This window comes from Zingiber officinale, chromosome 4A, assembly GCF_018446385.1.
Source record: "Zingiber officinale cultivar Zhangliang chromosome 4A, Zo_v1.1, whole genome shotgun sequence".
Taxonomy (NCBI): Eukaryota; Viridiplantae; Streptophyta; class Magnoliopsida; order Zingiberales; family Zingiberaceae; genus Zingiber; species Zingiber officinale.
In genome coordinates, this window is record NC_055992.1 from 93,630,954 (window position 1) to 93,744,236 (window position 113,283).

General features: G+C 39.8%; 3 protein-coding genes across 7 annotated transcripts; all 3 read right to left on the bottom strand.

Annotated features, from left to right (window-relative positions):
- Positions 1 to 3,174: 3,174 nt before the first annotated feature.
- Positions 3,175 to 5,930, bottom strand: LOC121970186 (F-box protein FBX14-like). Its single transcript, XM_042520718.1, has 3 exons — positions 5,043 to 5,930; positions 4,405 to 4,912; positions 3,175 to 4,320 (listed from the first exon to the last, which is right to left on the bottom strand). Exons 1-3 carry the CDS (start codon positions 5,666 to 5,668, stop codon positions 3,562 to 3,564), a joined length of 1,893 nt encoding a protein of 630 aa, XP_042376652.1. The 5' UTR covers positions 5,669 to 5,930; the 3' UTR covers positions 3,175 to 3,561.
- A 47,445-nt stretch (positions 5,931 to 53,375) lies between these two features.
- On the bottom strand, positions 53,376 to 69,139 carry LOC121970187 (F-box protein FBX14-like). The gene is made up of 6 exons (XM_042520720.1): positions 68,561 to 69,139; positions 67,926 to 68,430; positions 66,769 to 67,840; positions 62,229 to 62,337; positions 53,796 to 54,255; positions 53,376 to 53,702 (listed from the first exon to the last, which is right to left on the bottom strand). The coding sequence occupies exons 1-3, from the start codon at positions 69,010 to 69,012 to the stop codon at positions 67,058 to 67,060; spliced, it is 1,740 nt and encodes a 579-aa protein (XP_042376654.1). The 5' UTR covers positions 69,013 to 69,139; the 3' UTR covers positions 53,376 to 53,702; positions 53,796 to 54,255; positions 62,229 to 62,337; positions 66,769 to 67,057.
- An 11,090-nt stretch (positions 69,140 to 80,229) lies between these two features.
- Positions 80,230 to 111,072, bottom strand: LOC121970188 (small RNA degrading nuclease 1-like). 5 transcript variants are annotated; one of them, XM_042520723.1, is made up of 14 exons: positions 110,693 to 111,072; positions 93,696 to 93,875; positions 93,537 to 93,626; positions 92,762 to 92,830; positions 88,166 to 88,306; positions 87,189 to 87,305; positions 87,052 to 87,121; positions 86,820 to 86,917; positions 84,464 to 84,598; positions 84,184 to 84,291; positions 83,995 to 84,099; positions 81,237 to 81,738; positions 81,056 to 81,143; positions 80,230 to 80,483 (listed from the first exon to the last, which is right to left on the bottom strand). In XM_042520723.1, the coding sequence occupies exons 1-12, from the start codon at positions 110,723 to 110,725 to the stop codon at positions 81,433 to 81,435; spliced, it is 1,452 nt and encodes a 483-aa protein (XP_042376657.1). In that variant the 5' UTR covers positions 110,726 to 111,072; the 3' UTR covers positions 80,230 to 80,483; positions 81,056 to 81,143; positions 81,237 to 81,432. The 5 variants fall into 5 exon arrangements, with proteins under 5 accessions (XP_042376657.1, XP_042376656.1, XP_042376659.1 ...); XM_042520722.1 differs by having other exon boundaries at positions 80,230 to 80,666; XM_042520725.1 differs by lacking the exon at positions 80,230 to 80,483 and adding an exon at positions 95,608 to 96,394 and having other exon boundaries at positions 80,772 to 81,143.
- Positions 111,073 to 113,283: the final 2,211 nt, after the last annotated feature.

The window sequence follows — 113,283 nt, forward strand, 5'->3', positions numbered from 1 at the left end:
GGAATTCTAGCAGGTCAAGGGAGTGACCAGATGCTAGGAATGAAGTACCAACATGTCGAGGTTGACCGGATGTTGGTTTGGAAGGCTTGGGACTTGGTTTGGGCAAAAACCAAGTCACTAGTTATCTGATCGGCAGTGACCGATCGAACCATCGATGTGCTCTTGATCGGTATCGTCGATCTGCAGACCGATCGGGTGATCGATGGCCGCGAGAAGACGCTGATCGGTGCGTGGACCGATCGAGGTTCCTGATCGGTCCATGGACCGATCGAGACGAAACAAGCAAAGGCTAGGAATGGATCGGTCGTGGACCGATCCATGAGCCTGATCGATCGCGTGGACCGATCCAGAACTAGTTGCGGCATAGCGGCCAATTCTTCCGTGTTTCTTTGTTTCTTCTTCTTGGCAGTATAAAGAGCGAGGCATCTTACGTGCTAGAGCTTCTTCCTTCTTTTACGCTCTTGTTGCTGCTCGGTGCTTGAGCTTTGTTGAGCTCTTCTTCGCAAGCTTCGCGTGAGCTACCCTAGACTTGCTTGTGGTTGGCGTCGAGAAGTGTTGCTTCAACGATCGACAAGAAGGCAAGGGTTGTTTACATTTGCTGTGTATTTACTTCTTGCTTCTCTTGTATTTGTACTCCTTATCTTGCTGTTGCAAGAAGTAGTTGTGGCGAGGTTTCTCCACCCATAAGGAGCTCATATTTAGCCGGTTCTCCGGGGACTCATCCACCGACGGATTGGTAGGCTTCGTCCACCTTACGGACACGCCGAGGAGTAGGAGTTCATCTCCGAACCTCGTTACATCGGTTTGTTTTTCTTCTCCTCAGTTTCTTCCTTGTATTTCCGCTGCGACTAACCCTAACTGTAGGAAGAACGCGAGAATTTGGGGCGGCTATTCACACCCCCCTCTCTAGCCAAGTACGAACGATCCTAACACATACTGCTACTGTATCAACCTTTCCGTGACGTGATGGTGGAGCCTTTAATAGTGCCATCTTGTGTACAGTCTAATCATCATGCATTTGCTGACATATCATATCCCGAGCCGAGCGAATAGGCCGCTCGGCTAACCACTGTTCCCTCGCCACGATTCCGGCCGAGCGGACACCTCCGCTCGGCCATTCTGTCCTCGGCCGAGCGGACACCTCCGCTCGGCCACTTGGCTCCGGTTCTTCTGCTTTGGCGTCGGAAACCCAAACCTTTGGCTGGGTAATCTCTGGTTCCGCTCGGACGGGACCCCATCTGTGGGTCCCCCATTCTTACCGCCGGATCATATCTAATTCTAACTGAGAGCATCCATGATAACACTAAACATTTCTTCCAAATATTTATAGTCTTCACGTTCACATCATTACTCAAATATCTCACTCCTCAAATATCTCAAATCTCACAATCAAATATCCCCTCAATCAAATATTTATGGGTCTCACCTATTAAATATCTTACTCTCAAATATCTCAAATTATATAATAAAATATTAAAAAAAAGATAATCATTTCCCCTTGTGGGACCCACTTACATGCCACCTAGAATGAAATTATCGGGTATAAAATTATACCCGATGATTTCTATTCACCTCTCAAATATCCCCCACAATAGGAGATATTTGAAAGGGGAGATATTTGAAGAAATATCTCCTCCAAATATCCCCCATTGAAAATGTCCTAAGCTAATTGCACTAATTGTACGAGTTAAAGCAATTGGATCAACCAATTGGTTGGGCCATTGGGCTGGCTATAGATGATCTAGCTAGTCAGATCGATAGAGTCAGTCAACATTATAAAAAAATTAGTTTGACCAATCCAATAAATTTTAAAATGTTAGACAACAATTGCGCGTTATGAAATTTTTAAAATACACACTTAACTTTACATATCTTAAAGTGTATTTATTTTTTATTTTATCTATCCCACTAATTATCATGATGATAAATATTGTCCATAATTATGGTTCGAATGATAGAATATTTATCATTTAAATACTCATAGTTTGATTTCTAATTATGATAAATTTATAAAAAAAATTTTCTCTAAATAGAGATCACAATCAGGATGTTGAGCTTCTTAACCGTTCATTGTTAGTACTTTTCAATTTATTCTGATGATTGATAAAAAAATTTTATAAGATCAAACCGATTATCTTAGGACTAATTGAATTTATTATTATTATAATAAATATCACAATGGTGTTAAATTTTAAAAAATAATATTATTGTGAGAGCTGCATTTAAAAAAATCAACACTAGTACTTATTTGAATTTAGAATTTAGGCATCACTCAAAGTGGTCCTATCTTTGCATGCAAAAAATGGAAAACAAATTGGTCAATAAATCTAAAAATTAAATTTATTTTTAAATTTTCATAATTTTAAATACAATTGATCACTTCGTAGCTAAGTCGAGCTCAACTTTAAGGGTTCAAATTTATTTAATAAGCTAACAGAGCCAAAGCTAACTCTAAAATAAATTAAATCATTATAATAATTGTTCAAATTTAACTTAGATTATTTTTAATAAGATAAAACTTAATTTATTTAAATACTATCATACTCTCAAATTAAATTTTTTTATTTATTTAAAATTTTTGCTTGTTTTATTATTTTTTAAATTGATAATTTAAACTTATTTATTTATTTGTTTTTATTTAGTATGTTATTTTAATGAACATAATGTTATTTTCGAATATTAACAAACAAACGGAACATGTAGATATTCAAATTTATTTATTTAATTTAATATATTATTTAAATTTATTTATTTAATTAATGTATTAATTAATCAAACGTAACCCAACTCTTACCACACCAAATATCAAATCGACTCATTTATAATTCTATTTATTTACACGATCTATTCATTGCATAGTGCACCGAGTTGGAAACATCAAATAGAAATAATCATCTAGCGCACAGGGAAGTTCTCCGCCATTGAAACGTCAAACAATAAAAAAATCTTCCCAGACTAATTAAAGAGGCAAAGATATGGTGCATGTTGTCACTGTCCGGGGAACTGTTCCCGGAGTAAGCAGCTAAGATGAATACCAAAAGCGAACTGGGTGCGTTGAATGAGACTGAAAGTGTGATTTGACCTCGGGCAAAACAATTTCAAGAATTAAACAGTGCCACAAGTCAACTAAATAGCAAAGCAAAGAACATTTGGGGAGGTCAAGAACCAAAGATATGGAGATGAAACTGGAGACTTTTCATTTAAGTCTGGAAATTCTTCAAAAAAAGAAAAGAAACGATCATGGAAGTAATTGAAATCGAGCGAGACATAGCAAAGTTTCAATATCCAGAATACAAAGGAACATGAACAAACCCGGAGACTTACGGTGCATTTTCTATCCATCCGAAAGCTCAGTGAAGAAATCATCTTCTCGAATTTGTCGCAGAGATGAGGCCATGGACAAGATATCAATAGAGAATCAAGAATTGCATCGTCTTCTTCATGCATGGTGAATGAGTGTGCGATCAAGTGAGTTGTGGGAATTGCTCACCAAATTCACTCTGCTGGATCACATATCCGGTCCTCTGACTACCATGGGCTCCTTGGTTGCTTCTTTTCCCCCTACAAGATGCTGACAAACGGAGGCGCATCGTCCCTCGGCCCTTCGAGGGACCGGTACAGATACAACTTCTCCACGGCATCGCTGTCAAGGTCCTTGGGCGAATCTCCGATCACTTCCACCACCAAGTTAGGCATCCTCTGAGCCACCTCCTTGCAACCACTTAAAGACAGCTTGCATGAGGACATCCACAAGAACCTCATGTTGTAGTAATGGCGGATGCCAGAGAGCAGGCCTGCATCGCCAAAAGGGCTGTCCCTGATCTCCAGCTTCTGCAGTCCGTGACAGCCTTCGAGCATGTACTTCAGGCTCAAATCAGTGTTTCCGGCGAACGCCACCGAGAGGGTTCTAACCAGCTTGCCATAGGTTGCGATGTATTCGAACACTTTGTCGGTGAGCAGGCCGGAGACGGCGAGCCTAGTGAGCTTCTTGCAGTTCATGACAATGGCTCCGAAGCCTTCGTCCATAGATTCGCCTGTGACGTGGTCGGGGCGATGGCGGCCCATGATGCAGAGACGGAACACTACCAGGTCCGGGCAGTTCTTGGACATGGTTACGACGGCAGCATTCGTCATTCGCTGGCAGAAGAACAGGATCGATTGGAGCTTCCGGCATCCGTTTGAGATGGCCACAAGACCAGCATCGGAGACGGAGCCCTCTGAGTCCTCGGTGGCCTCGAAGGGAAACACTCTGAGCTCGTGGAGGTTCTTGCATCCCTTGGCCACCGTGAGTAGTCCGTCATCGCCGACGGTATCAAGAACCTGAAGAATAAGCAGAGTTCCAACTTCAGAGAGCTAGATTTGGATTGAGCAATAGACATATTGGGCGGAAGAATGGGGGATCACCCAGAAGGTGCGGAGGTTGTGGCATTCGAGCATCATAGGCTTGAGCTGTTCAGCGGTGATCACGGCGTAGCTTAAGTTGAGCGAGACAAGGTTGGTGCAGACGGGAAGTACGGCCTGGCCGAGGTACTCCGTCGCCACCTCGCGGAACCCCGAAAGACAAATGAGCGACTTGGAAGCGAGAAAGGCTTGCTCGAGGTCAGCGGCGTTGAGATCTTCAGCGATGCCGGGCCGGAAGGAACCGGTGCCCAGGTGGGTCAGATGCGGCGCCCGGATCATGAGGCGGCGGAGCTGGCCAAGAGAGACATTCTGGTTCACCCGCAACCGCCGGAGGGAGGGCGAACGAGCGACCAGGGCCTCCAGGGCAGAGAAGTTCACTGGGCAATTCACGCACTCGAACGAGAGCGACTCCAAAGAGGTGGTTGCCTCCGGGAACCTCGAGATCCAGTCGACGAGCTCCTCGTCCTCGTCCTCCACATCGTTCTCGATCAGATCCAAGACCCTCAGATTCCTGCAAGCAGATCGGGACAATCAATCGAAGGAATTCTGATCCAAATCGAGAAATTTTAGGGGTGGATGAGCGAAGTTAGATCTTGAAGTTTCGGATCAGCTCAAGGAGGGAATGTGTCAGAGAGGATAACCTGCAGAGCTCAGCGATGACGGCGAGACCAGGGGTGCCGAACCCATCGCAGCATATGAGCGTGAGATCGCGGAAGGAGGGGAAGGAGCGGGCGAGGAGGGCGAGGTCGGCGTCGGAGACAGTCATCCTCTTGAGGCAGACGCGCTCAAGCCAGGGGCTGGCGGAGGCCATAGCGGAGAGCCACGGGGAGAAGCGGGCGCCCCAGCCAAGCGGAACTAGGTTGAAATCGGCGAAACGGGGGCGCCCCTTGAGCACGAACGCCCGGGCGCCGCGGAACCGCCATAGCGCACGCGCCGGCGACACAGCGTAGCAGTTCCCGACGAAGAGCTCGCGCCGGGTCTGCGCCTCGGCGCGGTACCAGGACCGGCAAACCAGCGACGCCGCGTTCCGGTCCCTCCGGCAGACCAGGAACTGAAGCACGTTCTCCAGCACCTGGTCCGAGTAGGGCGGCGGCGGCAGCGTATCAGGTCGCCCTCCATCACCATCACCACCTCCGCCTCCTCCTCCTCGACTCCCTCCGCTGGGCCCTTCCCCGCCCCTGCCTCCCTCGACAGCTTCAGGGGACCACCAGCTGCTCTCCTCCTCCTTGTTTTCCTCCCTATCCCCGGCCTCCTCCACCCTCACCATAGATCCGTCCGATTCCAGACCCAGAACACTCAATTTCGCAGTCGCAGCCGCGAAGCAAATGGATCGGCGGAAATCAGAGACGCGGAGTGCGATCGAGGGAGCAGCAAGCGAAGGCGAAGGAGGGGCTGCGTGATTTGGTGCGTCGGGCCGGTCTCTTTCTCCGCGCTGCCTGGCTGTGGTCTGTGGCTCGCAGCATCGGGATTCTCCATGCCTCCTCACCCTCACAACAGCTCCTACTATTTTATCTGCGCCTTCAGGCTGTTTCACGTGAGCTCTGTGCTATTTTATTTACTGCGTTTTTTTTTTCTTTTTTTTCTTTGACTTGCCTTTCAATTTTTTTTCTTGCCCTTCCTTTATATATATATATATATATATATTTAAAATTTTCCATTCATATTCATATTCATATTCATATTCATAAACTGTTAATTTCAGTGTCGAGTATTAGAAGCGGGCAGATTTATTACAATAAAGGTGATTGATTTTTTAATGGATGTATTTTTAATTATTATAAATTAATCTTATAATTTATTTCTCTTCATTGATTATAAATTAATTTTATAATCTATTTCCCTTCGCATAAATTTAAGATTGACATAATCATCTGATGAATTGCTATTTTTAACTATTATTTTGTAAAAAAATAGTTTTTATCTGTCTTTTATTTTTTAATAAAAACAGACACTCTACTCCGTAAAATTACATAATCATCCTCAAATATATTATTCTATTTTTTCACAAGTTATTTTTATATTTAAAACATGACACTATCAGACATATTTGACTGCTCAATTATGATTTTATAATGACTATCATACAAATTATAGCGTCTACGAAATTGTAATTGCTATATTGTAGCAACTACGAAATTATAATTATTACCATATAAATTTGAACTGTTCATCTAATATTTATGTTACATAGCTATGGTTTCATAGATATTACATGTACTAATCTTGTTCAACCAAATTCATATTATAATAAATATGAAATGATAGCTATTATAACTAGGATATCAACTACAAAATCATAACATATTACAAATATTATAACAGTTACGATTTTATAATTCTCAGAATATAAACTTGTCTGTACATATAATTAGCCAACCAAGATTTAGTATGTGCGGAAATAATAATATCGAACAATATACTTAAATAGCTATATAAGAGGACACATAAGTGATTGACCCCAAAGAAAAAAAATATGATCAGCCTAATGAGAAACAAACAATAAATAGGTCAAGATAGGACACATATATGCTTAAGGGTTGATCGAATCGAACCTCATCGACGGTCCCTTCGCCTCGTGTCAAGCCCACATGTGGTCCGACCGAACCCTCCAAGTACATTAATAGAGATTCATAGTGAGAGAAATTGCATCAATTATATGTGTAACCCTCTCAATCCAATCCCTCTTGGCATTATGCACCTTAGTCATTTTCTGCCTCAGCAGTGAGTGATCCACGCCAGACTCATGTGCCCTTTGAATCTTCTTCCTCCTGTCGCTATTAGTAGTGAGGCCTCCTTTGGCCTTTCTCAGCACTGTCCCAGATTGAATTTGTGTCCCTCGAATAGTCCTTATCTACTCATCCATGCAAGACCTGTTTGTCCTTGGCCTCTTTATCTTAAGATTTTCCTGTCCTTTCTCTATTCCTGGCTCTCTATCTTAGAGTTTGGGTGCTGTGAGTCTCCTTTTCAGAAACTTTGGTGGGAAAACTCTTTTGCTGATGTTTGAACAACTTTCACTGGAAGTTTGTCTTCCAGATAAACACACTTTGATCAGAAGCACTCCATCTTAAATAGGAAGATCAATGGAGGAGTGTCAGAGGTGGTGGAGCTTCTTGTTTCATTCTTGGTGATGAGGGTTTTGTTTTTCTTTTCAGCAAGAAATGATTGATTCGATCAAAAAGTTAGCTAGCTATCTGTTTCCAGAATTGAAATCATTGTGCTCTCTTCTGCCCTTTTTCCTAGCACACAAAACTTTCAACTCCTGATATGTAGATCTGGGGGCCATACATCCACAGTTCGAGCGTGAGGCATCACTTGTCCTCTCGGTTATCGTGATTTATCTCCCTCGTGATGATCCTGGGTTGGGTGCGGCAGGGGTGCTGAGCGCGAGCGATTTCACCTTTTTGCAGTAGAGCTTGAGGCATCACTTATTCGACAAGCACCGGTTCGATCTACTGCCCTGATGCTTGTCGTGATACTCACTAATGCTCGTCGATGCCTTGCATAATCCTCACTAATACTTTAGCTCACGTGCAATTTGAGCATACATGTTTTGTGGACTTAACCAACAATAAAAATGTATGATCACGTTTGAAAACGATAAAGATGGCTTATTGGACAGGTGGCTCTGTTGTTGACTGTGAGAAGACCTCAAACTGAAAAAAAGGGCTTCTTCTTCCCTACACACACACCAAACATAGGGCAAAAGAAACATTAGAGCAAGGACCAGAGAGGGGGTCCTTGACGCAGACCCTCCTACACTAAAGTCAATACGGTAACCAAACGAAAAGTGGAGAATAGAATGAACAGTGGGTACGTCTGTCAAAATGTGAGCGTGAGAATATTTTTTGTGTATCTCGCCAACGGAGAGAACCCCCTTTCTTATATCACCTCTATAACCTCAGCAATAACGAAGCGACAAGGAATATTCGGTGTCAGAAGATGTCGGATAATGGAAGGTGTACAGTCTTCATCCGAAAAATCTTCCATTACATGTGTATGAACAACCTTTTGTAATCTCCGAAAAAATAATAGGAACTGAGTAGTCATTCTCATAAGAAGGTTCCGTTACATGTATGTGTCAGATATCGAAATATTCCCTAATGAATAGTTATTATTCTCTGATGAGTTTGTTGATCCCTTGCGGTTGGTAAGAGGGGGTAAATTGCCCTGTATATAAAAAAACAAATACATTTCAAATCTCCTTCAGGCAAAGAAGTCTCTTACAGCAGTTAAAGCACTCGATTACACAACTAAACAGAAAGAGAATCATTTACAAGTATTGTGTTTAACTACTGAGATCAAGACTGTATTTATAACACTGATCTGGGCGCCTGGAAGGATTCTAGGTACCTGGGTATGGATAAAATTTTATCCACGACACAACAGATCGTAAAAGGTAGTGTTTCAGTAAGATTTCTGGTCTGGGCAACTGGACCAGGTCCGGACGCCCGGACCGAGCTGAGCTAGCTTTCGACCAGGGCATAGCCCGGGGTGCGCTGGCTGGCCCCGGTGGTCCTGGTGCTCGAAGTCCGAGAGCCCAAACCAGAGTCAACTGTGTGTTGACTTTTGGTCTAGGTCATTCGCTCCGGCTCTACTCGCTTGGGTGATTTCGACCATCCGAATAGGGCTCACTCGAATTCATTTTTCGATCTTCTCGAGCAACCTTTCGCTTTGGCTTCTCGTCTCTCGGAATGATCGCGCACTTCCTTCTCGTTCGCTAGCGTACTCTTCTGCAGCACCTCATCCCTTGGATGCACTGAGCCCATCGACTCTCTCTTGTGACGTCCTTCTCGCTAGCTACTTTTTTCGCTCGACTTAACTTTCTGTGCTTCTAAGTTCCTGCACACTCAAACACAAGACATCAAAACATAACAAGACCTAACCTGACTTGGTTGATCACATCAAAATTACCACGGGATACTTACAATTTTTCCCTTTTTGATGTAAGCAACACAAGTTAAGTTAGGGTAAACTAAAAACAAATAACAGGAAAATAGCAAGTATAAATTTTGTAAAAAAAATATGTAAAAATCAAGATGTTACCCTCCCATTAGACTTAAACTCTACTTCTCCCCCTTTAATTACACTAAAAATACGGGTATGCCATGAAAGTAACTTGAAATAATTTAAAACAAAGTCTAAGGAATAAAAATACATTGACTAGTATCCAAAAAAATCAACAAGTTTAAATTTTGAAAATATGAATTTTTACTATTTTAAAATAATTTTTAGAAAAACTAATTTTAGAATTATGTTTAATTGTTCAAAATTTTTTAAAAAATTTTGCAACAGGAAAGAAGGTATATCCAAATTGTGATAAAATTTTCATAAAATAATAGATTTGATCTTTGAAAAAAGGTTGAATTTTTGAAAAAATATTTAAAAATAGTTTCCAGGCTAAAAGAATGGTGACAAATTTTATGAAAATGTAATGGAGTAAGTATTTTTACATAAAAATTATTTTAAAAAAAACAAACAAAATTTAAATTTTTAATATTTAAAATACAATTTTTTAGAAAAAATAATAGAAAAATAATACAACGATAAAGAAATTTGAAATTTTTTTCTTTGATCGAAAACATGATAAGAGTTAAAAAAAATAAAGTTTACAAAATTACTTTGAGAATTATTTTTAAATTAAAAAATATATTTTTATTAAAAATCCATAAAAAAATAATTTATTGTCAGAATAATTTAAAACTTTTCTTATAAATAAGTGATGAAGTCCTCTTTATAAGAAAAATTTAAAAAAATTAATTTCCAACACAAATTATACAAAACAATTTATTTAGATAATTTTAAGCAAATAATAAAAATTAAATCAATTAAAAGTAGATATGGATAAAAATTTAATTTAAGTATTATTTTAGAACCCAATATAGGTTTCTTTCAACCGAATTAATCAAAAACTTTCTAGGAATAAATTGCCTTTCTACTTTTGTAATTTGACCCTTATGGTATCTAAAATATCAGTTAAGCCTTCGATAATATTTGTTTCTTTCTGGAGCATGTGAAAGATTTCAGCATGAATTATCTTTTTCTAGCATTTCAATTTTATCTTTCAATTTTCTATTTTCATCTATTAATGATTTTACATACTTAGATCTAATTTTACACAAAGTTATACTTATCATTTTTAATGCACTTAGATAGTTAATTTGGAGAAAGTTTACATACCTAACTTACCATATCATTTATGTAGGTAGATGGTCCCCCTTCATCACTACTTTCTCTCGAAGAATCTCCCCCTTCATCGATGCTCATCTCAGGCGAGTTTTCTTTGTCTTCAGGTAGGTATTTGACTATAAGAGCTATTCTAACAATTTCCTCGGCCTCGAATTCTTCTGATGATGACTCGATGTCCATCGAGGAGTTGGATTCAACTTCTTTTGGTTCTTCATAGAGGTTCAAGAACTTTTCCCAAAGTTCTTTTGCACTCTTGTAATTGTCGATTCTGTCGAGATCCTGAGCAGGCAGAACACTTAGAAGGTGGAACTTAGGCTTACCATTTGCCATAAAATTGTTGCGCTACTTCTCAGTCCATCGATGCTCCTCAAGTTCTTTTCTTTTTTCATTTTTGGGCATATCAAAATCATAATTAATCCTTAGTAAAATATTAAAATCAATTTTAAAGTATACCTCCATTTGACATCTCCAAAACGCGAACTCCCCCTTGAACATTGGTGGGTAGACGGTAGTTCCGACCATTTCTTGTGCTTCAGTCGGCGGTCAGTCTTTCTAAAGCGGTTGGGCTTTGATATCACTTATTGGTCCCTTACGACCAACAAAAGGGGGTGAATTGCCCTGTATATATAAAAAAAAAATACCTTTCTCGATCTAATAGCTTGATTAATAGAAATACTTGTACAAAAAAATAACTAATTAAAAAGAGAAAGAAGAGGCAGATCTTTTACTTAGTTTTCAATCAGGAGATTGTTAGTCCAAGACATTGAAAGCTTACTATCAAATCTCCTTCAGCTAGAGAAGCCTCTTACATCAGTTAAAGCACTCGATTACACAACTAAATAGAAAGAGAATTGTTTACAAGTATTGTGTTTAACTATTGAGATCATGGTTGTATTTATAGCACTGATCTGGGCGTCTGGAAGGGTTCTGAGTGCCTGGGTGCGAATAAAATTTTATCTATGATGTAACGGATCGTAACAGGTGGCGCTTCGATAAAATTTCTGGTCCGAGCACCTAGACCAAGTACGAGCGCCCAGACTGGGCTGAGCAAGCTTTCTACCAGGGTGCAGCCCGAGGCACCCTGGCTGGCCCTGGTAGGGATGACAATGGGTCGGGTTCAGATCGGATTCTATATCCTCCGTCCTCATACCCATTGGGTATAGGATCTCCGATGGGTATACCCATACTTATTAAATGATTGGATATCTTCTATAGTTATAATTTTTCTTCTTTCTATCCAACTATTATCATTCAACAAAAATATATTAAAATTAACAACCTATTAAAAATATATATATATAATTAAAAAAATAGATTAAACATCTATATAGTCTCCTCCTAATATCAACAAAAATAGTAAGTTAATTTTGGAAAAAGAAAATTTTCTTTAATATATGTATATATATTATTTAATCGGGTATTCGGGTCAGGTATTGATAGTCCCTCCATACCCTCCTCCATTCGGGCCAGATATCGGATACTCCATCGAGTTCGGGTGAAATTGCCATCCCTAGGCCCTGGTGGTTTGGGTGCCCGGACCAGAGTCAACTTTGTGTTGACTTTTGGTCTGAGTCTTCTATTCCAGCTCCGCTCGCTTGGGTGATTTCGACCATCAGAATAGGGCTCACCCGAACCCATTTTCCAACCTTCTCGAGCAACTTCTGCTCCCACTTCTCATCCCTCAGAACCGCCGCGTGCTTCATTCTCGTCCGCTAGCATACTCTTCCGCAGCGCCTCATCCCTCATACGCACTGAGCCCGTTGACTCTCTCCCATACCTTCCTTCTCACTAGTCGCGTCTTTCGTTTAACCTCCTATTCTCCTAAGTTCCTGCACACTCAAACACAGGCATCAAAACATAACAGGACCTAACTTGAGTTGGTTATCACATCAAAACTACCACAGAGTACTTACAGACTTGTTATGATTTTCCAACAATGTTGTCCTCTAGAGATATTCTAACCGAGCCCGTATCCGATCAACTATATGTAATAGGAGACCAGTAATAAAAATAGGGAACTAAGTTCCTCCAGTTTGACTGACTATTAGGCGGACTGGACAATATACTGAGCTATATTGTAGTAGTGAGAAATGAGTTGTCCTCTAAGTCTAAAAGGCACTGAGTTCGACTGGCTATATACTGAGAGTACTTTTGGTGGGAGGTGGGGAGCTCAACCCTAGGTCCATCCGACACTTTAGACCGAACAACCATATGTAATAAGACTTGCCCCTGAACTGTTATGCTGGGACATGGAAGTCTGACTGGATCTCATCCTGGCTAGCTGTATGCTATCTTGGTCGGCTATATGCTAGGAGATTGCCTTTGCTGTGTACTGAGAGAATACTTTTGAAGGATGGGGATCTAAGCCCCGTATGCCTGATCGACATTAGGGTCATTCAGGTTTATCTTGCATATCATAACATCAAGTGGAATAATAAGTCCTCCTAGTCCAACTGGTTCTTAGGGTTGACCGATCGTATATAAAGAGACTTGTACCCAAAGAATAGGAAACTAAGTCCCTTAAGTCCGACTAGCTACTGGGTCGACCGACTTTATTTTGAGAGCCATAACGTTGAGTGAGTCTGGGTAAGAATAACCCATTCAGATACACATATTCTAACTCTAATTGCCACCTCACATTGACTTTGACTGATACATCATCTCTTCACTTACAACATATCGTATCACTAACCTCTCCTTCAAGTCTAGTCGAAGGAGGCTAATGTCTGACTGACTGGACCCAAGCCTAATTTCTGGCAAATCACTTAATTTACTGGGTCGACAGGATGGCCATGCTCCAGCTTGCCCATTAATACTACAGTCAACTTTATTTTTCTAAAAACAATGTGTATCAGACGCTTGACATGTTAGGCAATGCATCAATGATACGTTGGAAAATGTTTTTAGCTAAATGATTTGGATTGTCTCGTTTATCATAAATACTTATTTATGGGTAAGCGTCACGTGTCCCACTATCTCATTCTTTGAAGCAACAGCTGACACACGCCTTTTCGTACAGACCAACTGTGCTCCCTCCTTTATAATCCCACGGCTAACAATGATCAAACTATTTCCATCCAATGGTCGAGATTAGAAAATCACTTATGGCTTATGTTTCAAAACCATCACAAAAACATGCTACCTGCACTTTATCTTCTTCGATCTTCTCTTCCAGTGATTTCCATCAATGACCTTCCCCCTTTTACGACTTATAGTAGTAAGTTCTTTTTGTAAGTACTTCGTGATGGTTTTGATATGATCAACCAAGTCAAGTTAGGTCATGTTATTATTTTGATGTCTTGTGTCTAAGTGTGCAGACACTTAGGAGCATAGGAAGTCGAGTGAAAGACACAGCTAGTGAGAAGGATGGCACGGGAAAGAGCCGACTGGCTTGGTACATCCAAGGGACGAGGCGTTGTGGAAGAGAATGCTAGCAGACGAGAAGGTGACGCGCGATGTTTCTGAGGGACGAGAAGCTGGAGCGGAACATTACTCGAAGGCCGGAAAATAGGTTTAGGTGAGCCCTATTCCATATGGCCTAAATCACCCAAGTAAGCAGAGCCAGAGTGGAAGATCCGGACCTAATCGAGCAGAACCGAAGCGGAAGACCCATACCAAAAAGTCAACATAGTGTTGACTTTTGGGTCCGGGAGCTCGAACTAGAAGTTTATCGGAACGCGATGTGGCATGTTCCGTTGCGACGAGGATAAAATTTTATTTCCCTCCAGGAACCTGGATCCCTTCCAGGCGCCCCGACCAGGGCTATAAATACAACCCTAATCTTAATAGCTTAGAACAACACTTGTAATACTTCTCTTTTTGTTTTACTACTTGTTTGTGAGCCATCAACACTGTAAGAGGCTTCTCTGCCTGAAGGAGACTTTGATAATAAGCTTCAATTACCTTGGATTAGCAATCATCTGATTGTAAACCAAGTAACTTCTTTTGTACATTGTTTCTTTCTTTAATTAATCGATTTCTTTTTATGTAAGTGTTAGTTTAATAAAGCTATAAAGTTAGAGAAAGGTTCATTTATTATTGTGCAGGCTATTCATCCCCCTCTAGCCAGCCTCCAATGGACCAACAAGTGGTATCAGAGCAAGAACGCTTCAGGAGGACTAACCGCCGATCGAAATAAAAAAGATGGTCGGACCAAGCATCTACCCGCCAACGTTTGGGGGGGGGGGGAGATTTCTCATTTTGGAAATGAAAAATGAAGGTATTTTTTAAAACTAATTTTGGTAATGCTTTCTATGAAATTTGATTTTGATGTCCCCAAAAGTAAAGATGGAAAAGAACTTGATGAGCATCTTTAGACTCAGAAGCAGCGCGACAAATTCATAGCAAATGGTAAGGTCGAGTTCCACCTACTGAGTGTTCTTCCTGCTCAAGAACTCAATAAAATCAGCAACTACCAATGCGGAAAAGAACTTTGGGAAAAGTTTTTGGAGCTCCATGAACAATCAACGAAAGAAGAATCTGATTATGCTATGGATACCGACTCGTCTTCAAAAGCATCCGAATTTGAGGAGATTACCCGAACAACGCTAATTGCCGAGTACCTGCTTGAAGATAACAAAAGTACCTCGAAAATGAGCATCAAGAGCGTCGATGAAGTGGGAGACACTACAGAAGAAAGTAGCAATGAAAGGGGAGCATCTACCGACGAATAGATAGTAAGTCATATAAGTAAGCTTCCTCCAGAGCAATTATTTAAAATTATATAATTGCTAAGTAAATCATTATATAAAAAGAGAACAAAGTATATAAATTCAAAAAAAGAACATGCATGCCTAAAAGAAGAATTTGAAAAACTAATAAATGAAAATACAAAATTAAAAAATAAAATTGAAATGCTAGAAAAAGATGCTTCATGCTCAAATTGTCTACATGCTAATGATAGAAATTTTAACTATGATTGAGGACTTAATTGACATTTTAGATTTCATAAGGGCCAAGTTAAAATAATATCACAAAAACATATTTCAAAGAAATATTGATTAATCCAGTTGGAAGGAACCCATATTGGGTTCCAAAATCATGCTTAAATTGAAAAATCATTATGCATATGTTGCTTTTATTTTAATTCCATATTCTTGCTTAGAATTATCAAATAAATAGTTCTGCATAATTTTTGTTAAAAAATTAAATTTTTCTAAGAAAGAGAAGTTCAATATTCATCTATAAAAAAATTTTCAATTGGGTGCGTCTGAAGGACGAGGTGCTGCAGAAAAGAGCCGACGAGCTCGTTGCATCTGAGGGATGAGGCGTTGCGGAAGAGTACGCTGGCGGACGAGAAGGAGGTGCATGACATTTTCAAGAGACGAGAAGCCAAATGGAAGACTGCTCAAAGGTCAGAAAATAGATTTGAGTGAACCCTATTCCAGATGGCGAAAATCACTCAAGCAAGCAGAGCCGGAGCGGAAGATCAAGGCACAAGCGAGCGGAACCAGAGCGAAAGACCCAGACTAAAAAATCAACAAGGTGTTGACTTTTGGGTCCGGGTTCCTGGACCAGAAGTTTATCGGAACGCTACGTGGCGCATTCCATTGTGATGGGGATAAAATTTTATCTCCTTCCAGGCGCCCCAACCAGGGCTATAAATACAGTCTTAATCCCAACAACTTAGAACAACACTTGTAAACGCTTCTCTTTTATTCTACTATTTATTTATGACCAGTCAATGCTGTAAGATGTTTCTCCACCTGGAGACTTTGATAATGAACTTCAACTGCCTTGAATTATCAATCATCTTATTGCGAACCAAGTAACTTCTTTTGTGCCTTGTTTCTTTCTTTAATTAATTAATTTTTTTATGTAAGTGTTAGTTTAATAAAGTTGTAAAGTTAGAGAAAAGTTAGTTTATTATTGTGCATGTTATTCACCCCCTCTAGCCGACCTCCAAGGGACCTACACATTCTCTAATCTTCCTTTGTTTCTCTTTATCCATACATAGCTCAAGAAACATTTGCACCCTAGTATACATTTACTCACTCGAACTTTGATAATTGTGACTTAGAAATGCTCCGTCTATCTCTAGAAATCCCCAAAAGCTAACGTATCCGTATTTCGACCTCCCAAGACCACCTTCATCGTCCCTCTCTTAGTTATATTATTTTTTTTAAAGACCAGCTTCTTGGGGGTTTACATTTTTTGATTCCTCACTTTTTGTCTAAGATTAGCTGCTATTCCAGATTCCTCTCCAATAACTTGCACCTAACGCATTCCGCACCATGTGTGGAATGTACATTCTGTTCTATTTGTATGATATTACTATAACTTTTTGTAACTTTCACTATTTTTCTTACCCTAAAAATTCAGAATCGGGGTCTTCTTGTTTTAGTTGAGCCCCAAGGCAATGTTCCTTAAGGATCTATCTTCCTTAAATAAGGGATGGAAATTTCATTTATTTTTTATTCAAATGCCTGAGTCTGTTTCCTCGTTGACTGAATAGCGGTCTGAACTCCCTCTCATTCCTAACTTGGGAAACTACAAACATGATCTAGCATTTGTTTCTGCTTCGGGGAAGCTAGCTGACCTAACGTTCAAAGCTTTGAAGTTGCTACATAAAGGCTTGCTTTACTTGTTCAACTTGAGCCTAGTTCAAGCAGTGCTTTCTTGCTCTTTTGGTAAGTTCTGATAACTTAACTTTTGTATTATCACTAACTAAGGTTATCTTTATTTTATACAGTGGATACCTTTTTTATGCCTTTGGCTTCCGAGTCTCTTCAGATGGAGGAGGTCGCAATGGATAGGCTAGAATAAATACCTTTAGTCGAGCGGGGAGATCAACCAGTCGGCCCTTCTAGGGAGGTCTCTAGTAGCCAAGCGGATGATTCCAGTTTGATACCTACTACAAAAGAGGAGTTGTCTCTCAATCCTCTCCCGGTTCCAAAAGACTCTCCTTCTTCTGACCCTGAAGTTTCCTTGTAGAGGAGACACAAGAGGCATTGCCTCATCCCTGTAGCTCAACTTCTCGTGGGACGAGAGTCTCCAATTATTGCACCTCTCCCCATCTCACACCTGTCCGGGAGGACACCTTGACCCAATCTTCCGAGCGAACACCATTTGCTCTCCCTTCTGGCAATCCTACCCAAAAGGAGACTGTATCCCGTTCGAACGATTCTCTAGCTATGCATGCTTCATACTCACCCCTCCCTTCAAATTGCTCCACCCGCTAAAGCTCTGCCTATCAAAGCTTCCTCTAGCAAGCCGAAAGACCGCTATCAATTTTCGGCTATCTACGACCTATTGTCCGCCCAAGCAATATCTTCTCCATTGGCTCCACTATCGACCTGCGGTCAAATCTTACTAATGAGTCAATTAATCGAGTCTTGGGAGTTGCCCATGAGTTGGGTAGATAAACATACTCTGTCAGAGATGGCAGATGGGTATTTTTATGACAATCACTGTAGGCTTTAGCTTCCTTACATTCTTTTCCTTATCTTCTTTTATCTAGAACACCTCAAAGGATGTTTTTTCTATAGCTTTGGGGAGTCAGGATGAACTTATTCCGATCTGCGACGAAATTGGCTCAGAAAAATGAGACCTTAAAGGTGCGGCTATTAGAGGCAAGCTCTATCTATGCTCCCACTCGATCCTGACAGGAAAGCTAGACTCAACTCGACCGACCAAGCGAATTAGAACATCAACACCAAGAAGCTCTAGCTCCAAATAGACAGTTGCTAGGATTGAGCTTGAGTCTGTATTCCCTTAATATTTGGCAGGTTTCTTCTATGTCAACACACATATCGGTTGCTCAAAGAGATTTGATAAGAATATCATCCGCATAAATCTCTATATTTCGCATGATCTACTTCCAAACTACTTTATTCATGAGTCGTTGGTAAGTTACGCCTATATAATCTTGAGTCCGAACAGCATAACATTATAACAGTAAGTTTCCTCAGTAATTATGAAGCTAAACTTTTCTTGGTATTCCTTAGCCAGCGGGACCTGATGGTAACCTTGGTGCACATTCAATATGCATATCAGTTCATAGTTGGATGTTGAGTCCACCACTTGGTCGATACGAAGCAAGGGATAATAATATTTGGGGCATGCCTTATTTAGATCCCTGAAATCAATGCAAACTCGTCATTTGTTCCCTGACTTAGATACTAGGATCATGTTGGGCATCCAACTTAAGAGTTGTACTTCACGAATGTATCCGACCTCCAACAGCTTGTCTGCCTCAACTTGGATGATCTTACTCTGCTTGGGTCTAAAATTTCATTTCCTTTGCTTGATCGACCTCGTGTGTGGAAGGTGGAGTACATACTCCATGACCATAGGTGATACACCAATGATCTCTTTGGGTGTCTAGGCGAATATATCATTATTATGCATTAAGCACGCGACAAGCTCAGCTTTAAGCTCAAGAGCTAGGTCAGTGACTATCTAGGTAGTAGCCTCTGGCTGACCTAGCTGAATTTGCACCTCCTCCTTTTTCTCATAAACCAATGTGGGGAGGGGTGTTTCCTGGATGGTGTTAACTTCCATTCTCTGGATCTTTCGAGCAGCGCTGGCCATAGTCTTGATAATATCAATGTAGCATTTACGCACTACCAGTTAATTTCCTCTAACTTTCCTGACCCGATTCTCCATGGGGAATTTAATCTTTTGGCAAAAAGTTGAGACTCTTGGTTGCTACTCGGAATATCGTACCGGTTCCCCTGTACAAAAATTTTGTACAAGTCCTGAACCTTTCTTACCAACCTATTGTGTTCTTTAGAAATTAAATTTTCATCCGTAAACAGAACTTAACATTATTGATTCCAAATTCAACTTATCTGTTCTTAGAGGTTTAGACTTGGATCACAAACGATGCTTAACATTATTAATCCAAATCCACCTATGTTACAAATTTGATTAAATATTTATTTCAAAGATCGGCTTCCAGGTTAAACATGACAAAACACTAGGTCTTCTTGGGTATGGGATCATCCACCATTTCCTAGACAAAGCCTTTCAACGAAATTCAATATTTAATCTCCTTATAGTAACCCTAGGTTTAACCAATAAGAACAATCGAATCACAGATTCAAAAAATAAAAGAAACACAAAATCGAAACATAAAATCGATTGCCTAGAATCGTTAGCGTCTTGTGTTTGGTATTTCAAAATCCATATAAAGAAAAACTAGTATGATGCAGAACAAGACAACTAGTTATATCTTTCTTTGTAAACAAAAACCTCTTGATCTTCTATTATTCCTCTCCTTCTCTTGGACGTCGTGTGGGTGACGATCTACCAAGAAGAAATCCACCTAAGCCTTCTTCTCTTTCTCCAAGATTCGGCCACCAAAGGGATCTAGACAAGAGAGCCTCCTTTCTCTTCTTCTTCTCCTCCTAGTAACCGGCCACCAAGACTCCTAGAAGAATAGATGTCGCCGGCCACAAAGTGGAAATCAAAGGAGAAGAGAGAAAGGGAGAGGGCCGGCCACCAAAAGAAAAGAGAGAGGAACAATAGAACTAGGGTTGTGTCTCATGAAGGCACCCTCCCCCTCTCTTTTATAATCCTTGGTGAATCCAAAAAAGGAAAGTTTTATAACAAAAATAAAACTTCCTTAATTACTCTATATTGACCGGCCACCTCTTGTAAAACCAAACAAAGAAAGATTTTAAACAAAAATTAAAATCTCTCTTATAAAATATCCCTTTTGTGGTTAGATATAAAAGGAATGTTTTATAAATTAAAATCTCTCTCTTTTAAATCCTTTTATGGATATCTATTGATCCTGTCCGAATGCTGAACCAACGGACGCTGGGCACGTGGCGCTCCCCGGCTGCTGGTGTGGATCCTCGACTGGTTGCACGAAGCTCCGGTGAACCTGCACAGAAGTCGGGTCAGGAAGGGGTTCCCGGCGGCGACCCTCCGACGCTCAAGTTAGGCAAGCAAGCAGTGGCAAGTGGCTCTCGAGTTATCAGAATGCGTACCTCCGGCGAAGGATGAGGGCCTTTATATAGGGCAGCGGAGAAGCGAGTGCACACATACCGAGGTGTACACGTGTTCGTAACCCATACCCCAGTAAGGGCTTGTCAGTGAGCTTACCTGACCCATACTGCTACAGTCCAAGCATGTCCTCGATGGGACAGCGGAACCCCCTGTCGCGTGATTTGGAGTATGACCATATCACGAAGCATGCCAGCTGTCAGAAGATGTCCCTTGTCTTTTTCCCCGAACTCCTGCCGGGCATCCGACCGGCCCACGTCCGCCTTCCGTCTGACCGGTCATATATGATGGTCCACTTGGGAAATTTTCGGTAATGTGTTTTGTGGCGACTGTTAGCAGTATGCTTCATGCCTTCGGCTGAACGTGCCGTCCGCTCGGCCCTACGATCTTGTTCAATGAGCGCCGGATTAGGGGTGCCTTTTGCCATCGGCTAAACACCGGGCGGCCGCCCGGTCGGTTAGACCCCTTTCTCCGGTCGGCCTAGTTGGTCCTACCTTCTTCGATGAACCGCCCGGCTCTTTGACTTCCACGTGGCGTTGACCTGGTCCCCTCTCCCCTTCAAGTCTAGTCGAAGGAGGCGATTAGTCTGACTGACTGGACTACGAGTCTGGCCGGGCGGCTCCGTCGTGCTAATATCCTCCGATCGGCTTGCCGCAGAGACGGCCTTGATTCAATGGCATTCGCTGGATCCCCTCGTGTTCTGCGCCAATCTTCGACATTAAGGCTGAGCATGCGTTCATTAAATGCTTTGAATATTCGAATGCCACGTGGCGCAATGCCATCATCGTACGGTGGCGGTGGCATGGTGCTTTGATGTGATCGAAGCGATTCAAAATGGACGGCCCGGTGCACGCTTTGATTCCCGTGACCTGGATCCGACGGTGGAGGCCGCCCGGCCTCCACCCTATAAATTCTTCGTTTATTCTCTTTCTCTTATCTGCCTTTGCGATTTCAACCCTTGCCCCTAACGTTTTAGAGCTCCGACGATTGCGTTCTCCTACTTCCGGCGATCTCCGGTGTCTCCCTTCGATCTTCCTTCTTTTTCGTAAGGTTCTCCTCCTGCCTTTCTTGTTTCCGGTGCTTTCTTTACATTTCTTTCTCCCGTTTTGCTCCCGGATACTGTTCCGGCGATCTCTTCTTGTTTCTGTCTGTCCTCTTTCCTGGCCTCCTTCGCTCGACCAATGGCTAGTTCTTCGCTCCCTGAAGACCAGTCCCTCGGCCCATGGTACACCACCATGCAGTCCCGATTCGACCAGCGTGATTTTGATATCCTGACAGACAATTTCGAAATCCCCGAAGATTTTGAACTTCTTTTGGTCGGTCCTTCCGCTCGGCCGCACAGGCTGCCGCGCGGAGCCTTCTGTGTCTTCCGTGACCAATTTACCGCCGGTCTGCGGTTCCCTGTACATCCTTTCATCCTAGATGTTTGTAATTATTTCGGTGTGCCGCTCGGCAGTCTAGTACCCAACACCTTTCGTCTCCTTTGCGGTGTTGTTGTTTTGTTCAAGATTCACAACATCCCCCTCCGACCGGAGGTATTCTTTTACTTCAAGCTCGACCCGGCTTAGTCTTCTTCAACAAGTTACCTACTTCCAATAAACATTGGAAAGATTATTTTTTCTACATCCGTATGCCCGATCGGGCCAACTTCCCGACCCAGTGGCAGGTCAGCCTACCCCCCACTCCCGAGTTGAAGAAGTTCAAGACCCGACCGGACTATCTCCACGCTGCAAATATACTAGTCGGTCTGTGACTTGACATCAACAAGTTTCTTCACGAAGGAGTGATGTACATCTTCGGCCTGAGTCCCATACGGACTCCTCTTCCGACCGGCTTCGGTAAGAACTTTGCTTGGGCATTTGCTTTAATTGCTAACTGATTTCTTTTCTTTCCCTTGCAGCGGATATCGTCATGGATTCGGTGATGGCCGGCGTTTTGAAGAGAAAGGCGGCAGCGCTAGAAGCCGCGGCGGCCAGAGAAATGGAAGCGTTGGGTATCCAGCCGGTCGGATCCCACGAAGGAGAGAGCGGGACTCAAGCTGAGTCGACCGCTCAAGCTTCTCAGCAAAACGTGGCCAGAGGAGCCACCCCCCTGGAGAACCAACTGCTCCCGAGGAAGGTTCCACTCGGGAGGAGGAGCAACCTCTGCAAAAGAGGCGCCGAGTGGAGACTCCACTGCGCTCGACTACCTCCGCGGTCCAACCCTCCGACTGGGCCACCGCAGTCGCTCGAGGCAAGGCGCCAGAGGTCGAAGCCATTTCGTCCGACCGGACTCCTTCTGACTGGGACGAGCCAGCCGCTCCAGTTGAGGCTACTCCGATCAGCACCCTTCCGCCCGCTCGTCACTCAGTCCAGCGCTCGACCATTCATTCCCAGTTTTCTGCGCCGGCTTCTGATCCCCTTCCGACTGCCAGTCGGTGCCAGAGGCCGACCGACCCACCGCGCCCGAGCACACCATTACCTTGAAAGGGCCCCTAGCTGAGATGTGGGCCGATGCTCGGGCACGCACAGCGCTGATCCCCCTCCGAAACTTGGCCAATAGCCACATGCGGGAGGCCACGGGGGTAAGTTCGCTCTCTCCGAAGTTTTGTATGCATTCTTTCCGATCGGCCGATAACAACTCTAAATTTCTTTTGCCAGAGATGGGTGGAGGAGATTGCAGTCTCCAACCGCCTAGCCATGGTGGATGAGGAGTTAAGGCAGCTGAAGGCGGCGTGCGGTCCGTCCGGCTCTCAAGGCCCTTCATATTCCGAGCTGCAGAAGAAGCTTAAGAAGGCTCAAGATTTGCTGGCGGCCGAGCAGAAAAAGACGGCCGATCAGGCCCACGCCCTGGCCGAGTCATAGCGACAAGTCAAGTCGCTCGACACAAAAATAACCTTGGAAAAATACAGCTATCTCCGATCTGGAGAAAAAGAACGTGGAGGCTCGGGGCCTGGAGCTGAAGATAAAGGAGTTGACAGAGCAGCTCGACAGGGAGAAGGCGGGCCGCTCGGCCGATGCGGAAAAGCTTCAGAATCTGAACGAGGCCCTCACTGGCTCCCAGGCGGCTTTCAAAGAATATCAAGATGCCGAGCCGAGTCAAGTCGCTGCCTTGAGACAGGGCTACATCCGCTCGCCCGAATTCTCGGAGAAAATTTGTGAGCGGATGTACACAACGTTCGACTTGGCTATGACCGCTACCATGACATATCTGAAGTCCAAGGGCCTTCTTCCAGAGTCCACTAATATTCTGGCCGGCGATCAGGTGGCGCTTCTGGATAACATCCCCAAGACCCTCTACGATTATATCGAGTAACTTTTGTAATTCGGCCACTCGGCTAGATATGATCCCTTTTGTACTTAGGCCGCCCGGCCTAAAGTTTTAATTTTAATGCAATGCTTTCCTTGTATTTGCTGTCTTTTTCCCTAACAAAAATGTGTGCTTATCCGCTCGCCCATTATTACTTCTCGTGCTCCCCAAAAGGGATTTTAACAAAGTAATCGTCGTGATCTCCCCGCTCGGCGAAATATACCGTGTTCTTTGATGATAGAGCTCGTTTACCAAATGCCAAGTACTTTTGGATACTGTGCCAATCGGAGCGTAGAGACGATCGAACGGTATCGAAATCGCGTGCCTCGGGACATTGGTCGTACTTTTTATTGCTTTAATCCGCTCGGATGACTTATAGACGCCGGCTCGTCTCTCGATATTTAACGTTGGAGCTCGACGGTCTTCCGCTCGGACGTTTATAGACGCCGACTCGTCTCTCGATATTTAACGTCGAAGCTCGACGGTCTTCCGCTCGGATGATTTATAGACGTCGGCTCGTCTCTCGATATTTAACGTCGGAGCTCGACGGTCTTCTGCTCGGATGATTTATAGACGCCGGCTCGTCTCTCGATATTTAACGTCAGAGCTCGACGGTTCTCCCGCTCGGACGTTTATAGACGCCGGCTCGTCTCTCGATATTTAACGTCGGAGCTCGATGGTTCTCCCACTCGGACGTTTATAGACGCCCGCTCATCTCTCGATATTTAACGTCGGAGCTCGACGATCTTCCGCTCGGAAGGTTTATAGACGCCGGCTCGTCTCTCGATATTTAACGTCGGAGCTCGACGGTCTTCCGCTCGGATGATTTATAGACGCCGGCTCGTCTCTTGATATTTAACGTCGGAGCTCGATGGTCTTGACGGTTAACCTTTAACACAGCCGCTCGGCGGGCATACTAGCCATCCTTTAATTTATTTTTGATTCCTGCATTACAAGGACATGGGCGACTAGAATATACATAAAAATGGATTACATCTGTGCACCTTTCACCCAGCTCGATAAGGCTGGAGATGATTTGCGCTTCAAGGTCGGATGCGATGAATGTCGTGGCCTCCGATCGGGTCAGGTGTATCTGCACTTCCTCTTTTTCTTCATAAACTAAAGAGGGAGGTTTTTCAGTTATAGCATTCACCTCGATCCGTGGCGACTTCCGAGTGGAATTTGCTTCGGCTCGGACCATTTCGACGTAGCATCGCCGAGCTGCCAGTTGATCTCCCCGTACTTCTCCCACTTTGTCTTCGACGGGGAACTTGATCTTCTGGTGGAAGGTAGAGACGGCCGCTCGGAACTCACTGAGCGCCGGTCGTTCCAGAATGATGTTGTATGATGAGGGAGAGTCGACCACCACGAAGTTTGCTGTACGCGTCCTTCTGAGTGGCTCTTCTCCCAATGAAATAACCATCCGGATTTGTCTGACCGAAAGGACTTCGTTGCCCGTAAACCCGTAGAAGGGGGTTGTCATGGGCAGCAGCTCGGCACGGTCAATTTATAGTTGATCGAACACCTTTTTGAATATTATGTTGACCGAGCTTCCTGTGTCAACAAAAATGCGGTGAATAGTGTAGTTGGCTATTACCGCTTTGATGAGCAGAGCGTCGTCGTGGGGCACTTCAACTCCTTCCAAGTCCCCAGGCCCAAAACTGATTTCGGGTCCACTCGCCCGCTCTTGGCTACAGCCGACTGCATGGATCTGGAGCTGCCGGATGCTCGCCTTTCTTGCTCGGTTGGAGTCTCCTCCGGTCGGCCCACCAGCGATACTGTTGATCTCGCCTCGGGAAGTATTACTTCTATTTTCTTCCTCCCGAGCGGATGGTCGAGACCGTTCTCTTGACATTCGGCGATTCTCCTACCTTGGAGAGCGATGCCGATCGGGAGTCTGTTGCTGTCGTCTATCAGTTCGCGTCCGATCGGCTTCATGAGTTCTTTGTCGCCTGTCGACTGAGGGAGACCGTCGGCCGCCACTCCGAGGAACGGGATGAGCCACGAAGGGAAGACTTCGACAATCCCTTGTGTTGTGCGTATCGGTCCGGTGGAAGGAGCAGAACATCGGGGTCCATTTCTTCTTTGGCTTGGGCCGGGCGGCAGCTACTTCTTGCACGTGAGACCTGGCATGGGGGGAGCGGATTGCTTCGACCCTCGGTCCTCTGGGCGGCTGATGAGCGGCGTGCTGTTTCCGCTCGGCAGGGGGAGCCCGCTCGGTTGGAGTTTCTTTTTTCCTGGCCGCTTGCGCTTCCTCCACGTTGATGTATTCGTTGGCCCGGTGTAGCATGTGATCATAGTCTCAGGGCGGCTTCCGAATGAGCGATCGGAAGAAATCCTCATCCACGAGGCCTTGTGTAAAGGCATTCATCATGGTCTCCGAGGTGGCCGTTGGAATATCCATGGCCACTTTGTTGAACCGCTGGATGTAAGCTCGGAGCGATTCACGGGCTTCTTGTTTGATGGCGAACAGACTAACGCTGGTTTTTTGATAGCACCGACTGCTTGCAAAATGATGGAGGAAGGCCGTCCGGAAGTCTTTGAAGCTGGTGACGGATCCGTCCGGCAGCCTCCGAAACCATCGTTGAGCCGATCCAGATAGGGTGGTGAGGAAAACCCGACACTTCACCCCATCGGTGTATTGATGCAGGGTTGCCGTGTTATCAAACGTGCCCAAATGATCGTCTGGATCGGTGGTTCCATTGTATTCGCCGATCGTTGGAGGCACGTAGTGCTTGGGCAGAGGGTCTCGTAGAATAGCCTCTGAAAATTGGCCATTAATCCGCTCGGGCGATGAGTCCGCTCGAGGGGCTTTTCCTTTTCTATCATCTCGTCTCGGCATTTCATCCGAAGAAGATCCCCGATCTCTATGAGTGGGTGCGGCTTCGGGGGTGCGGAATAGGGCCCGATGGAATGCAACGGTGGCTTGAGGTGCTTCCGATCGGCCACCAGATGCTGAGGTTGCTTGCTGCTCTGGCCGCTCGGCTGTTGCCTTCTGTTTTTGCTCCACAAGCTTGGCGGCCCTCAACTCGATCAGAGCATCGAGTTCCTCCGTGGAGAGCGTTACCGTGTGTTGTCGTCCAGTCTCGTCCATTGTTTCCGTTCGGATGCAGGAGCGTTCCCACAGACGGCGCCAATTTGATCCTTTTCGAATGCTGAACCAACGGACGCTGGGCATGTGGCGCTCCCCGGCTGCTGGTGTGGATCCTCGACTGGTTGCACGAAGCTCCGGCGAACCTGCACAGAAGTCGGGCCGGGAAGGGGTTCCCGGCGGCGACCCTCAGACGCTCAAGTCAGGCAAGCAAGCAGTGGCAAGTGACTCTCGAGTTATTAGAATGCGTACCTCCGGCGAAGGATGAGGGCCTTTATATAGGGCAGCGGAGAAGCGAGTGCACACATACCGAGGTGTACACGTGTCCGTAACCCATACCCCAGTAAGGACTTGTCAGTGAGCTTACCTGACCCATACTGCTATAGTCCAAGCATGTCCTCGATGGGACAGCAGAACTCCCTGTCGCGTGATTTGGAGTATGACCATATCACGAAGCATGCCAGCTGTCAGAAGATGTCCCTTGTCTTTTTCCCCGAACTCCTGCCGGGCATCCGACCGGCCCACGTCCGCCTTCCGTCCGACCGGTCATATATGATGGTCCACTTGGGAAATTTTCGGTAATGTGTTTTATGGCGACTGTTAGCAGTATGCTTCATGCCTTCGGCTGAACGTGCCGTCCGCTCGGCCCTACGATCTTGTTCAATGAGCGCCGGAACCCCGACTTCCATAGGGGTACCTTTTGCCATCGGCTAAACACCGGGCGGCCTCCCGGTCGATTAGACCCCTTTCTCCGGTCGGCCTAGTTGGTCCGACCTTCTTCGATGAATCGCCCGGCTCTTTGACTTCCACGTGGCGTTGACCTGGTCCCTTGTTCTTACCGCCGGATCATCTATAAAAGATAAGATTTAAAAATAAAACTCCTTTTATATCATGGTTACAAAAAAAAGAAAGTTTTGTTAAAAAATTAAAATCTTTCTTTCACATTTAGATAACTACAAATAAGGAAAGATATCTAATCTCTCTTTTAATCCTTTGTAGAAAATCTATAAAAGGAAAGATTTTAAATTTTAAAAGTCTCTTTTAAAACCATGTGGATGAAAACATAAAATGAAAGATTTTATCAAAATTTTATTTTTAATAAAATTTCCTTCTCCTTTCATATTTGGCCGACCCCTTGCTTGGGTACCAAGCAAGGCTTGGCCGACCCTAGCTCAAGCTCCAAGCTTGGCTTGGTCGGCCCCTTGCTTGGGCTCCAAGCAAGGATAGGGGTCGGCCCCTAGTATGGGCTAAGAGGCTAGACTTTGGGTGGATATAAGGCTTTATATAAGAGGCTACAATAGGGACCGAGAGGAGGAATTGGTTATGGTCTCCTGATGAACTTGAGCTTCCCGTGTTCGCCCCGAACACCCAACTCAAGTTTATCAATAGTAACTCATACCACTAAAGAGCTATCATTGAACTACTGCACCAATCCCAAATTATATTTTGGGCTCCTTATCATGAGTGTGTTAATCTCCCTGTGTTTAAGATATAGAATGTTCACTAATTAAATGAGTTACTGACAACTCACTTAATTAATATCTAGCTCCAAGAGTAGTACCACTCAACTTCATTGTCATGTCGAACTAAGTCCACCTACAGGGTTTACATGACAATCCTTATGAGCTCCTCTTGGGGGCATCATCAACCTAGATTGTAGGACACAATTTCTTTCTATCATCAACAACACCCACTATAAATAATATTATTTTCCAACTTATCGGGTCTATTGATTTATCGAACTAAATCTCACCTACTGATAAATTAAAGAAATAAATACTAAATATATGCGCTTGTTATTATATCAGGATTAAGAGCACACACTTCCATAATAACAAAGGTCTTGTTCTTTTATGCAGTCAGTATAAAAAGAAACTATCTTAAATGGTCCTGCTCAATACACTCAGAGTGTACTAGTGTAATTTTATAGTCAAGATAAACTAATACCAAATTACACTACGACTATTCCAATGGTTTGTTCCTATCCATCTTAGTCGTGAGCTACTATTTATAATTTATAAGGAACTGATACCATGATCTTTTGTGTGTGACACCACACATCATGTTATCTACAATATAAATTAATTGAACAACTACACTTAGCATATAAATGTAGACATTTGACCAATATGATTCTTTATTTCAAAAATAAATGTTTACAAAAAGCTAGGCTTTTAGTATATACTCTGACAGAGACAATCGCTTAGAACTCATTTAAGGTCAGCCGACCCAGTATCATGTTATATACTTAGGGTGCATCCACCACTATGAGAATTGACCAGTGCGTCCTCATTAGGGGATCTTCCCCTAAGGATATAACAAGCTTAATCTTACCGAGCAACTGAACTTGTTGCTTTTGAATCCATACAAGGGTGTCATCGTGAGTTGGGACTCGCTATTATCAATTTGTAGCTGCTCAAACACCTTTTTGAGGATAATGTTGACCGAACTACAACAAAAGTGTGGTGTATGTTATAATTGGCTACAACAGCCTTAATAATCAAAGCATCATCATGAGGTATTTCCACCTCTTCTAAATCCTTAGGCCCGAAACTAATCTCGGACCCTTGTGTCTACTTCTGCCTACAACTGACCGCATAAATCTTCAATCGACGAGCATGCAATTTGCGAGCCCGGTTGGAGTCCCCATTCGTCAGACCTCCTGTAATCATCCTTATATCCCCCTGAGAAGTATTATTGTGGTTTTCTTCTTATCACATGGGGGAACACTCTTGTTCAGCCTTAGCAGGGGCTTAGACCTGGTTATGTTATTGGATATTTGTTGTCACTGCCCGAAATCTCACTGTTCCCTTATGTTGGTGTAGGAAGCATTAGATGATCAAATCTAAATTTTGATAATAGCAAAGGGTTCAAAATTAATGTTTGTTATTATCTAACAAATCTCACTAAGTGTGTAGGAAAGGCTTAAGTGATCTTAGGTAAGGTAAAAGTCTTAGTTGAGGCTAGGAAAAAAAGTTCTAGTGGATACTAGGTAGGTGGAAAGTCCTAGTTGCGGCTAGGCAAGGAAACCTAGTCCGTGGGATTGAACAAAGTCTTGGCAGGATGAGGGCGTCGGGCAAAAATCCCAGGGTCGAGGATACTAGGTGAAAGTCTTGTGGGTCGTCGATACTAAGCGGAAGACTGGACGGGTCAGGGTTCAGATGTCTAGCGGAAAGTCCTGAAGTCTGAGTAAAAGTCCAAACGATCTAGAAGACCGATTTGGCATCAAGTACACTCTCCTAAGAGGAGTAGGTGAGGATGTGTTCCCTGTAGAGGGAACAATAGGCGTCAGTTCAACCTAGGATTTCTAGGAAATCCAAAAGTCAGAACTAGAAAGTCTTGGGACTGTCCAAATTATATTATGTCTTTTCTTTTCTAACTCCGTGATGCAAAATAATAAAGCTGGAAGCTGACTGAAAAAGGCAGTCCAGACGCTAGGATTAGGTTTAGGCACCTGTGAAGGAACAGAGCGGGCGACTAGCAAGCACTGAGATGAAGCACGCAGATTGCCCATCCTACATCACAGTCGAGATGCTCGGTGGGTCTAGGTGCCTGGAGTTAGATAAAGTTTCATAGATAAACTTTCGATGAGGTACAATCACGTTAGCTTGATGGGGACGATCGGGGACTAATCTACGCGCCCGAACAGGGACATAAAAGGAGAGTTTGACTAGCACCTCAAAGACACTCATTCCAACTATCTTCTCTCTTGAGCACTACTCAAAAGATGACTCTAAGATGTTGTAACACTACTCCGACGACCAAAAGCTCATAACTTTAATTTTTTAGTTGTCGGTATAATTTCATTTACTACACTTAAATTATTATCTCTTTGTATTTATAATATTCAGATTTATTAGTAGATTATCCAACGAAAGCACTCCACGTGCGGGCTTTAGAGTATGAGTTGCTACTATTGGTTGCTACTCGGAATACCGTCCTAGTTCCCCTGTACAAAAATTTATACAAGCATAGAACTATCCTAGCTACCCATGTGCTCCACTAAAGTTAAATTTGGATTACAAACGATGCTTAACATTATTAATCCAAATTTTCCTTTAGAAGTTAAACTTGGATTAGGAACGAAACTTAACATTTTTACTCCAAGTACAACCGATGTGATCTTCCTAAGTTAAACCATATTACAGAAGTTATCAAATATCTATTTCAAAGATCGGCTTCCAGGTTAAACATGGTGAGACACTAGGCCTTCTTGGGTATGAGATCATCCACCACTTCCTAAACAAAGCCTCACAAAGAAATCTGATATTTAACTTCTTACAGTAAACTAGGTTTAACTATATATACCTCAATAGAAACACATTATCGAAACATGAAATCGAAAAATAAAATCGATAACAAAAATGATAACTTAAAACTGATAGCCTCTTGTGTTTGGTTTTTCAAGATCTATATAAAGAACATGAACTAGTTATGATACGAAAACAAATAACTAGGTATACCTTTTTTTGTGGATAATGACCTCTTGATCTTCTGTTGTATTCCTCTCCTCCTCTTGGACGTTGTGTGGGCAACGGTCTACCAAGATGGAATCCACTCGAACCGCTTCTTCTCCTCCAAGACTCTCGAGCCACCAAGGGATGCCAAAATAGGAAATTTCCTTCTTCTTCTCCTCCAAGCAACCAACCACCAAGTGCTTCTCCTCTTCTTCTTCTTTCTCTCCAAGTAACCGACCACGTGGATTTTCAAATCCTTGATGCCGCCGACCCTAAGGAAGCAAAAGAGAAGACTAGATGAAGAGGTGTCGCCGGCCTAAGAGAAAGGGAGAAGGGGAGGGGCCGACCACACCAAGGATAGAGAGAGAGGAATAGAATAGGGTTTTTTTTTCTCCTCATGAGGCACCCTCTCCTTCTCTTTTATAATCCATGGTCAAGGCAAAAAAGGAAAGTTTTAAACATAATTAAAACTTCCTTATTTGTGGCCTCCCTTTTAAAAAAGAAAATTTTAATAACAATTAAAATCTCTCTCTTTTAAATTTCCTATTGTACATGACAATAAAGAAAAGTTTTAGAATTAATCTTTCTCTTTTAAAACATGTAGACAACTACAAAAAAGAAAAGATTAATTAAAATTTCTCCTTTTAAATCATGGTTACAAGAAAGGAAAGTTTTATCAAAAAATTAAAATATCTCTTTTAAACATTATAGATAACTATAAATAAAGAAAGATTTTAACAAAATTAAAATATCTCTTTAATCTTTTGTAGATAGCTATAAAAGAAAAAATTTTAAAATTTTAAAACTCTCTTTTAAAACCATGAGGATGACTATAAAAGAAAATTGTAATCTTTCTTTTATCCATTGTAGATAACTACAAAAAGAGAAAGATTTTAACAAAATAAAATCTCTCTTTTAACCATTGTAGATAACTACAAATAAGGAAAGATTTTAACAAAATTTTGTTTTAAAACAAAACTTCCTTTTCCTTTTATTCTTCATGTGGTCGACCCTTAGCTTGGGCACCAAGGTTTGGCCGGCCACCTCTTGGCTTCCAAGCTTATGCTCGGTTGACCCCCTTACACCAAGTAAGGATGTGAGCGACCCATTACTTGGGTAAGAAGTGGACTTTATGGATACAAGGATTTATAGAGGCTACAATAGGGACCGAGAGGAGAAATTGATTTTGGTCTCCCGATGAGCTTGAGCTTCCAGTGTTCGCCCCGAATACCCAACTCAAGTTCATCAATAACAACTCATACCACTAAAGAGTTATTATTGAACTACCGCACTAATCCCAAATTACATTATGAGCTCCTTATTATGAATGCATTAATCTCCCTAGCTATATTTAAGATATTGAATGGCCACTAATTAAATGAGTTACTGACAACTCACTTAATTAATATCTAGCTCCAAGAGTAGTACCACTCAACTTTATTGTCATGCCGGACTAGGTCCACCTACAGGGTTTACATGACAATCCTTATGAGCTCCTCAAGGGGACATCATCAACCTATATTACTATGACACAACTTCATTCTATAATCAACAACACACCATATAAATAATATCATTTCCCTACTTATTGGGCCTATTGATTTAACGAACTAAATCACATCCTTTGATAAATTAAAGAAATAAATATTAAATATACGTGCTTGTTATTATATCATGATTAAGAGTATGCACTTCCATAATAACAGAGGTTTTGTTCTTTTATATAGTCAGTATAAAAAGAAACTACCTTAAATGGTCCTGCTCAATACACTTATAGTGTACTAGTGTAATTTTATAGTCAAGATAAACTAATATCAAATTACACTACAACCACTCAAATGGTTTGTCTCATTCCATCTTGGTTGTGAGCTACTATTTATAATTTATAAGGAACTGATAACATGATATTCTGTATGTCTCCTCACACCATGTTATCTACAATATAAATTAAATGGACAACTACATTTAGCATAAATGTAGACATTTGATCAATGTGATTCTTATTTCTAAATAAATATTTATACAAAAAGCTAGGCTTTTAGTATACATTCCAACAGCTACAAGCTCCGAGCCAAGTAAAAAATCTTGATGCCATTATTCTTCTTTCTTACTTTTCGCTATCTCTATATTCGATAGTTTTTAATGAAAAATGTGAAAAAAATCACGAGCGTTATTCACCCCCCCCCCCCCCTCCTCTAACGCTTTCGATCATACACCTTTAAGGTGGTCCATTCGACCACTGATAATGCTTCCAGTTGGGAGACAGTGAGCAGTGGTGAAACCTTTGGCTAGTCATCTAACCTTGTCCTAATTATAGTGGTAACAATCTTAAGTGTTGTGCGTCTTTGACCGATGATACAAACAGAACTTTAGAGCTAATCTGGGAAGCTCAAGAAATTACGTCTGCCCAGCCCCCATGTGCTATACAGCGTGATGTCATGACTCATGGGCAGGTAGTGGAAAACCCACCCAGGGCCCTTTGTGTGGCAGAGGAGGAGGAGCTTGACGCTCAGGAGTGACTATTGCCATAGGGGTGGTGGCCTCCTTCTTCCATGCGGATTGGGCTTCTTCTGTTGGATCATAAAGTTCAGAGAGGGGGGGGGGGGTGAATAGCGATCGTCGAAAATCTGTTATCGAGTAAGCAGTGAAAATAGAAAATTAAACACAACGCTAACAAAACCAATTTTACTTGGTTCAAAGCTTTCGTCGACTCCTACTCCAAGGCCCGCACGTGAGAGTTCTTCGTTGGGAAATCATTAATAATTCGCAAAAGTATTACATGATTTGGTACAAGAATTATGAAAAGAATATTGACAAAAAGAAAAAAGAAATTGAGTCACAAATTGTCGGAGGAGCTTAGTAGCGTCGCAGGAATAGTGCGCAATAGAGCAATCGTAGAAGGAAGTTGTGTGTATTTGCTCCAGGTGGAGGGCTCCTTATATAGGTAGCTCCGAGCACCTGGATCCCTTCCGGGCGCCCGGACCGTGATGTCGGCCTAGCCAATCAGCGCACTCCACGTTGTGAAAAGATAAACTTTTGCATTCCGGGAGCCCATACCCCTTTTTCCAGCAAAAGCTTTTTTCTGTAAGAAAAAGATTTGTACGAGATAATAAACTTTATACTACCCTATAAAACAAAAGTTAGCACAAATATAAAAATAGATTAGTAAATAGATTCTATCTCCTCAAGATCAGAATTTAGTTACGATCTCAACTTAGATTTTCAAAATGGATCTAAGTTGGATCGATACCTACAGTTCCCTCAAATAGGGAACGCGTTCTCACCAAGTCACTCCCCTCTAGTGAGTTACCTTACTTACCATCTTGTCAGACATCCAGTTAGCCCGTCGACCTGTCTGGACTTCGTGTCAACTATCCGGTCAGCCCGTTGACCTAGTTGGACTTCGTGCCAGATATCTAGCGTGTCCTTCGACCTATCTAGACTTTGTACCAGCTATCCGGTCAGCCCATCGACCTAGCTGGATTTCTTGCCAGATATCCGATCGGCCCGTCGACCTATCTAGACTTCTCTTGCACACTTAGTTAGATCGTTAGATCACAACAAACCTAACTTAACTTACTTTGTCATTCATCAAAACCTGAGTTAGACTGTTAGTGCTAACCGCACCAACAATCTCACCCTTTTTGATGTAATGACAATCTGGGTTAAATTAGTAAAAAAATATACAAAAATAACTAGACAGATGATATGGTTTTAGACTATTTTTGGTGTTTTGTCTAGATTAGCAAACTTAATCCACCTGACCCTCCCCCTTTGACATTCATCAAAAAATAAGCATAGACAAGTTAGAGAAAACTGACTAAGTAAAGGAAAGAAAATTTGACAAAAAAGATTCCAGGTTTACTTGGGGAAGTTTAACTTAGTAAAAAGTTGGGAAAAAACTTTTCAAAAATTGAATGTTGGAAAACTTTAAGTCAAGATTTTCAAAAATAAAGTTGAAAATTTTTTATCAATTCTTCACAAATACAAAATTTTAAAATACTAGGGTTTTCAATAATAACGTTTAAAGTTAAAAAAGCAAGGAATATTTTGAAAAAAATAAATTTTCAAACACATTTGAAAACTTGTTCGAAATAGGGAATTTTGAAAAAGATATAAGGGATATTTTAAAAATAACATGGTAAAACTTTAAGTAAGATTTTGAAACTTTTCAAAAGGCTGAGTTTTTAAGATACCTTTTCAAAAATGTCTTTGTCAAAAACTTAAACTTGTTAAATTGCTATTTACAGCTATCTTTAAAAAAAATTTAAAAAAAAATAGAGGTTAAAAAAACTTTAAAGTTTTGAAGATGCTAGTAGTTTTAAAAATGGAAGCAATTTTCAAACATAATATTATAAATTTATTTATTTTTTTTTTATTAATACTCCCCCTGAACCTAAAATTATTTTAAAATAGACAATTGAAAAACGTTGTTAACTGTCTAACTATTAGTTACTTATTAACTATCAGAAGATAGCAGTTTTCACTTAGTTAGTCAGGTTAAGTTAGGTTTTCCAATTAGTGTTTGACTAAGCTGCAAAACATAACCTGATTACTGTTAGTTTTGTTTTTAATGCCCGTACTTGTATTGATCCACTGATATAAGCATCTTAAGTCCAGACAATCTGTCTATGCATCTCACCCCTTTATAAGTTAGCAATATACAAACAAGATAGTCCTAGTGTGTTGGTGAGATGCTCAAGTTCTAGACCTATAGGAGAATGCTTTCTAAGGGTTTGATCTAGACTAAGGCTAAAAGTAATTTTGAAAATTCTAAAAATAAGGGAAGTTTTGAGAAAAATAAATAAAAAAAATTTAGCCTAAAATTTTAAATAATTTTTTTAAAATCAATTTTGAAAGTAAGAGTCCTAGTCTATTGAGCACATTCCTAATTGTCAACGTAAGTTACTAAATTCACTTTCCAGGAGTGGTTTAGTGAATATGTTAGCTAAGTTAGACTTGGACTCAATGTATTTGAGTTCAATATCACCTTTAGTGACATGATCCCTGATAAAGTGATGTCTAGCTTCGATGTGTTTAGTTTAGGAATGATGCACAAGATTTTTTTATTAAATTAATTGAACTAACATTATCAATTAGTACTTTTCTATTTGTAAAGTTTAAATTAAAGTCTTTTAAAGTATGCATCATCCATAATAATTGTGCAATGCATTCTCCTATAGTTATATATTCTGACTCAGTAGTAGATAAGGTAACACAGTGTTGCTTTCTACTAAACCAGCCGACAAGTGATGGGCCAAGTAGCTGACATCCACCACTTGTACTTTTACGGTCTAGTTTACAGCCAGCATAGTCTGAGTCAGAGTAGCCTATGAGTTCAAAGTTGGGTGTTCTAGGATATCAAATTCCTACATTTGATGTTCCTTCGAGATATCTAAAGATTCTTTTGACATTAGCCAAATGTGACTCTTTAGCACAGGTTTGATATCTGGTACACATACTAATTGCAAATAAAATATCAGGTCGACTTGCAATTAAGTATAGTAGGCTACCTATGACACTCCTATAGTGTTTTAAGTCAACTGATTTTCCATTTAGGTCATCATCTAAAGTTGTGTTAGTTGCCATAGGTGTCTTTATTTCTTTAGTGTTTTCCATTCCAATTTTTTTAAGTAATTCCTTAATGTATTCTTGTTGATAAATGTAATTACCTTCATTTGTTTGTTTAATTTGTAACCCTAAAAAGTACGTTAGTTTACCTACTAAACTCTTTTCAAATTCTTGTTCCATTAGAGTTATAAATTCTTGTAAAAATTCTGAATTGGTTGATCCAAAGATTATATCATCTATATATATTTGAGCTATAAAAATATCATGGTTGATTGATTTGACAAATAGGGTTGGGTTAATTTATCCTTGGTTGAACCCTTTGAAAATTAGATAAGAGGTTAACCTTTCATACCATACCCTAGGTGCTTATTTAAGGTCATATAAGGCTTTCTTAAGTTTGAATACATGGTCAGGATGATCTAAACTCTCAAACCTAGAAGGCTGACTTACATAAACTTCATCTTTTATTAGCCCATTTAAAAAGGTGGATTTTACATCCATTTGGTAAATTTTAAATCCTTTATGGGTTACATAGCTAAGTAGTATTCTAATGGATTCTAGTCTGGCTACTGGGGCATATGTTTCATTATAGTCAAGTTCCTCTACTTGACTAAACCCTTTAGCAACTAGTCTAGCCTTGTTTCTAATAATCTCTCCATTTTTACTTGATTTATTTCTGAATACCCATTTTGTTTCTATTATCTTTTTATTTTTAGGTGGCGATACTAAGTCCCAGACTTCGTTTCTCTAATTGGGCTAATTCTTCTTGCATGACTATGATCCAGTCTGGGTCAAGTAAGGATTCGGCTATTATTTTGGGTTCAATTTTTTAGATTAGGGATATTTGACTTAAGTTTCTGAATGATGACCTAGTTTGAACTCTTAGGTTTGGGTCATCAATTATTTGGTCAATTGGATGATTTGGGTTGAATCTTATGGTTCTAGTAGGTTCATTCATTTGAGATTGATCTTCTTCTTCTTGACTTATATTTTCACTGGCTCCCCCTTGACTAGTGTTACTTTGAACAAAATCAATTAGTTGAATCTAGGTTTGTTCTAAGTTTTGGTTGGATTCTTCAAATTTTACATTTGAGATTTTTTCAATTCCTAGTGTAACTTTATTATATATTCTATAACCTCTATTGTTTGATGAATATCCTACAAATATCCCATTTTCTATTTTTGATGTAAATTTTCTTAAGTGTTCTCTTGTATTTAGTATGCAAGGTGGGCATCTAAATACTTTAAAATATTCAATGTTAGGTTGTTTGTTATAATATATTTCAAATAAAGTTTTATTATTGCGACTCAGTTTTGTACATAGCAGGCTATACTAACAACTTCTACCCAAAAGTATTTTGGTATGTTATACTCATTTAGCATTGTCCTAGAGGCTTCAAGTAGGGTTCTGTTCTTTCTTTCTACTATTCCATTTTGTTGAGGTGTTTTAGGGCATGAATATTTGTGATGGTAACATTTTTGAGGCAAAATTTGTTAAAGTTAGGATTTTTAAATTCTCCTCCATTGTCACTACTAATTCTTTTAATTTTTAGGTTTTTTCATTTTCAACTTGTTTGCAAAAATTAGTAAAGATTTCAAATGTTTCATCTTTATTTTTTTAAGAATTTTACCCAGGTGAACCTAGAGTAGTCATCTATTATTACTAGGCAATATAGGCTTCCATTTATTGATTTGACCCCATGGGAATCAAATAGGTCTAAGTGCAATAGTTCTAGTACTGAGCTTGTTTGAAGTTGATTAATTGGTCTGTGAGTAGATTTTATTTGTTTTCCTTGTTAACAAGCATTACATATTGTTGAGTCTAAGTTGGATAATTTTGGTAAGCCTTTGACTAATCCATTTAATTTACTTAGATTTCTGAAGTTTGTGTGTGACATTCTTCTATGTCATAACCAGGTTTCTTCTTTTTGTGTTAAATAACACTTAAGTGAAGAAGAGGTTAGGTTAATTGTATAGATATTGTCTTTTCTAAACTCTTTTAGACTTACAGTAGGGTTATCTAAGTGTTTAATTAAACATTCAGTAGAAAGAAACCTAACTTTATATCCAGAATCACACAATTGACTTATACTAAGAAGATTGTACTTGAGTTTTTCAACAATTAATACCTTCTTAATAATGAAATCGGTTTTGAGTTCAATATTATCTATCCCAATTACCTTGAGTTTGCCGTTATTTCCAAAGACAACTATTCCTAAACTTTTGTAAGTTAATTGAGTGAATTTGGTATGATCTCCAGTCATATGTTTGGAGCAACCACTATCCAATATCCACTTACTTTCCTACCACAGATAGGAGTTAAGATTAGTTATATTTTAAGTTTTTAATTTAATTTTTAAGTTTAATATTTTTTAAAAATTTTTAATTTTAAGTATCTTAGTTTTAAAATGATATATATATATAATTTTTTTCAAAAATAGTTTCTAAAATAATTTTTAAAATAGTTTTTTAAAAAATAGTTTTAAAATAATTTTTAAAATAGTTTTTTTAAAAAAAAAATTTAAAACAATTTTTAAAATAATAGTTTTAAAAATAAATTTTAAAATAGTTTTAAAATAAAAAATAATAGTTTTTAAAGTAATTTTTAAAATAGTTTTTTTTTAAAATAAAAAATAATAGTTTTTAAAGTAATTTTTAAAATAAAAAATAATAGTTTTTAAAATAATTTTTAAAATAGTTTAATTTGAATTTAATTTTATTTTATTTTTAATTTGATTTAATTTAAATTTTAATTTAATTTAATTTAAATTTAAATTTAAATTAAATTAAATTTAAATTTAAATTTATTTTAATTTTAATTTATTTTTTATTTAATTTAATTTAATTTAAGTCCTTAGTCATCTCACCTGATCTATGTTTTTAATTAAAAAATCCTATAATTTTTGTGAGATGAGTTAAGTTAAATTTCAAGGTTTGGTTTAACTTTTTGTTAGATTCAGATTTAGCTTTGGACTCAACAAATAAACATTCTTTGGATAAACTTTTGGGCTATCGTGAGTCACCTGGACATCATTAAAGTAACCATGCCTTCGAGGTTTTCCAAATAATCCTATCCATTGAACTTAGTACAAAACCTTGGTCTAACTGGTTAAGATCCGTAAGAGGTAGCTTCAGTTAGTTTCATTAAGTCAAATGCACCAAGTCAAAGTCATATATTCCTAGATATGCATAGACAGAGCTTCCCTAACCTACTATCATTCAAAACTTCACCAGTACCGTAGGGCAAGTTAAACTTTATCCCTTTTTAATCTAATCCTAATTACCCTACCGGATAGGTTATTTTCGGGAGTGTCGACTAGTTTAGAGCCTCCCCCTGAATGATTGGTCTGGATTTCTTAAGTTTTGGTTTTGGGTTTATGTCGGTTATTTTTGTAATTGTAGTAGACTTGATGATAATTTGGGTTTGAGTTGGTCTTATAATTATTTCTATGGTTTGACTTTGGTTTAGTTGATTTAATTTTATGTTTTGAATTTTGATTTGGGTTATTTGATTTTACATAATATATTTTATCTTTGGGTATATAGTATAGGTTAATTCCTACTTGTGTGGTTAGGCACGCTTTTGGAAGTCAAGCTTTAGTTTGTGTTTTGTTTTGAATTACAACTGAAATAAATGATTTATTTGTTGAGTTGTACTTGTATCGAAGCCCAGATTTGTTGTATATATCTTTTTGATTTTTTAGAATTAAATCCAAGTTTTTAGATCTAGTTGTAAAATTTTCTAACAACCCTTTAAGTTTATTAATAGAGCTGTCAGACGGGCCAACCCGTGGCGGGGCGGGTCGGCCCGTGGCGGGCTAACCATTTGGCGGGGCGGGGCGGGCCAACCCGCCAACTTGGCGGGTTGGGAAATTTCCAACCCAACCCATTCTAAGGCGGGTTGAGGGTTTGGCGGGCCAACCCGCGGGCCCATCAAAAATTTTTAAAAAAATTAAAAAATATTTCATATCTTCAACATTTTACTTCGAAAATTTTTTCTACAATTAAATGTATACATAAACATGTATTTTAAATATAAATGAACACAAATGAGTACTTATGTTGGATGAAAAGTACTATTTTTATTTCAAAATTATAACAAAGAAATATAATAAATTGGCCTAAAACTTAGCTTACATATGTTTTTCAACCCGCGGGCCAACCCAAGCCCGAGTGGGCCGACCCGCGCGGGTCGCGGGCCTAGGCGGGTCGGCCCACGGCGGACTTGGGTTGATAAAATTCCAATCCAACCTGCTTAAATTGTTTGGCGGGGCGGGCCAACCCGACGGGCCCAACCCAAATTGACGGCTCTATTTATTAATTTCAATTTTTAATATTGAGTTTTCCTTCTCAAGCTTTACAATTTTATTTGGATTAGAGTTTTTAATTTGTTCCTTGAGGCATTGATTTTTCTCAAGGAGCATCTTATTTTGATTTTCTTGTTCAGTTAATTTTCTATTTAAGCATAAAATGACTTTAAAATTTTTTTTACTTAAATTAAAGCATACCATATCGGAACCTTCAGAAACGAGTACGAACTCGTGGCTTGATTCAGGTTCGGACCCATCTTCCAATTCGTCCTCCAATTCTGATTCGCGGACCATCAACGCGAGGTAGCTTTGGTGCTTTTGATCTTCGACATGCAATTCATCTGAAGACGACTCGTCCCACGTTGCTTTGAGTGCCTTCTTTTTGGTTGCCTTGGTTTTGTCATTCTTTAACTTTGAACACTCGTCAGAAGCAGGTCACATTCTTTGGTTCGGTAATGGAGTTGATCTTCTGGAAGTCATTTCTGCTGAAGTTCTTCTTTCTCTTGGTGAACATTTTTCTTACCAAGTTCACTAGGTGTTCTTCATCTTCTGAGTCTTCGTCAAACTCATCTTCAGATTCAGGCTTAGTTCTTGACTTTTCCTTGGAGGAACCTGCAAAAAGAGCAATACCTTTCTCGGTTTTGGCGTTAGTTTGTTCGTGTAGCTCAAGTTCACAAAATAGTTCATTTAACTTTATTTTTGAAAGATTCTTTGAAATTTTGTAGTCATCCACGATGGATGCCCACACTGCATTCCAAGGAAATACGTTTAAAGCATACCTTATTAGGCCGCAGTTCTCCATTTGGTGGTCGATGGTGTGAAACCCATTGAGGATACCCTATATCCTCGCGTGGAGTTGACTCATCGATTCTTCTTCCTGCATTTTTATATTAAATAACTTATTTAAATAAATATCTCATTTGGTTACCTTTGCGTCGCTAGTTCCCTCGTGCAGTTCGATGAGCTTGTCCCACAGTTCCTTTGTATTTTCGTGTGGGCCGACGTGGTTCAGTTCCTCCTTCGTTAGCCCGCACTCGAGGGTGTTAAGAGCTTTGAAGTCTATTTGGACTTTTTTCTTCATCTCTGGGTTCCAATGTTCCGGGTCCATTGGATTTCCAGAGTTGTCGACTGGAGCCTTATAGCCTCTGGTGATGCTGAACCACTAGTCGAAGTCGATCTTTAGATACACCTCCATTTGCTTCTTCCAGTACGGAAAGTCGTCACCATTGAACAGGGGAGGACGAACAGTGTTGAATCCCTCGATTTGGGCCATAACTCTTGCACACAAAGAAACAAGGAAGAGGATCCCAAGACTTGGTCTTGGATTTAGCAGTGTGGGGGAAAAAAATAAGAATTTATGACTGAATTGGTGTTGCACCAGTTCAGTTTAATTTGCTATAAAAAAGAATTTTCCAAAGAGATAACTATACAAATTTGGATTATGTCAAAAAAATTTAAATTGAAAAGAAAAAAATCACCCCCTTTGCCTGATTGGTGGTTACACCAAATCAGAGCGGTAAAGTTCGCTAGAGGGGGTGAATAGCGATCGTCGAAAATTCATTATCGAGTAAGCAGCGGAAATAGAAAATTAAACACAACGCTAACAAAACCAATTTTACTTGATTCGAAGGCTTTGTCGACTCCTACTCCAAGGCTCACATGTGAGAGTGCTTTCGTTAGGCAATCATTAATAATTCGCAAAAGTATTACATGATTTAGTACAAAAATTATGAAAAGAATACCGACAATAAGGAAAAAGAAATTGAGTCGCAGATTGTCGGAGGAGCTTCGCAGCGTCACAGAAACAGTACGCAACAAAGCAATCATAGAAGGAAGTTGTGTGTATTTGCTCCAGGTAGAGGGCTCCTTATATTGGTAGCTCCGGGCGCCTGGACCGTGACGTCGGCCTAGCCAATCAGCGCGCTCCACGTTGCGACGAGATAAACTTTTGCATTCCAAGCACCCAGATCCCTTCCGGGCGCCCAGACCCCTTTTTCCAGCAAAAGTTTTTTTTCTGCAAGAAAAAGATTAGTCCGAGGCAATAAATATTATACTACCCTGCAAAATAAAAGTTAGCACAAATATAAAAACAGAGTAGTAATTAGATTCCGTCTCCTTGAGACCAGAATCTAGTCACAATCTCAACTTAGATTTCTAAAATTGATCTAAATTGTATCGACGCCTACAGTTCCCTCAAACAGGGAACACGTCCTTACCAAGTCTCTCCCCTCGAGTGACTTACCTTAACTTACCATCCTGCTAGACATACGATCAACCCGTCTACCTGTCTAGACTTGTACTAGCTATCTTGTCAGCCCGTTGACCTAGCTAGACTTCGTGCCAAATATCCGGTCTACTCATCGACCTATCTGGACTTTGTATCAGCTATCCGGTCAGCCCGTCGACCTAATTGGATTTCTTGCCAGATATCTGGTCGGCCCGTCGACTTATCTGGACTTCTCTTGCACACTCAGTTAGATCATTAGATCACAACAAACCTAACTTAACTTACTTTGTCATTCATCAAACCCTGAGTTAGACCGTTAGTGCTAACCGCACCAACATCTTCTATATTGATATACTTGGTTACCTGCCCAAGTAAATGGTTGAAGTCCCTTGGGGGCTTCTTTATGAGTGAGCGGAAGAACTCACCATCTGTGAGCCCTTAGAAAAGATGCTCACCAGAATCTCTGGGGTGGCCAAGGGAGCATCCATGGTCACCTGGTTAAATTTTTTAATATAGACCCTCAATGACTCCTTAGGCCCCTATTTGAGTGAGAATAAGCTGAACATAGTTTTATGATACCAACGACTGCTGGCGAAATGATGAAGGAAAGTTTTACGAAAATTTTTGAATCAACAAATTGACTCAGCAGACAACCGGTTGAACCACCTTTGTACCAAGCCAGAGAGTGTGATGAGAAACACTCTGCACTTTACGTCATCCATATACTGGTGGAGGATTACGACATTTTTAAACTTGAGGAGGTGGTCTTACAGGTCAGTTGCCCCTCCATATTCCCCTATTGTTAGGGATCGGAAGTGGTTCGACAACTTATCCTCCAAAATTTAGTGAGAGAACGACATGCTTATTCATTCGGGAGACCCGTTGACTATTGGGTTTTTTTCCTTTGCGTAGATCTCACGTGCGCGTCTCCAGAAGATGATACTTGGGGCCTTTCGTCTCGGCCCATCTCCTCTAGAGGCATGTAGAACAATGCCCGTTGATAGGCAATCGGTAATGGTGGTATGGGCGGTAGGTTAACTGGCCGCGTAGGCACTTACATGAAACCAATTAGGGGAGGAGGATCTGAATGAAACCAGTTGGCCCCTCCACCCGTGTCCTTTGCTCAACATGTGACCTTGTCACCGATAGGGCCAGATCGTTGGGCAAGGGATGCTCCACTTCTGCTTATTGTTGTTGTGCTAATTTCTAGACTCGTGCAATTATGAGTAACTCCAGATCTTTTTGTGATAGAGTGACAGTTGTAAATTATCCAGCTTCTTCCATCTCTTCATTTCAGATTCAAGCGAAAGTTTCCACAAACAACGTCAAATTTGATCATATCTGAAAGTGGTGGAAATAGTGCACTAGGCAAGTGACTCTACTGTTGACTGGAAGAAGACCTCAAGATGGAGAAAAAAATGACTCCTTCTCTATACACACTAAAGAGAGGGCAAAGGGAACATTAGAGAAAGAACCATGGATGGGGTCCCTGGTGCAGGCCCTCCAACGCTCAAGTTAGTACGGTGACCGAGCAAAAAGTGGAGAAGAGAATGAACACTAGGTGCATATGTTAAAATGTGAGCGTGAGGATATTTTTGCGTACAATGGAGAGTACCCCCTTTCTTATATCACCTCTATAACCTTTGCAATAATGAGGCGCCAAGGAATATTCGGTATCAGAAGATGCCGAATAATGAAAGGTGTACAGTGTAGGACCGTTAGATTCGATAGAGGGGGGGGGTGAATATCGATTCAAAAATTACAGAGTATAGGCGCAGCGGAAAAGTAAAATAGACACAGTTGTTTTACTTCGTTCGGAGCCTGTGACGACTCCTACTCGAAGGCCCGTGGTCCTTGACCACTTTCGTTGGGCAATCACTAGCAATTCGAAATAATGATTACAAAAGAACCGTACAGTGAATGCTAATGAAAACTAAAAACAAAATACCGACAAGAAGGGAAAAGAATGGAGCGTAGTGTCGGAGCTTTGTTGGCGTCGACCGAACGCTTGAGAAGACCAAAGCAGTAAGAATTCTCGCCTGATTGATTCTCAAGCTCCATGCAGGGCTTCTTTATATGTTGCTCGGCTCCTGGATCCTTCCGCGCCGAGGTGACGAATCGCCAAATCAAGATGCTCCACGAGCGACGAGGTGTCCGGATAAAATTCGCCTGGCGCCGATCTTTCCGGCGCCGGACCCCGGACCGCCTTGTTCCGAAAGACTCTTTTCCCAAAACAAGGTTAGTTCGAGGCAAATATATATCCTGTAAAACAAATGGTTAGCACAGTTAAAGTTCAACAGATAGATAAAGAGAGTATGACTTAGATTCCGTCTTTCCGAGACCGGAATCTAGTCACGATCTCGACTTAGACATCCGAAATGGATCTAAGCCGGATCGACGCCTAATGTCCCCTTCCCGGGAACGCGTCCTCACAGTCACTCCCCTCCAGTGACTTACCTCACTTACCTGCCAGACGTCCGGTCAGCCCGTCGACCCGTCTGGACTTCTCGCCAAGCGTCCGGTCAGCCCGTCGACCCGCTTGGACTTCTCGCCAGCTATCCGGTCAGCCCGTCGACCTAGCTGGACTTCATGCCAGACATCCGGTCAGCCCGTCGACCTGTCTGGACTTTTCCTGCACACTTGATCAAAGTGTCAGACAACAACAAAACTAACTTAACCTATTTGTCATTCATCAAAACCTGGGTTAGACCGTTAGTGCTACCCGCACCAACATACAGTCTTTCTCTGAGGAATCTTCTATTACATGTGTATGAACATTCTTTTGTAACCTCCTCAATAATTATAGAAATTGAGTTGACATTCTCATAAGAAGGTTCGGTTGCATGTATGTGTCAGATATCAAAATATTTCCTGATGAATAGATGTTATTCTCTATCGGGTTGTTGCGATTCTCTGATAATGTTATCCCCTAGAGATAATTTGATCGAACTCATATTTGATTGGCTATATGTAATAGGAGACTGGTAATAAAATAGGGAACTAAGTCCCTCAAGTCTGATCAGCTATTAGGCTGACTAAGCTATATGCTAAGCTATATAGTAGTAGAAATGAGTTGTCCTCTAAGTCCGAACGGCATCGAGTCCGACCAGCTGTATACTGAAAGTGCTTTTACTGGAAGTGGGGAGTTCAGCCCTAGGTTCGTCCAACACTTTTGATCAAGCGGTCATATGTAATAGGACTTGCCCCTAAACTATTATGTTGGGATCTGGAAGTCTTACCGGATCTCATCCTGGCCAATTGTATGCTATCCTAGCCGGCTATATGCTAGGAGATTACCTTTACTGTGTGTTGAGAGGATACTTCTGGAGGATGGGTATCTAAGATTCGTATGCCCGACCAACATTAGGGTCGTTCTGATTTATCTTGTATATCTTAGCATCAAGTAATAAGTCCTCCTAGTCTAGCCGGTTCTTGGGGTCGGCCGATTGTATACAGAGAGACTTGTACCTAAAGAATGGGGAACTAAGTCCCTTAAGTCTGACCAGCTACTGGGCCAGCTAACTTTATTCTGAACACCATAGTGCTGAGTGAGGAGTTGAGTCTTGGTAAAAATAACTTGTTCAGATGTTGATCAGGCGGTAAGGATCGGGGACCCACATAGGTAGGGGTCAACGACATGGGAGAGTCAAAGGCAAGATCAAATTGGGGACCCGGCCGATCGAGGGGGTCACCTGGCCCGCCGACCGGAGTGAATCCCGGGTCGGCACGGAGATAGCTCGACCTTGGGTTGAGCTTCCGATGCTCACGAGTTCCCCTTATAGAGGAATCGTTGCGTCGAGCGGCCGATCCACTCGACCAAACTGCAGATCAACCAGCTCGTACTCCACTCCGTGTATATGACCGAGCGGCCTTCCCGCTTGGTCCAAAGCGCGTACATACCCAAGCGCCTTGGAGGCCGAGCGATCAATCCCGTCCGGCCCAGTAAGAGACAAAAGACTTAGAAGAGGACAAAAAGGGCAGCTAGTGATATCATTCTTGAGATACCTGCCGCCGACAAACAGCATGGTCGACGGTCGGGCCGTACTAAGGATCGTACGGTGGAAGTTTCCACTGTCGTGTCAAAGATATGCTCGGACGGTTGCGGTATGGTGTCAGACATGCTTTTCTGACATAACTATTCTGAGGTATGCTTTGAGGAGCGTGCACGCCCCGAGAAGCATGCACGCGCCTCTCCGAAGTCCTATATAAGGACCTTCAGACTTTGGCGGAGGTATGCATTCTCATCTACTGTAGCTATTGGCCTCGTTGTGCTGTTTCGATTTCCCCTTGCTTGACTTGAGCGTCAGAGGGTCGTCGTCGGGATCCCCTTCTCGGCTCGATTTTGTTGCAGGTTCATCGGAGACCACGTCATCTCGGAGTCTGCGCGGAATCAGCAGGGAGCGCCACGTCCCTAGCATCCATCGACTCAACGCCCGGACAGGATCAAATTAGAGCCATCTGTGGGAACGCACCTGAATCCAAGCCGAGAAGATGGAAGAAACTGGACGCCAACTCATGGTAACGCTCTGCCCCGAGGAGCTCGACGCACTCATCCAAGCGCGAACTGCGAAGATGGTCGAGCAACAACAGAAGGCCCAAGCCGAGCGGATAGCGCAGCAGGCAACCTTGGTTTCTGGTGGCCGAGCGGCGATGGAGGACCGACCGAAGCAATACTCTACTTGGGCACAGAACAAGGGGCAAACCGGCGCCCCAGGAGACGCTCGCCCGCCCCTATTCCATTTCATCGGGCACTGTTCCAGACTCCGTCGGAGCTAGCCCTAGCCAACCAGGGATCGTCCGATGAAGCGCCCGTGCCGAATGCCAGAAAGGAGAAGGCGCTGCGGGCTGAGTCATCCCTCGAGCGGGTCAATCGCCAGTTCTCCGAGGCAATCTTACAAGACCCTCTCCTAAAGCATTACACCCTCATATCGATCAGAGAGTACAACGAGACAACTGACCCGGATGACCATCTCGGTAAGTCCGATAATGTTGCTACTCTCCATCAATACACCGACGGAGTCAAATGCAGAGTCTTCCTCTCTACATTGTCCGGTTCGGCACAACCCTGGTTCCGGAGGTTGCCAGACGGATCAATTAAGAGCTTCAAAGACTTCTGAACGACTTTCCTTCATCACTTTGCCAGCAGCCGACGCTACCAGAAAACCAGCGTCAGCCTTTTTTCCATGAAGCAAGGGCCGAGAGAAACTCTCCAAGCATACATCCAACGCTTCAACCAAGTAGCTATGGACATCCCCACGGTCTCATCCGAGACAATGATGCATGCTTTCACGCAAGGCTTAGTCGACGGGGACTTCTTTCGCTCGCTCATCAGGAAGCCGCCTCGCGACTACGACTACATGCTGAAAAAAACAAGTGAGTATATTAACATGGAGGAAGCGCAGGCGGCCCGAAAGAAGGAAACAACAGGCGAGCCTTCGGCACCGACCGAACGGAGACCACACACCAGCCAGCAACCGCTGAGAGGACAACGTGCCGAGGGGATGAGGCCACATCGAGATTCCAGGTCGTCCGCCGTTCAACACATTGCGACCGAGCGGCCTAGACAAAAAGGCAAGGTATTGACGCCCATGTTTTGCAGAATCCATCAATCAACCACTCATAACACTCGAGACTGCCGGAGTCTCCCCCCGGTCAGTCAACCTGAGCCAAGGAACTATCGTCGTCGATCACCTTCACTGGACAGGCGAGCTCATCATCAGAACGTCGAGCGGCGAATAGCTAGGCGTTCACCCGAGTAGCATCACCATCAGCAGCAACATCACCAGCCTAGGGCCAACCCTCGAGTCTCCCATGAGCGAGCCAGACCGTCTGCTCGGGAGGAAGAAAATAGAAGTAACACCGCTCGGGGGGAAATCAACATCATCGCTGGTGGACCAACAAGTGGTGACTCCAACCGAGCCCGCAAGTCGTACGCCCGACGACTGGAAATACATGCTGTGGGATGCAGCTAAGAGAAGGTGAACGGGCCGACGATCAGCTTTAGTCCGGGTGACCTCGAGGGAGTCGAAGTGCCACACGACGACGCCCTCATCATCCAAGCGGTAATAGCAAACTACATTATTCATCGCATCTTTATTGACACAGGGAGTTCGGTCAACATCATCTTCAAGAAGGCGTTCGACCAGCTCCAGATCGACAGGGCGGAGCTACTACCAATGACCACGCCCTTGTTCGGATTCACTGGTAACGAGGTTCAACCAGTCGGTTAGATGAAGTTGGCCATTTCGCTCGGGAAAGAACCGCTCAGAAGGGCGCGGACTACTAACTTCATCATTGTGGACGCTCCCTCGGCATACAACGTCATTTTGGGCCGACCAACCCTCAACGAATTCCGAGCGATCGTCTCAACTTTCCATCAGAAGATCAAGTTCCCCGTGGAAAACCAAGTGGGAGAAGTTCTAGGTGATCAGTTGGCGGCACAACGTTGTTATGTGGAGATGGTGCGAGCCGAGTCGAGGTCCGCTCGGAAGGCCCCCCGTATCGTGGTACACGCTATAACTGAAAAGCCTCCCACCTTAGTTTATGAAGAAAAGGAGGAAGTACATATTCGGAAGGGCCGACCGGATGCCACCACCTTCATTACGTCCGATCTGGATGAAGAACGGAAGGAAGAATTGGTCAGATGCCTCCAGCAGAATCACGACGTCTTCGCGTGGTCAACGTACGAATTGCAAGGGATCTCGCCGAACGTCGCGCAGCACGAGCTTCACGTCCAGCCAGACGCTCGGCCCGTCAAGCAGAGAAAGCGGGACTTCAGTGCCGAGCAGAACGTCATAATACGGGCGGAGGTCGAGAAGCTCCTAGAGGTCGGCCACATACGTGAGGTACAGTTCTCGAGCTAGTTAGCGAACGTAGTATTGGTCTCCAAGCTTGGCAACAAATGGCAGGTCTGCATCGATTTCCGTGATCTAAACAAAGCGTGCCCAAAGGACTTCTATCCTCTGCCCCGAATTGACCAGATGGTGGACTCGACCGCTGAATGTGAGCTGATATGCATGCTGGATGCTTATCAGGGCTACCACCAAGTGCCGCTCGCTCGGGAAGACCAGGAGAAGGTGAGCTTCATTACGACGGACGACACCTACTGCTACAACGTAATGTCGTTCGGACTGAAGAACGCAGGGGCTACGTACCAGCGACTCATGAACAAGGTGTTTCGGAAGCAGATCGGGTGAAACCTAGAGATATATGTTGATGATATACTCATTAAATCACTCCGAGCGGCCGACCTCTGTGCAGATATAGAAGAAACCTTCCGAACATTACAGGCGTACGGGGTCAAGTTGAACCCGAAAAAATGTCTGTTCGGAGCAAAAAGTAGTCGTTTCCTAGGCTACATAGTCACCGAGCGAGGCATTGAGGCCAACCCTAGCAAGGTCAAAGCGCTACAGGATATGCCGCCGCCCAGAAACTTGAAGGAAGTCTAACGCCTTACAGGCCGCATAACAGCGTTATCCCGGTTCATCTCCAGGACGGTCGATCGGAGCATGCCCTTCTTCAGGATCCAAATTCCAAAGGGATCTCGATGACGGTAGCTTCTGACCACAAAGGGACCCGGACGCATAGCTAAAGTATTTAGGCAAGTACAAACACCCGCCCCGCCGACCGGCTAGAGGAGATTCGGTCGAATGGATCGCCAAAGCCCACCTCAATCCTTTTACTATCGTTGCCGGACAGCTCGAAGAACACTAAACCAGTCCAGTCAGTCGGACTTACAGCCTCCTTCGACTAGACTTGAAGGGAAGGCACGTGATCCGACGGTAAGGATCGGGGGCCCACATAGGAAGGGGTGACACGGGAGAGTCAAAGTCAAGATCAAATTGGGGACCCGATCGATCGGGGGGGGGGGTCACCTGGCCGGCCGACCGGAGTGAATCCCGGGTCGGCACGGAGATAGCTCGACCTTGGGTTGAGCTTCCGACGCTCACAAGTTTCCCTTATAGAGGAACTGTTGCGCCGAGCGATCGATCCGCTCGGCCAAACTGCAGATCAACCAGTTCGTACTCCCGTCCGAGTATATGACCGAGCGGCCTTCCCGCTCGGTCCAAAGCGCGTACATACCCGAGCCCCCTGGAGGCCGAGCGATCAATCTCGTCCGGCCCAGTAAGAGACAAAAGACTTAGAAGAGGACATAAAGGGCAACTAGTGATATCATTCTCGAGACACCTGCCATCGACAAATAGCATGGTCGGCGGTCGGGCCGTACTAAGGATCGTACGGTGGAAATTTCCACTGTCGCGGACGGTTACGGTATGACGTCAGACATACTTTTCTGACATAACTATTCTGAGGTATGCTTTGAGGAGTTTGTACGCCCTGAGAAGCGTGCACGCGCCTCTCCGGGGTCCTATATAAGGACCTCCAGACTTCGGCGGAGGTATGCATTCTCATCTACTATAGTTATTGGCCTCGTTGTGCTATTTCGATTTCCCCTTGCCTGACTTGAGCGTCGGAGGGCCGTCGTCGGGATCCCCTTCCCGGCTCGATTTTGTTGTAGGTTCATCGGAGACCACGTCATCTCGGCGTCTGCGCGGAGTCAGCAGGGAGCGCCACGTCCCCAGCATCCATCGACCCAACGCACGGACAGGATCAGATGCATATATTATAATTTTGACTGTCACCTCATTCTAATTTTGACCATCATCTCATCTTGATTTTGACTAATATGTCATCTCTAAGTCGACTTACAGCATGTCGTATCAACCTACAAGGATCAAAAAGTATATATCAAATATGAAACTTAAATATGATGATGGAAAGACATTAAGGGAATGGTCTGGCTTTACCTATCCGGTTACGTTTGTAGGACAACCAAATAATGCTTTTTAAAATTGAAGGTGACTAGTCCGGTCTAATAAGTATCCGGTCTAATAAGTATCATCGCGGGCGTATGATACTCCCTCAGTTTGGTGCTTTTGGATCCCCTTATCGAGGGCCATTGCCTCTTTTGGAGTTGGTCTACAAAGCCTATGCAAATTGCAAAATGTTCAGACAACAAGAAATGCGAATTGAAAAGGTGCTGCAAGTTTTGAAAAAGGTGAGCTACCTAGGGCACACGACCTCTTTTCGAGCACGAAATTTGAAAGAGGCCTATGGGCACATAGGCACAAAGATGCGAATCTATGACACCCAGACCGTGGGATCCCACGGGGCAGAAACAAACAGACGGAAAAGAAGAACGTTCGAATGCAAAGATACATTAGGATCAAGTGAACACACATGTAGGATCATATGACTAAAGGTGCAGAAGAGCACGCCCCCACGAGATGTGTGGACAACATCGTTTCAAATAGTCACACTGTTGGACAACAGAATGCTACTGAACGAGATGTGCAACATCTCTTTGTTGTGACACTTTAACACTAAAACCCTCCTATCCGAGCATCGAGTGCCCGAACCACTACTAAGCAATTGAGCCTTGGAGGAGCTCACTACACTACTCATGAAAACCAACATATTTGCGTAAAGTATACATTTGTTTGCAACATTTATATACTTAACATATTTGTCAATGTGAAATTGCACAACACCCTTTCACATCTCATCACACTGTGGATGAGGGACCTGAAAAAGAATTTTTTTTTTTTTGGCCTTGATTATCTTTTTAAGTCTCCTAAATTTAGATGTCATGCAAAATGTTTGATAGTGGTACTACAGTGGGGATCAAAATAAAACACACTTGGCTGGGCACAATGTCATTGTGCCTTGATGGCCCCTAAATTATTGGGTGGCATTTGCATTGAGCTGGTGGCTTAGTGGCAGGCAAGGGGCACACTGCATCCATGTGGCAGAACAGTTGAAAACTATGTTTTTGTGTCATTATCATTATTTTTTTAAACTAGTGGTAACAGGAGCAGCAGCAAATGAAGTTGAAAAGAAAAAAAAAACTCGAAGTGATTAATCTACATTACTATGTTCTGCGTCTACTCGGTAATGAACAAAAATGAGAATAGCATCTTCAGCATGAGCCCTGAGCAAATCCATCAAGTAATGGCAAACGTAAGGAACTCATCTACTCAGTTCAGCATCACTCAGCAAAACAATACAATGAAGAGTAACAAAATTCCTAGAAGAGAGAAAAGAACACAGAAAAGACTTGTCAGCTGACATTGTCCCCACTGCAGCAAGAGTCAGCAGTAGCCTTTAAATTATCTTTCTCATCCAAACACACAACCTCCTCTTAGCTACAGTAGTCCCTGCCAAACCATAAAGCAAAGTATACAAACTTCATGATTTGATAGAGCATTAGGGTAATCTAGTAGTTAAATAGGCTAGAAGCAGTTACTTACCCAGGGATTCATCTACACCATTCCCAGATGAAATCTCAGGTAATTTTAATTGGCTTCTTCTCAGGGCCTTCATGAGATCTTGTCTTTAGTGGAACATTTGATAATAACATTAATATTAATTTTACAAGTTCCTTTTTGTGATGACTGATTCCTATCACAAATGTTGCTCTCGGGTAGCTTCTGAGAGAGCCTTTTGCAAATTAAATATTTCCTTTTTCCTTTAGCACAAATCTGCTCTCAATTTCTCGATATCCTTAATATAGTCACACGAATATGAACAAGTTTTTAGCCTTTTTGTGCCAGAGTCATCTCCTGATTGTTGCTGCATGGGCTCAGCATTCTCATTGCGTCTCTTCTTTGATGCGCCTAGGCTGTTAGCCATCTTGCGAACACACAACTGGATATTTTTCCCGCTACTAAGTTTAAAGAAGACTAATTTCTGGGGGAGACCACAAGAATCCTAATAATAAAAAGAGAAGGTAAACACTCACATGGCCTAAAATTTATGTTTACAAATAAGGGAAAAGAACAACACCATTCAGTATTTTCCATCATAGTGCAACACAAGGCAACATAAAAGGAAAGAAAGGTAATTCAAGATGACCAACTATTGAAACAGCTGTAATCAATGAACATACGATAGCAAAAGTAAACAACACCATCACATGCATCAGCGATTTAAACATTTATCTTGAGACTTGACGTAATTTCTACCTATGCATATATTTGGAGACTTGAAATGTTAGTAATTTTGGAGTAAAGTTCAAGCAGATATTGAGCAACAGAGTTTTTGCCAACCAAGGAGTGACATCGGAAATACAACTTGTTAACTTCAAAGCAGCACATCTAATTAGTTATGCAATGGAAGTGAACATAAGAGAGACCCACTATCATTCTTCTACTTGGATGGGTTATGCACACCCAAATCAATCTTTTAGTTAAGACAAGTATAGTGTGACGAAGCACAATTTGATTGTTACTATCCAACAAACAAGGATATTCATGCCAAGTAAACTATTATAAGAAAAGTAGCTTCAAACAAAACAATATGTTCCCAAACTATCTAACCCCTAACGTGCCGAGGTGTCTTTCAGCATTCCTTGCTAGCTTCTATGAGACAAGAATTGCTACCTGCCTACCCAGGCTGCTCCAGGCTTTCTTTGGTTCACAACATAGAGGATAGTGGTATCTGAGCCCAATTAATGTCAGGTGGTTTTTAAGTTCTCTCTCAGTGACTGTAAGGCATTGAGGGAGTCTTAGTTCCCAAACGTAAAACTTGTTCCCCTAGAATAGCATTGGGGAAAAGCTGCTCAAGAAATGGCTATAGCGATAAAGCTTGAACTAAGTTCGCCTAACCAGTGATGCAAGGGTTCATTCGATGTCTAGTTATTCTTGACTTTTATTTCACTATGCAACATTGGGCACCTTGGTATTTTTTTTGGATACTGCAACTGAGCCATCACACTGATGACAACAGCAGAATAGTGAGGCCACCTAACTTGTTGATGAAGTGAGGCTGTTCCTTGAATTAAGAAGCCATCCTGCTTGGGGAAGTTAGGCACCACAAATAGCCCACAGCTAAGAGACCTGAATCAGTGTCAACGCCCTCCCACAAATCTATTAGAGGAGAAAAGTCCGTAGCCAGCGAGGGCTGTTCTTGTCCTAGAACAATAAGGTCCCCCCACAGAGAGAAGGGACTGGCTGAGCAGGCTTTTCAGATATTTAAACAAGCTTCTAGTTATGCCGCAAAGGAGGCAAGATATTGAGTCTAGTAATGGCTTCAAAGGTGCCTTTCCGCTGAGACAGTGATAGAACAGTACTTGTGTCACTCAGCTGATTTCCAAGAGGGGTTCCAGCCTCCCATTGAACTGTGACACAAAAGTCAAGCAAATGCTTCTTACAATTTCACTGTCTGTATACACCTTTACGCACTGAACTAGTCTAGCAAGTCTTATTGCAATTATATTTATTTTCATTTATCTACTACTCTCCTCTCATAGCATGCAATGTCCATCATTTCCATTTTTATATTAGTAGATTCTAATTACAAGGTTCTTGCTTCACACCATGAAACATCCGCATGCACACATCTAGTTCAGTAATGTTGATCTCACAGCTATCACTTACCAGTAAAGATGTCTACGATTGAAACAATAAATCAATACATTTTGTTAATATACATTATACTGCTTATCATGGTTTGAAATCTCATACCATGTCAGGCAAGACGGTTGAAACGTATCATTCGTAAATCACAAATCACTGAGACTCAATACCATTTTGCATCAAGGTTCAAAATCTTAAGTTGTGTCATAGTTTCGGTGTTTTACTGAAAACATATGTTCTAGTATTGTGTCAACGCTATGATATATGGTGCCGGTGATAGATTAGAAGTTAAAGGATGAAAAAGATGAAGTAAAGGAAAGAGACATTGTTCGTGCTAAGTGGTATCGAGTCTCAATAATATACAAGAAAGATATGTTTCAACCATTTCAATCGGCATGGTACAAAATTTAAAATCATGTTCGGCATAAACTCCTTCCTATGCTTCATCTCCTTCTTCAACTTCAATGCATTGAAGCCTCAGCACAATACTAAAACAAGATCGTTCCTGTGAAAGATCGAAAGTTCAGCATAACTCAAGATTTGAAACCTTGCCACCTCCTACTCTTTGACCAATTTTAAATGAACTATATTTTTTTGTACATGAAGAAAAGGAATGATGTGTTGGGGGAAGTGAATAATTAGCTGATACCTTTCAGCAATGACATGACAATATGGTACTTTTTGACACCCCAAGCCATGAACTCGAAATTGAGACATAGGATAGCATATGAGCAATAAGTGTACCTTGATTAGAATCAAATTATCAGGTCATTAGTGACAAATCCTACAAGCATAGGTATGCTACAACCTTTAATCTCACATATGTTAAGATAGGAGTATATCTATGAGTGGAGAGGCGATTCCACTAATCGATAAAAACTAATGAGGAAAGGATGTATAAATAGAGTGGCAATCCAACCCAATGGGTTAATCATTTTGGATTGATGACCCTAGTATAAGAACAGTTCGTTGCTCATCGCTAATGAGCCCAATTGATCGGTTCTCCTCCTGTTCCTGTGTGTTGGTCGTGTATACCGAATGGATGGGGATACTATAGTGTCTTCTTCCCTAACTTACTGTGCCTGCACCCACACCTCAACTCCCATCACAATCCGCACATTCAACTAGATCATAAATTTTCTTTATACAAATTAAAACGTCGCCAAACAAAAACAAAGCCAGCTATTAGAAATTGAGAACAGGAAATGAATATATTAAATTCCAAAAAAACAATCAACAAACAACAAGGCCTTCATGGGACAAAAGAACGTAACGTAGTTTAGGTGGAAGTTCAAAACAGAGGCGAAGAAATGAAGGAAATCATGGTATCTAAATGATCTAGAATATAACAATGTGAAGGATCATTTCTTAAAAACAATCATTTGGAACAAACAATAAACTGTTGGGACCTTTGTGCCCGCTAGAGGGGGGGGGTGAATGTCGCGCGCTTGCGTCGTTTGCTTCATCTTGATGATTTGCAGCGGAATACAACTCGAAGACAAACTATACAATGCTAACAAGTAGGATTTACTTGGTATTCACCTCAAGAAGAGGTGACTAATCCAAGGATCCACACACCAACTCACTCCTCCACTATGAAATACTCCTTTTCGATCGTAGCCGGAGGCGGAGAAGCCTCGTACAAACCCAAACACACAAATACAACTCACACAAGAAGAGAAATATAAAAATACAAGTGGAAACACACTCTTCTTGCTTACTTGCTGTGTGTTGTTGTTGCCTCTTGAATCTTGGAGATGCACTCCAAGAACCCTCAAGAACTGGCAAGAAACTCGGAGGAAATCGCTGGTGAAGATCGCAGAAAACCGCAGGAAGAAATTGCAAAGATTTGCGGAGAAAATGTTCCGCTAAGACTTTAAACAGTGCTCCCAATCGACCCAATCCATCCCCGATCGATTGCCACGTCAGCACCGCTCCATCGCAGCCGTCCATCACCCGCATCCTGCCCAACGGTCGAACCCCAATCGATCGACCGATTGATTGAGAACATCTGAATCGATCGATGGATCGATTTAGAAGCATTCTGTGTTCTCGCAATCGCGCGAGAACTCCCCTGCCCAATCGATCGACCGATCAATTGGGAACATCTGAATCGATTGGTGGATCGATTCAGAAGCTTTTTGTGTTCTCGCGATCCCGTGAGAACTCCCCTGCCCAATCGATCGACCGATCGATTGGCAGCTTCCAATCGATCTCCCGATCGATTGGGAAAGCTTCTATGCTCGCGATTTCACATCCCAATCGATCGACCGATCGATTGGGCTTTCCCACAATCGCAGCACACTCTAATCGATCCATCGATCGATTGGACTCTGGTTCAATCGATCGCCCGATCGATTGACCAGCCTGGACTTAACTCAAACTCAAGTCCAAATTCCCAAACCCAACTCCCGATCAACCGTGACCTGTTGGGTCTCCATGCCTAGCATTTGGCCACACTCGACCAACCTCGAACTAGCCTTCTAGCCTCCTCCATTAGCCTTACGTCCCTCGGATATCTCCACTGGCGGAGGTAGGGGGGCGCGAGGGGGTGCGGAAGAAATTATTGGACTTTTTCACAAAAGTACCATTAAAACAACCTTTTTCCCCTTTTCTTGTTTCGATCTTTTTCTGCCACAGCAAAACTTCTTTTTCTTTTTCAGCCGCCGAACCCTTTTTTTCCAAGCCAATCCTTTATAGTTTCTTCTTTAAACCAAAAACCTTAATCGTATTAGGAGATCTCATTATTTCCCCCTCTCCAGTCTCCTTAAACCGTTGCCCTCATCTTTGTCACATCTTCACTTCGTCGACGCCTTACGCCAGTGACGTCACTACTGTTCACGATTAGCCTATTCCGTCGACGTCGCTGCCAGCCTGCCACTATCGACGCAACTGCCATTGTGCTCCGCTGGTGATTCTCCACAACAAGCAAAATCTCTTCAATTTTAGGTGAATTTTGTTCCTTATTTCATCTAATTTCTAATTTCATGATTTATACTTGGTAGTACATTAATTGTTATGTTGATTGCATAAATTAATAATTTTGAGAAATTGACATAGGTTATGGGGAAATTTTTAAAACGAAGTATTGAGTCTTCTAAGAATTCTATGGAAGAAAATAGTAAGAAAAAATATTCTCGTGTTGAATTCAACCTGGATGATGTTGTTAGTGACCCAGGGCTACGCAAACCAATTAATGAATTTGATATTTCTATTAGAGATCAGATTCGAAGAGAATATTTGATTAGAGGACCTTGTTAACCATTTGGTCATAATTATCCCCAAAGACAATTTGGTAAAGAGTATAGAAGTTTTCAAATTGCTTGGTTTAAAAAGTTTTCATGGTTAGAGTACAGCATATCAAAAGATGTAGTTTTTTATTTTTGGTGTTATCTCTTTAAAAATTCTCATAGAAGATGTCGAGTTGGAGATGAGACATTTACTAATTCAGGGATGACTAATTAGAGAAATGCAATGGAAGTATTTAGTACTGTTATCTTTTAATATATTTATTTCATAGTAAGAAATTTTTTTTAGTCTTTCTTTGAGCACCCTTCTAAATTTTTCTCTGGATCCGCCACTGGATATCTCCCATCCTTCACACCTTCTTTCGGCCTCATCCTAGTTGTCGGATTATACCACCACACTCGACCAACCTCGAACTAGCCTTCTAGCCTCCTCCATCAGCCTTGTGTCCCTCGAATATCTCCCCATCCTTCATGTCTTGCCTTCAGGAACTTCCTTTAGCCTCATCCTAGTTGTCGAGTTCTCCTTACCAAGTCACACTAGGACTTACCTTGTCAAGACCACATGCTTGGACTTACAACCTTTGCCAAGATCACACTTGGACTTTCCACTTGCCTACCTCCTCACCAGGACTTTCTCCTTTGCCAAGATCACACTTGGACTTTCCCGTTGCCTGACTCCTCACCAGAACTTTCTCCTTTGCCAAGATCACACTTGGACTTTCCCAATTGTCTGGCTCCTCACCAGGACTTTCTCCTTTGCCAAGATCACACTTGGACTTTCCAATTGCCTGGTTCCTTACCAGAACTTTCTCCTGCCTAGCTTCACTAGGACTTTCCAATTTGCCTAACCTCCAGTTAGGACTTCCAGAGTCAAGTCTCATGTCAATCCTGACCTACTTGACTTGTATTCTCATCAATCTGGTCAACCCTTTGACCATCTCCACAACCGGATGATTGCCCTAGCAATCTCTATATATTGTCAAACATCAAAACTCAAATCCCGACTCAAGCTTGACTCAACTCAAGCTTAGTCAAACTGATCAAACTTGACCAAGGGAAATTGCCCCAACATAAACAACACTAGAATTAGCGTGCTAAATATTCGAGAGAAAGGTATAAGTACAATTACACGAAACTATTCTATTTACACACCTTGCACAATGTGTTCAAGGAAGGTGTATAGGTAGGTAAACCCACAAACTTGAAGATGCATAAGGTATCAACAACTCTAAGGTGATCAACAGGGTTGTAAAACATAAACCACGCAGGAGGTAATACATCTCATGTACTGTATTTTGGTAAATTTTGTTTAGGTTTAAGGCTATCTGGCTATGAGCATACAACAATTAGAAGATAGGCTGCAAGCTAGTAAGAAAACAAGGCATACCTTGTAAATCATAATACAAGCTATGGCCCACTAGGATAGTTCCATGTGATAAAAGTTTCTTCAAAGATTTTTGTATGAAGGATCATTACAACAATAACAACAAAAACAACCAAGCCTTGTCCCACTAGATGAGATTGGCTATATGGATCCTTTTACGCCATTGAACTCTATCTCCTACTATATCATCATCTATACTTAAATAAATTTTATCTTGTTCTATTATTGCTAACCAAGTCTTTTTTGGTTTCCTCTTTCTTGTTTAATATGCGTGTTTGTCATAGTTTCACATCGCCTAACTGGAGCATTTATTAATCGTCTAAGTGCATGCTCGTACCATCTTAAACGTGTCTCTCGGAGTTTTTCCTCAATAGATGCAACTCCGACTTTCTATCTAATGCTCTTATTTCTTATTCTGTCCATTCTCGTATGTCCACACATCCACCTTAACATCCTCACTACAGCTCTCATCTTTTGCTCATGTGCTAAAGTCATAGCACAACATTCAGCTCCATATAACATAGCAGGTCCAACTGTAATTTTTAGAATTTTTTTTTAAATTTTAGAGATACTTTACGATCACATAAAACACCTGACGCTCTCCTCCATTTCAACCATCCTGCTTGTATTTTATGTAAGACATCTCTCTCAATCCCTCCATCATTTTACAAAAATGGTCCTAAATATCTGAAGTTCTCAGTTTCAGACAACTCGTCATCTCTTATCTTAATAATTGTCTCATTACATTTAACGTTACTAAACTTAAATTTCATATATTCTGTCTTTATTCTACTAAGCCTAAAACATTTCCCTTCAGTGTTTCCCGTCAAGATTTTAGTTTAGCATTTACTCTTTCACGTATTTCATCTACCAAAACAATATCATCTGTAAACAACATGGACAATACTATGTTTTGAATGTGTGCAGTGAGTTCATCCATAATTAGTATAAAAAAAAATAGGGACTTAGAATTGATCCTTGATGTAATCCTATCTTTATTGGAAATACTTCAGTGACTCCGCCTGAAGTTTTTATTCTAGTCGTTATATCCTCGTGCATATCCTTAATTAGTTCAATCTACGTTACGCTAACATCTTTTTTTCTAGAATTCTCTAAAGACTCTATTATAATCTTTTTCTGAGTCAATAAATACCATATGTAGATCTTGTTTTTGCTCCTGATAAATAAAATATTTATCCTTTATTGATCAGACATTTTTTATTTTTAATATCATGTTAATAATTTTGTAAGTCATTTAATATCTTGTTTCCTAGGCACTTCCATATTTCTATCGGAATATCATTTGGTCCAACGTCTTTTCCATTGTGCATCCCATTTAAAGCTTGCTCTACTTCTGAAATTTGAATTCTATTATAAAAATTTAAATTTCAATGATCATTTGACCTACTTAAATTACCTAAGTTAAGTTGGTCACCTAAACCTTCATTAAAATGTTGATAAAAATACCTCTCCCACCACTCTTTTATTTCTCCATCGTTTACTAGTACCCTATTACATTCATCTTTAATACATTTTATTTGGATAAAATTTCTTGTCTTCTTTTCTCACTTTAACTATTCTATGAATATCTCTTTCCCCTTCTTTTATATCCAATTTTTGATATAATCATTCAAAAAGATCATTAACTACATAAAAATAATGCAATACTGCATATGTAAGAGGAGAATGAATTACCTGTATATCGGCTAAGGACAAAGTTCCTCCTTCCAAGTCCTATGAAGATAATGTTGGTTCTGTAATCAGCAACAGCCTTCATGGGATTTACAAGCTGATCAAGTTTAACCTGAAGGTAAACAATTAAATGTAAGCATCAGTTAATGGTATAAAAACACAATCTAATAATCCAGGCATCTACTGGCATTTGTTTCTCTGTGTGCAGGCATATATGTTCATTATAATCAGCTAATGTGCGTGTATTAGAGAATGATTTCATATCAAATAATTTGACATCCAAGTCGAGAAAAAGAAAAAAGAGGTACAACATGAGGATCAAAATTGTCTTACAAATTCGGTAAGCTAGAAAACTGAAAATTCTCAATTTTGAGCATTCCCTATCTCAACTGCAGTAAGTTTAATACAATTTCTAAAGTCAAACACAGAAAACCATATTATGTATTCCATATCAATGTTAGGACATAGCAATACTGCATTCTTAGTACTAGAATTTTTTTCAGTCACAAATCTCAAAATGTCTGTTTACAGTAATTAAAAGTTATCAGCATTTATATTCCTAAAGATTATGTGAAGAAAAAACATTAAAAAAACTATAACCAAGTTACAGTCAAATCAGTACATATATAGAAGACATAAACTCATGGATGATTCCAGCTCAACACTTGACAAAGTTGCAAGATTTTCATTAGAACAATCAAACAGATTGGTTACAAATTCATTCCACTATGCAAACTAAGAAATCCGAGAGAAGGCGTCATCTTCAAAAGGTTTTCAAAGCTAATCTCTCACCTTTAGCAACGTTAGAATTGAGGGAACATGATAAAGTGTGAAAGTCATCTACTCCTCTTAGTCCCAATGATTAAGTGAGACTCTCTTGCACATGATTAAGTGACAAAGAGGTATCCCCCTAAGCACCAAGACATTTTGGTTTGAATTGGGCTCGCTTGGTCTCACACATGAGATTGAGGAAGTATAAAAGTTGCCTACTTCCTTAGTGCCACATGTTTGAGACCTCATAGGCATTATTAGTGCTAAAGGGGAACCCACCTTGGGGCCTTACATTTTGAGTTTGATTAGGCTTGTTTGAATTTGTCATGATTTCAGAGTCAGACTCATACCTCAAAGTCATGATAGCATAAGGGAGCATGGTGAAATAAGAATGCTCAATGGCCATCGTACCACATGGACAATTATAGTGAACCATGATATCTATATATTAAGAAGGTGCCCCTTCCAAATGAATAGCCATTTTGAGATGGAATATCCTTCCAACTTTTCAAAACAAACAAATTAACAAATATAATAGACTTTGAGAAGATAAGCCAATGGGTTTGTGAGCACTTCTGAAATTAAACTACCAATCATAATCACATAACTACAAGCAAACATCTACTTCAGTCTTTCAGATATGAATATGAGAGACTAAAAAGGCGGAGAGGCTAGAAACTTTGTGATACAATTATAAGATTCAGCTATAAGATTAATTACATATCATTGAATTATAAATCTTAATAATTAGTGTAGAGATGCTTTGAGAATTTAAAAGAACCCTTGAAATTGTGGCAGGAACCAGGAATTTGCTGGAAGGAAGATAGTGAAAGAGCCAAAATATGACCTCAACCAGATAGCCTAATGATTGCAAAGGATCAATGTTGACACGTCCACCAAGAGAAAATTACATGGTTTGTTCTTGATATTTCTGGATTTAAAAGGAAACAAGCTAAACAAGGAAATGTTAATAGATGAATTTTTGAGGAATATGCTTTCAAAGAAAAGTGGAGCAGAACAATGATTCTACAGAGTTTGGCAAGCATATAAGCATCAGATCATCCCAAAAGACACCAGTAAAACATCATTTATATTTGTTCCCTAGCACGAGTATGATCATCTAATGAAGCCTCTATAAAATGAATGTCTTTCACAATAAAACATCTATGACACCATCCTTAGACTGGAATAATATATCCACTGAGAAAAGATACATTGTACAATAAAAAAATATCTCTATGAAGTTGCCTAGAAAAATTACTTTCAGCTAATTACTCAATCAATGGAATAATTGTTTAGTTTGCAATAGCACTTGCAAGATTTAAGAAGCCGATACCACTTGGAAGAAACTAAATTTGAATCTTTAGAATTAAAGGTACTGCTAATTATATAGATGCACAGTAAAATATTACATTGTTATCCAACATTAATGAACTCAACCAACACTTCATATATGGCAAGCCTTCTATCACTACACAGAAGTTCTCCAATCCAACTCATTTTCCGATAAACACATTAGTACATTACACAATTTGACCGTGATAACCAGATTCAGACAAGTGGATTAGGAGAGTAAATTACCAAGGACATAAGAGAGTGGACAAAAGGAAACTGTTATGTATAATATAGAGTTCTCAATATTTACCATAGCATTGTTGGTAGGAGATGAGCCAATTAGAAATAATAAAAATCCAACCTAAAAACTCAACTTCCATTTAGGTCTGATGACTGAAGTATAACAGAACTTAACACATGGAACTAAACTATTTTGTGCAAAAGATGGTTGAATGGTGTATTTGGGTTAGTTTCTATAACTTGTATTTGAAAAAAGAGAAGGCAAGAAAAAGGAAAAGAAATTAGGATAGAGGGATGCAGTTGGTTTAATTTTTCAGAAAATTCAGAAAAAAATAACTTACAAGAATTGGATTTTCAGTGAAATTTCAGAAAGGAAAAGGTATGGTTTTATGAACTCCTTTTAGGAGAACAGGGTGGTGGACTTCTTTTAAATTCCGCTGGAAGGACTTGTGTAGAATCTCCATAGAATGTTTACCATACGACTGCATTTATATTATTGTGCTACTATGGCCAGCTTGTTAGTTGCCACTACCTCAATCACTATCTTGTCAATAGTCATCATTATGATCATACACATTTTGATCAACTCTAGTAGCAGCCCCAGTCATCACTTCTAGCCATTGTCTATGCAACCAACATACGCAATATGTATTATCACTCGCAACAAAAGGAAAAGATCCGTTGATGTGTTTACATTGGTAAGCATGCATCTCAATACATGTTAAAGCGATTGCATATACACACAAAGACCGACCGGGGCCAGCACCGATGCACTGGATCGATCACAGCAGAACCCACTGATGCTGCTTGATCAAAGGAGGCAAGGCTGAAGCATGATCCCAGGAACACTCGGAGGAATTAGGGATCTGGAACTCTAAAATAGAAAGATTGGATCCTCGAATGGGGAAGCATTAAATTAACACTCTGTTTATCTCGGAGGAAAAGAAGAAACGGCAATTTGAACACAGGCTCAAAACAGCCATTTTTAGGCTACGACCTCCTTATGGAGCATGGGGCTTGCCACTGTATGACCACTTTGGTTCCTCTTACGGAGGTAGCTCAAGATCTCAAAGTTGAACAGATCACAATTCTCGTTAGTGTCGAAGACCTGCCACTAGATTTCTAGAGTTGTTTGTTCTTCGATTGGACTTGGTGCATTGTGCTAGATTCAGCAAGATGCCAATTGCATCGAAGGCCTTGTTTGTTCTTCTTCAATTAAACTACATTTGACAACATTTTAGCCTCGATTGCCAAGCCTGGATGTTATATATGCTGAAGTAAATCCTATTTGGGATACTAATGGTTCATTTGTCTTGAACAATTAATATTTTCTATAAATAATTAGAGAAGGGAATTGAATTGGTCAAGTTGTGCAAATAGAATGGACCGGCTCATACATGCCTTTTGAGTAGGTCATGTTGTACAAGCACAACCTCAGCCAGGCCACTTTAAAGGGGTCAAATGGTTCAAATTGGGTGGCAAGCTAGCTAAGCTGATTGGACTAATTGTACGAGTTGAGGCAATTGGGTCAACCAATCAGTTGGACCATTGAGCTGACTATAGACTGTGCAACTATTGATCTAGCTAGTCAGATCCATCGAGTCAGTCAGCATTATAAAAAATCAGTTGGACCAATCTAATAAAGAAGAGTATTTTTAAATGTTAGACCTCTTTATTTACACGGTCTGACTTTTGAGCAGTTGGTACCAAAGATATGCTAATTACGTAGCGCACAAATTCTCCACTATGGAACGTCAAACAGTAAAATGTCCCTGACTAATTAAAGAGGTCATTTCTTGAAAGATATTTCGCATGTTGTCCAGGTAACTGTTTCCGTAGTAGGCACAGTTAAGGATCTAGAGTTCCACTATAAGAAGAACAAACATGATTAAATCAATACCAAAATCGATCTGACCTTGGACAAAACACTTTTTCAAGAATTCAACAGCACAAGAAGTCGACTAAATAGCAAAGCGAAAGAGCATTTTGGGGGGTCAAATACCAATCAAACCCCAAAGCAATGGAGATAAAACTGGCATTCTACTAGAAAAATGTCAACTCTTCATTTAAGTCTGGAAATTCTTCAAAAAAAAAAAAAAAAGAGAAGCTAGATAAGGAAAAGATCATGGAAGTAATTGAAATCCAGCAATGACATAGCAAAGGTTCAATATCCAGAATACAAAGGAACATGAACAACCTGAAGACTTACGATTGCATTTTCTATCCATCAGAAAGCTCAGTGAAGAAATCATCTTCTTGAACTTGTGATGGCTGCTGTGTGGTTGCAGAGATCAGGCCATGGACCAAGAAACACTATAGAATCAAGAATTGCATCGTCTTCATGCATGGTGAATGTGTGCATGATCCAGTGACTTGTGGGAATTGCTGACCAAATACACTCTGCTGCATCACATTTCCAGTCCTCTGACTACCATGAGCTCCTTGGTTACTTCTTCTCCCTTGTGTTTCTACTGAAAGTGGGAAAGCTACAAGATGCTGACGGAGGGGGGTGCATCATTCCTCGGCCCTTCAAGAGACCGGTACAGATACAACTCATCCACGTCATCGCTATCAAGGTCCTCAGAACAGCTGTCAAAGTGCTCGGACCAGCTGTTAAGGTCTAGCCAATCTCCGATCACTTCCACCACCAAGTTAGGCATACTCTGAGCCACCTCCTTGCAACCACTTAAAGATAGCTCGCATGAGGCCATCCACAAGAACCTCATGTTGTAGTACTGGTGGATGCCTGAGAGCAGGCCTGCATCACCGAAAGGGCAATTCCTAATCTCCAGCTTCTGCAGTCTGCGACAGCCTTCGAGCACGTACTTCAGGCTCAGATCAGTGTTTCCAGCAAACTCCACTGAGAGAGTTCTAACCAGTTTGCCATAGGTTGCGATGTATTCGAACACTTTGTCGGTCAGCAGGCCGGAGACAGTGAGATTAGTGAGCTTCTTGCAGTTCATGACAATGGCTCCAAAGCCTTCGTCCATAGACTCCCCAGTGACGTGATCGGGGCAGTGGACGTTGCTGATGCAGAGGCGGAATACGACCAGGTCTGGGCAGTTCTTGGACATGGTTACCAAGGCAGCATTCGTCATTCGCTGGCAGAAGAACAGGATCGATTGGAGCTTCCAGCATCCGTTTGAGATTGCCACAAGGCCAGCATCAGAGACGGAGTAGTCCGTGTAGTGAAACACTCTGAGCTCGTGGAGGTTCTTGCATGCCTTGGCCACCGTACGTAGTCCCTCGTCACCGATGGTATCAAGAACCTGAAGAATATGCAGAGTTCAATTTCAGAGAGCTAGATTTGGATTGAGCAATAAAGCGCATTGGGCGGAAGAATGGGGGGAACACCCAGAAGGTGCGGAGGTTGTGGCATTCGAGCATCACAGGCTTGAGCAGTTCAGCGGTGATCACGGCGTAGCTTAAGTTGAGCGAGACAAGGTTGGCGCAGACGGGGAGGACGGCCAGGAGGTACTCCGGCGCCACCTCGCGGAACCCCGAAAGACAAATGAGCGACTTGGAAGCGAGAAAGGCTTGCTCGAGGTCAGCGGCGTTGAGATCTTCAGCGATGCCGGGACAGAAGGAACCGGTGCCGAGGTGGGTCAGGTGCGGCGCCCGGATCATGAGGCGGCGGAGCTGGCCAAGAGAGACATTCTGGTTCACCCGCAGCCGCTGGAGGGAGGGCGAACGAGCGACCAGGGCCTCCAGGGCGGAGAAGTTCACTGGGCGAGTAACGCACTCGAACGAGAGCGACTCCAAAGAGGTAGTTGTCTTCGGGAACCTCGAGATCCAGTCGACGGGCGCCTCGTCCTCGTCCTCCACATCGTTCTCAATCAGATCCAAGACCCTCAGATTCCTGCAAGCAGATCGGGACAATCAATCGAAGGAATTCTGATCCAAATCGAGGAATTTTAGGGGTGGATGAGCGAAGTTAGATCTTGAAGTTTCGGATCAGCTCAAGGAGGGAATGGGTCAGAGAGGATAACTTGCAGAGCTCAGCGATGACGGCGAGACCAGGGGTGCCGAACCCATAGCAGCCGATGAGCGTGAGATCGACGAAGGAGGGGAAGGAGAAGGCGAGGAGGGCGAGGTCGGCGTCGGACACGGTCATCCGCTTGAGGCAGACGCGCTCAAGCCAGGGGGATGCGGTGGTCAAAGCAGTGAGCCAGGGGGAGAAGCAGGCGCCCCAGTTGCGCGGAAACGGGTGCAAGTCGGTGAAGCGAGGGCGCCCCTTGAGCACGAGGGCCCGGACGCCGCAGAACCTCCGTAGCGCACGCGCCGGAGACACAGCGTAGCAGTTGCCGACGAAGAGCTCGCGCCGGGTATGCGCCTCGGCGCGGTACCAGGACCGGCACACCAGCGACGCCGCGTTCCGGTCCCTCCGGCAGACCAGGAACTGAAGCACGTTCTCCAGAACGTCCTCCGGCAGCTGGTCCATGTAGGGCGGCGGCGACTGCGGCGGCGTGTCGGGTCGCCCTCCGTCACCATCACCATCCCCACCTCCACTCCCTCCGCTGGGCCCTTCCCCGCCCCTGCCTCCCTCGACAGCTTCAGGGGGCCAGCAGTTGGTCTCCTCCTCCTTATTTTCCTCCCTATCCCCAGCCTCCTCCACCCTCGCCATAGATCCGTCCGATTCCAGCCCCAAAACACTCAATTTCGCAGCAGCAACCGCCTCGAAGATTGTCTTTGGTGGGAAACTCTTTTGCTGTTGTGTTCAAGATAGAACATCCATCTTAAATAGGAAGATCAATGGAGGTGGCATTGAATCATTTTGTGGGTGTCAGAGGTGGAGGAGCTTCTTGTTTCATTCTTGAATCTTGATTCTTGACCGTGAGGGTTTTGTTTTTGTTTTTTTTTTTTTTTTTTTTTTTTTTTGTCAGCGAGAAAAGATTGATTCGATCCAACAGTTAGTTAGCTACCCGATAACCACAGGATCGATCGATTGCCCTGATGCTCACCAATGCTCATCGATGCCTTGCATAATCCTCACCGATACTTTTGGCGCGCGATTTGAACATACATGTTTTGTGAACTTAACCGACAATAAAAAAAACACCTACAAGGATCAGAAGTAATATGCTGAGCCAAAACTTAAATGTGACGATGGAAATAAGGGTGCAAATAAGTCGAATCATTCATGAGCCACTCGTGAGTCGTTCGGTCAAAGCTCGACTTGAGTTCGAATTTAACCGAGCTCGAGTCGGCTCGTTTAACATTCGAGCCGAGCTCGAGCTTATTTAACACGGGCTCGAGGGCTCGTCAAGCCAAGTTAATTTAATATTTTAATAATTAAAATTATTTATTACTTTTAAAATAAAAATAAGTTAAGGAGGAGCTTATGGCTAGAGCATGTCATTTAGTGTATTGAAGGTTTATGGTTTGAATCCCCACTTGAATAGATTTTTAATTTATTTTTCCAAATCAGGTTTGAGTTCGACTCGAGCTTGAGCTCGACTCGAGCTTGAGCTCGAGCTCAAACTCACAAGCTCGATCGAGCTCAAGCTAGCAGCTCAAGTTTGGCTCGATTACAATCCTAGAGAGAAAGACATTCAGTGAATGGACTGGCCTTCGCTATCGAATCAGACTTGTAGGTCAACCAAATAATGCTTGATTTGAGGAATGATGGCTTTTTGTGTACAATTGACAATTGCACTCACTCAGTTTGGTGCTTCTTGATCACCCTTTTACGTAGTTTAAATCTTCTGTCATCAAATCTCTCTGTCCCCCTGTCCCACACAGGTAAAGACAAAATTGAACAGTGTTTCTCGTGAGAAACACATGACGTTGCGGTGGCAAAAGAAACCTCTCACCAAACCCTTCTGCTCCCGAAATTTCACTCCGAAGGCCCTCCAGTGCCCTAGACCTTTCTCCTTCCTACTATTGACGGGAGCAGGCAACACCATCCAAGCGACTCCCTTCTCCTTCCCACCTTTGACGCTTCTCCTTCCCACCTTCGACGAGAGCAGGCAATACCCCACCTTCGACGGGAGAAGGCAGCACCATCGAAGCGACTCCCTTCTCCTTCCCACCTTCGATGGGAGCAGGCAGCACAATCGACGTCTCCTCCCGAAGGCATCTAGGAGCTCCAGCTTCGTCTCCACCTTTCCTCGACGAAGATCCTACAAATCGCGTCCCTGCCCTATGCAATCTCCAAGCAAATTCTTCACATCGAATTCTTCACATCGCTTCTGGTGGAATCTTTGGATCTTTGGTCTTTCATGTATGATGGTTCTAGCAAATTCGAACTTTTTTCAAGTTGTTTACCCAATTTTTGGCACGTTAATGGTTGAGATCATTTTATTTTTTATTTTGTTTTTATTTTTATTTTTGTTTCTTGAATCATATTGTACTAGAATAATTTGTGTTGTTGAATTTGTGTGGTTGATGAAACTAAGATTGATTACTGCTAAATATTATTTTGTTTGTGTGATTTTTATTTCTTGAATCATCTTGTCTCGTGTATTGTAGAAACTAAGATTGATCAATGCTAAATACACTACTAAGATAAAAAAATATATACATTTTATTTTGTGATGTATTTTTTCATCACATTATCTATAACAATAATTTCTTGATAAAAAATATGATCTATGTAACCATTAGCTATAACCATTTTTTTCATCACATTATATGATCGCATTGTGATCTGTATAAAAAATATATACATTTCTTTGTTGTTTTTTTTTTGTTCAGGATCAAGGTAATTATTATGGAGTTGTCGTTGGTGAATCTACGAGTTGTCATAGGTTGAATTTTGATGCAAACGAAGACTGTCGAGATAATGAGTTTGATGTTATTGATGAGGGTATGAACTCTACCATGTTATTGATGAGTTCTGACACATCTATCATAGAATAATGGATGTCAAAAATCAGTATGGAATTTAAGACAGGAGAATATGTCTATAAATTTTATTTGAAATATGCTAAACAAGTTGAATTTGGCATAAGGAGTAAAAGCTACAATGATAAATCGGGTAAATTAGTGGACAGGATTTTTGTTGTTGTGCACAAGGAAAAAGGGGAAAGGACAAACGAGATGTTATGTGAAATCTCATCGTTCTGAAACAAGGTTTGGTTGTGAGGCTAAATGAAGATTAGTTGTCGAAAAAATAGCAACTTGAGTGTGGAGCAATTTGTTAAAGAGCATAATCATTATCTTTCAAGTCCAAACTAAACTCACCTCTACAGATATCATAAGAATATATCTTCTTCTGCGATAATACAGATTGAGATGGCAAGCGATGTGGGAATCCCCCCAAAAGCATCTCATAATCTTATGGTGAAACAGGTAGGTGGGAGGGAGAATTTAGGTTTTATTCCTCAAGATTACAACAACTACCTGTGATCCAAAAGAACAAGAAATATCAGAGTTGGTGATACAAGAGATATATTGGAATATTTGTAGAAAATGCAGTTTGATTATCCTAATTTTTTTATGTTATTCAAGTTGATGAAGATGATTTAATAACTAATATTTTTTTGGTGTGCTGCTAAGAAGAGAGCTAATTATGGTAATTTTGGAGATGTTGTTTGCTTTAACACAACCTACAGGAAAAACAATGAAGGTGGTCCAATTGCGTTGTTTGTAAGTGTTAATCACCATAAGCAATCCATAATTTTAGTGCAACTTTATTATATGATGAAACATCTTTGACGTTTGAGTGATTGTTTTATACATTTACCAAAACTATGTGTGAGAAAAAATTAATAACTATTCTTACAGATCAAGATGTAGCAATGGCAAAGGCTTTGACTTCCAGATAACCTGAAACATATCATCGTTTATGTATTTAACACATTTATCAAAATGTGGCAATACATTTGAGTGGAGTTTTTTCTGAGTTCAAAGAGTTTACTAAAGATTTTGCCTCGTGTATATATGATTTTGATGAAGAGGAAGATTTTATTTCATCTTGGAACTGTTAGAGTCGATTTGTAGCTAGGGGGTGAATAGCTCGTCGCGCTTAGTTTGCTTGCTTCGTGATGATGATGTGCAGCAGAAAGAACACGAAACAATAATACAACGCTAACAAGTAGATTTACTTGGTATTCACCTCATGATGAGGTGACTAATCCAATGATCCACACACATGACGCTCTCCACTAAGAAAAATAATCCTTCTCGGTAATTACCAGAAGTGGAGAAATCTCGTACAACACTCACACAACAAGATACAACACACGCAAGAAAAAAAATATAAGAATACAAATAAAAACCTTCTTCTTGCTCACTTGTTGCATGTTGATGCCTCTTGAACCTTAGAAGTGTACCAGCACTTGTCTCTAAGAGCTTCCAAGAACTGGCGATGAGTGTCGAGGAAGAACGTCTGTGAATCGGGAGAAGAGTTATGAAGATGAAGGCTCGCCATAGCTTTATACCTTGCGCTTCTAGGGCTCCTAATTGATTGGGCTTACTCTCAATCGATTGTCACGTCAGATCAGCATGATCCCAACCATCCAAAACCTACATCCTGTGCAACGGTCATATCCCAATCGATCAGCTGATCGATTAGGGAGGCTTGAATCGATCAGCTGATCGATTCAGAGCGTCTCTGTGCTCACGCTGGAAAAGACCTGAATCGATTGACCAATCAATTCAAACTTCCTCGCGTCTTCGCGAGAATCCAACCCCAATCGATCGGTTGATCGATTGGGCATCTCTCTGTGCTTGCGACAATTTGCTCTCAATCGATCAACCGTTCGATTGAGTCGCTGCTTGTCGCAGCACTCTCCCAATCGATTGGGCTTAGGTCAATCGATCAGATGATCGATTGTCCCAACCTTGACTTGCCTAAACTCAAGTCCAAGATTCCCAAACCCAACATCCTATCAACCGTGACCTGTTGGAACTCCTCATGCCTAGCATCCGGTCAACCTTAATCTGCCAGGACTTCTTCACCAAGTGTTCGGTCAATCCTTTGATCCACTTGGACTTTTCTCCTCGTGCCAAGTGTCCAGTCAACCTTGACCCACTTGGGCTTACCGTCTCATGCCAAGTGTCTGGTTCTCCATGACCCACTTGGACTTTCACCAGATGTTTGGTCACCCATTATCCATCTGGATTTCCTTGTGTCAAGTATCATGTCACTCCTTTGACCTACTTGGACTTCTACTACATGTCTGGTCACCCTTGACCCATCTGGATTTCCTCATGTCTGGCTTCACTCACCAGGTCTTTCCATTTGTCTAGCTTCACTCACTAGGACTTTTCATCTGCCTAGTTTCACTCACTAGGTCTTTCCTTCTGCCTCGCTTCACTCACTAGGGTTTTCCATCTGCCTGGCTTCACTCACCAGGATTTTCCATCTGTCTGGCTTCACTCACTAAGATTTTCACCTAGCTTCACTTACTAGGATTTTCACCTAGCTTCACTCACTAGGATTTTCATCTGCCTAGCTTCACTCACTAGGTCTTTCACCTGGCTTCACTCACCAGGATTTTCCAACTGCCTAGCTTCACTCACTAGGTCTTTCACCTGGTTTCACTCACCAAGATCTCCCAACTGTTTAGTTTCACTCATCAGGACTTTCACCTGTCTAACCTCTAGTTGAAACTTTCCCAATCAAGTATCTGGTCAACCCTTTAACCTACTTGACTCTTCTTCACATCTAACTGGTCAGTCCTTAACCAGAGGAGAATTGTATCATCAATCTCCCCAATCGGATGATTACATCTGTAATTTCCATGTATTGTCAAACATCAAAACTCAAACATCCAAACTCAAACATCAAGACTCAAGCTTGAGTCAACTGAAGCTCAGTCAACCTGGTCAACCTTGACCTAGGGATATTGCACCAACAGGAACATGATGTTGACCAAGTATGCACTTGAAGACAATGATGGGTTGAGACGTATGTTTTGCATAAAAGAAAAATGGGGCTTTAGTGTATGGACGACATATATTTTGTGCGGATATGACTACAACCCAAAGAAGTGAGAGCATGAATAGTATTCTGAAAAGGTACTCACTTATCAACACAAGTTTTTAGACTTTTTCAATCACTTCCAAAGACTACTTGATGATCGTCGATATAAGGAGTTAAAAGCTTATTTTAGATCAAATACAAGTGTTCCATGTCTATTGTATCCAATTGAAATTTTAAAGCATGCAAGTTGTATTTATACTCCTGAGGCATACAAGTGTTTTGAACAAGAGTGGTACAAATCTCATGATTCTATTATAGAAATTTGTGAGGATGTTGGATCACATACAAAATACAAAGTTACTTCTCATAAAAAGAGTTATCATTATATAGTTACACTTTATTCATGGGGTCAAAAGATTGAGTGTAGCTGTAGAAAATATGATTTTGCTGAAATTGTGTGTTCTCATATTTTGAAAGTATTTATGATGAAAAATATCATGAAAATCTCAAGTGAGTATATATTGAAAAGGTAGACACGAAAATAAAAAGGTGGATACTTTGGAGTTATTAATTCAATTGCAAACAAAGGTAGTTTAGATCCAAAAACTTGCAACAATATGCGATATAAAGAATTGAGTGAGTTGTATGTTAAAGATGGTTTGTTGAATATATTTCAGATGGTGGATGAGAGGTTACAAGTTAATGAACCAACTGTCCAACATTCTATTGAAAGAGAGTTTGGAATTAGCGAAGAAAACTCTCTTGGAGTCAAAGGAATTAAAACAAGGAAGAAAATGGTTTCAGGTAAAAGATTGAAAAGTGACTTAGATAAGATTTCAAAAAAAAAGGAAAGCAACGAGGAAAAATAACCAAACTTCAATAATTATTAAGGTTTCACCCCATTCTTATTAAAGTGTTGTTTATTTGTTGTCATTACATTTGAGAAAACATAAAGAATTAAATCATTCTATTTTTTTTATATCAGGCTATAGAAGAGTATTATGAAAGTATATCCAGCATGCCTAGTGTTGAAGGTTTGAGTATGGTCGAAACTCAATTTCGACCACTTTTGTCAACACAACTATCTCAGATTTACTCTAATATTGGTTATTTTCAGACAAATAATCGGCAACGATGGTAAGAAACTAATTCTTCTAATGGATATTTGATTGTTTAAGTATCAATGATTTGGTTATGCTATTTCTCTTGATATTTGACATCAAACAGGACTATAGTAGACATAGTAGACATTTGGCTTGTTCAACAGTAAGGTTAACAGAGATAAAACCCTGCTGCATTTCTTCCATTCAATTTTCAAATTAATGTTTAGTCATTACAACGACATTCTTAAAGTATAGAGGGAGCAGTTGCATACTTAAAAAGTATGGAGGGAGCAGTTCCTGTGATGTTAATAGATGTACTGTTATTTAATAGGTTTTCTAAAATTCATTTTTAAAGTTTTTAAGATTGCCATAAGATAGTTGATGTGGCAATAGAGGATGAAACTTCAACATTATGCTTTTATAGTTTATATAGAGATAAGGTTAAGATTGTGGAAGTTAACTAGAAATAAATTCAAGTTTGTATTGTTTTAAACCAAATTGAGACACCTACTAAATTATGTGCTTATCAATGGTAGTGATTGCAATTTTGGTACTAAAAATCAGTCCAATTAAGAAAGACACCACTTCATTCTTGGGTTAAAAGAGAATAGGTTCTAGTGCAGCTAAAAGCCTAAAGGTGCAATTTTTAGTGAGACTTTAAACTGTAATCTAATAAATGTTAAAATGTAAGAAGAACTTCGGCAAAGGATGGATGGTTGGAAGAGGATTATATTTTTTAAGTAGTCTGTTTTGGGGGTTGCTGAAATTTTTTCTTATCTTAGTGTTGGTTATTTGTTAGACTGGGATACCTAATGGTATATGCTTGTGTAGAATTCACCATCCTTGATTGATGTTGAACAAGCATCCTTCTAATGGATATTTGATTGTTTAAGTATCAATGATTTGGCTATGCTATTTCTCTTGATATCTGACATCAAACAGGACTATGTTTGTGCTCTTCCTTCTCCTTCTCTTCTTTTGAATGACTTGCAACGATATGTATTTTGAAGTTGTTCTGTTGATTCTGAATTACATATGGCTTAGATGGCTTTCCGTCTACTTTTTTTCTCTCCAGGGACATCAATTGTGTGGATATTGCTACAATAGAATGCACATCAACAAAAAATGATTGATGTCAATATAGGTATCTGTTTCTATTATGTTATATTAGCATGCATTGAAGCATACAAAGATAATTGTTTCCTGATTGTGAATATCTTATTTTTGCACATCGTAGGCTGGAGGAGGGTTTTCTTGGCAACAAAGAGTGATTGATGCCTCCTTTCTCAATTCTAATGCCGGTAAAACTGTGTTCTAGTAACTAAATCGACATTTGTAGAATATACATATTTTAATGATATCCTGATTAGTATTATAATTTCTTTAGAAAATAATGTGGTCTCAATGTTGTATGTTTTTCTTGTTATTTTGTGAACTATGAGTCCGCAATTTAGTTGTGATTGAATCGTGCTTCTCTATATTTGTTGATCAAATTTGCATAAACATCTTCAAATTTGTATAAACAGTTTTGTGAAAGTCAGTGATAGCAATAGTATGTGCTTCTCGTTCAATCACCCACCTCAGAATTGCTCACGTCGAGCATGCCTAATTACAATGTTCTGTTGAATGGATTATGGACTTCAACCAAACTGTACTTCAACCAAGCAATTACTAGCTTTCCTTGTCATCTTTATCATGATTACATTTGGTCCAATCCATGGCATTGCTTTGCTTAGCATGCACTATTGTTTAAGTTTAGTTAACCTTAATCTTCCATCCTTGTTGCTTCTCTAATAGTTGACCAAGACGGTCAATTACACTTTACCTATTTCGGTGCATTTTTTGATTCATTCTTTTGTCTCCTAGAAGCTAGCCAAGAGCAACACCTTATCTAAGCCTTTGCCACCTGGCCATCACAGCCTACCCTCGTTAGACTGAGTGGCAACATATTACCCATCGTAGAAGTTTGTTTACCAATGACTACAATAATAACAATATTACTATAGGCGAAGGAAAACCCACTCAAACAAAACAAGTTTAGAAAATGTAATACTATAATGAGAGAACAAGTACTGATTTAGACACAAATCCAACAGAACCAAGCCGGTAAAGTTTGCATTGAATTATATTATCAATTGTTCCAGCAAGTAATGAAATCAGTTGTAGTAGCATAGGTAGTAACATTAACAAACCTCACAAAGCAAACGATTCAAAGTGGGAAGCAATCTCAGCAATGTATGCTAAAGATGACTTAAACATGGATAAGCAAAGATAATATCATAACATCATTTGCTGACATACGAGGCTAATTGAAGGATACATAACTAATATCCATCCATAAGTAAAAAAAACAAATGTCAACATTATCCATAATTACATTTCTTTATCACATTTCAACACTAGTACTACTAAACCAGACCAACTAATAAACAAAACAAATATACAACCAAAAGAAATAAGTCCACTATCACTAATATCCAGACGATAAGCGGTACATTTCAATTTCTCATATTATGTCCAGGATAAGCAATGTATTCACTTCCTACCCTCGACTCCACTCTGGGAAACATCCTTAAATGTATATCACTAGTGTCTTCATTTAGTCCAGTATCAGACCTCACCCACTTTAACCATTCGTGCTGCTTACATCCATAATATAGTCTTCTTGAGTTCTTGATTGATCTAGAGACTAGCACCAATGCTTTTAGTTCGCAGTACCTACATTGTACATTTTCAAATTTGGTATGGTCGATGCTACCGTTACTTGATGATGTCATTCAATAGCAACCTTAAAAGTAAAATTTGACAAAATTAAAACTAATTAAGAGAACCCCATCAAAGTCCCAAATTAGACAAATTGAATCTTCAAAGGTAAAGGAAAAAGTATCATCTAATTTATGTGTGACTTATAATGATGTACCTCATTATGATAAGAAGCATGCTAAACAAATTAGGGCCCCCAGGCAAGGTTAAGTTGACTAGTGTGAGGTAGAGTTGCTATAATAGGGCAAGGGTTCGAATCTCGGCAAAGTCGAGAAAAAAAACCCTCCCCGCACTAGCCAATTATAGCTTCCGATTTACCTCCTCACAGATGGTCATGGGGTCGATCGTGTGGGCCGCTGGGATGACGGATTCCACCTTTTGCTATAATGTTAAACAAATTAGGTCCCTTCGACTGCTGGTGTTCTCTTGGTTAAATGTTTACAAAATACATCTAAAAGGAAGATTCTTTCTTTAGGTTATAGTTTGTTCAAATTTGTGCTTATGTATCAACATGGTCTCCATTTGAAGGTAAAATATAATTACAAAATTAGTTGTAATGGAATAAATCTCACTTCATATTGGCACAAAGTCAAAGTGCAAATTGACAATTGCTGATTTATCATCAAATATCATGACAATATCATCTAAAATACATGGTTAGTTATATTACAGGAGTCAAGACCAAGAAACACCTCAAACTACTAGACTACTAGAGGTCATGATAATTTCAAAAAGCAACAGCACAATACTGATCAATCTTAGTTTCATCAACCACACAAATTCAACAACATAAATTATTCTAGTATAATATGATTCAAGAAACAAAAACAAAAATAAAAATAAAAATAAAAATAAAATAAAAATAAAAAACAAAATGATCTCAACCATTAACATGCCAAAAATCGGGTAAACAACTTGAAAAAAATTCGAATTTGTTAGAACCATTGTACTTGAAAGACCAAAGATCCAGAGATTCCACCAGAAGCGATGTGAAGAAATCACTCGGAGATTGCACAAGACAAGGACACGATTTGCAAGATCTTCGTTGAGGAAAGGCGGAGACGAAGCAAGAGCGTCTGGATGCCTTCGGGAGGGGATGTCATCGACTTCGGAAGGGGACGTCGATGGTGTTGCCTACTCCCGTCGAAGGTGGGAAGGAGAAGGGAGTCACCTCAATGGTACTGCCTGCTCTCGTCAATGGTGGGAAAGATAAAGGTTTAGGGCACTGGAGGACCTTCGAAGCAAAATTTCAAGAGCAGAAGAGTTCGACGAGAGGTTTCTTTTGTCACCGCAACGTCACGTATTTCTCACGAGAAATACTGTTCAATTTTTGTTGTTACCTGTGTGGGATAAGGGGACAGAGAGGTTTAGGGACAAGATTTGAATTGCCTTTTACAACCACTGCCTCTTGTGAAAGAGTTGGTCAATGAAATTCGAGAGTAGATAATCTAATTTAAAAAAATCAGGATAGATCACTTATAATTGTGGCCGAATTATGACCACGATCCGACCATAATTGATTGCAATCCCTCTTTAAATTCACCAACCACCATATTATAATTTGAATCTGGACGAATAACCGAAAGCCACCGACAGTGGGCAAGCAACTTGGCACCGAGCGGAGGGACGACCTCCAGCCATCCACCCTGACCCAAACTATAACCTAAAGGGGCGATAGACCCAAAAAGGAATCACAACTAATTATAGCCAAATCATAACTAAAATTCATCCGTAATTACAAGTAGTACATCCCTGATTTACTTTTTTTTTTAGACCAAGGGATCTGGCCTCATCAAATTCATGAAAATTGCAAAATGTTCAGACAACAAGAAATGAGAATAAAAAAGGTGAGTTCTCTAGGCGAAAATGCAAATTTATGACACGCGGGCCGTGGGATCCAACAAGGCAGCGACAACAGAGGGAAAAGAAGAACATTCCGATGCAAAGGTACATTAGAATCAAGTGAATACACATGTAGGATCATATGACTAAAGGTACACATGAGTGCATCCGCATGAGATGTGTGCCCACCATCTTCCAATGCCCGAACCACTTCTAAGCAATTGAGCAACTTCTGAGCTGCGAGTGGCTATTGAATTGCCAATCCACCAGTTTATTCATTCACTGTTGAAACGTGGAGCTCACTTCCGACTCGATCAAAACCAACATAATTGCCTAACGCATACATTTGTTTGCAACATTTTAGATGTCTTGCAAAATTGTTTGATTGTGATATTACAGTAGGGATCAAAATAAACAAGACTTGGCTGGGCACAATGCCATTGTGCCTTGATGGCCCCTGAATTATTTGGTGGCATTTGCTCTGAGCTGGTGGCTTAGTAGCAGGCAAGGGGCACACTGCATCCAATGACAGAACAGTATACTTTTGTTTCATTATCATTATTTATCTAAACTAGTGCTAACAGCAGCAGTAGTAGCAGCAGAGGCTTTCAAGACGAGAAATAAGAGAAACTTGATGATTTATCAAATGAAGTTGAAAAGACAAAAAAAAAAATCAAAGTGATTAATCTACATTGCTATGTTCTGAAGATTAATTCCTCTACTCATTAATGAGAACAAAAATGAGAATAGCATCTTAAGGACGGGCCCTGACCAAATCCATCAAGTAATGGCAAACGTAAGGAACTCATCGACTCAGTTCAGCATCACTCAGCAAAACAATACAATGAAGAGTAACAAAATTCCTAGAAGAGAGAAAAGAACACAGAAAAGACTTGTCAGCTTACATTGTCCCCACTGCAGCAAGAGTCAACAGAAGCCTTTAAATTATCTTTCTCATCCGAACACACAACCTCCTCTTAGCTACAATAGTCCCTGCCAAACCATAAAGCAGAGTATACAAACTTCATGATTTGAAAGAACATTAGGGTAATCTAGTAGTTAAATAGGCTAGAAGCAGTTACTTACCAGGGATTCATCTAAACACCATTTCCGGATGAAATCTCAGATAATTTTAATTGGCTTCATCTTAAGATAGTCCAACCTTCATGAGATCTTGTCTTTGGTGGAACATTTGATGAAATGGGGTTGAAATTCTCAATAATGAAAATTCATAATGATGTTAATATTAATTTTACAACTTTTTTATGATGACTGATTCCTATCACAAATGTTGCTCTCTGGTAGCTTCGGAGAGAGCCTTTTGCAAATTAAATATTTCCTCTTCCCTTTGTTGCAAATCTGCTCTCAATTTCTCAATCTCCTTAATATAGTCACAGGAATATGAACAAGTTTTTAACTTTTTTGTGACAGTGTCATCTCCTGATTGTTGCTGCATGGAATCAGCATTCTCATCGTGTGTCCTCTTTGACACATCTAGGCCATTGGCCATCTTGCGGACACACAACTGAATTTTTTTTCCACTACTAAGATTCAAAAAGACGCATTTCTGGGGTCGACCATAAGAATCCTGTTATAAAAAGAAAGAGTAAAGATCATTCCAAAACCCTATCTTCTCACTCACATGGCCTAAGATTTTTTTTACACATAAGAGAAAAAAAAAACAACACCATTCAGTAATTTCCATCATAGTGCAACACAAGCCAACATATAAGGAATGAAAAGGCAATTCAAGATGACCAACTATTGAAACAGCTGTGATCAGTGAACATACAATAGCAAAAATAAACAACATCACCACATGCATCAGCAATTTAAACATTTAACTTGAGCGTTGACATAATTTCTACCTATGCATATATTTGGAGAAAGTAATTTTGGAATAAAGCTCAAGCAGATACTGAACAACATAGTTTTTGCCAACCAAGTTGTGGCAACGATATACAATTTGTTAACTTCAAAGCAGTACATCTAATTAATTATGCAATGGAAGTGAATGTAAGAGATACCTACCATCATTCTTCTACTTAGATGGGTATGCACACCCAAATCAATCTTTTAATTAATTAAGATAGCTATCACACTATGCATGATGGATTGAGCTAAGGATAGTGTGAACAAGCACAATTTGATCGTAACTATCCAACAAACAAGGATATTCATCCCAAGTAAACTACAATAAGAAAATAACTTATCTTACTCCTATCAAGCTGAGGTGTCTTTCAATGTTCCTCTCCAGCTCCTATGAGACAAGGATTGCCACCTCCCCAAGCTGCTCCAGGCTTTCTTTGGTTCACAAGGAAGAGTATAGTGGCAATTGATGTCAGATGGTTTTTAAGTTCTCTCCTATTAACTTTAAGGCATTGAGGTTAGTTCCCAAACTTAAAACTTGTTCCCCCAGAATAGTCTTGGGGAAAAGCTGCTCAAGGGAAGGCTATAGCAATAAAGCTCAAACTAAGTTCAACTAGCCTGTGATGCGAGGGTTCATTAGATGTCTAGTTATTCTTGACTTTTATTTTTACTATGCAACATTGGGCACCTTGGTCTTTTTTTGGATACTGCAACTGAGCCCTCACACTGATGCCAATGGCAATGTAGTCATGCCACCTGAGCTTGTTGATGAAGTGAGGCTGTTCCTTGAGTCAAGAAGTCATCCTGCTTTGGGAAGTTAGGCGCCACAAATAACCCACAGCTAAGGGACCTGAGTCAGTGTCAACCCCATCCCACAAATCTATTAGAGGTGAAAAGTCCTTGGCCAGAAAGGGTTGTTCTTGTTCACCAGTTCCATTTTTGTACCACTACTCTAATTTCAAGGTTCTTGCTTAACAGCTTGCCACATCTGCATGCACACATCTAATTCAGTAATGTTGATGTCACAGCTATCACTTACCAGTGAAGATCTACGATTGAAACAACAACGACGACAACATCAACCAAGCCTTATCCCACTACAATTGAAACAATAAAGCAATATATTTTGTTAATATACATTATACTGCTTCCTACTCTTTGACCAATTTTAAATGAACTATTTTTTTTTTCTGTACATGAAGAAAAGGAATGATGAGTTGGGTGAAGAGGAATAACTGAATAGCTGATACCTTTCAGCAGTGACATGACAGTATGATCCTTTTTGATACACAGCCATGAACTCAAAATTGAGACATAGGATAGCACAAAAGCAATAAGCATACCTTGATTATGAATCAAATTATCGGGTCATTAGTAACAAGTCCCACAAGCGTAGGTACACTGCTACCTTTAATCTAACATATGTTAAATTAGAGAGTGGATCCATGAGTGGAGGAGCAATTCCACTAGTCAATAAAAACTAAAGAGGAAAGGATGTATAAATAGAGTGGCAATCCAACCCGATGGGTTAATCATTTTGAATTGATGATCCTAGTATAAGAACAATTCCTTGCTCATTGCTAATGAGCCCAAGGGATTGCTGGAAAATGGGGCATCTGATTGCTGCCGATAAGCATAAGAAGGGGGCAATGCTGTAGGAAGTAGCACTGTCAGGCTACGGTTGATGAGTCTGCATACCTGAGGGGTCAGTACTTGACCTAATGAGAACATTGGAGGCCTTGTGATATGTAGAACTACCGGCTCCAAGCACCCAAAAAGATGGCAAGGTGTACCACATTGCTAAGAAAAGGGTAAATGGTATTTGTTTTCTCTACAATGATTCTTTGTTAATGCCCTTCTTAAATGGCTACTAATTTTGGTTAAATAAACCATACTACAACTAGATAATACCATTATTACAATAGTTTAGAATCTTTTGCAGTACCAAGTAGAAAAATAACCTTTAGAAGCAAACCTTAGTTAAATAGCCATTAATTTTGTTGAATGCCTCATCTGCCTCTATAGAATTATTGAAGACAGCATATGTCGAATAACTTTCACCTCGATGCCTCGTAGCAGACTGTGCAAGGGCAATAACTTCCATAAGTTAAATTAGTAGTGTTTTAACATTTTATGTGATTATTAAATATTAGCAGATGCAAACCTCAACTGTGACGTCATATTCTCGAGAAAACAGCCTCTGTAACTCTTGAGAAGGTACTTCAAGTGGTATTCTGTGTAGCAGTAGTTTTGCCAAGTCATACTGAGGTATCTGGAGAATAACATAAAAAATAGCTCAATTTTGGAATATAGATATGGAAAGGATAACGAAAAAAAAAGATACATGGTCATTTCAGTTAAAAGCTAGCAATGAGTTAGTCCCAATTTAGATTATGGTTGTTTTGTTCAGTTTAAAATCAGCTATGAATTAGCCCCCAACTTACTTCCACATCTGTGCTATCAATTGGATCCTCATATCCACGTTCAAGCTTAGCAAGAACTAGTTTCATAGCAGCTTGTGCATCATTAAGACAATTATGTGATTCCCCATCATTACGAACTGGAAAACCCAACACTACCTGCAGACCATGAACAACAGAATTGAATCCTGAGTTGCTGACATTCATATAGCACACAAAGAATTCCATTAATAAAAATTAAAGAAAGCATTTAAAATGCACACAGCAATCCCCAACTAGTGGCATAACAACTTCAGTCGTGCTAAACAGAAAGTAGGATTTTGTTAATGCAACTTGAAAAGGGAAAAAATGTCAATGCATAACAAAAAAAAACTTGCTCAACTGAAGCCAGTTTAATTCAATCATATCAGATTTATAATCTGGGTACAAATAATAATAATAATAATAATAATAATAGATAATAATCACACAAATATATCTCTCTAAATATATAATACAGGTCCCATTAGTTCATGATAAATGATTTTTTACATAATTTTAGCTTTAGTTAAGTTCCACAAATGAGAGAATCAACTGATTCTCATATTGAAACTGAAGTTCCTGCAACTTATACAACTGAGGGAAAAAAAACCCTATAAATCTCTATCTATATTAGATGAAATCTGTATCGACAAATTATTAAAACAAAACTAATACCTTTCTGTAATGGCTATTAGCTCAGGTCCTTGCAGCTGATGTTGTAAAATAACAGAAATGACGAGCAGTTGATACTCAATCACAAGTATTTAATTTTTTTAATCGGATTGGTGAGATATGTTGCCCACCAATATGAACTCAAGTACTTTCTATAAAATCAATGTCAAAATAAATTGAGGCTTTGGAGATAAATTCAACTACAGAATCTTCAACTAGCTCTTTTGCCTAAAACTACCAAGGAAAGCCAACCTATGAATATGAGGGATAAAAATTCTGGTTTCATGTGCTTACTGTGGGGTAAATAAGGAAAACATATAGTGTTTACATGCCCAATAGCAATGTGAATCAGGACAAATAGAACCTCACGGCAAATATCAGTCCTCTCTTGCCACAAGCAGCCTACACACCAAACTTGTGGGCGTGAAGAATGGAAGAATTGCAAGGAGCAGTAGCATGGTCATGCAACCACACAGTGCTTCTGGTGCAATGGTAATTTACTAATGCTAGAAAGAACTCCAATATCAGCCAGCAAATGGATTACTTTTACAAATTTCTCTAGGGTATTTAAAGATTAAAAGAGGGGTTCCTTAGATTTCTTGGCATGCTACTAGTGTTACATTTTCAAAATGAGGCTTACTTGCCAATGCAAATTAGGAATCAATTTTCCTTTGGTAATTGTCAAAAGTTTAAAATCTTCTAATTTGGAAGAATATATTTTAATATGATTAGAGTATTAGGCATTTGGATAATTGTTCTAGTTTGGTTGGATTTTGTATTTTCAAATCATAAATTATTTCCTAAGTTGTCGAGTCCTTTTAGGTATGTGGGTAATTCTTACCCATTTGTTTAATTTTATTTTCCAAAGTAGTTGGATTGGAGCATTTAAAAAGATCCTGACTCTTCCCTTTGTAATTAATCTTGAAATTAATAACACATTTTTCTTGATAAATTTATCGTTGTGGAAGCTAGCACTTCGCCCTTCCACAGCCTAGTGTTACATCAATTGGCTTTAGAATCGAAGCTGATGTTTCAATCTCGGGAAATTACCCCCTTGGTGAAACGCAAGCCAGCCTTCGATCATTATCCCTATCTGCGCCCAAGTGCTCGGTTCTCCTTCTGTTCTTGTGTATTGGTTGGGACAACCAAATGGATAGGGATACTATAGTGTCTTCTTCCCTAACTTACTGTGAATGCGCCTACACCTCAACTCCCATCACAATCCACACATTCAATTGGATTATAAATTTTCTTTATGGAAATAAAAAAGTCATATACAAATCCTTTTTTCTCTACATTTCATAATTGACTCATTAATTAAATAACACAGATTATAATCTTTCAGGCATAAAACCAGAAAAGGATGATGATAACAGTAACCAAACAAAAACAAAGACAGCTATTAGAAATTGAGAGCATGACATGGATAAATTAAATTCCAAAATAACAATCAACAAACAGCAAAGCCTTCATAGGACAAAAGAACCTAATTGTTAGGTGGAAGTTCAAACAGCAGAGGAATGAAGGAAATCATGGTATCTAAATAATCTATAATAAAAACAATGTGATGGATCATTTCATAAGAAGAATCATTTGGAACAAGCAATAAAAAACACTAGAATTAGGGTGCTAAATATTTGAGAGAAAAGTATTAGTACAATTACATGAAACTATTCTATTTACACACCTTGCACAATGTGTTCAAGGAAGGTGCATAGGTAGGTAAACCTGCAAACTTGAAGATGCACAAGGTGTCAATGACTCTAAGGTGATCCACTTTCAGGGCTGTAAAACATAAACCACGCAGGAGGTCATACATCTCATGTACTTTATTTTGGGTAAATTTTATTTAGGTTTGAGGCTATGAGCATACAAAAATTAGAAGATAGGCCGCAAGCTAGTAAGAAAGCAAGGCATACCTCGTAAATCATTATACAAGCTATGGCCCACTAGGATAGTTCCGTGTGATAAAAGTTTCTTCAAAGGTTTCTGTATACGGGATCATTAACTACAGAAAAAGAATGCATACTGCATATGTAAGCGGAGAATGAATTACCTGTATATCGGCTAAGGAGCAAGTTACTCCTTCCAAATCCTCTGAAGATATCCCAGTAATGTTGGTTCTGTAATCAGCAATAGCCTTCATGGGATTTACAAGCTGATCAAGTTTGACCTGAAGGTAAACAATTAAATGCAAGCATCACTTAATGGTATCAAAACACAACCTAATAATTCAGGCATCTACTTGCATTTGTTTCTCTGTGTGCTGGCATATATGCTCATTAGAATCAGCTAATGTGTATGTATTAGAGAATAAATTCCGCTCAAATAATTTGTCATCCAAATCTAGAAGAAGAAAAAAGAGGTACAACATGAGGATCAAAATTGTCTTACAAATTCAGCGAGCAAGAAAACTGAAAGTTCTCAATTTTGAGCATTCCCTATCTTTACTGCAGTAAGTTCAATAAAATTTCCAACGCCAAAGACAGAAAACCATATTATGTATTCCATATCAATGTTAGAACATGGCAAGTTATTTCGTACTGCATTCTTAGTACTAGAATTTTTTTCAGTCACAAATCTCGTAATGTGTGTTTACAGTAATTAAAAATTATCAGCATTTATATTCCTAAAGACTATGTGAAGAAAAAACATTAAAAAACTACAACCAAGTTACAGTCAAATCGATGCATATACAGAAGACAAAAATTCATGGATGATTCCAAATCAACACTTTGACAAAGCTGCAAGATTTTCATTATAATAATCAGACAGATTGGTTACAAATTCATTCCACTATGCAAACTAACAAATCCGAGTATAGACTTCATTCTACAAATATCTCTCCTCAATAATCTCTGTTAAGCATGGGTGTGAAAGGTTGTCTAATGCATTGGGTGTGCATAAAGTTGCAAAGAGAAATGTCATAACCCTCAAGGTAGCATTTAGCATTCAACTGTCATTTTAGTTCAATAGAAAATAGCATTGTGAATCATTTAATCCTCTAGATTATAGCATTATGTATTATTCTACCTGCAAATCTTGATCTACCACACATACTTTCACCACTGCTTCAGTACCATCCTGGCAAAGGACCATCTCACAATCAACCGCAAGCATAGTTTCTGATTTCGTTGCTTCAAAAATTTCACCTAGGTGAGTAATTACCCACTCCTGCAAAACAAATTTCCTAATTAGCTGAAATTATTGCACAAGCATTCATAAAAAACAAAACAAAATGTTCAGGCACATACATCCATAACTCAGAATACTTGAGAAAAACACATTGCATTTCTCAAGCAGGAATACATATGAGAAACAGAACAGAGGTTAAAAATTGTTTTCTATTCAAAAAAATATCAATGAGCAATTTAGGATTTTTTTTATTCTGATTGTGAAGGCTGTTGGAGTGTATACTGAAAGCCTAAGCTTTGTAAACATTCATTATGAATAAAGAATCACATTTGGTCAAATGGTCTACATTTAGTTGTAGTTGTTCAATTAATTTATATTATAGATAACATAGTATGTGGTGTCACATACAGAAGATGATGTTATCAGTACCTTATAAATTATAAACAGTAGCTCACGATCAAAATGGAAAGGAACAAACCATTAGAAGGTCGTAGTGTAATTAGGTATCAGTTTATCTTGACGGTATAATTACACTAGTACGCTCAGAGTGTATTGAGTAGGACCATTTGAGGTCGTTTCTTTTATACTGACTTTATAAAGAAACATAGACCTCGGTTATTATGGAAGTGTGTGCTCTTAATCCTAATATAATAACAAGCACGTATATTTGATATTTATTTCTTTAATTTATCAATGGGTGAGATTTAGTTCGATAAATCAATAAACCCGATAAGTTGGGAAATGATATCACTTATAGTGTGTGTTGTTGATTATAGAAGGAAACTGTGTCCTAGAAATACTAGGTTGATAATGTCCCCAAGAGGAGCTCATAAGGATTGTCATGTTAAACCCTGCAGGTGGACTTAGTCCGACATGACGATAAGGTTGAGTGGTACTACTCTTGGACTAAGATATTAATTAAATGAGTTGTCAGTAACTCACTTAATTAGTGGACATTCGATATCTTAAACACAGGGAGACTAACACACTCATAATAAGAAGGAGCCCAAAAATGTAATTTGGGATTGGTGCGGTAGTTCCATAATAGTTCTCTAGTGGAATGAATTATTATTGATAAAATTAAGTTGTGTGTTCGGGGCGAACACGGGATGCTTAATTTTATCGGGAGACCAAAACCAATTCCTCCTCTCGGTCCCTATCGTAGCCTCTTATTTATAGAGTACTATACCCACTTATACCCACTTTCTATACCCACCTAATAGGGGCCGGCCAAGCTAGCTTGGGAACCAAGCTAGGGCCTACCTAGATAAAATTGGGTGGTGGCTCTAGCTTGAACCCAAGTTAGAGGGGCCGGCCAAATTAAATTAAAAAAGAATTTTAATTTTAATTTTTATTATGTGGAAGATATAATTAAAGAGAATTAAAATTAAAATATCTCTCTTGTAAAAGATCTACAAAAGATTAAAGAAAGAGATTAGATCTCTTTCCTTATTTGTAGATTGGTGAGATATTTATTTTCTCTTTAAAAAATTATTCACATGTTGTAAAATTAAAATTATGAAAATTTCTTTTTATCAACCATGAAGAGATTTTTGAAGAGAAATTTTATTTTTAAAATTTTCGGAAACAAATTAGGAAGTTTTAATTTGTTGATTAAAACTTGTCTAATTTATTTATCTTGATGTGGCCGGCCAATATAGATTAAATTGAGAAAATTTATTTTATTTTTCTCAATTAAATCATGTCAAGGAAATTAAGGAAATTTTATTGTAATTAAATTTCCTAATTTGCCTAAGCCAAGGAATATAAAAGAAGGGGTGGGGTGCCTTCAAGAGATACAACCTCTATTATTTCTCTCCCTCTTTTGTTCCTTGGTGTGGTCAGCCATCATCATCCTCTCCCTCTCTTCCTCTTGTGGTGGTCGAACCTCTCTCTCCCCTTGGAGCTCTTGCGGTGGCCAGATACTACTTGGAGAAGAAGAAGAAGAATGAGAGAAAGCTAGCATCTCTTAGAGCTTGGTTGGTGTTTTGATCTTCTTCCTTGGTGAAGCTTCCTTATTGTTGGCCGAACCTAGCTAGGAGGAGAAGAAGGTGGTTGGTGGTTTCTCATCTCGGAAGATTGTTGACCACACAACGTCCGAGGTTAGAAGAGGAATACGGTAGAAGATCAAGAGGTCTTTCTAGAAGGTATAACTAGTAATTTTTCTTTCCGCATCATACTAGTTATTTATGGAAATAATACCAAATACAAGAGGCTTACGTTCTAGTATTTCGAATATGTTTTTTCGAAGTTGTGTTTTTTTTGTTTTATTTTTCCTTGTGATTTGATTGTTCTTTTCGGTTAACCTAAAGTTATTTTAGGAAATTAAATATTATATTTCTATAAAAGGTTTTGTCTAGTCGGTGGTGGTTGCTCCCATATCCAAGAAGGTCATGTGCCTCGCCACGTCAGTACTGGGAACCGATTATGGAAATTAATATTTAATGGAATTAATAACTTAAGGTGATTTGGGTCGAACGTGTTAAGTTCCGCAGGCGATCCAAAATTTAATTTAAAAGAACACATGGTAGCTAGGAAAAGGTTCAGACCTTTGTACAAAATTTTTGTACAGTGGAACCTCTAGGCTTTCCGAGTAGCAACCAACAAAGGCCAATGGAACCACTTCTCTCACTCAACCAGATGAACAACATCAGCAATTGTTATCAACAATACATCCAGACAACATGAAAACCAGGGCTGTGCAAAAAAATCGGGAAACCGAAAACCAGACCGAACCGGTAGCTTACCAGTTCCGGTTTAACGATTAACCAGTTCCGGTTAACCGGGTTTTACTAGTTTACCAATCATTTCCCAGTTTAGGATTTTTTTACCGGTTTAATCGGTACTATTATTATTTATAAAATTAATTATATATAATATATTATATATATTGGGAAAATTTTTAAAAAGGGTAGTGAAAATCTTATAATTAATAAAGAGAGTGTAACTTTTGTAAAGTTTTAATATGGGCACAAGCATAAATCCTAGTGCTACAAAATTTAAACACTTCCACTTGTACATTTTTCATATAAAAGATTTTAATATTTCATTATAACACTAAAAGCTAAAATTCTTGAATTATTTTTGTTATTATACATTTAAATCATCAAACCAAATTATACAATTTTGAGTGAAAGTTAATATCAAATGGCTAATAAAGTATTTTATTAAACTGTAGAGTTAACTACTAGTATTAGTTAATTTGAGTGAAAAAATATTTTGTTAATTAGTTTGTCAAAAAAAAGGCCCAATAACCCACTCCACTAAGTCCACTTACCCAGACCCTATTTTGTTACCGGTTCTTGGTTGGAATTGATTAACCGACCGGAACCGGTTTAACTAGAACCGGTAAGAATACCGATCGGTTAACCGGTTCTATATAAAATGTGATAAACCAGAATTAATCGGAACTGATAAACCGGTTAACCGGCCGGTTGAATAGGCTTCGTGAAACTTAAACATGGCCATTGCAAAATGATACCAATGAAACATAAATAAATTAAATTGTGCTAGAGGGGACAAAAATAAAACATCTAAAAGTACTTGAACGCATATTATTAACAAATAATAACCTAGATATATATTCAATGACAATAGCACCAAGATAAATAATAAATTTAAAACATTATGTAAAAAATATAAATATAGCAAAATAAGATAAGAATATAGAAACTAAATTTCAATCTTGATTTTGATTCATGCTTTGATCACATCAATTTCAAGATGACAGTAGAAGAATCAATCTGTTATTAGAATCAAAATCATTGAAACAATAAACATCCAATCAATTACCACACAGAAGTTTCAAAGAAAACTAGTATGGCAAATCCCAATTACACTTACAGTTCATATTATGTTTCAGTCTCCACGACAGATAAATGGAATGTATAACACTAGCAGAGACTAATGTGATATACTAGCATGTGCCCTTAAATAACTCAAAATCAAGATAAACATTCATATCTTCAAATCTTCTAGTGTAATTGTGCATAATTACACTTCTATTAACAAATAGTCCATGTATGTAAAAAAAAAAACATTGTCCATCTCATATAAAGTATTCCGAATAACTATGAGCAATAAGATATGGAGAAGTTCTTCTGCGAAGGCTAGTGTCAAGTTGAGCCAAACACAACCAAGTGCAAAAAAAAAAAAAAAATACTATGAAGAGAATCCTGAATCCATAAAGATGAAGAGTAGGTAATTCCAATAGTATGCCCAAACTAAAGATGATGTTTGTGCTTTGGGCTATATCTGCTGTTACCAGGTGCAAATTATCGACTAATCAATATCTTGGTTATGTCCTAGGAAAATAAAATTTTACAGATACTTTTTTGTATCTGAAACGAGAAAAAATATCATTAAAAGATTTCATGCTAAAGTAAATATTTCTAGATCAAGAACATTCTAACCTTCATCATTCAATACAGGCGAAAGAATTTCAGTTGATTTTAAAAATTGCATTCAACGATTTACAGTAAAAGACGAACACACCTTATCATAGAATGGGAAACAGAAGTGTTTTGTGTATTTTGGATGTTCCATTGTCAAACGGACCAACCTCTGCAGTTCAATATGCATAGAACATTACCATATGATAAGGCAACTAACTTTTTCAATAAACAAAGACAAAAAAAAACTAGCAAAGCAAAAATGAAGATGCTTATCACAAAATAGGTGATATAAACAGGTTCTGGAGAAGATATTTTAATTAACAGTATTTTAAGTTTTCAGAGTTACGGAAGCCTCAAACAATGATAGCATTAAATAAATTGTATTCTGGACATCCTAACCAATTCCTATATCCACTGAAGCTAATCCTCAATATGTCCAATCTGGGTAGATACAGAAGAATCATAAGGTATGAATCATTAATCTAAAATGTAAAGATATACATGCAAACAAAACTACATAACCAACTGAAAAACCTTTACTTGTGGACAGCCAATGGAAGCCTTTCAAATGGCCAATTAAGGCCCAACTGTTTCATAGTAAGAGAATATAAAAGGCATCAATTAATAACCAAGGGGTAAACTTACATGAGAAACAAATATGTCCAATATAACAATTTTGATGGTAGATATCAACACTGGTGTAACAAACCGGTAGCATTACAATAATGTAGAAACATATGCAAAAGGTTTTCTTCTTCTTTTGTTTAATATTATTTATGGATAATACACCTAATTCAATAGATTAGACTACTTCTACAGAAATCTAAACACAAACAAAATCAGAAAAAAACTTGGGGAAAGTGTGAATTTCATACCTGTTTAGGTGACTCAAGATGTAAACAATCCTTGATGAACTGCTTCATTGCATTATGATCATTGTTCCTTCTTATCATTTTATTGAACACCTAATTCCACAAACACAATTTTCAGTACCACATACAACATATCATGCAAGAACCTTTTTCAGTAATTACTTTTTGTTCTTCTTTTGTAAATGTCTGCAAAAAATCAACCAAGAGCTCTCTTGTCCTCCTAGTTGGGTCACTTAAACAAGAACCAAATTTCCCATCATGACAATATAGAAAATCCTTCCATCCTCCTTTAGCACCTTTCAGTCCTTGTTTTTGAGTTAGTCTCACAATCTCAGCAATAACCTGCAACAGTGAGTTTGATTAAGCAGATGTTAGAGGGAAAAAAATTGCTTGAGCTTGGCATGAGAATGGCATATCCAAATGCAAGAGACCCTCTCACATATACGATCCACCAAAGAGGTAAAATGTCATTTATTTAGAAAAATAGTATGCTAGCATATAAATGTTGATACACGTTAGGAAAATAAATGAAAATTAGTAGCATGCCACAGAAGAAGGGGAGCCTTGGCGCAACGATAAAGTTGTTGTCACGTGACCAAAAGGTCACAAGTTCGAATCCTGGAAACAGCCTCTTGCAAAAAGGCAGGGTAAGGCTACGTACAATGGATCCTTCCCCTGGACCCCGCATGACGGGAACTTTGTGCACCGGGCTATCCTTTTTTTTTTTTAAAGCATGCGAGAGAAGAACAAGGTGCATGCCTTATATATATATATATATATATGACCCTATTTGGACCTTTTATGAACTAGTTACAATTTTCAAATTCCCACTACAAGGTAGCTCTTGATTATTCCCAACAATTCCCAAAATCTAAAAACATTCGCTATAGTACCCTATTTGGACCTTTTATGAACAAGTTACAATTTTCAAATTCCCACTACAAGGCAGCTCTTGATTATTCCCAACAATTCCCAAAATCTAAAAACATTCGCTATAGTAATTCTGCCTTAGTCAGTCAAGGAGACCAAATCCTAGTACAACAGAACAACACGATTCTAGCATTACTTGCTTCTTGACATTATCGACTTACAGTTTTAGAAAACCAAATTCTTACTTTAGAAAACCACATACATAAAAATAACCAAACACAGGACCTAAAGCAAACTCAAGAAAATATAAATAAAGACCTTAGTAAACTCTCTCTAGGAAACCCTATTACTAAACAATTACCTACCACTTACAAGTTTCTAAAAATTGAAAATCTTCCTTTTAATGACTCTACAAACAAAAACACAAACTGAAAGCTTTTCTGGTTTATCCCATACATTAAGATCTAGTAAAAACCTCTCTATGATACCCAGAAAATCTACAACTGGGTACATATCAATTAGAACTTATAGATATAAACCAAAATCTAGATACATTCTCTAATGAACAATTAAATACACTGAATTCAAAACGGATATATCACCAAGGTTTATTATCTTTTTCTACTTCACTTAATAGACATCATAGAACCCAACCATTACACTTACCAGATGGCAGAGAAGAAAGATTTTTCCTTATGAATGAAGAATCAGCCAAAATACTTTTATAAAGGAAACATAATTATATCCACTTAGGATTAATTGTGTTTGGTCTAAGAGGACTTACCAGACAAAGTATAGGTGCTAAAGTCTTTTTAGTCCTATATGATTCACGGTTCTCAGATAATGACAAAGCAGTTATTAGACTTATAGAAATAGATACAAATAGTATAATCTAAGAATTACATATTTTTGTCTCAATTTTAATATGATTATTCCAAACATTATAGACCATATTAAAATTTCTGTTCAAGCCAGGGGCTATGGAGATTTCCAGAAACACAATATTCAAATAGACATAATTTTTTTAGGAAAAACAATGACGAGTATTAACAACAGTTTCAAAGTGCAAATAAATAATATTATAGAAACTCTTACAACAAAGGGAATCTATTTTATCAAACCAAAAGATTTCTCTTCCGAGGGGGGAATTGAATGTATCTATATGCAAGCAAATAAAAATAAGGAGAAGATATAAAAAACTCACAGAATTTATATGCTCGCAATAGATTACAAACCCCCAAAGTAAGGCTCAGGGTCTCCTGAATTGCCTTGCAATGGGCTGAGGGAGGTTCTTATATAGAGAGGAAAAAGGATGAATCGGGTGCTCATTGGGCCCCATCGTCATTCATCATCTTTTTCTTTTGATAAGAACGAATCCCCTTTTGAGATCACGAATCTTTTCTCTTTAATTCGTGATCACAACCTTGTCCATTTATACAGTAGTACGTCATCTCGGATTTTTAGCCCGTGATATTAAAGTACATAGCGCCAAACTTAATGCGTTCTTTATTGCTTGATTGGACTAGTAATGGGTCGACCACTTTGACTGGTTTCAGAGCCAAAACTGTGTCATCCTATGGCTGAATCTTTTGTCAGATTTACAACTGTCTCCAGCTATTCATCAACCAGTTTTGCCGCAGGGTACCAATCCTTCCAGTAGCTGTTCCTGGTGCTTCGGCTTCTGCAATCATGAAGTTTGATTGCATGAAGATTTCTGAGCTGTTGTATGGCGAAAACTACTTGGTCTGAGGCCTTCTTTTGGAACTGTATGAGCTGTTCCATGATGTCGTCATGCTCGGTGAGTGGTATTCCTTGTCGTATTCGTTGTCGTAGATAGAGCAAGAGATTTTGATATCGGTCGTCGAGCCTATCAATTTTCTGTAAGATATGGACCATTTGCTCTTGAGCTTCCTTGTTGGGCCTCTCTCCCACCTCTTGTAATGTCGAGGCTGCTAGATCCAGCTTGTCCAGTGTTCCCTGTGTCTGCCATTCTGAAATAACAAGAAAATTAATGAATCGTGAAAGAGCATTGGCAAGCTGATTGTCTCTCCCATCAATATGTTCAAAACTAATATTTATGCCAGTGCCGGTGATATAATCCGTGAAGACTAGCCATCGGGCTCGTGAAGGTTTATTTGTTGACGATTTGCCAAAAAAGCCAATAATCGCCTGGCAGTACGAATGATTAACTCCTTTTTATCTAAGAAATAGATCTTAAGGGCCTCGAGAATTCATGACGGCATATATTTCGGCATCTATTGTTGATTTTGGAGGATTGTATTTGCCACTTGCATAAGCGCATATTTTCTCCAAGCTTTTAGGGTCATACTTTCGCAACTTCCACTTGCAAATCCTGCCCCAGCCTTCCATACAGTCGTCTACTTCCAAGAGGATAAAGCATTCCTTCGAGGGTACCTTTAAATCTGGTAAGCTTTGAACTGTTTCTTTGATCTGTTTAACCAGGCCCAGTTCTGGTCATTCATTTGCTTCTAGCCCGTTAGGCTTATTTTTGCATATAGTGGGCTGAGCATTTTGCCCAAGTTAGGGATGTAGTTTCTTGCGTAGTTTAATAACCCTAACCAAGAATTTCCTTTCCTTTGTCTAGCTGTTGAAAGTCGTCCTTGAAGCCCTTTTCCATTAACAGTGCTTCATATTGATTTTTGTAGAAGGTAGCTTCTTTTTGCAATCGTTCAATTTCCCCTTCACAACAGGCTATATAATACTGTTGTTCTTGAATAAGCCTGTTTGGAAAGAAAGGGAGTGGCGCGAATGTGCCACAGGGAGTTACCTGTTGAAGTAGTGAGGACCACATATGTTACATGCAGTAATAAGGCATTTTAGGCAATGCAGCCTTGCCCTTTGTATAATGGCTCTTTTACAACAGGTGCATAAGGTTGATTGTGGAGGAATAATTTGCTCATTATGATGCCACTCATGTTGGCAGTTCATTTGATCTTCAGTGATCCAAATCTATGGCCGATATCCTCTGTCTATTTTTCCTATCAACATAAAGACGGATTCATTAGGAAAGGAGAGAGTTTGGATTGACCTTTGTAGATCGCCGTTTCCATCTTCTCCTTCCGAGATGCTAAAAATTACATCACTCTGAGCTTCTCCTTCTTGAACGGATAGGGTGTCACAATCCTCAAGGAGGTCTAATTGCTCAAAAATTGCAACTCGTTTTATATTTCTTCGCCCATTTGGACATTCGCGAGCAAAGTGACCTTCCTGTCCACACAAGTAGCATTTGCATTTCTTATTGCGAACTAAATGCTTTCTTCTTTCTATTCGCGCATGGGAATCATGAGGCTTTCCTTTGTACGTTGTGGAACGTCTGATTCCATATTCCTTTGGATTTTTCTGGTAATAGCCAGGAATTGGTATCTGGTTGCAGAAAGAGAGATTCTTTAACTCCCTTTTGAAGGTAGCATCTTTGCACTCCTGTTCCAAAAATTTGTAAGCATATAGAATCCTTGGAATAATGCCAACAGTCAAACTTGGGTATTTTTCATCAAACGTCTTTTTGATCCGAGTCCCTAATTCCTCAGGCATCTTTAGCCAGAATTTCTCATATAATTCGGCCCTGTGTATAGTCGTCTCGTCTTGGCAGCTATTCTCATATAAGCATTCATATACTGAATAATGTTCTTCGCATTGTTGCATGATAATTTTTCCAAATCCCTGTAAGTTAAGTCTTGACTGTTGATCCTTGGGCAGGATCTTCTAGGGAGAAGACGGTTCTCATTTGGGAAAGGATGTTTTGTGTTCCCTCCCTCCGGTCAGAGGTTGTTACTAATGTTTCATATCCTGCTGGGTACTGCATTCTCCATTCTATCCAGGCTAATTTTTCTACTTCTCCAAGCAGATTTTCCATAAACTCAATTTTATCTCGTACATCAGTAAAGGCTTGACTTAAGACAAAGTTCTTTGTAATGGATTCCCATCTTGAAAATGTATCATGAAACAATCCTAGTTGAGTGGGAATTATGAATAACGCACCTCCTTGTTGTTGGGCAGATGGTAATCTCCACATCTCATTATTAATTCCTCCTTTGAATTTTACATTTTTTGATTGAGGCCCTGGGGCAGCTGGGAAGTTTGGATTTCCTCCTGCTCTGGCTGGTGGATATCCAGGGGGTCCCATAGCAACTTCTGGTGCCGGTCTGTAAGGAGATATAGCTATTTTACCTAAGGAATATAAATGTTGGTTTGTCTCACTTGGAGAAGGTTCCTTGAACGCTTCTGTCAATCTTTTGAGAATAGGATAATCCATTTCTATTCCAATAGCAATTAAATGGGAACAGCCGTCTCCGTCACCGGATGGTTTTTCCCTATCATCCTCCGTGGCGAATGGATTACACCATTCGTTATCAGTATCAGACTGATCCCATTTCGGGGTGGATTCCAATTCCAGCCCTTCTTAAAAAGGTGTAGTAATAGAGGGCCATGTAATGAATGGTGGCAATGAAATCACTGTCCTCAATATCAGGATCGCCTAATGAGTTGTCCATGGGCTGGAGTGCAAAGGCCCTTGGGCTTGTATTTCCTGCATGGGTACTCAAAAGGTTCTCCTGATTGAGGTTGCATGATTATTCGATGAAAGCCAATACTGTATCATCAAGATAACCAGGTTTGGTGGGTTGTGCTTCTGGTACTGGTTTTGGCATTAAATATTGATTGATAAAAACTTGGTCCCTTTTTTGTTTGCTCAGAGTTCGAGGTGGAGCCGAAACCGTCCTCCCCTCTACCCATTTCCGTTAGCGTGTTTACTTCATAAATGTCAGGAGACAGGATTTTTTCAAAAATGATTTGTGTAATATAGTTGCCCTACGAAATTGTTACGTTGAAATCAAAGTGGTTGAATACTAGTATTAAAATTTCACCTCTATAATCGCAGTCTATAACTCCTGCTCCAATGGCTAAACCCATCTTCCATGCTACACTTGATCTGGCCACAATCCTTCCATAAGAGCCGAAAGGGACTTCCATGCTTATGCCTGTTGATACCAAGGCTCGTCCTTGTGCAGTAATATAGCAATCCTTGTCTGCTGCCAAGTCAAAACCCACAGCTCCTGGACTTTTTCTTTCTGGTATAGTGGCTGTTAATGACAGCCTCTTAATTAATATGAAAGGATAATCTTGTTGATTAGTAGGGACTTGCTGGATCTCCTCAAATTCCCGTAGGGTGTCCTCATGCTTTTGCTTCAGAGACTCTTTAAGTGTACTTAGTTCAAGGAATACTGCCAGTGTATGAGAAGACCTGATTTCTTCCTCATCGCTTTGAATCTCTTCATCCTTTTCGTTGAAATGAGGATGTCTTGCAGTAGATGCAGCAGCATAATTTCGGAAACTTAAGAGAGATTCTTCCGTCAATAAGGTTTAGGCTCTCGACGTTCGATGGTTGCATTGGGATATTTACCTGCGTTGGATTTATTATCCAGTTTAGTCCTTGCAGTGTGGTAGTAGAATACCATCGTCCTGGGAGCACTCGAACCCCATGGATTGTAAAATAATCCACCACCCCTTGAACTTCATAAGCAAATCCGACATTTGGGGTATTGGAGAGTCTTCCCACAAAGCCTCTTGTTATTAGTAGGTTAGCTTCGTCATTCCGCCATTGCTCGTAGCCTTTGGTGAGGATGGTCATTTGTATATTTCTGTAAAAATCCCTGATAGTTAGCATTAAATCAGGAATAACATATATTAGCTGACTTCCTCGTGTGAGATCTACTTCCATAGTAGCTAAAATAGCTTGATCACCTAGCCACCGATTGTCTCGAAAGACAATAAGAGTCATTGTTCCCTCCTCTTGTCGGTGGAGGATTTGAATACGGACTTGCAAGATTCCTAAATGGATGTATTGCATATGACTTCTCTACAACTGGGTATAGCTTTCCTCTTGTATGAAAGCTTAGTCTTACTGGTTGCCATCAATGCATAGTATTGCTTCCTCAGATCGATGGATGTATACTCTATTGTTGGCATCATGTCTTCTGGAATGATAAAGTACTTCTGCTAGTACGATGGCAGCTCGTTCTTGCATAGAGAGCCGCAGTTGTGTTGGCGGATCTATTTGTTGCTCGAGAGTGTCATTGGGAGAGATTCCTCCCATAAGCCTCCTTCCCAGCCTCCTTATGGCCTGCTGGGCATTATGTAGCCTTCTGTGGTTGCGTCTATGTTCACGAATTTGATCTTCAAAGAGCGGAATCTGTGGGAGGCTGGCTGCTTGCTCCTGGATGGTTCTGGTAGTCATAGCCATCTAGTTTCTAGTTTTTGTTTAACTTTTCCTGCTCCTCCTTTAGAATTTTGTAGGGATCTTTGAATACTCATAGCTTGCCTCTCTTTTCTTTTGGTTTCTCCGAAGGTCCCAGAGACAAATTTTGCAATTTTTCAATCAAGGAATCAGGTAAACTGACTGAAGATTTACCTCCCTTTGATTGCTCAATGATTATTTTCAAGTCTGCCTGTATGTCTTTGAGACTTTCAGTAATTTGGACTAGTAGCTGAAGCTGTGTGCTGTTTTGTATGATGAGGGCACTACTTGATGCTGAGACAGTAGGGCAGTCATTGGGTTTTGCAAAACCTACAGCGAGGGACTCAATTTGCTTTGTTGCTTGCACCGCATCTTTGTAAGATTTGGTTCCTCTTGTAAGAGTGTGGCTCATCAAGCGATCAACTTCCCTATTTTGTGAGGCAGTTGCTCCACCCTTTCCAACTTCTTATTCAGGATTTTTGCGGATTTGTTGGCCTCCTCTTCTACTAGCTTTGGTTGTTGAGAAAGCTTGATCACCAGTTCTGTGGCTTAATGTTTTGTGAGAGGTTTGCCTTCTATGCAATTTGTAGTTAGGTTTGTCAAGGCGATTTTTAGGTTTACAATTTCTTTTTCAAGATCTTGTTGTTTTTCAAAGAGAAGTTTGAAGTTTCTTAGGTTGACCTTAGAAGATAGGCAAGTTCGATCATAAATGACGGCAAGGTTATGAAAGAGGTGATGGTTTGAAACTTTGGTAGTTGGAGCAAGATCAAGGTACTCTAGGTTTGAGGTATGAGACTTTGAATCCCCTATTCTTTCTGTGTTTGTTTACGGCTTAGAGTCTAGGAAAACTTTCATGCTCAACCGACTGGCTACTTTAAAGGGCTCTACGGCCTTTTGCAATCGGTTACCTTCCTGGTCGCCTTATTACAATGCACAGATATACTAAGAGAACATAAGGTTCTTAACACTATATCTTCTAAAGCCCTTTATATGAGAAGTGAGTATTACCAGTTGGATCCTTCAGATTTGCCGTCTTACACACTTACTAGCCTTACTAAGGATGCATGTCGAATCTCCATCTTTCAGATCCGGGGTTCTCTATGCTATAACACTAAAGACTTAGTGAATAAAACAACAGGTTCTTTAATTAGTAGCAGGGACATCACACCATTAAGTACCTTGACCTCTTTAGGATTTACACTACCGTGGTCATATCTTGGACGCAGCTATAATACCAAGTGGGGGGTGGGGGAGGGATTGAACGTATATATATATGCAAGCAAATAAAAATAAGGAGAAGATATGACAAACTCACAGATTTTATATGCTCGCGATAGATTACAAACCCCTAAAGTAAGGCTCAGGGTCTCCTGAATTGCCTTGCAATGGGCTGAGGGAGATGGATTAGATTGGAATCTTAATCTAGATCTAAACATTAAACCACAAATATTACAACCAAACGAATCCATCAGGTATAAAGTCAGACATAGCAAATCAATAGTAAGATTTTACAATTATAAGACCTCAACCTCCCAAGAAGAACAGGAAGATAACGAACCTGCATTAAATCTAATGAACATAGAAACCAGTACTTACCCACAGAAGGAGGACAAGTTTTTATTTTATGATAATTTAAATGAATACGTCTGCCTCCCATTTGAAATAGTTAATTATTTTACAAAATAATATCTTACAAAATTAGAAACTTTTGACCTACTACATCATAAGTTAGAAAAAGATTGGATATTATACTTTGATGAAGACCATAACATTATAACTAAAAAGAAAGAATTTTTTTCTAACGTTAATTTAATGAATCCTGCAGAATCTAGTGCTGCAACGACACCACAACCTTTACAAGTAAGATATCCAGAAAGTTCTATGCGAACTATGGACTATAGAGAGGGACATCTTCCAAAAACACAAATTCACCCTTATACAAACAATAATCCCTTGTTACGAACAATAGGGATTGCTATGATTAACACTCTTTCCAACTATTTCCGTACTACCATACAAAAACTAGCAGGAAAGAAATTTTCCTGTTATGAGTTCTTCTCAAGACCTCAGGCAGGGGTGTATTCTACATGGGAAAAAAAATCAACTTAGCCATTCAAAACATAGAACATTCATACTTTAAGGGCTATTATTCACTCGAAGAAGCTTTTACAATAGCCAGAACTCATCTTGGGTCACATTTATTTATTAGTACATCTCTTCAAACTACACCAATACAAACTACCACTCTAACACACATACTCTCACTTATGCTCAAATTGTAGAACATACTCCTGAGAACAGCTTGGCAGATACTACTACAGATCACACTGCCAAAACTCCTATCAGGCTACTTAACTCTAGCCCATCTCAAAGAACAAAATAAGACTACAGCTTTGCAACGAGCATATGAGATGCGCCTGACGGGATTACCAAATACTATTCTGATGACATTAACACTTATGTTCGTAGTTAGGCTGAAAAATCTACTTTACGAACTTTTATCGAATTATGCGAAGTCCTGAAAGCTTTTCACAAAACACTTCCTCAAGGAATGACAATTATATACAAAGCTGAATTCAGCCCAAAACTTAAATGTGAAGAAAGGTCCACCTTGTCTAGAATTAGATAAATATGGCTGTCAATGCCAGCTTCTTTATACTTTCAGAAGAGCTAACATGGATTATGAATCCTACATCACTACAGCTTACAAAGGGCGACATATTATCCCTTTTACTCTACTTGACTACGGTCTCCTACATAAATTATGGGTTCATGACCCAGATTTTGTGAAAGATTTTCCAAAGAAATCAGGCATCATTATTTCTACAAAAAAGGAAAATTTTGTGGAATGCACATTTGACAATACTCCTCCAGAATGGATGGACCTCAAAATCGAGTCAGTCCGACATTTAGTCAAAATTGACATAAATGAAGTTAGAGGCTACCAAGCAAAGCTAGAAGACTATCCGATAGATCCTCCCTCCTTCTCTGATCAACTTAAAAACTGGCAAGCCTTAGTCCAAGGGACACATTAGGGTTGGGATCGACTTGAAGATCCAGATACTTATTTCCTTGTTGGCGAATCTTTACAGAAAAAATTTATTGGCCAAAGGATATGGGTACTAGGTTTTTTCCTTTCTACTTTACTACTCAACATACTACTCTGTTTCAACATTACCAGAAGAAGACAGAAAGAATGAGTAACAAGAGATTAGCAAGCTCGTTATTTCAACCAGAGCCTACCGAGTTGCTCTTGCTAGACACAGAGCATCAGTCCAAGCCTCCAGCTCACAAGCACCATCGTTGGACTCTATAGGAGAAGACAACATCGATAACATGGTTGACAGCTAACACTGCTACAATAGTAACACTACTACGTCAATACTCAACAGTGTCACCACTATGACAGTACCGCTACTCACTTTCCACCTATCTTGCTTGATTTCCTTTGCCTCCAAGCAAGTCCTTCTTTCCAACCGTCTCTCACTTTTTCAGATGCTTTCCTTCGTCTCCAAGCAAGTGCTTCCTTCCTCCAGAAGCTAGCTCTCCTCTCTTGCCTATAAAAGGCCATCCTCTTCTGCTTCCAAGGCATCCACGAACAACCCTCTTTCTCTTTGCCTCTTCTCACTCCCTTATTTTCAAACATTCCCTCTGAAGGTTCTCCCTCTCTTCTCCATTTCCTCTGCTTCTGTAAGTAATTTCTGTATAGCAACTAGCAAGTATGTAAGATATTTCTGTTTGTCAGTTTCAGTATGTAAGATATTTCTGTTTGTCATTTCTCATGCTTAAACCATGTATGCTCATGTAAAATATCCTGCTTAAATAAACGTGATATTACTTCTATTCTAGATATTCTTCAGTCCTTATCTAAGTAACCCAAAGGTGAACAGTAACTGTAAAAGAAGAAGTAAACCAAAATAAGACCTGTGTTGGCTTAAACAGGAAGGTCATTTGGTAGCCATCATCCTACATAGCCAAGGCATTTGGTTTTCTTGTAGATTTTTTACAGGTGAGGCTCAATAGAAGGCCAAAGAAGAAGTAAAAATATATATAAAAAAACAGAAATTACTTACAGAAGCAGAAGAAATGGAGAAGAGAGGGAGAACCTTCAGAGGGAAAGTTTGAAAATAAGGGAGTGAGAAGAGGCAAAGAGAGAGAGGGTTGTTCGTGGATGCCTTGGAAACAGAAGAGGATGGCCTTTTATAGGCAAGAGAGGAGAGCTAGCTTCTGGAGGAAGGAAGCACTTGCTTGGAGGCGAAGGAAAGCATCTGAAAAAGTGAGAAACGGGTGGAAAGAAAGGACTTGCTTGGAGGCAAAGGAAATCAAGCGAGACAGGTGGAAAGTGAGTAGCGGTACTGTCATAGTGGTGACATTGTTGAGTATTGACGTAGTAGTGTTACTATTGTAGCAGTGTTAGCTGTCAACCATGTTATCGATGTTATCTTCTCCTATAGAGTCCAACGATGGTGCTTGTGAGCTGGAGGCTTGGACTGATGCTCTGTGTCTAGCAAGATCAGCTCGGTAGGCTCTGGCTGAAACAGCGAGCTTGCTAATCTCTTGTTACTCATTCTTTCTGTCTTCTTCTGATAATGTTGAAATAGAGTAGTATGTTGAGTAGTAAAGTAGAAAGGAAAAAACCTAGTACCCATATCCTTTGGCCAATAAATTTTTTCTGTAAAGATTCGCCAACAAGGAAATAAATATCTGAATCTTCAAGTCGGTCCCAGCCCCAATGTGTCCCTTAGACTAAAGCTCGCCAATGTTTAAGTTGATCAGAGAAGGAGGGAGGAGCTTCCCAATCACAGTCTGGATCTGTCGGATAGTCTTCCAGCTCGGCTTGATAGCCTTCAACTTCATTTATGTCAATTTTGACTAAATGTCGGACTGACTCGATTTTGAGGTTTAGTCATTCTGGAGGAGTACTGTCAAATGTGCATACCACAAAATTTTCTTCTTCTAAAGCTGTAGAAATAATGATGCCTGATTTCTTTGGGAAATCTTTCACTGAATCTGGGTCATGAACCCATAATTTATGTAAGAGACCATAGTCAAGTAAAGGGATAATATGTCGCCCTTTGTAAGCTGTAGTGATGTAGGATTTATAATCCATGTTAGCTCTTCTGAAAGCAAAAAGAAGCTGGCATTGACAGCCATATTTATTTATTTTTTTTTGGATGAAAGGTAAATTATCATATATGGAGCGAAAGAAATGTAGAGCAACCTATAGCGCATAGGTCCTCATACGTCATATCCGGACCAACGCCAGATCGGAACGAGAAATCCATAAGGCCGCCTAGAGATACAATGTCGCAGAAGGCTAGGCATCAGTATCGCAATAGTAGGTTGGCGTACGCAGACACCAACCGTCATCACATGTACACAAGATCTCGGGCACAAGCCCAACCAGACAACCATACAAACAAGCAATACTCTCACTACTGACTATATCAACATAGCCTCCACTGTGTCCTCCGTGACTCTCCATCTCCGCAAGCTGATGTCGGCCAACCGCCACGCCCGAGACACAAACTAACCCAGCAACTCTTCAAATGACAACACCGTGTCACCGAATCCAATATGCCCTCAGCCCCGTCCACACTAATGTCGCCGGAAGCTTCAAGAATCTGCTGGTCATCAGAAGAATCTGCTGTTGGCAATACCCTATCAAAACATGCCCTCTTGCCGGCCAATGAGCACCATGGCGGCACCAAAGCATTGCCCTTCACGCCTGTTCTCCGCAACCACAGCGGTACCTCCGGTGAACTGGTCGGCAGGCGCTCTCCGTGATGTACGCCAAGAGACAGTCACTTGCGATCGTCGGCACAATCCTCGCTACCACCGGCTGATTTATAACGAAGGGCGCTCCTCGCTGTTCACCTTATCGCTGCTTGTCACCTTGGTCCCCGGCTCCCAGAACATCAGCCGATATAGCATGCCTCCATGTCAAGACAAGTCTCCAAACAGTGGCGAATGAATTCTGAGAACAAAGACAGAAGACAACCATATTTATTTGATTCTAAACAAGGTGGAACATTTAAGTTTTGGACTGAATTCAGCTTTGTATATAATTGTCATTCCTTCAGAAAGTGTTTTGTAAAAAGCTTTCAGGACTTCGCATAATTCGATAAAAGTTTGTAAAGTAGATTTTTCAGCCAAACTACGAACATAAGTATCAATGTCTTCGGGAATAGTGTTTGGTAATCCCACCAGACGCATCTCAGATGCTCGTTGCAAAGGTGTAGTCTTATTTTGTGCTTTGAGTTGGGCTAGAGTTAAGTACTCTAGCCTGATAAGAGTTTTGGTAGTGTGATCTGTAGTAGTATATGGCAAGCTGTTCTCATGAGTATGTTCTACAATTTGAGCATAAGTGAGAGTATGTGTGTCAAGCCTAGTAGCTTGTATTGGTGTAGTTTGAAGAGATGTACTAATAAAGAAATGTGGCCAAAGATAGACTCTGACTGCTGTAAAAGCTTCTTCGAGTGAATAATAACCCTTAAAAGTATGGATGTTCTAAGTTTTGAATGGCTAAGTTGATTTCTTCTCATGTAGAATATACCCCTGCCTGAGGTCCTGAGAAGACCACATAACAAGAAAAAAAATTTCCTGCTGATTTTTGTATAGTAGTAAGGAAATAGTTGGAAAGAGAGTTAATCACAGCAATCTCATAATCTAATGATGTCAAATGTCCTTTTTCTTGGTATTTTCCGAAGGCATATCTGCATAAGATTTCTATTGATTTAGACTCATATTTGGAAGTTTTTCGGTATAAAATACCTCCCCATCTAGTCTCATAACCATCTATTTCAATGACTAAATAATCTGAGTCAAGAGATAAGGTTAATTTAGGAATAGTTTTGACCCATTACTTAATTTACTGAACTAAAACAATATCTTGTTGGTTAAAATGTTTTTGTCCCTTTAAAGATATCTTATCGTATAAAGGTCCACTAATTTTTCCTATGTCCTTAAAGTAGGGTCTTGCATAATTTAAAAGGCCTAGAAACGCTCGTAAAGTCTTAGTATCTTCCATTTTGTCTAGAAAGGCAAGAAGTTTAGCTGAAATATGAGGTTGTAGTGTGATTTGTCCTTGGCCTATCTTGGCTCCTAAGAATTCAATATGTGTTACTACTAGTTTCATTTTTTTCGAGAAATGATAAGACCGTGTTTTTCAAATAGATTAAAAATGATGTGTAAGTGGGCATAATGTTCTTGTTTAGTTTTGGAAAAGACTAGAATATCGTCTATATAAACAAAGAAACATGTCTAAAAATATCATTCATTTTCCTTTGGAAGATTTGAGGAGCTACATTAAGGCCAAAAGGCATAACAAGTCATTCAAAATGACCTTCTGGGCAGGAAAAAGTCGTCCATTCTATAGAGTCAGCATGCATCCTAACCTGCTAAAAGCCTGACTTCATATCAAACTTTGAGTACCATTTAGAATGTTGTATTTTATTCAAGAGTTGAACTTTATCTGGTATTTTATAGTCATCCTCCTAGCAGTTATCATTTAGCCTTTTGTAATTAAAGACCGTTCGGGATTGACCACGTTTCAGCTCCCATATTGACGATAAAAGTTGGGCTTCTACGTCGGAAGGTAGATCTCTGAATAGCGCCTAAGTGTAGTAATTGTCGGATATGTGTTTTGCATTCATCGATTTCTCAGTTTATGTATCTTAAATCTTAGGCCTTAATAGTTAGGTCATGGTTAATGATTGCTAATTTACAATAGACTTTGTCTCATTCCTAGTATTTGGATGGATTGTCTCCAATAATTTCTAATTTTTCTAAGCGGAAGATATGAGAGTCTAAATCTGGCAGATGGGTGTTGATGGTCTGACGCAATTGTTTTGGAAGGAGTATATCAACATCCCAAATAGAAAAATCATTTAGTGGGCTTGTCCAGCCAAGTGAGTCTAGTTTTCCTGATATTCAGAAAAAGCTAGTTCACAAGATTTAAGAATAGGGGACTGTTTGCATGTTCCTTTGATAGGACGTTGGCAAGTAATGTCAGAAGACTCAGTTTGGTCCTCTGTTGTATGTGGAGTAGTCAAAGGCTGCACTACTAAGAGGTAATCTGAAACAATAGGTGTTATTATTGGGGTAGAAAAAAATAGAGCATAATCTAAAAGTAAGTAGGAATTTATTAGGCTATAGTATGAAGAAGGGGGCACTTCTTCCATGTCATCGACTGAGATTATAGAGTAAATTGAAGATGTGTACGTCTAATTGAATTTCTACTAGATCTAAATTTGTACAACTAATTTGGCTTCTCTTGTGTATAGATTTTTTTGTTTGGGCAAGCTGAGGATAAATGTCCGGGTTCATTACAAGCAAAACAAGTGATAGTGTTAGCATAAGTTTTCTTTAGTTTAAATTTTCTGACATGTTTTATCTTTGTTTAAATAGGGTTTCTTTTCTTTGCTTTTTTGGACATAATTTGTTTTTCTTGGTATGACATTTTTGGTTTTAACAGGTTGTTTCGTTGTCTTAGTGTTTTTATAATGTTTTTGTTTAGGCATCATTGAGTCGTACTGTTAAGGGGTGTAGATTTGACTACAGAACCTATATTGTTGGTTTTTAAGTTGTTTTGAATATGGATATAAGTACATTTTTCTTTTAAGATGGAAATAATGTGTTGTATGCATACTCCAATATTATCATACTGAGATGTTACTTTCATGTTTGTCCAGGCCTTGTGTATTTCTTTTCCTAATTCACCTGGAAGTTTACTAATCAGTCTTTCTCCTAATTCTGGGTTACAGTAATTGCCTACAACTGTTGTTAAGGCAAGGAAGTCATTACAAAAAGGTTTAATCCAATTTCAATAAAAAAGTTGTAATTGTTCAAAATCTCTCATGGCTTCTTTTTGTCTAATATCTAAACCTGTGTTGGCATCTCTTGCTGTAAAAAGTCAGTGAATGGTGTAACAAAAATAAGTATGTTATTTCCCTGAGAGGGAATCCTAGCTACTTCTTCTGAATGAGTAGTTTTATATGATCCCCATGCTGCTGTGGCTACATCGCCTAAGTAATTTTTGCCTACTCTTATCATAGTTTCTCCAGATTATATGTCTAACTCATGTTTTGCTTGGTAATCTCTTTTAACTGAGACTATCCATTGTTCTAAGTAGGTGTCATATATTTGAGGGTCATCACATTCTCTAATGCTAAGTAAAACAGAGTTTTTACCAAAGTATGTGATTTCTGGAGGTCTTCTTTTTCCTATAGTTCGTAACAAGGGATTATTGTTTGTATAAGGGTTAATTTGTGTTCTTGGATAATGTACCTCTCCATAGTCCATAGTTCGCATAGTACTTTCTAGACATCTTAAAGGTTGTGGTGTGTTTGTAGCACTAGATTTTGCAGGATTCATTAAATTAATGTTGGAAAAAATTCTTTCTTTTTGGCTATAATGTTATGGTCTTCATCAAAGTATAACATCCAATCTTTTTCTAACTTATGATGAATTATGTCAAAAGTTTCTAATTCTGTAAGATCTTCTTTTATAAAATAATTAGCTATTTCAAATGGGCGGTAGACGTATTCATTTAAATTATCATAAAATAAAAAGTTGTCCTCCTCCTTCTGTGCGTGAGTAAGTACTGGTTTCTATGTTCATTAGATTTAATGCAGGCTCATTATCTTCCTGTTCTTCTTGGGAGGTTGAGGGCTTATAATTGTGAAATCTTACTATTGATTTGCCATGTCTATCTGTATACATGATGGATTCGCTTAGTTGTAATATTTGTGGTTTAATGTTAAGATATATATATATATATATATATATATATATATATATATATATATATATATATATATATATATAGCTAATTCAGAAAAATGATTGGATTATTTTTCAACAAAAAACAAAATGTGATCAAAAGAATGGAACTTGAAACAAAATAATGGCAATAATAATACTAGCTTGGCTGTGTGTATAGAAGAACAATATAGGAGATTAAAAAAAAATCGCATATTAAGATAAACTAATGAAAACCGGTAAACATAGAAAAAGGAGAGAGAAAAGCGTATACCTCCTTGTCGGCGTAAGCAATCGCTTTTCCCATTGTAATCGCTACTTTGTTGAGAAGCGTGCCCCAGAAAAAGGATGAGACTTCTACTCACTATCACCCTAAGCACACCCTCAACCCCTTGACATCCAGCGAGGAGAAGTAGGTAGAGAGGAAGTAGTGTGGCAGCAAGAGAGCACAGTGCGAGAGGAAAAACGAGGACCGGAGGGTGGGTTTACGTTACAATCGCACTGGAATCTTGATGCATACTTAGATGCCGTCAAACTCATCGATTATACACAAAACTTTACATAGCCAGCGGTCTGGCAAAGCCGCCGGCGAAGAATGAGTGAGACTTCGACGAAGAGATGGAGCAAAAACCCTAGGGCAGTTGAGATTTGAAGAAGGGGTAATTTGTGCTTGTCGTTTATGGGCCAAGCCCATATAGCCCATATATAAACCCCAATCTAGATCTAATTCCTTTTTAATTTTTACAATAAAATTGTTTAAAATATATATAATAAAAATAATAAAGTTTATGTCTGATAAGTAATATTTTAAAATTGATTTCTCAGATTAAAATAAAGGTAATAAGTAACAGCAGCCACAACAACAGCTCTCGTGGCAGTGGTGAGGGAGCTGAAGTGCTTATCGCAGGGAGAGGCTCTATATTTCGGGAGCTCCTTGAATTTTTTTTAATTTTAATTTTTATTTAAAAATAATAAAATATATTAACATTTTATATTTTTAAAAAAATATCTATAAATACATCTTCAACTTCAATTTTTTTTCGCTCCGTCACTTTCTATTTTCCCTTCCTTCATTATGTATTTAGATTCAAGACGAATTTTAAAGTATTTTTATTCTCTAAATATAAATATAGAAAAAAAATAAATCTTTCTAAAATATATGTATCCATCCAAATATCTAAGGGTACGTTTGATTTATATGTTTTCTATTTTTATTTTCTGAAAAATACATGTTTCAGAAAAATAGTATTTGGTTTGTACTTTTCATATTTATTTTGTAAAAATATAGATAGCATTTTTTAAAAAAATAGAAAATGCATAAAGATTATTTTTTATTTTTTAGAAAATAAGTATTTTCCATAAAATAAAAATAAAAAATATCTAAACCAAACGCACCCTAACATTCTTATTATTTTTTTCACATATAATATCTTCTAAATTTTTAAAATTTATCATGTTCCGTAATATCTTCTAAATTTTTAAAATTCCTAACATTTTCAAAAAAAAATCATCCAAATGCGGAAGAAAGCGTCCAATATTCCAAAATGTGTAAGAAGAAAATTCCCAAATTTTCCAAATGTCTAATATTCTAAGTGTGGAAGAAAATGTATCTTCCCAAAACATATGCATTTGCACGTAATACCTTATAAATTTTTAAAATATTTTATATATTTCATAATATTCTCCAAATCTTCTAAATTCCTAAAGTTTTTTAAAAAAAATCGACGAATGCAAATAACCGTTGACTTAGCTCCATTTGGTATGTATCTATCCCAAGATTGATAAGTCTTGAGCAGTCAATTTGGGATGTCTTTCCTAACTTAAGCTTTTTCTCCTCCTCAGTTGTCAGTCATACTTTCGAATAAATCAAAAAGTACTAGAGTTGATCCATCTATTAGCGACAAATAACTCGTAACATCATCATCATTTCCAACAACTCAGTGACCACCACATCCATCACAAGAATAGTGTGAAGTTGAACTAGAGAAAGATATATTTGAAACAAACATTGGTATCTCGATAAAAATGTGGTCCTTGCGAAGTCATGAGACACTATCAGTATCGACACAATCATTGATAATGACTAAAAGAATTATTTTTTATGAAACATATAGTTGACTACTACAACAAGTATCAGCCTACTATAACTACATCGAGAAACTATTAGTGGCTAAAATCACATTAACATAAGTTCACACTAATGGTAAAGAGATCTTTTTGTAACCTACAATAATTTTTATACTCATCGTCAAAACGGTTAAAGTGACGAGAATGTTAGAGAACGCATTGAATATGTAGAAAGCTAACAACAATAACAATAATTTTAAGTATATGCATGTATGAAGGGTTCTTAGAGAATATGAGAAATATGTTCCACAAATAGTTAATCATTACTCTATCAATAAAATAAGGGCATATGAATCAGTGGGAAACACTTCGACATCAAATTTATATACAAGAATTGATGTGGATGATTTCGAAGTCTGTATTCATTCGATAAGGAAAAGGCAGTAAAGAAGAATGACAAATCTAAAATCAAAGAGGATGACACAATGGAATAAAGCATGAGATTGGCAAGATACTAAAGAATATCAAAAACAAAAAATAGTTTGCGAGAAACTAGTGTTATTCATAAGGATCATGAAATTCTTATGAAAGATACTAAGAAGATGATATCAAGATAACTTTATATACATGAGAAAATGATTTTTTTTAAAAATAAACAAAGACATAACTCGATGTTGATGTGTTTAAGTTGATCTTTATATATTATTATAATTTATGTCTTTTATTTAATGTATTGTAATATTTATGTAATTTATTTTTTAATTATTAATATTATTCAATGTTAGTAATTTATGAATT

What these genes read in the sequence shown, in the direction of transcription:
- LOC121970186 (XM_042520718.1), bottom strand. Translation starts at nt 5,668, where the DNA reads ATGGTGAGGGTGGAGGAGGCCGGGGATAGGGAGGAAAACAAGGAGGAG. An exon ending in GTCATCGCTGAGCTCTGCAG is followed by an intron (nt 4,913 to 5,042) that starts GTTATCCTCTCT and finishes ATCTGCTTGCAG; the next exon opens with GAATCTGAGGGTCTTGGATC. An exon ending in ACAACCTCCGCACCTTCTGG is followed by an intron (nt 4,321 to 4,404) that starts GTGATCCCCCAT and finishes CTTATTCTTCAG; the next exon opens with GTTCTTGATACCGTCGGCGA.
- LOC121970187 (XM_042520720.1), bottom strand. Translation starts at nt 69,012, where the DNA reads ATGGACCAGCTGCCGGAGGACGTTCTGGAGAACGTGCTTCAGTTCCTG. An exon ending in GTCATCGCTGAGCTCTGCAA is followed by an intron (nt 68,431 to 68,560) that starts GTTATCCTCTCT and finishes ATCTGCTTGCAG; the next exon opens with GAATCTGAGGGTCTTGGATC. An exon ending in ACAACCTCCGCACCTTCTGG is followed by an intron (nt 67,841 to 67,925) that starts GTGTTCCCCCCA and finishes CATATTCTTCAG; the next exon opens with GTTCTTGATACCATCGGTGA.
- LOC121970188 (XM_042520723.1), bottom strand. Translation starts at nt 110,725, where the DNA reads ATGGGAAAAGCGATTGCTTACGCCGACAAGGAG. An exon ending in TGGTAGATCAAGATTTGCAG is followed by an intron (nt 87,306 to 88,165) that starts GTAGAATAATAC and finishes GTTTACCTTCAG; the next exon opens with GTCAAACTTGATCAGCTTGT. An exon ending in CTTGTATAATGATTTACGAG is followed by an intron (nt 86,918 to 87,051) that starts GTATGCCTTGCT and finishes TATGTTTTACAG; the next exon opens with CCCTGAAAGTGGATCACCTT.